The 106,694-nt window shown below is 40.4% G+C and overlaps 10 protein-coding genes across 10 annotated transcripts; 6 read left to right on the forward strand and 4 right to left on the reverse strand.

The window, feature by feature from the left end:
• The first annotated feature begins 6,029 nt into the window (after positions 1-6,029).
• On the forward strand, positions 6,030-16,977 carry LOC146629613 (olfactomedin-4-like). The gene is made up of 7 exons (XM_085358753.1): positions 6,030-6,083; positions 6,207-6,329; positions 6,398-6,616; positions 10,612-10,765; positions 15,646-15,873; positions 16,294-16,462; positions 16,542-16,977. The coding sequence occupies exons 1-7, from the start codon at positions 6,030-6,032 to the stop codon at positions 16,975-16,977; spliced, it is 1,383 nt and encodes a 460-aa protein (XP_085214879.1).
• Positions 16,978-20,093: 3,116 nt separating this feature from the next.
• LOC146629614 (olfactomedin-like) lies at positions 20,094-23,731 on the reverse strand. Its single transcript, XM_085358755.1, has 5 exons — positions 23,693-23,731; positions 23,420-23,578; positions 22,614-22,826; positions 22,345-22,477; positions 20,094-20,956 (listed from the first exon to the last, which is right to left on the reverse strand). Exons 1-5 carry the CDS (start codon positions 23,729-23,731, stop codon positions 20,094-20,096), a joined length of 1,407 nt encoding a protein of 468 aa, XP_085214881.1.
• Positions 23,732-31,419: 7,688 nt separating this feature from the next.
• Positions 31,420-33,832, forward strand: LOC146629615 (olfactomedin-4-like). The gene is made up of 7 exons (XM_085358756.1): positions 31,420-31,473; positions 31,597-31,719; positions 31,788-32,006; positions 32,103-32,256; positions 32,374-32,601; positions 33,149-33,317; positions 33,397-33,832. The coding sequence occupies exons 1-7, from the start codon at positions 31,420-31,422 to the stop codon at positions 33,830-33,832; spliced, it is 1,383 nt and encodes a 460-aa protein (XP_085214882.1).
• Positions 33,833-36,905: 3,073 nt separating this feature from the next.
• LOC146629616 (olfactomedin-like) lies at positions 36,906-40,567 on the reverse strand. Its single transcript, XM_085358757.1, has 5 exons — positions 40,529-40,567; positions 40,256-40,414; positions 39,450-39,662; positions 39,181-39,313; positions 36,906-37,768 (listed from the first exon to the last, which is right to left on the reverse strand). The coding sequence occupies exons 1-5, from the start codon at positions 40,565-40,567 to the stop codon at positions 36,906-36,908; spliced, it is 1,407 nt and encodes a 468-aa protein (XP_085214883.1).
• A 7,711-nt stretch (positions 40,568-48,278) lies between these two features.
• LOC146629617 (olfactomedin-4-like) lies at positions 48,279-50,692 on the forward strand. Its single transcript, XM_085358758.1, has 7 exons — positions 48,279-48,332; positions 48,456-48,578; positions 48,647-48,865; positions 48,962-49,115; positions 49,234-49,461; positions 50,009-50,177; positions 50,257-50,692. The coding sequence occupies exons 1-7, from the start codon at positions 48,279-48,281 to the stop codon at positions 50,690-50,692; spliced, it is 1,383 nt and encodes a 460-aa protein (XP_085214884.1).
• A 1,851-nt stretch (positions 50,693-52,543) lies between these two features.
• Positions 52,544-55,676, reverse strand: LOC146629618 (olfactomedin-like). The gene is made up of 5 exons (XM_085358759.1): positions 55,638-55,676; positions 55,369-55,527; positions 54,502-54,714; positions 54,233-54,365; positions 52,544-53,391 (listed from the first exon to the last, which is right to left on the reverse strand). Exons 1-5 carry the CDS (start codon positions 55,674-55,676, stop codon positions 52,544-52,546), a joined length of 1,392 nt encoding a protein of 463 aa, XP_085214885.1.
• Positions 55,677-59,576: 3,900 nt separating this feature from the next.
• On the forward strand, positions 59,577-62,178 carry LOC146629619 (olfactomedin-4-like). Its single transcript, XM_085358760.1, has 7 exons — positions 59,577-59,630; positions 59,716-59,832; positions 59,897-60,115; positions 60,359-60,512; positions 60,606-60,833; positions 61,449-61,617; positions 61,743-62,178. The coding sequence occupies exons 1-7, from the start codon at positions 59,577-59,579 to the stop codon at positions 62,176-62,178; spliced, it is 1,377 nt and encodes a 458-aa protein (XP_085214886.1).
• Positions 62,179-65,442: 3,264 nt separating this feature from the next.
• LOC146629620 (olfactomedin-4-like) lies at positions 65,443-68,662 on the forward strand. Its single transcript, XM_085358761.1, has 8 exons — positions 65,443-65,496; positions 65,616-65,738; positions 65,807-65,914; positions 66,042-66,179; positions 66,433-66,586; positions 67,192-67,419; positions 67,979-68,147; positions 68,227-68,662. Exons 1-8 carry the CDS (start codon positions 65,443-65,445, stop codon positions 68,660-68,662), a joined length of 1,410 nt encoding a protein of 469 aa, XP_085214887.1.
• A 4,055-nt stretch (positions 68,663-72,717) lies between these two features.
• Positions 72,718-77,114, reverse strand: LOC146629621 (olfactomedin). The gene is made up of 5 exons (XM_085358762.1): positions 77,061-77,114; positions 76,791-76,949; positions 74,762-74,974; positions 74,397-74,529; positions 72,718-73,623 (listed from the first exon to the last, which is right to left on the reverse strand). Exons 1-5 carry the CDS (start codon positions 77,094-77,096, stop codon positions 72,776-72,778), a joined length of 1,389 nt encoding a protein of 462 aa, XP_085214888.1. The 5' UTR covers positions 77,097-77,114; the 3' UTR covers positions 72,718-72,775.
• Positions 77,115-95,542: 18,428 nt separating this feature from the next.
• LOC146629622 (olfactomedin-4-like) lies at positions 95,543-102,296 on the forward strand. Its single transcript, XM_085358763.1, has 7 exons — positions 95,543-95,645; positions 95,738-95,860; positions 96,005-96,223; positions 96,860-97,013; positions 98,908-99,135; positions 100,911-101,079; positions 101,337-102,296. Exons 1-7 carry the CDS (start codon positions 95,592-95,594, stop codon positions 101,788-101,790), a joined length of 1,401 nt encoding a protein of 466 aa, XP_085214889.1. The 5' UTR covers positions 95,543-95,591; the 3' UTR covers positions 101,791-102,296.
• Positions 102,297-106,694: the final 4,398 nt, after the last annotated feature.

Genomic DNA, 106,694 nt, shown 5'->3' on the forward strand with positions numbered 1-106,694 from the left:
GGAAAGGCAGTACTGTTAAATGCCCGCCCTGGTTTACAGAAGCTATCCGCAGCTTTAGGCGAATATGCCGTAAAACCGAGCGCCTGTGGAAAATCACAAAACTCGAGGTTCACAAGCTCCACTTAAAAGAACTATTATCTACCTTTAATGACATGGTGTCAGACTCAAGAGCCACTTACTTCTCTCAACTACTTGCAGTAAGAAAAAGAAATCCGAAAGTTGTCTTTGATACAGTGAGTAGCATTGTCTCCCCCCCAACGCCATGTACACCCGTCTCTTCAGATAAGGACTGCAGTGAATTTTTAAAATTTTTTCAAGATAAGATTAGTTGCCTAAGACATAACATAACTCCCTCAGGAAACCCCACCAACCATGATCGTCCACACCCCATAATTATGGAATCTTTCCTCCCAGTTTCTTTAGAGGATTTATTGGAAACACTGACTCAATTGAATCCTTCAACGAGTTTAGCCGATGTCTTACCTACTCGTTTATTCTGTAAAGTTTTTGAGACCATCGGGCCCTCTGTGGTCACGCTGATAAACCATTCATTGCTATCTGGCTCTGTCCCCAGGTGCTTTAAACAGGGGGTTATTCAACCTCTGCTGAAAAAGCCTAACCTGGATCCAACACTTCAGTCAAGCTACAGGCCCATCTCAAAACTTCCTTTTATCTCTAAAATCCTAGAAAAAGTTGTTTGGCTACAAGTAAAGAAAGCGCTGGAGAAGCATAACATTCTTGATAAATTTCAATCGGGTTTCAGAAAGTTACACTCTACAGAAACAGCTCTGCTGAAAGTCACAAATGACCTCTTGATGGCTGCAGACAGGGGTGATTGCTCAGTCCTGGTTCTTCTGGACCTTAGCTCAGCCTTTGATACCGTTGACCATCAGATCTTAATCCATCGCTTAAACTGCACGGTAGGGATATCAGGATCTGTTCTAAAGTGGTTCACCTCATTTCTGGAAGATAGGACGCTTTTAGTTTCAGTGGGAAACTTCCAATCAGACGTGGCTAAGCTTCTATGTGGAGTTCCACAAGGTTCGGTTTTAAGCCCCCTGTTATTTTCACTATATATTCTTCCCTTAGGCCGGATCATTAGCGGTTTCAAAAATATTTCCTATCATTTATATGCGGACGACATCCAATTATACATTTCTTTTAAATCTTGGGAATTAGACAAGCTATCCACTCTTATGGACTGTCTTAAGGAAATTAATCTTTGGATGACAAACAATTTCCTGCAGCTGAACGCAGACAAGACCGAGTGCTTAATCCTAGCCCCAGAGAATATCAAGCCCCAGATTAGTCAACATCTGGGTGCTTTTTCATCGTCGATAAAAGCCACTGCTCGGAATCTTGGGATAATTTTCGACCAATCTTTGTCCTTTGACGTTCATATTAAATCCGTGACCCGCTCCTGCTTTTTTCACTTAAGAAATATTGCCAAACTCAGGACTATTGTCTCCACAACCGAACTGGAGATGCTTGTCCACGCCTTTATTTCCTCCCGGCTGGATTATTGTAATGCACTTTTCTCCTGCGTATCTAAGGCCTCACTAAATCGGCTCCAAGCGGTTCAAAATGCTGCAGCAAGGCTTTTAACCCACAGCAATAAATTTTCCCATATCACTCCTATACTAAAATCCCTGCATTGGCTTCCGGTTGAGTATAGATATAAGTTTAAAATCCTCACCTTTACGTTTATGTCTCTACAAGGTGAGGCCCCCATCTATATCTCGGAGCTTCTCCAGCCCTATTCTCCAAAGCGGACTCTTAGATCCACTGATAGCGGTCGTCTATCTATTCCATGGACTCGTCTGAAAACAAAGGGGGATCACGCTTTTCAAACCCTGGCTCCAATACTGTGGAACGGTTTACCCTCCTCACTACACACCATCGACACGGTGGCCTCTTTTAAAAAACAGCTTAAAACTCATCTGTTTAGACAGGCATTTGGGTAATGTTAATGCGTAATATGTTGTTTTATTTTATATTTATATTGTACTATTGCTTGTTTGATATGCTTTTATACTTCCTTTATGTTGCTATATTGTTTGTTTGACATGTCTTCTTGTGAAGCACTTTGTAACAGCGTTTTTGTCTTAAAAAGTGCTATATAAATAAATTTTACTTTTACTTACTTACTTATCTATGTTCTCATTAGAACAAGAACTGTGTGAGTGTGTGGGACTGTCTGAGACAAAGATAAAGTCTGCACTGGACTATACATCTACATGTGATATGGTCAAAGAGCATGGTGTGTACCAAAATGTGATAACAAAAGCCAGATTTAAATATAAAATTCAAATGGTGCAATTGGTCACACTGTGGCTGTTTTGTGGCAATTCGTTGCATTCAGTGTACAAGAGTCACTTTTTGTTCCTGAAGGAATTTCATGATTTTTTTTAAATGAAAAAAGTAGATGTATTAGTCACTGTTCCCAGCTTTTGGATTGGTTTTGCATCTTCCGGTCACCACACACAGACCGTGGGTTTCACAGCCTAAAAAGCAACATTATGACATTATATCACATAGCATAAACTTTACAACATGTAGGATGTAATATCTTATATAAAGTGTATTCTTTTGTTGTCATCCAAATAGGCGGCACCATATGCAGCGTGTGGACACAGCACCTGGTCCATGAGGCGCTGGAAAGTATCAGGGGCTCAGAACAAGCCAAACGAAAGTGTGACAATTATTTTATAGTCAATTATTTTGAACAATTTGCCTCTTATGCTCAGGTAACCCCTAGGGCCGTCAATGCGCCATCACGCCAGGCCGCATATCAAAATGGTGCTCACCAGAGAAGTGGTTTCTGTCATGATCCAAGTGAGTGGTGGGTGTATCTTTGGGGCTTCCAGTGTTTTTTCCTGGGTCACCCTGGGTCTCCCAGCGGACATGTCCCAGTCACTCGCACCTCCAACATGCCTGCACTGGCGCTCGTGCGGGTCTCGGCTAGTAAGGCACAATGTCTGCAGTCGCCGAGACCTGTGGAGAAATGCAAATGGAAATGGGTTAATGTCTGCTCATGCCCTGGAGTCTCCCTCTCGTAGCTGGAACGGGCCAGCCCCCGAGCCTTGGCAAGCTGGCTGGAAGGTGCACTGGACCCACACTTGGGTCTGTGGGAAGCCACGCGATGATCTGCTCCAACCAACAACAGAAGAGAATTGTCTTCTGCAAACATAATAGGGAGTACATTTTTACAGACATTTTTTAAAGTCATTAATTTAAATTAAAAATAAGAGAGGGTCCAAAATGGAACCTTGGGGAACCCCACATACAAGTTTAAGTCTATTGGAATTCTGGTTATTAATAGAGACATATTGTTCTTTTTTAAAAAGGTAACTATGAAACCATTCAAGAACAATATTCCAATGTTATTAAATTTTATTAAGAGAATTTAAAAATTAACTGTGTCAAACGCCTTTGGCACATCTAGGAATATACCCAGAAAATATTTTTCGTCATCTAAATCTGTTGTAATTTTAACTACTGTAGACCTGTAGAAGAGCCATAGGCATTTTTTTCTCTGAATCCATACTGGTGATTATACAATATATTACTATCAGACAGATGTTTTGAAATTCTTGTGTGAACTAATTTTTCAAGTACTTTGAAGAGAACAGGTAACACGGAAATAGGCCGATAGTTACTAAAGAAACTAGTATATTCCAAGTTTGAATAAAGGAATTACTTTAACTACTTTTAAATCCCTTGGTACAATACCTATTTTTAAGAACAAAGAAAGAACGTGTGTAAAGGGTTCAACAATAAGAGGATCTACTTTCTTAATAAGACTAGCTCTTATCTCGATGTGGCCTGGAGCAACGTCTTTCATTTTAGTATTATTTGCAAAATCTTTTTAGGAGTTGGACGGTCAAACACACCTAAACAAGAATAGGTGTCATTGTCATGTGTCTGCAACCCAGTGTTTTGTGTTTCTAGTTTAAGTTTCATTCTGGGAATTGTGGTTTTCTGTCTTGTATTTCCTGTTTTACTTTGGAGAGTCCCACGTTCAGCTGTGTCTCCCTCCTGTGTGCCATTTTCTTCTTACCTTGTGTGTCTATTTAGTGCGTTGTTTCCTCTGTTCTTCGTCGGAGTGTCTGTGTATCATGCCTGTCTGTCATCCCCAGTGTTTCATGTGCCACATTCCCGGTTGTAAGGTTCTGTTTTCTATGTTCCCCATGTTGTTATACTTAGCTTTACCCAGTTCAGGTTTAGTTTGCTTCCTTCAGTTTTCCTCTGCTTTTGTTTCTGTAGTGTTTCATCAGGCAAAGTAAAGGCTTGTTTTCCGTTTGAGACACTCTCTCCTGCATCATTGTCTGCGCTTGGGTCCACACCTCTCATCTCCAAACCTTTACAATAATTGTGCTAAACTTTTTTGTAAATGGCATTGCGTGATATTACAATGTTTTTAGCTAATGAAGGGTCAACATTACCAAAAAAGTATCAAGCAAAATACTGAAATTCTTAATGCCATTGGATAGTTGAGATGGAATACTTCCAGAGTGTTCTTTATTTAGCATTTCATTAATGACATTCCATGTGTTTTGAACATTTTTACATGATTCCCCTGACTTTTCAGAACAAAAATTTTCTTGGCTAGTTTTAATCTTTTAGTAAACTGATTTTTATATTTTTTATAATATGAAATACTAAAGGAAGACATTTTAGAGTAAGGTGAATAGTAACATCCTTATTATCAACAAAATCAACGTTGTTATGAATAGAAATAGAAACACCTTCCACATTTTGTTTTCTCTACATAGATGTACATTATATTGAAGTAATGAGAAAAACTGTGCAATGTCATCTTTAAGCCAAGTTTCATTCAGTTAAACTTTGCATAAAGTTATTCACTTTCTGTTCCTAAAATCTGCACCTTCCATTACTCCTAGAGTGATGCAAAACAAACAAAAAAACAAACAAACAAACAAAAATGTTTTTTTCTTCTTGCACATCAGCTGATTTCAGTTTGTATGCTGAGAGGAATAAAATAGCACTGCTTTATTGCACAAGAAAACAAGAGCATGATAGGAAAGTACAAACTGTGTCCAGGAAAGAAACAAAACTCTTCTATATTGCTAACACAACTTTGTTTCTTTTTCAGATCTGCACAAAGCTATTTGTGTTAGCTGACCCCAGCAAAGCTGCCAGAGCCTTACCTTCAACATGTAACCATAGACATTCAGCATTGTAGTCTTGTAGTCTGATCTTCCAGCCTAATTTCTAAATGGACCAGTTTTGACAGGAGAATGGCGCTGGCAGGTGGTTAAAAATGTCTTTGGGCTTGTTTCCAGCTCTTCTTAGAGCTCTTGTGTTATTGGCTTTATGTTCAAACACATGCACTAAAAGATATATCTTATCCGTGTCCTCATTAGGACAGTGACCGTGTCAGTGTCTGGGACTGTCTGAGACGAGAAGAAAGTCTGCACAAGACTGTACATTTATATGTGATACAGTTAAAAGAGCTTAGTGTGCACCAAAATGTGGTAGTGGCTAACACACTGTATGAATAACAAAACCCAGAATTAACTATAAAATTCAAATAGTTCATTTAGTGTATGACCATGACTTTCTTTTCCTGATAGAATTTCATGAAAAAATAACAAAAAAAAAAAAAATGAATAAAATACATCCATTAGTCACTGTTCACAGCTTTTGGATTGGTTTGCATCTTCCTCTCATCACACATAGACCATAGGTTTAACAGTGACTCAGAGTTTGAATCCTTTAGCTGTTATTTGGTACTTTATTAAATGTGAGATATTTATTTTGTATAGCTGAAGATGCTTTTACTGTCATTTCCCATGCTTAAGTGCAAATTCTCGGTGTTGCTGTAATCCAAATCAGAAAATAGAGAAAACAAAGCGATGGATAAAAATGCAAACACACCCACATCCACTTCCTCATATCCACAGGATAGTGGGAGTGTTTGCAAGTTAGAAGGTGCTGCTGCAGTCCCAGTGCCACAATCAAACACTTTAGAGAGGGTTTTGTTCAGCTCTGCTCTCTGATTCACCATGAAGCTGTACATGATCATTCCACTGTGGGCTCTGCTCACATTCACCCAACAGGTAAGAAATACTGAAGACTTCATTTCAATGAAAAAATATCTATTTTCTATTAAGTAAAAAATGTAAAATACCACTAAATGTGATGTTCTGCTTATTTCACTTGCCAGTTAATCTATCTTTCAGGTGTCTCCACTAGAAACATGTGCATGTGAGCTGAATAACTCAGAGAAGGCATTCCCTCATGAAAAACTCAGGATAGTTGAAACCAATGTATCAGACTGCAACAGCAACATCACCCCAGAGAAGGTAACTAGTCTTTTAAAGCTCTCATACTGTTTGTCTCCATTCCTGGTTAATCCCTGCTGCCTCTGCAGACTGTGGAGCTGGAGAGTCTGCTGCTGGGGTTGGAGCATCGCCTCTCCCAGCTGAACAAAGATGTGCTGATCCTGGAGAAGGAGGATGACGGAGAGCTGTATGGAGTTCTCAGCTTGTATGTTATAGAGAATGAAATGACTGAGATCAAGCAGCTGATTGACAAGCTCAACAGCACCACCCAGAAACACCAGATCCTCACTGCTAACGCCACTAAACAGGTAGATTCACAACCACATGCTGCAAAATGCTGACATCATTCTAAAGATTACTACATCACTGTATCTTTGTCCCAGCTGAGTGTTTTCATGAGAAAAGTGAAAAACACTCATATTATACGTTTTCACAATTTATTATTAGACGGTTGCAATTTCAAATTTGGCTTACATGGCACCATGGACCTGTGGCTCAAAGAGAAAAGCAGTAAACACTTTTATTGAATCTGGTAAAAAAAAAAATGCAGTAAAAACAATGTGGTAGTGCAGCTGCCTTCTCTTCTAAAACTCCACATCTGTCCACCATGAGTGAGGCTTGCATGGGTGGTTGCTCAAGAATTGTGCCTTGATATGGTGGAGGTGAGCTTGCCAGCAAAGGTGGACCAGAGTGGAGCCATCTAGAGCTGCTTTTCTGGCCTCAGTTACCTTGAGAATGAGGAATGTTCTTTGTTTGAGTGTTTGGGGAGGTATAAAATAGTTCAGGGCGGTGTCCTTCCTAAAAAACGTTTTCTGCAGTGTTTTTCTTTTTCTTTTGATAAATCTCACTTCAAAAGACGAGCTCAGCTGGTGGTTGCAATTTTATTTAAGATTTTACACAACACAATGTCTGTGAAGGTTCTCAGTCATCCAGGTCATCATAGTCTAAGGAGCTTAGCTTCCCTTTAATCATCGTTTGACACATTGTTGTTATTGTCACCAGAAGATTCCAAGATTCTGCAGACCCCCCCTCCTTCCACCAGATGGAGCCAGATAGCACTTGAGCTCAGTCCTGCCACTAGTTGGCACTAATTTTTTTTACCTGTAATATCCTCTTTGCACAAACGGTGTCGCACTCTAATGAATAGACCATTTCTTACTACTTTGTCTTCACTTTTCCTCTGCGCTGTTCACTTCCAGTTTACCGGAGGTGTGCAATTCTCAGACAAAGACTTAAGGAGGAAAATCAGAAAGAAAGTGCAAGAACAACAATGAACAAAGACATACATTTAACCCAGGTTATTGTTTTTATGGGTAGTACAATATCTCAAACAGCTTTAAACACATGGGCTATCAAAGAATTATTCAAGATTTAAGAAGTTTATTGTCATATACACTGCAAAACACAAATGCTTACGCTGAGCAATGAAATTGTTATTTTGCAAGTTCCCTACAAACAACTAAATAAAAAAATAACTGAAATAAGTTAGAATAAACCCCAACTGACTCTAAGCATGGCAAGGGTACTCCGCAGATGAATTGCGCCATTTTAGAGACACGCTGGAGAGCCTTCCTTTCCTGAATGGTGTTATTTCCATTCCCGGAGTTTGTCAGAATACTCTCCACTGTGCGTCTGTAAAAGTTGCTGAGCAGTTTGGAGGGTAATCCAAATTTTTTCAGCTTTCTTAGATAAAAGAGTTGTTGTTGAACCTTCTTGATGATCTGCTGTGTGTTATGGGTCCAGGTGAGATCCTCACTGATGTGGGTACAAAGAGATTTGAATGTCTTCACCGTCTCTGAAAGAAATCTCCGTCCCGGGTTTCTCCGTGGATCGGGTTTCCTCCAAGGCGTGAGCACCGATAAGCAGAGTTTTGTCCTTTCCTTATAAGATTCCTAATTATTCAAAGTAACACTCAGGTATGCCGTTCAGCAGGTTAGTTACGACGTCGGGAGCAGTTAGGAGAACAAAATGATACAGAGACTGTTCAGGTTGCTCTCCCACAATCAACTCAAAGGTTTATTCAGTATACAACAGTTTAAATAGAGGAAAAAAAGGTTCGTGTGTCAGCAGGTTCTCAGTTCAAACCGGTACAGACCAAATAAGGAAACGTCTTCCTGCCTTCTGAGCAAAGAAGTATCCTTTGTGTAGTTTATCAGTTCAGCTACAATTTATGATCATTCCAGCAAAATACACTCCTAGACATAGAATACAGAGTTCTTTCATTAGTGAATTCTGAAACAAACCACCTGGCCTTTAACAAGCTCTTTTCTAAAGGATAAGGAAGGGAGGATGGGAGTAAGGAAGTGGTCTCGTCTCTGTGGTATTTTCGACCTTGGGGTACCAGCCTGTGAGTCTTACACATTAATTCTTGGGTCACAGAGAAAGAGAAAAACAACTAGTAAATGGGCCTTATTGAGTAACAGTTTTCCTGTATAATATCACTATAAAACAATATCCTGTAAATGCTACCATGGTATCAAAATATCACAACAGTTCCCTCCTTTTATCATGAAATGATAACATAGTATAAAGACAGAATGTAATAACATAATATAAAGACAAATCATAAATGTGAAACAAATCATAAATGTAACTAGTCCTTCGAGTAAGCTTAATATCAAAATTTTTTTTAAAAGAAGAAAAGAGAAAGAAGAAAACTTCATTCTCTTCTTGGACAATCGAGTAATTCACAACCTAATGCTCAATACATACATCAGGATCATCATTGATGACATCTGGCACATAATCTGGGTCAATTTGTGCCAATTGCAAATACATTGAAGTAGCTGTACTACTAGCTATACGGGTTATCATTGAGCGTACACAGGGTATCACACAACAGTCTCCACCTGAGTCCCGTTGATGTATAGTGAGGCGTGCTGGTCTCTCCTCATCCTCGGGTCAACAATCATCTCCTTAGTCATCATGATGATCATCTCCCATCAACAAAATTAATGATGGAGGTGTTGTACTGGGAAGAGACACAGTTCTGGGTGAAAAGGGTGTCCAGGAGTGGATTGACCACATAGCCTTGGGGGATCCCTGTGCTCACTATCTTTACACCATTGAGTATCTTAGTGAGGAAGTCCAGGACCCAGCAACAGAGGGAGGGTGTCAGTCCAAGAGTGGAGAGCTTTCCCAACGGTCTGTTTGGAATGATGGTGTTGAATGCAAAACTCTAGTCTGTAAACAGCATTTGAATGTAGGTGTCCTTATTTTGGAGGTCTGAAAGGGCTGTTTGGATGGTTGCATTAACGGCGTCTTCGGTAGAAAGGTTCTTACCATATGCAGAGGATTGCAGAGGATCTAGTGTGTCCGGGATGGTATCTTTGATATGGGACTATCCTCTCAAAACACTTCATTACAGGTTCAGACAGGTTATGTTGTTTTTCTTGGGGAGGTGGTTGACTTGAAGCATGTGGGCACAGCTGACTGGATGAGGGATAAATTAAAAATGTCTGTAAACACCTCACCGAAGAGCAGACCCTCAAAGCATGGCTTAGGATGTTGTCACGACCGGCTGCTTTTCGGGGGTTAGTCCTCCTCAGAACCTTGCATACTTCAGTCAAAGTCACAGTGAGTGAAGAGCTGCCTCTACTGGTAGAATCCCTCTGTGTTGGTTGGTGTTTAGGGTATTGAAACAAGCGTAGAACTCATTCAGCTCATCTGGTAGTGCATTGTGTTGTGTGGGGAGAACACCCTGTATCACATCAAGAACTCCACCGATTACACCGACAAGGTCCAGAAATTTACCCTGGATCCAGATGAAACCATGGTGTTCTTTGATGTAGTCTCTCGCTTCACATGCATACCCACCACGGAGGCAGTGGAGACTGTAGCCTCAGTAACCGCAATTGTGCCTACCTTTCAATTAGGGCCACCAGTCCAGGTAGACCATCGCCCTCACACATTCCTCAGAAAAGAAGGCTTCACTCTGTTTATGTCTTAGTATCTGAGTGTAGCAGTCTAAATCCCAAATTACTCTGCAATGCATATCGGTTTGCGATGAAGGATACAACATAAATGCATGATACAAATTATGAGGTAATTGTGTAATATAAGATAATGGGTGTACATGAGCCTTAAAGATAAAACATTAATTCTACACCCCACAAATCTATATCTGATACATTTAAAAATTTTGGGATTAAATGCAAGCTAAACAGACATTCATTTGTTGTTGCATTTAGTAATTGTTTAAATAAATTGTACAAAAAAATTGTAAAATAGATATAGAAATAGATTTTTAACTGATGCCTGTTGCTCTTTTCATGATTTTGTAAACAATCCAAAATTGTCTCAGCTGGAGAACTTGAAAACAGAGATGCAAGAGCTGGAGAAGTTCGACACCATGCAGGTGATAAAGGGACAACAAGCCATTGCTGCTCTGAAGGTTGATCTACGCAAGTGCAGCGAAAAACTGAACACTACTGTCGCACCCACTGAGCCTCCACAGGGTGAGTCAATCAAGCAGTTTTTTAAAAAAAAAAAAAAAGATTGTTTATTTGTTTCTCTTTTCCTGGTGGGGGTGGGAACCAATTATTGGGGGTTGGAGCAATTAATAATCTTTTCTTGTAAATTCATATTGCCTAGTAGCATGAAATCATTTGTGTCCATACCAACTTGACTGATCTTTACATTAAGCCAAGGTAAGCTTAACTAAGCTAATGTAAGATAAGATAAATATGGAGAAGATCACTGAAGAAAATAACTTCTAAAGATGTCTGTGAAGGTTCTCAGTCATCCAGGTCATCGTAGTCTAAGGAGCTTGGAAAGAAAAGCGTCTGGACTTCTTTGAGTTGCTTGAACACCCACTCCCCAGTCTGAATCTACACAACTCAGAGAAGAACACACACCTGAGGACAGTCAGGAAAAATGGGAGAAGAACTTTTCAGACCGGAATCTCACTGAACCTGAAAACAAAGTATTAGCCAAAGGACTCAATTTTGCCATTGTTCCGCAACAGTTGCCCATAGTGGACCTCATCACAGCCACAGAAACTGCCATACGGATTAACAAATCATCACAGACAGAAGCAGAGCAAATCAGAATGAAAGTCTCCGCCACCCTCTCCAGTGCCAAAGTCCCTCCGTCTAACCTCACATTACAAGAAAAGAAGGCCGTCACTTTCCTGAGCAAAGACCACAACATCACTATATCAGTGACAACAATACCTACGAAGCCTTAAAGCGAGACCCCACAAGCAGCTACAAAAAGAAAGTTTTCAAGACCTTGAAAGGGACAAAATCACTGACCGCGTTACATATCACCGCCTTTACCCGCCTTTTCTGGTTTTCCTGACCCCATGGATCCATCATCTTCGTCGAATAGGCCGCTGTTTGTGCTGGCCTCATCCAGCTCTGAGTCTAGGTGATGTCTGATGAAGTGGAGACCCGTGGAAAGATGTAACGTTTGCAAAAGAATTAGGTCGGGGCTTATTGTGCTGCCAAGCTGCAGATGTTTGTTTGGAGCTAGCCTCCAAAAGCTGGCCATACACTGTGCAATTCTTGGCCCATTTTGAACCGATTTTTCAGTCGCGCAACCGTTTTGGGGATCGGCCCGTGTTTTGCCTTTATCGTGTGTGCATCGTGTAGTATACATGGGGTAACGATAAGCAGTTAACACCTCACAACCAGCTCCCAATCATCAATCGTACGGTCGCATGATAATCAAACCTGTTTGAAATCCTGTCGCCCCTCAACACAGTCTGTCACACTGCGCACGCACAAACACAGAAATGAAAGAGAAAAGGTGGAGCAGCACGGCAGTGCAGCATGTGATCTGGACACAAGAGATGGAGGCACAACTTGTAGGATGAGGCAAGCTCATCCGAGTACGTAAGCGTAGAGCTGCCACCCAGGCAAAAGAAAACTATAGCTATATCACGTTATAACGTGAAAAGTATATTGTTAGAACAATAAACTTTTCACGTTATAGCGTGATATAGCTCTATTGAACAATATAATATCACATTCATATTATATCTGAACAATATAATATCACATAATATCACATTGGTTGTGAGGTTGTTAGAACAATATACTTTTCACGTTATAACGTGATATAGCTCTATTTTTCTTTTGCCTGGGTGGCAGCTCTACGCTTACGTATCTGAGGCTTTTCAATGTAGCCTCACAAAATTATCACGACTACAACAACCATGAAAAGAGTTGGATGGACATTGCTGCTCAATCACAGCTGCCTTGTCAATGTTTTTCATTAGTAATTTAGCAAAGTTGATGGTGTGTGTGTGTGTGTCTGTGTGAGTAAAAGACAGAGAGAGGGCGAGCGAGGGGCAGGTTTTGTATGATAAGCTTCGTGTTATGGACGCACAGTTTGAGCACTCAGGTCGCATCAGAGTATCAGGCCCTGCATCGTGACCTATGAACTTCTAACCCCTGAGATTCAATTGTACAGTTTGAGCAGGAGCTGAATAACGTGACTGAAAAAAATCGCACAGTGTTTGCCCAGCTTAATGTAGACCGTTTAAACTAAACAAGCTGCTGTTTCACATATTAAACCCTGTCAGCCGCAGTATTGCCTTCTGTTTTAACAGTTAAAGCAGTAGAGACGAGCTGTTTGCATGCGCATTGAACTCTAGCATCATTAACCAGGCTAGCTGTTAGCTTATAGGTCATGTTAGCTAACCAGCGAGCAGTTAACAGGACAGCCGAAGCTGCACAAAACACCCACAAACTTATCTCACTACAACATAGCGCCGAAAATATGACAGCTGCTGTAACATAAGACTGACGTCCAGCTAACCAGAGCTAAAAAGATATTTAGAGAAAACTTACCGTTTCCTCAGGTTACACGAGTTGAGTTGTTTCACGCTGAAAAGTTGGTTTGTTTTGGCTCTCACTGAAGACACCGACACTGAAGACATAGCTGTTCCTTTGTTCTGCTTTTAAGCAAAACATTCTTTGTATATGAGGCCAAGGGTGTTCTCTTCAGCTCTAGCGTAGACTCTGCCATGTTTTCATGTTTCTTCTTTCCGTGTGTCCGCTACTTTGAAACGCTTGGGCCGCTCTGCCCGCCACAGTTTCAAACTGGTCATGTGACTGCATGGCCACATCTCATTGGTAAAAACTCCACTGGCAGCATGTTATCTAATGTGTTAAACAAATTTTTATTTTTGTTTTAAAGTAACGACTCGAATTGTGCAAATGTACCGTTAATGTACCGAGTAAAAGTACCGTTTCTTCTTCACAAATGTACTCAAGTAAAAGTAAAAAGTACCGTGCAAAAAAGGTACTTTAAAAGTACATTTCTTTCAAAAACGTACTCAAGTAAATGTAACGGAGTAAATGTAACTCGTTACTACCCACCTCTGGAGAGTACCCAGCCTCTGGTACAGATATGTAGACGACACCTGCGTCAAAATCAAAAGACAAGTGGAATCCTTCACTGCGCACATTAACGCCGTGGATAAAAACATCAAGTTCACCAGGGAAGACACAAAGGATAACTGTTTGCCTTTCCTGGACTGCGCTGTGCACATTGAAGAGAATGGCAACCTCAACATTGAAGTTTACCGGAAGCTCACACACACGGACCAGTACTTCCTCTTTGACTCCCATCACCCTCTGCAACACAAACTTGGGGTAATCAGGACCCTACACCATCGGGCAGAACATGTTCCCTCTAAGCCTGAAGAGAAAAAGAAGGAACACACACATGTAAAGGAAGCACTTAAAACATGCGGTTATCCTAATTGGGCGTTTATAAAGTCAGCAAAGAGGCACAGGAAAGAAGATCAGACACCAGGGAGGGAGGATAAGAAAGACAGACGCAACAACATTGTCATCCCCTATGTAGCCGGTGTATCAGAGAAACTCAGGAGAGTTTTCTCCAAGCATGACATCCCGGTGTACTTCAGACCCAGCAACACACACAGACAGAAACTGGTTCACCCGAAAGACAAAACTCCTAAACAAAAACTTAACAATGTGGTGTTTGCTGTACAGTGCAGCGAGGAATACCCAGAGCTCTACATCGGAGAGACCAAACAGCCACTTCACAAGCTCATGGCACAACATAGAAGAGCCACCTCCACGGGACAAGACGCAGCAGTTCATCTGCATCTTAAGTACAAAGGTCACTCTTTTGAGGATGCCAATGTTCACATTTTGGACAGAGAGGACAGATGGTCTGAAAGAGGAGTGAAAGAAGCCATTTACGTCCACTGTGAACGACCATCTTTGAACAGAGGCGGTGGTTTACGACACCAACTCTCTGCCATCTATAATCCAGTTTTGAGATCCCTTCCCAGACGCCTTAACGCCCACTCACATCCTGGGCCATCTGACCTCAGGAAATCACATGATCAGGTGGGGCCAGGTTTCACAATGAGCTCACCCGAAACCCTGGCTGATTGTGACCCACACCTGCTTTCACACCTTGGCTCATGTGATTAAGTAGAGGATCATCAGGGGGTCCTTTGCCCCTCTGTGGGGGGAAACTCCCACTGGGTTTAAATCTGGGACTCTCCACCATTTAACCCTTAGAACTGAAGAAGCTTCTCGGATGAGAGGTGAAACGTCTTCAAGCAACTCAAAGAAGTCCAGACGCTTTTCTTTCCAAGCTCCTTAAACTTCTAAAGATGACAAAAATTAAGGACTCAGTTGAATTGAAAATACAAAATAGGTGAAGTTCTTAATAAGACCAAATCTTGATCTGTCATTGAGTCAGAAAAGCTGAAACAAATGTGAGAAAAAGTGCTCAGCTGCATGTGGTGAGGATCCATTAATTATCCATTGCCTTTCACTAGAGTAATCAATCATCTCGATCGCCTGTGTCAGCTGATGAAAGAATCCAATCAGTGCATTGAAATTGGATTCAAATAGCAACAAGGAATCACTTGCACTGATAAACATGGCTATCAATAAGCTTTAAAATTAGGTAAATACAACCTCAAATAAAAATATGTGAAGTAAAAGGCTAGGTCCCAACCTCAACCGAACTTAGATGCTTGGCTGGGTCCTTCAGAGAGCTTTGCAACATTGCAAAGAAGAAGTCGACAAGATGAAAGAAACACATAATGTCATACAGAAAATCATTAATTCAAGTTATTTGTTCAAAAGGTAGTTACACAAGCTATCATGAATTGAACCGAATTCATTTAATAAATAATATAATAATAACAATTATTACTTTAAAGTAGTTGCAGTAAAAGAAAGCTCAATCGTTATATGATGAATAAACCCCAGCATGCATTGATAAAAGAATTTCTAGTTTGTCATACAAATAAATTTAAAAGGCCTGTTATAATATGCATTTCCTCCATAAAAGTAGCCTCACGGAGAACAGCTAACACACACTATACATTTCCCCTCAGGTACCTGTGCACGCAGCCGGCTTGTTAATGTTACTGAGCCAAAGGTCTACACAAAAGGAGAATATCCTGGCTCGTATGCTTACGGAGCCTGGGGTCGTGATCCCAGACCAGAGAAAGGCAAAGAGAGCTGGTATTGGCTGGTGATGTTGACATTGAGTAACGTACATGCCAACTATGTTCGTCTTTACAGCAGTCTAAGTTCTCTCATCATTGGAGTGAGCGTCCCAGGTAAGGAACTGCTCGCTTCTCTTTGTTTATTCCCCTACGAAATGTAAAAAACCCTTACTGTTTATACTGGGATCACACTGAAGTTGGTAAATTAGTAGTTTATTGAATCATTTGAATTTCCAAGAAAGAAAGAAATTAACCTGGAGGTTTGTTGTACGTTGGGTTACTGAATGTGTATGGAAAGGACCGTTTAAAGTTTGCTAGGTAACTACAATACCCAACTGTACCTAAAATTGAATTATGCAGACCACAATAAAAGTGACTTTACTCTTTAATATTATAAGAGAACACTGACATTTTCCTTACTTAAAGTGGAATAAAGTAAAGTGCACGATTGTTTTAATTACTGGCACATTTCTGTGAAGCAAATTATAGTTTTAAACTATTAACATACGTTTATTCCTCCTTTTTCTTCTTCAGGTAACGTCCAGATCCACTCCTCAAACCCAACTACCAACACTATCCAGGGTCCAAATAATGTTCTGTATGGAGGGGCTTTGTACTACAACTGTTACAACCAAGATTATGTTTGTCGATTTAATCTCACCACTAAAAGTGTCACAACCTTACAACTACCAAAAGGCACCAGGTTTGTTACTCAACTTTGAAAATGTTAGTTTAAAGAATAACTATGACAGAAACTTTCACTGCTATCCTCTGTTAACCAGGTACAACTCAAAAGGTAACTTCTGCCATCTTGAGGAATGCTACCCATACACTGACCTGGACCTGGCAACAGATGAGTCTGGTGTCTGGGTGGTCTACACCACCACTCAGGACTTTGGCAACTTGGTTCTCTCCAAGCTAGAGGAGGGTGAAACACCAACACTTAGGCGTACCTGGCGCACTTCAGTCTACAAGCGGGCAGTGACCAACACCTTCATGGCGTGTGGCGTTCTCTATGCGACACGTTACATTAACAGGGAGGTCGAGGAGATCTTTTACTCATTCAACACCGTGACGGGACAGGAGAAGTTCAACATTGGCATCTTCATGAACAAAATGTCTCCCAACATTCAAAGCCTAAATTACAGCCCTGTGGACCAGATGCTGCATGCTTACTGTGACTCCAACATGGTTTCCTACAAGGTGTTGTTTGGGTAAATTGATGTTGTTTCATTTCTGCAAAATTGATTGATCTCTATAAAAGTCTGAATTCAAAACAGTTTTTTCTCAAGATGTTTCATGTTTAATGCATCACATTTCATAAACAATGTATTTCTCCATTAATCTAATTCTACCAGTGTAAATAAATAGTTCATTGTTGCCTTGTACTCTCTTTATTCAATAAAATCAATATTTCCAGTGTAGTGGTTTTAATGTTCAGAGTCAGTCTAACTATGTTATTATATTTTTTTTTATGTAAACATACAAATGTCATATTCTCATAAAAGTTACACGATTGTTGTTCTGACATTTGTGGAGAAATCCTTGCAGTGACATTAGCGTAGCAGTTATCTAAATAAGTAAATTAAATTCAAACTGATTATCAACTCGTTAGTTGTTGTACCAGTGTATTACTCTAAGTACTGGCTCTTTCCATGCGTGACATAAAAATCCTCTTTTTTCTGAATGCAGAAAACTAATCTATGATTAATTTTACAGACAATTTTTTTTGAAATGGCCACATGAATAAAAACATTCCTACTTTCTAATGGTATCTACCATTTACATTGTTTATGGAGATATTTGTGAAATATTCTCCAGCATTTACACTGACTAACCTTAACATTGTGTAACATTTAAAAATTATCCTTCAAGTATCTGATATTACACATTTTATAGTTCATAATTCAAGCGCAGACCACCAAGGTGCAATGGCCTACACTCAACTGATACGCTGTTGTGTTTATATTGTAAAGTAAAAACCCTATAATAATATAAAAAAAACCCAGAGAAACCCCAACAATCATATCGCTCCCATGAGCAGGTGATTTGGCGACAGTGGAAAGGAAAAACTCCTTTTTAACAGGAAGGAACTTCCAGCAGAACCAGGACAGGAGAAGGATGTCCATGTGCAGCAATGGAAGCAGATATGGAAGGTAAAATCCAAAGTGGTCCCAATGGTATAGGGCAATGTATTTTGATTTCCACCAGTGATTCGATTCAATTTTGACACAGTCAATATTCACGGAAATATTATAATTCTGATCATTTATCTACAGGAAAGGGCAGAGCAGGCTGTACCTACTGGGGAGACTCAGGTCTTTTGGAGTGAAGGGCCCACTCCTGAAGACCTATGACTGTGGTGGCCTCAGCCATCTTTTACTGTGAGGTCTGCCGAGGCGGCAGCATCTCTGCTGGAAGAGAAGAGACTGAACAGGCTGATCCGGAGAGCCAGCTCTGTTCTAGGATGCCCTCTGGACCCAGTGGCGGTGGTGAGTGACAGGAGAATGGTGGTTAAGCTGTCGTCCCTGTCGGACAACATTTCCCACCCCATTCAAGAGACTCTGACAGCATTGAGCAGCTCCTTCAGTGGCAGGCTGCGGCACCCAGGCTGGGATGGAGAGATTTTGCAGGACTTTCCTCCCAACTTAATGTCAGACTCTACAACATGGTCTCTGAAGATGGCCACACACGTGCAGACAGACACACACACATCCCATACACAACTGTAACTGTCTCCCTGATGTGCAGTATTACCTGCTCTTAAATTTGTACTTTCTGCCGTGACCCAAATATTTCCCATTTGTGGGACTAATAAAGGTTTATCTTATCTTATCTTATCTTATCTTATCTTATCTTATCTTATCTTATCTTATCTTATCAGTACAAATCCATTATTTTATATCTATGTATATCTATATATATATATAAATAAATCTAACACTTGTGAGACCTTAGAGGTCACATCTTGTAACTGGAAGGTTGCCGGTCCGATCCCCAGCTCTATCTGTCCTGGTCGTTGTGTCCTTGGGCAAGACGCTTCACCTACCGCCTACTGGTGTTGGCCAGAGGGGCCTGAGTGTCTAGAAAAGTGCTATATAAATGCAATCCATTATTGTACCTAAGAATAAAACACAAACAAATATGAAGGAGATTTTTCTGGCTGGCTTTTTATAGCAGATAAACACCTTAAAAATATTTTGCAGTACATCAAAAACTGAAGAAAACCATGAATCAGCATATAAACATTACCTAATGCTGAAGTGAAGCAGAGCAAAGTTAAGGAGGTTTTATTAGCGACTACAGCTAAGCGTTTTATAATTTGGCATAATTATTAAAGTTTAATTTTTTTTGGTATTGAACAGCAGAAATTGGCCCTTCTTTTCGGAAGTCTGTTTTGGAGAAAAAAGTAGCGGGCAGCAGCACTTTACACAACGGTAGACTGGTGCGTAATAAGCAAGTGAATAATGCAAAAAACAGAAATTTTAGTACATTCAGAGAGAGAAAGCTGTGCATGAAGTGTGATTTTCTCATGGTGGAAGCAAAACAGCAAGAGGAAGATAGAATTCGTGACAATCCTTTTCAAACGTGAAGCGTAGTCTTGATCTTCTTTTGCTGCTGGTTCAGTGAATTTTGGTCGGAGAGTGATGAAACCTGCAGCTTCAGAATCTGTGAGATGTTGCCTTTCAGCACCCAGTGGCATGTCCCCGTTGGGTGAATGGGGGGGGGGGGGGGGGGGGGGGGGTGTGTGTGTGTGCATGCTTTGCATTTACATCTTTTTGCAAAATCCGTTTACATCATTAGCTGTTTGATGATTGAAACAGTTTTGTGAGCTTTAACCTCAGACTCTGCCGTTTCTAGCAAAATACATTTACATTTAAAAATCGATTTTGGGTATCAATATCACATTATTCAAACTAAAATCAATTTCTATGATAAAATCAATTTTTTAAACCTACCCCTACAGTGTTAGCAGTAATGTTAGAAGCTGTAAACCCAAAATAGTTAAAATCTTGATGTTTTTGGTACTGAAGACTTTATTATGGTTCTAACCGGTGTTTGCATTCAGTTTAACCAAATGACATTATTAGTATAAGAACAGTTTTTACAGCATACATGACATATCTGTGGTATTTGCAGCTAACATCACTGTTGCATAAAATAGTCCTTAAACTGCACTTTTTAAATCATTGCTTTTTTTTCTTGCAGCATGCATGCAGCATACATGATATATCTTCAGCATTTGCAACATCTGCTAAGATTGCTGTTGCACAGAAAAAGCCATTGCCTTTTTTTTTGGAGGGGGGGGGGCTTGGTCATGTGACAATAACTAGCTACAAAGCTTCAGATCTGAAGTGGGCCTGGTAGGCCAGCAAGTATCCATCGTTGTACATGTAGATCTGCTTGTTGGTGGGATTGTAGCTCAGACTAGCCACTGCTTTAGCTACCTTCTCCAGTGGTATTGCTAGTGAGTTGTCTTCTTTGCCTGTGGCTGTGTCGAAGGCGTAGAACACCTCCTCCCGGTACTCATTAACGTAACGAGTTGCGTACATCACACCGCACACCATGAAGGCGTTGCTCGTTGCCTTCTTGAACAACCTCGTTTCCCACGTCTGTGTCACGTTGAGACTCTTCACCTCGCTGTCCCAAACTAACCGGCTGATCACAAGGTTACCATGGTTACCTATAGTGGCATAGAGAGCCCACAGTCCTGTTTCATCTGCCTCTACATCAATATCACTATTGAGCCGGCAATCGTAATAACAATAGGGGAACTTGTTGTTGAAACCCACACCGGTGCCTGGAAGAGTCACCCGTTTGACCTCGTTGGCCTCAAGGTCGTACCGGCAAATGTCTGCAGAGCGGTAGCAGTGATAATACAGAGCCTCGCCATACAGGACGGCGTTCGGACCTTCATTTGTGCTGGGATGACTGTAAGATGAAGCAAAGGTAAATTCTCTGTGGTTTGTTGAGGCCATGAAGTCTTCGTAGGTTTGGTAAAGGCGCACAGTGTTGCCCCAGATGTGGCTGCTGAGCAGAGGTTGAACCCAGTAACTGTTCTTCTGCCCCTCGCTCTCGTTCTGGGCTTGTTTTCCCCACGAACCAGAGATATAGCTCTTACCATGAGGACTGACTTTGGTCGTGATAGGGTCACTGATGTTGGTGATCAGACCTCTGACGCAGTGCTTGTCCTGAACTGGAAAGATAGAAAGATCAGAAGGTTTTTGAAGCAGATGATGATATAGATACAGTCAATTGTTGTCATTTATCATCATTACTTATCATCCCCTTAAGGTGTATCCTTGCTTTGAAAAGGGGAAGCTTTTTATTTCTAGACTGGGATGGCTCTGCACTGGGTCTGACAGAGGGCTGGGTCGGTGACCCAGCATTTTGAGTTATTTTGTATTTTTTCTTATTTATGAAATAATATAAAGTTCTCGGGTTATTATTAGTTGGTATTAGTTGAAGTTGAGTCTAGTATATTAGACTCGTTATCGTCCATGTCTCCTTGCTTATAAGCCTTTTTCTGTTTAAAATGTGTAATCTCCTTGTCTGTGTAGGTTCCCCTTGTGTCTTTGTCCTCTTTCACTTTCTGGGAATTCTGTTACTATAGACAATGTAGAGACTGGATTTTCAGCTCTAATGCCAGCTAGAACTGTTTGTTGTGAGACAGGTTGCTGTGAGACCAAACTAGACTCCTGTGGGTCTAAAATATGGGCCGGGTCGGATCCAGAGGCAGAGTCGAAGGACTCAGTGTGCTCTGGGTCCCCAGAAGTACTTGTTTCTACTCCCACTTGGGGGCTCAGCAGAGGTTGCCCAGGTCCGCTGTGCCAGCTGGAGGGTCAGACAGGGCTAGTCAGCAACTTCATGTTTGAGCTGGGGGTACATGAGAGCCCAGCCTCCAACTTTATGCTCCAGCTGGGGGTTCAGGAGACCCTAGCCAGCAGCCTCTTGTGCCAGCTGTATGCTCAGCCGAGCATATATGGTCCAGCCACGATTCAGCCAGAGGTTGACGTCTCATCTAGTCTCATCTCAAAGTAGCCTGGTCTCGCCTGTCAATGCCCTGCGCGGCCTGCCAGTCCACAACCACCTTCCAAGCCCCAACCAGCGCATCAGGTGCCTGCCAAGCCAGCCCGTCCATGGAAATCAACCAAGCCACCAAAGGGCCCTCACTCACGTTCACCCTAAGCCATAGCCTAAACTGGGGGTATGGAACTCCAGGCCTCAAGTGCCGGTGTCCTGCAGGTTTTAGATGTGTCCTTGATCCAACACAGCTGAGTCAAATGGCTAAATTACCTCCTCAACATGTCTTGAAATCCTCCAGAGGCCTGGTAATTAACTAATCATTTGATTCAGGTGTGTGGACCCAGAGTGTGAACTGTAACCCTGATACTAAAATCACATTTTGCACCTCAAAAATGCCAAACAGGCATTCTGTTCCCATAAGTGACTGTTGGTCCTCACAAATATAGTAGCATGCCAATTTTCTGTCATCACAAAGATATCTAAACATGTGCACGCACACACACACACACACACACACACACACACACACACACACACACACACACACACCTCACATACCTCTGAAGTCTTTGGGGATTGACTTGCAGGTCTCCACATTATTCTTTAGGTAGCGCAGTTTCTCCTTCACAGTCTTCATGTTAAGCGTGTCTATTGTTTGCATCTTGTTTACATGTTTATGTAGTCTATCAGCCTATCAGAAATGGATATAATATTATTCTATTGATAATTCTGTTACATCACAACAGGTCACATGTGACCTGACATAGTATAACATTAAATCTTTTCTTTCTGTTGTTTTTTGCTGCCATTTGCTATTTTAGCTCTACCTCTTTGGAGAGTTTCTGTGTCTCGGAGTTGTTAAGCTGGCTGTGGACCACATCGATGTCCACCTGTAACTGGCTGAGCTCCTGGCCCAGCTGGCGCAGGGACAGTTCTGTATACAGGCCCTGGGAGTGCAGGTAGTTGTAGGGCTCCAGCCGAGCCGTAAAGTTGGTAAACTGATCCTGGATCAGAGGAAGACGTTGGCTAGAGAACGTCAGCTGCAAGAAATGCAGACAAAAAAAATCCTTTGTTCAAAGACATGGCTTTTTTTCCTATACGAGCTATGTAAAAAATACATCCAAATTTTAAAAAGTTAATATTTTGAGGGGAAAGAAAAAGTGGTTACCCTATATTATAAAATACTGTACATATTTTCTATTATAGATAGATATCCATCTGTTGAAAGATAAGAGATCATGGACCTCAGCTGTGTAGTCTCATATTATTAAGAATAACAACAATAATTTTAAACATTTGAATCCCCAACTGATAAGATATATGTAAGAAAGGCCAGTGAAGCCAAGCTTTTTATTTTATTTTCAAAGACAAGTCTTTTGCAAGCAGCATATAAAATAATATATGAATGTTATGAAAAAACTTTGATACAGTGTTTATCTTTAAATAATGAAATATCAATTGATTGATTATACCCATACTTAGTATTCATTATGATAATAATAATTAATGAATTATTAAATAATGTTTTCTTGATTATTGATTCATTTTTACTTGTATTTTAGTTGTTTAATAGTACAACGTTAGTTCCTGAGAGCTTACTTCAGTACAATAAAGCATATAGATGAGTTCTTACCTCTTCTTGTAGGTTATTCAGAGATTCTTCACAGGTGTGAACTTCCTCCAACACGTACTTAAACTTCTGAGCAGGAAACACCCACATGGTGGAGTTTAGCTGGCACACACATGCATTTGCCTTCTTGTAGCCCGACACTCGCTGACTCTGGCTGTCAGCCTGATTTTGCAAATAGGAGCACAAATTCTTAAAGTCTATTTACATGGTAAACAAACAACAAAAAATACTACGTATAATACTTTTTTTAATTTATCGACTAGAAGTGTGACTTACTGTGGATGACAGCAGCAGCAATAGAAGCAGCTGCAGCATTTTTAGAGAAACTGAGACTGGACCAACACTGACACACAGTCTTCTTCTGTTTTCTTTAGAAAAACTCACTCACAACAAACTCAGAATTTGCCGGTTTGCTTCCTGTCACTGATAAGTTGCTCCACAGCCTTAAAACCACTTGGACAAATGACACAACTAAGAACATCAAACTGGCGTTTTGTACGACCCCTCCCGCTTTCTTTATGCATTGTTAGTTTACTGGCTCTCATTTCCCCTTTTCAGTCTTCCTTAGACGATTATTTCGTTTTTTTCATTCAACTGTTGATTTTTCATTCATTTATTTATTTTTAACTATATAATAAAAGTGGAATGAACTGCCCACTGATTTTAAAGCTAAATTCATGTTTAAAACAACAAATCCAGTAGAAATTAAGTTTTCATCATATGTTAGTATGAAAATCTAATTTTGAAACGCTGCTTAAAAAAGACACTCAAAAATAATATATACCTTTGCAGGTTGTAGTCGTTAGCTTTTTTTTTATAGTGAACATTTTTATGATTAATGAAAAAAGTTAAACTTTAAAAAGTGGGCATTTACAGTGATGTATTACTATGATATAATGCCATGCTTGTTCAGAAATCCAGCTGTTAATTCCATTGCATTAACAGCTGATGTAGTCTACAGTATAGAGTAAAGCTCAGGGAAGCACAGGCTTCTCTGTGTAATGAGGCTACAACCTGTATTGAGTCAACATCTCTGTGCTGAAGAGGATACTAATGGGATTAAAGAATCCCATTAATAAATTAAACTGGAACTGAAGCCTGGAATTGCCAAAATTGCAAACAACCATGAGCTGCTAATCTTAATTCTCAATTATTTTTGCTTACTTTTTATTTATTTTACATTAAAAAAAAAACCCTGACAAACTATGATTTCTGCTACATCTGCTTTCACCTTGCTTACTACTGCAGTTTAACCTATCAAGGTCAGTGACAATCCGATCAGTATATTTTTATTTATTTATTTATTTATTATTATTATTATTATTATTATTATTATTATTATTATTATTAATATGTTTTATTCTTTAGTCTCATTATATATTCACAACCAGGGAGAGGGTATACAATACAATATTATAACACTTTCAGTTTCTTCAAAAAGAAAAAAAAGGTCACTATTCTCTGAAAATATAGTATATGACTTAGTAATCATATTGGTTTTTGGGCTCATCAACAATGATGGAAGACCTCATAGGGTTAATAACAATCTTTTTAAAATATTACAAAATATACTATCATTTAATTAATTTGATGAAAGACTGCGGTGTTAAGACATGCAATCAATTAAGAGCACCTGATATTTCTAAGGTAAGCTTTTTTCAGTCCTCACACTACAGTTAACTTTTTAACATCCACTGCCATTGGCCCACTTATTTTTACAGGTATAGTTTTGGAATTTTGCTGATTTCGAATGCCCAAATGGGAACACTTATGTCATAGTCGCTGCGTATATGACACCTCACATAAAAAATAGGAACTTCGACTTTCTAAAAATGTGCTTCATGTTGGTAAAACTATATATTTGCCAAAAATGTATATTTGGAAACTTGGCAGATTTAGGGAAGTTAAAAGAGCTTAGAATGCAAAATGAATCATCGGTGGTGAGACATGGTGTGCATAACAAAACCACAGAATAAAAAAAGAATTAAAAAAATAAAATATCAGTCTGACTCAAAGTGGACACTTTCTGTTCCTGAAATTTCACCATTCCAGGCTCTGCAACCACAACATCCTTGTAAAGCTTCAAAATAGTGCACGTATTAGTCATTTATATGGGTTACTATTGGAATATCCATCTCTGAAACATGACCAGCAGATTGTAGCAGACTATAGCTTGTTATCACAATAGGTTAAGACTGTTAGTGCTGGACAAAAATTAATAAAGACACATGTAAGACATGTATTTATCAACATAATTAAAAATAATAATAATTTTGGTATAGACCAGGGGTATCAAACTCATTTTAGTTCAGGGGCCTGTAAAAAAAAAAAAAATTCTTTGATCTTCAGGCTGAAGGAAGAACAACGGTGTTTAATGCTCAGTCAATAATCACTGTAATCAATACAATTCTCTTTGTTCCATACAAACACTTTGAGCAATACAAATGTCCAGGAGATATACACGGGAGGGGGTCCGACAGATCTCGAAGTGTCTGACCATTTCACACATTCTTATAGCTTCCCATCCACCCCCAAAGTCATAAAACCTAAACATTCATATTCTTTCTCTCCCTCTCAGTGAGCTTCAGTTACGACCTTGGTTTCCTGTGCAGTATAGTTTTGTTCTCCCTAATGACAGAAATAAGGCCACGATTCTACACAGACAGCATTTCTTATAAATCAGCAGTATAATGCATCATAAAACACTATAATGATTCCGCAATCTTTAATCAGAGGTATAATGTGACATAAAACAGCTTAATGATTTTACAACATAGACATCAACAACCTTTGTCTCTCAAAACTAGATGCCTGCTAACCCCCTCTCTATCTCCTGCCTCCCAATCTCGTGACCTTGCAGCCCACTTCTTTGCACAATATGTTCTCCTTGCTCTGGCTTACCAACTCCTTATCCTACTAACGGCAACTTAATGTCGCCTCTGCCCTTCAAATCCGGGTCACACTGCAAGTCTATTATTTCAAGGTGGATGCTGACAGGCAGATCAGAGGGATTCAAGGTGGACGGCGAGCAAAACACTTTGAAGTCTTACTCCAGTTCACCAAAAATCTGAAATCATAGCTCAAATTCTCGTAACAATTCTGCTATTTTATCTTTGAACCGCTTCATGTGTGCCTCACGTTGGATCGCGCACACATTTTGGCTGATTGATGGGATGTGGGGTGTTCCCCATAAGAGGTGCTAGGATGGTAGCCGATGTATCAAAAAAACTCAGGAGAGTCTTCTCCAAGCATGACATCCCAGTGTACTTCAGACACAGCAACACACACAGACAAAAACTGGTCCATCCCAAAGAAAAGACTCCTAAACACAAAATTAACAATGTGTATTCTGTACAGTGTAGTGAGGAATGCCCAGACCTCTACATTGGAGAGACCAAACAGCCACTTCATAAACGTATTGCACAACATAGAAGAGCCACCTCCATGGTACATGACTCGGCAGTCAATCTGCATCTAAAGGACAAAGGTCACTCTTTCGAGTATGCCAATGTTCACATTTTGGACAGAGAGGACAGATGGTTTTAAAGAGGAGTAAAAGAAGCCATTTATGTCCACTGTGAGCGACCATCTTTGAGCAGAGGCGGTGGTTTACGACACCAACTGTCTGCCATCTATAATCCAGTTTTGAGATCCCCTCCCAGATGCCTTAACACCCACTCACATCCTGGGCCATCTGACCTCAGGAAATCACATGATAGGGTGGGGCCAGGTTTCACAATGAGCTCACCTGAAACCTTGGCTGATTGTGACCTACACCCATTTTCACACCTTGGGTCATGTGATTACGTAGAGGATCATTAGGGGGTCCTTTGTCCCTCTCGGTGGGTTACTCCCACTAGGTTTAAATCTGGGACTCTCCACCATTTGACCCTTAGAATTGAAGAAGCTTCTTGGACGAGAGGTGAAACGTCTTCAAGCAACTTAAAGAAGTACAGACGCTTTTCTTTCCATTCTTCTTATTCTTACAATATTTAGTGTCTTGAGGCAGTTATTGTGATTTGATGCTGTATAAACTGAATTGAACTGAATGTAGCCTTGGTTAAAATCACACATTATTGGAGTGGTTTTGTTTAGGAAACTCGGTCTGGAACCAAGAACAAAAAGTCTTGTTTAAGTAAAAAAAAAAATTGCAAATTTTTAGTTTGTGTTTTTGCTTATTCTTGTTTTTTTCAATTGTCGTTTAGCAATCAGGTGACAAATAAATAATTACAGTGATTCCTTGTTTACTGTGGGAGTTACGTTCTAAAAATAACCCGCGATAGGTGAAATCCACAAAGTAGCCAACTTTATTTTTTACAATTATTATTCACTATCAGGGACCACTTCCTTGGTAACGATGGATGATGAGGGATGAGGAAGTATGAATAGTGCTGCAGTTTGGGGAAGGCCTTGAAGGGGACTGGCGACGGCTTTCGGGCCAGGCAGAACCCCATGTACCAACGAGAAATAAAGGGAGGAAAGGAAGAGAGGAGAGGACAAGAGTCCCTCTTCGCTGTTGCTGGCCCACCTGCAACTGATTACCTGACCAGCCGTTGGTAATCATTCCTCCCGGCTAGAAAGGTGTATTTAACCTGGACTCAAAGGAGCTTGCAAAGAAAAACGTCTGGACTTCTTTAAGTTGCTTGAAGACGTTTCACCTCTCATCCGAGAAGCTTCTTCAGTTCTAAGGTCAAATGGTGGAGAGTCCCAGATATAAACCCAGTGGGAGTATCCCCCCACAGAGGGACAAAAGGACCCCCTGATGATCCTCTAATCGCCTGAGCCAAGGTGTGAAACTGGGCGTGGGTCCCAATCAGCCAGAGTTTCGGGTGTGTTCATTGTGAAACCTGGCCCCACCTTATCATGCGAATTCCTGAGGTCAGATGGCCCAGGATGTGAGTGGGCATTAAGGCGTCTGGGAAGGGATCTCAAAACTGGATTATAGATGGCAGAGAGTTGGTGTCGTAAACCCCCGCCTCTGTTCAAAGATGGTCACTCACAGTGGACATAGATGGCTTCTTTCACTCCTCTTTCAAACCATCTGTCCTCTCTGTCCAAAATGTGAACATTGGCATCCTCGAAAGAGTGTCCTTTATCCTTAAGATGCAGATGGACTGCTGAGTCTTGTCCTGTGGAGGTGGCTCTTCTGTGTTGTGCCATGCGCTTGTGAAGTGGCTGTTTGGTCTCTCCAATGTAGAGGTCTGAGCATTCCTCGCTGCACTGTACAGCATACACCACATTGTTAAGTATGTGTTTTGGCGTTTTGTCTTTCGGGTGAACCAGTTTCTGTCTGAGTGTGTTGCTGGGTCTGAAATACACTGGGATGTCATGCTTGGAGAAAACTCTCCAGTACCCTCCATGGAGAAGGAGGCTAGGGGGCAAGATCAAAGTAGCACGGAGTGAGGTTAGCCAACTAACGGAGTTGCAGAAAGGTGCGACAAAGAAGGTGCATAAGAAATACAGCAAGCTGTCCATACCTGAGGCCTTGGAAACTGCCAAGCAAAGACTCATAGCCTTGGCCAGCCGCTTGAGGAGGTACACAGAGAGATAGAACGCAGGAAAATAAACCAGCTGTTCTCCACAGAACCAGCAAAGGTGTACTCTCAGTGGCAAGGGAACAATAATAATAAGAGAACAGCACCACCAAGGCTGGAGATGGAGCAATACTGGAAGAGCATATGGGAGAAGGACGCAACCCATAACGGCAATGCTCAGTGGCTAGTGGATCTGAGGGCAGACCACAGCGACCTCCCTGAACAGGGTCCAGTAACCATCACAGTGGCAGATATCCAAGAAAGGGTCTCCAGTATGAAGAGTTGGACAGCACCAGGGCCCGACATGGTCCACGCCTACTGGCTAAAGAAGCCGACTGCACTCCACGAGCGTCTGGCAGCACAAATGAACCAGCTGCTAGTTAACGAGAGACACCCGGAATGGCTAACCGAAGGTCGGACGGTCCTGATCCCCTATTCTATTCTATTCTATGCTATTCTATTCTAATTAAATAGCTTGAACTTTTTGGGAAAACATATCAGTTATTTTTTCCAACTATAGGACAAGTAGCTCTGAAGACTGTATTATTTTAACATAGTGAAGTTAAAAAAAGCTTACTGTGCACAAAAATGTGGTAGCAGCTAACACATTGCACAAGTACAAAACCTCAGAATTAAAAATCTGTTCCAAGTGGTTCAATTAGACATAATATGTTTTTTTCCCCTGTGGCTTATTTTACGCGCACAGTGCAGAATTTTTACTTTCTGTTCCCAAAACCTGCATCTTCCATTACTCCTATAGTGATAAAAAACAATTTAAAAAACATGCTTTTTTCTTCTTGCACACCTGCCCTGCTATCAGGTGATTTCAGTTTGTATGCAGAGAGGAATAACATAGCGGCGAAATCTGCAGCTTTAACCTCCCGAAATCTTTCATGGCATGCATTTTTAATTTCTCTTTGCTATTTGGGCTGATTTGGACCTGATCAATGAAAAAGCAAAGAATTACCAATTATTTATTTTTACCTGATTTTTCTTTGATCCACATGCGGACATTCGTTTTAAATTTTGATAGAACAGTGGCAGTACAAGTCCTCATAGGTGGATATCAGGCCATTGTAGAGCAAAATTTAGTATTTTGGTCTAGACAACCCAAAATGTGATGTCCACAAAGGAGTAAAGATGCGGACATTACTTTTTCTTTCTATTGCACAAGTGAACAAGAGCATGATAGTAAAGTGCAAACTGTGTGAAAAGAAACAACTTTATTGTATGGCTCTTGTCAAGCATCTGCACAGACAAAATGCTAATACAAAGCTGTTTGTGTTGGCTGACCCCAGCAAAGCTGCCAGAGCCTGATCTTCATCATGTAACATGGTAGACATATCAGTATTGTAGTCTTGTAGCCCAATTTCTACCTGGACCTGTTTCTAATAAAACTCTAAGAATTGCTGTGGCAGGTGGTTTGAAATGTCTTTGGACTGGTTTCCATCTCTTCTTCGTGTTAATGGCTTTATGTTCAAACACAAGCACTAAAAGAGAGATCTTATGTGTCCTAAATAGGACTGGGATTGTCCCAGTATGTGGGCCTGTCTGGGACGAGAAGAAAGTCTGCACTAGACTGTACATTTACATGTGATACGGTTAAAAGAGCTTACTGTGCACCAAAATGCGGTAGTGGCTAACACACTGCATGAATAACAGAGCCCAAAATTAAATATTAAATTTCAAATAGTGCAATTGGACACATTGTGGCTGCTTTGTGGCTATTTTTTGCATTTCATGCAAAAGGGTCACTTTCTGTTCCTGAATCAATTTCATGAAAAAAAAAAATTAAAATAGATGTATTAGTCACTGTTCTCAGCTTCACAACATAGACCATGGGTTTAACAGTGATTCAGAGGCAACATTATGACATTGTATTATTTAGCATAAACTTTACCACATGTAGGATATAATATCACATACACAGTGTATTTTTGTGTGGTAGTTTCCAAATTTTTACTTTCACAGCCTTTGATAATCCACATTATTGATTAAATTGATATATGATAAAATGTGCATGCCCTCCAACTGCTAGTGCTGATGAGTTGAAATAATTAAAAAAAAAAAGAGAGAAAACATTTCTTTTAAAAAGAGTTTGTAGTTTAAAAAATTGTAAAAACAGTGACAGCAGTCTGTGTTCCAGATTTTTTTTTAACAGAGTTTTAGGTTTCAGTACTTTAATTCTTATTTGGTACTTTATTAAATGTGAGATATTTATTTTGTACAGCCGAAGATGCTTTTACTGTCATTTCCCATGATTGGGTGCAAATTCTCTGTGTTGCTGTAATCCAAATCAGAAAATAGAGAAAACAAAGTGATACATAATCTACAAACACACCCACATCCAATTCCTCACATCCACAGGATAATGGGAGTGTTCGCAAATTAGAGGGTGCTGCTGCAGTCCCAGTGCCACAATCAAACACTTTAGAGAGAGTTTTCTTCAGCTCTGCTCTCTGATTCACCATGAAGCTGTACGTGATTATTCCACTGTGTGCTCTGCTCACATTCACCCAGCAGGTAAGAAATACTGAAGACTTCATTTCAATGGGTAAATATCCATTTTGAATAAAGCGACAAATACCAAATACCACTAAATGTGATGTTCTGCTTATTTCACTTGAAAATACATTTAAATTTCAGGCTCCTCCACGAGAAAAGTGTGCATGCGAGCTGAATAACTCAGAGAAGGCATTCCCTCATGAAAAACTCAGGATAGTTGAAACCAACGTATCAGACTGCAACAGCAACATCACCCCGCAGAAGGTAACTAGTCTTTTAAAGTTCTCATGCTGTGTGTCTCCATTCCTGGTTACTCACTGCTGCCTCTGCAGACTGTGGAGCTGGAGAGTCTGCTGCTGGGGTTGGAGCGTCGTCTTTCCCAGCTGAACAAAGATGTGCTGATCCTTGAGAAGGAGGATGACGGAGAGCTGTATGGAGTTCTCAGCTTGTATGTTATAGAGAATGAAATGACTGAGATCAAGCAGCTGATTGACAAGCTCAACAGCACCACCCAGCAACACCAGATCCTCACTGCTAACGCCACTGAACAGGTAGATTCACAACCACATGCTGCAAAACACTGACATCACTGTATCTTTGTCCCTCACTCTGTTTACGATCTTGTAAACAATCAAAATTTGTCTCAGCTGGGGAACTTTAAAGCAGAGATGCAAGAGCTGGAGAAGTTCGACACCATGCAGGTGATAAAGGGACAACAAGTCAACTCTGCTCTGAAGGCAGATCTATTCAAGTGCAACAAAAAAATGAACACTACCGTCACACCCACCGAGCCCCCACAGGGTGAGTTTGTTCTTTTTTTTTATGTGTTTGTTTGTTTATTTCTCTTCTGGTGGCAGTGGGAGTCTGTTCTTAGGGGATTGGAGCAGTTAATAATCCTTTTTATTTTTATCCCATCAGGTACCTGTCAACGCAGCCGGCTTCTGAATGTCACTGGACCAAGGGTCTACACAGCAGGAGAATATCCTGGCTCGTACGCTTACGGAGCCTGGGGTCGTGATCCCAGACCAGAGGAAGGCAAAGAGAGCTGGTACTGGCTGGTGATGATGACTTCGAGTAACAGATACTCCAACTATGTTCGTTTTTACAGCAGTCTGAGTTCTCTCATCATTGGAGTGAGCGTCCCAGGTAAGGAACTCCTCTCTTCTTGTTGTTTTTTTCCCTCCCACATAATGCAAAAAAACCCTTACTGTTTTTACTGGGATCACTCTGAAGTTGGTAATAAAGTAGCTTATTACATTGTTTGAATTTTCAAAGATGAAATAATTAACCCTAGAGGTTTGCTGTACTTTGGGTTACTGAAGGTGTTTGGAAAGGACCATGTACAGTGAGTTTGTTAGGTAACTACCTAACTGTACCTAAAATCGAGTTATGCAACCCTTTATAAAAGTGGCTTTAACATTTGGTAGCAAGTTATACTGATACCAAGTATCAGTATTACGTGTTTTCAACAAGCAGCCCTTCTTCCAGTGCTGGTCCTGTACAGGTGCATAGACAGTTCTGCATTGGTTCCCAGCCCATGTTATCCTGGAGTGTTTTTACTAAATAATACTCACCTGCCATCGTTCTTAAGAACAATGTTTTGCAGTTTGTCTTAATTACTGATACATTTTTGTGAAGCAAATTATAGTTTTAAACTATTAACATATGTTTATTCCTTCTTTTTCATCTTCAGGTAACGTCCAGATCCACTCCTCAAACCCAACTACCAACACTATCCAGGGTCCAAATAATGTTCTGTATGGAGGGGCTTTGTACTACAACTGTTACAACCAAGATTATGTTTGTCGATTTAATCTCACCACTAAAAGTGTCACAACCTTACAACTACCAAAAGGCACCAGGTTTGTTACTCAACTTTGAAAATGTTAGTTTAAAGAATAACTATGACAGAAACTTTCACTGCTATCCTCTGTTAACCAGGTACAACTCAAAAGGTAACTTCTGCCATCTTGAGGAATGCTACCCATACACTGACCTGGACCTGGCAACAGATGAGTCTGGTGTCTGGGTGGTCTACACCACCACTCAGGACTTTGGCAACTTGGTTCTCTCCAAGCTAGAGGAGGGTGAAACACCAACACTTAGGCGTACCTGGCGCACTTCAGTCTACAAGCGGGCAGTGACCAACACCTTCATGGCGTGTGGCGTTCTCTATGCGACACGTTACATTAACAGGGAGGTCGAGGAGATCTTTTACTCATTCAACACCGTGACGGGACAGGAGAAGTTCAACATTGGCATCTTCATGAACAAAATGTCTCCCAACATTCAAAGCCTAAATTACAGCCCTGTGGACCAGATGCTGCATGCTTACTGTGACTCCAACATGGTTTCCTACAAGGTGTTGTTTGGGTAAATTGATGTTGTTTCATTTCTGCAAAATTGATTGATCTCTATAAAAGTCTGAATTCAAAACAGTTTTTTCTCAAGATGTTTCATGTTTAATGCATCACATTTCATAAACAATGTATTTCTCCATTAATCTAATTCTACCAGTGTAAATAAATAGTTCATTGTTGCCTTGTACTCTCTTTATTCAATAAAATCAATATTTCCAGTGTAGTGGTTTTAATGTTCAGAGTCAGTCTAACTATGTTATTATATTTTTTTTTATGTAAACATACAAATGTCATATTCTCATAAAAGTTACACGATTGTTGTTCTGACATTTGTGGAGAAATCCTTGCAGTGACATTAGCGTAGCAGTTATCTAAATAAGTAAATTAAATTCAAACTGATTATCAACTCGTTAGTTGTTGTACCAGTGTATTACTCTAAGTACTGGCTCTTTCCATGCGTGACATAAAAATCATCTTTTTTCTGAATGCAGAAAACTAATCTATGATTAATTTTACAGACAATTTTTTTTGAAATGGCCACATGAATAAAAACATTCCTACTTTCTAATGGTATCTACCATTTACATTGTTTATGGAGATATTTGTGAAATATTCTCCAGCATTTACACTGACTAACCTTAACATTGTGTAACATTTAAAAATTATCCTTCAAGTATCTGATATTACACATTTTATAGTTCATAATTCAAGCGCAGACCACCAAGGTGCAATGGCCTACACTCAACTGATACGCTGTTGTGTTTATAGTGTAAAGTAAAAACCCTATAATAATATAAAAAAAACCCAGAGAAACCCCAACAATCATATCGCTCCCATGAGCAGGTGATTTGGCGACAGTGGAAAGGAAAAACTCCTTTTTAACAGGAAGGAACTTCCAGCAGAACCAGGACAGGAGAAGGATGTCCATGTGCAGCAATGGAAGCAGATATGGAAGGTAAAATCCAAAGTGGTCCCAATGGTATAGGGCAATGTATTTTGATTTCCACCAGTGATTCGATTCAATTTTGACACAGTCAATATTCACGGAAATATTATAATTCTGATCATTTATCTACAGGAAAGGGCAGAGCAGGCTGTACCTACTGGGGAGACTCAGGTCTTTTGGAGTGAAGGGCCCACTCCTGAAGACCTATGACTCTGTGGTGGCCTCAGCCATCTTTTACTGTGAGGTCTGCCGAGACGGAAGAGAAGAGACTGAACAGGCTGATCCGGAGAGCCAGCTCTGTTCTAGGATGCCCTCTGGACCCAGTGGCGGTGGTGAGTGACAGGAGAATGGTGGTTAAGCTGTCGTCCCTGTCGGACAACATTTCCCACCCCATTCAAGAGACTCTGACAGCATTGAGCAGCTCCTTCAGTGGCAGGCTGCGGCACCCAGGCTGGGATGGAGAGATTTTGCAGGACTTTCCTCCCAACTTAATGTCAGACTCTACAACATGGTCTCTGAAGATGGCCACACACGTGCAGACAGACACACACACATCCCATACACAACTGTAACTGTCTCCCTGATGTGCAGTATTACCTGCTCTTAAATTTGTACTTTCTGCCGTGACCCAAATATTTCCCATTTGTGGGACTAATAAAGGTTTATCTTATCTTATCTTATCTTATCTTATCTTATCTTATCTTATCTTATCAGTACAAATCCATTATTTTATATCTATGTATATCTATATATATATAAAAATAAATCTAACACTTGTGAGACCTTAGAGGTCACATCTTGTAACTGGAAGGTTGCCGGTCCGATCCCCAGCTCTATCTGTCCTGGTCGTTGTGTCCTTGGGCAAGACGCTTCACCTACCGCCTACTGGTGTTGGCCAGAGGGGCCTGAGTGTCTAGAAAAGTGCTATATAAATGCAATCCATTATTGTACCTAAGAATAAAACACAAACAAATATGAAGGAGATTTTTCTGGCTGGCTTTTTATAGCAGATAAACACCTTAAAAATATTTTGCAGTACATCAAAAACTGAAGAAAACCATGAATCAGCATATAAACATTACCTAATGCTGAAGTGAAGCAGAGCAAAGTTAAGGAGGTTTTATTAGCGACTACAGCTAAGCGTTTTATAATTTGGCATAATTATTAAAGTTTAATTTTTTTTGGTATTGAACAGCAGAAATTGGTCCTTCTTTTCGGAAGTCTGTTTTGGAGAAAAAAGTAGCGGGCAGCAGCACTTTACACAACGGTAGACTGGTGCGTAATAAGCAAGTGAATAATGCAAAAAACAGAAATTTTAGTACATTCAGAGAGAGAAAGCTGTGCATGAAGTGTGATTTTCTCATGGTGGAAGCAAAACAGCAAGAGGAAGATAGAATTCGTGACAATCCTTTTCAAACGTGAAGCGTAGTCTTGATCTTCTTTTGCTGCTGGTTCAGTGAATTTTGGTTGGAGAGTGATGAAACCTGCAGCTTCAGAATCTGTGAGATGTTGCCTTTCAGCACCCAGTGGCATGTCCCCGTTGGGTGAATGGGGGGGGGGGGGGGTGCATGCTTTGCATTTACATCTTTTTGCAAAATCCGTTTACATCATTAGCTGTTTGATGATTGAAACAGTTTTGTGAGCTTTAACCTCAGACTCTGCCGTTTCTAGCAAAATACATTTACATTTAAAAATCGATTCTGGGTATCAATATCACATTATTCAAACTAAAATCAATTTCTATGATAAAATCAATTTTTTAAACCTACCCCTACAGTGTTAGCAGTAATGTTAGAAGCTGTAAACCCAAAATAGTTAAAATCTTGATGTTTTTGGTACTGAAGACTTTATTATGGTTCTAACCGGTGTTTGCATTCAGTTTAACCAAATGACATTATTAGTATAAGAACAGTTTTTACAGCATACATGACATATCTGTGGTATTTGTAGCTAACATCACTGTTGCATAAAATAGTCCTTAAACTGCACTTTTTAAATCATTGCTTTTTTTTCTTGCAGCATGCATGCAGCATACATGATATATCTTCAGCATTTGCAACATCTGCTAAGATTGCTGTTGCACAGAAAAAGCCATTGCCTTTTTTTTTGGAGGGGGGGGGGCTTGGTCATGTGACAATAACTAGCTACAAAGCTTCAGATCTGAAGTGGGCCTGGTAGGCCAGCAAGTATCCATCGTTGTACATGTAGATCTGCTTGTTGGTGGGATTGTAGCTCAGACTAGCCACTGCTTTAGCTACCTTCTCCAGTGGTATTGCTAGTGAGTTGTCTTCTTTGCCTGTGGCTGTGTCGAAGGCGTAGAACACCTCCTCCCGGTACTCATTAACGTAACGAGTTGCGTACATCACACCGCACACCATGAAGGCGTTGCTCGTTGCCTTCTTGAACAACCTCGTTTCCCACGTCTGTGTCACGTTGAGACTCTTCACCTCGCTGTCCCAAACTAACCGGCTGATCACAAGGTTACCATGGTTACCTATAGTGGCATAGAGAGCCCACAGTCCTGTTTCATCTGCCTCTACATCAACATCACTATTGAGCCGGCAATCGTAATAACAATAGGGGAACTTGTTGTTGAAACCCACACCAGTGCCTGGAAGAGTCACCCGTTTGACCTCGTTGGCCCCAAGGTCGTACCGGCAAATGTCTGCAGAGCGGTAGCAGTGATAATACAGAGCCTCGCCATACAGGACGGCGTTCGGACCTTCATTTGTGCTGGGATGACTGTAAGATGAAGCAAAGGTAAATTCTCTGTGGTTTGTTGAGGCCATGAAGTCTTCGTAGGTTTGGTAAAGGCGCACAGTGTTGCCCCAGATGTGGCTGCTGAGCAGAGGTTGAACCCAGTAACTGTTCTTCTGCCCCTCGCTCTCGTTCTGGGCTTGTTTTCCCCACGAACCAGAGATATAGCTCTTACCATGAGGACTGACTTTGGTCGTGATAGGGTCACTGATGTTGGTGATCAGACCTCTGACGCAGTGCTTGTCCTGAACTGGAAAGATAGAAAGATCAGAAGGTTTTTGAAGCAGATGATGATATAGATACAGTCAATTGTTGTCATTTATCATCATTACTTATCATCCCCTTAAGGTGTATCCTTGCTTTGAAAAGGGGAAGCTTTTTATTTCTAGACTGGGATGGCTCTGCACTGGGTCTGACAGAGGGCTGGGTCGGTGACCCAGCATTTTGAGTTATTTTGTATTTTTTCTTATTTATGAAATAATATAAAGTTCTCGGGTTATTATTAGTTGGTATTAGTTGAAGTTGAGTCTAGTATATTAGACTCGTTATCGTCCATGTCTCCTTGCTTATAAGCCTTTTTCTGTTTAAAATGTGTAATCTCCTTGTCTGTGTAGGTTCCCCTTGTGTCTTTGTCCTCTCTCACTTTCTGGGAATTCTGTTACTATAGACAATGTAGAGACTGGATTTTCAGCTCTAATGCCAGCTAGAACTGTTTGTTGTGAGACAGGTTGCTGTGAGACCAAACTAGACTCCTGTGGGTCTAAAATATGGGCCGGGTCGGATCCAGAGGCAGAGTCGAAGGACTCAGTGTGCTCTGGGTCCCCAGAAGTACTTGTTTCTACTCCCACTTGGGGGCTCAGCAGAGGTTGCCCAGGTCCGCTGTGCCAGCTGGAGGGTCAGACAGGGCTAGTCAGCAACTTCATGTTTGAGCTGGGGGTACATGAGAGCCCAGCCTCCAACTTTATGCTCCAGCTGGGGGTTCAGGAGACCCTAGCCAGCAGCCTCTTGTGCCAGCTGTATGCTCAGCCGAGCATATATGGTCCAGCCACGATTCAGCCAGAGGTTGACGTCTCATCTAGTCTCATCTCAAAGTAGCCTGGTCTCGCCTGTCAATGCCCTGCGCGGCCTGCCAGTCCACAACCACCTTCCAAGCCCCAACCAGCGCATCAGGTGCCTGCCAAGCCAGCCCGTCCATGGAAATCAACCAAGCCACCAAAGGGCCCTCACTCACGTTCACCCTAAGCCATAGCCTAAACTGGGGGTATGGAACTCCAGGCCTCAAGTGCCGGTGTCCTGCAGGTTTTAGATGTGTCCTTGATCCAACACAGCTGAGTCAAATGGCTAAATTACCTCCTCAACATGTCTTGAAATCCTCCAGAGGCCTGGTAATTAACTAATCATTTGATTCAGGTGTGTGGACCCAGAGTGTGAACTGTAACCCTGATACTAAAATCACATTTTGCACCTCAAAAATGCCAAACAGGCATTCTGTTCCCATAAGTGACTGTTGGTCCTCACAAATATAGTAGCATGCCAATTTTCTGTCATCACAAAGATATCTAAACATGTGCACGCACACACACACACACACACACACACACACACACACACACACACACACACACACACACACACACACACACACACACACACCTCACATACCTCTGAAGTCTTTGGGGATTGACTTGCAGGTCTCCACATTATTCTTTAGGTAGCGCAGTTTCTCCTTCACAGTCTTCATGTTAAGCGTGTCTATTGTTTGCATCTTGTTTACATGTTTATGTAGTCTATCAGCCTATCAGAAATGGATATAATATTATTCTATTGATAATTCTGTTACATCACAACAGGTCACATGTGACCTGACATAGTATAACATTAAATCTTTTCTTTCTGTTGTATTTTGCTGCCATTTGCTATTTTAGCTCTACCTCTTTGGAGAGTTTCTGTGTCTCGGAGTTGTTAAGCTGGCTGTGGACCACATCGATGTCCACCTGTAACTGGCTGAGCTCCTGGCCCAGCTGGCGCAGGGACAGTTCTGTATACAGGCCCTGGGAGTGCAGGTAGTTGTAGGGCTCCAGCCGAGCCATAAAGTTGGTAAACTGATCCTGGATCAGAGGGAGACGTTGGCTAGAGAACGTCAGCTGCAAGAAATGCAGACAAAAAAAATCCTTTGTTCAAAGACATGGCTTTTTTTCCTATACGAGCTATGTAAAAAATACATCCAAATTTTAAAAAGTTAATATTTTGAGGGGAAAGAAAAAGTGGTTACCCTATATTATAAAATACTGTACATATTTTCTATTATAGATAGATATCCATCTGTTGAAAGATAAGAGATCATGGACCTCAGCTGTGTAGTCTCATATTATTAAGAATAACAACAATAATTTTAAACATTTGAATCCCCAACTGATAAGATATATGTAAGAAAGGCCAGTGAAGCCAAGCTTTTTATTTTATTTTCAAAGACAAGTCTTTTGCAAGCAGCATATAAAATAATATATGAATGTTATGAAAAAACTTTGATACAGTGTTTATCTTTAAATAATGAAATATCAATTGATTGATTATACCCATACTTAGTATTCATTATGATAATAATAATTAATGAATTATTAAATAATGTTTTCTTGATTATTGATTCATTTTTACTTGTATTTTAGTTGTTTAATAGTACAACGTTAGTTCCTGAGAGCTTACTTCAGTACAATAAAGCATATAGATGAGTTCTTACCTCTTCTTGTAGGTTATTCAGAGATTCTTCACAGGTGTGAACTTCCTCCAACACATACTTAAACTTCTGAGCAGGAAACACCCACATGGTGGAGTTTAGCTGGCACACACATGCATTTGCCTTCTTGTAGCCCGACACTCGCTGACTCTGGCTGTCAGCCTGATTTTGCAAATAGGAGCACAAATTCTTAAAGTCTATTTACATGGTAAACAAACAACAAAAAATACTACGTATAATACTTTTTTTAATTTATCGACTAGAAGTGTGACTTACTGTGGATGACAGCAGCAGCAATAGAAGCAGCTGCAGCATTTTTAGAGAAACTGAGACTGGACCAACACTGACACACGGTCTTCTTCTGTTTTCTTTAGAAAAACTCACTCACAACAAACTCAGAATTTGCCGGTTTGCTTCCTGTCACTGATAAGTTGCTCCACAGCCTTAAAACCACTTGGACAAATGACACAACTAAGAACATCAAACTGGCGTTTTGTACGACCCCTCCCGCTTTCTTTATGCATTGTTAGTTTACTGGCTCTCATTTCCCCTTTTCAGTCTTCCTTAGACGATTATTTCGTTTTTTTCATTCAACTGTTGATTTTTCATTCATTTATTTATTTTTAACTATATAATAAAAGTGGAATGAACTGCCCACTGATTTTAAAGCTAAATTCATGTTTAAAACAACAAATCCAGTAGAAATTAAGTTTTCATCATATGTTAGTATGAAAATCTAATTTTGAAACGCTGCTTAAAAAAGACACTCAAAAATAATATATACCTTTGCAGGTTGTAGTCGTTAGCTTTTTTTTTATAGTGAACATTTTTATGATTAATGAAAAAAGTTAAACTTTAAAAAGTGGGCATTTACAGTGATGTATTACTATGATATAATGCCATGCTTGTTCAGAAATCCAGCTGTTAATTCCATTGCATTAACAGCTGATGTAGTCTACAGTATAGAGTAAAGCTCAGGGAAGCACAGGCTTCTCTGTGTAATGAGGCTACAACCTGTATTGAGTCAACATCTCTGTGCTGAAGAGGATACTAATGGGATTAAAGAATCCCATTAATAAATTAAACTGGAACTGAAGCCTGGAATTGCCAAAATTGCAAACAACCATGAGCTGCTAATCTTAATTCTCAATTATTTTTGCTTACTTTTTATTTATTTTACATTAAAAAAAAAAACCCTGACAAACTATGATTTCTGCTACATCTGCTTTCACCTTGCTTACTACTGCAGTTTAACCTATCAAGGTCAGTGACAATCCGATCAGTATATTTTTATTTATTTATTTATTTATTATTATTATTATTATTATTATTATTATTATTATTATTATTATTATTATTAATATGTTTTATTCTTTAATCTCATTATATATTCACAACCAGGGAGAGGGTATACAATACAATATTATAACACTTTCAGTTTCTTCAAAAAGAAAAAAAAGGTCACTATTCTCTGAAAATATAGTATATGACTTAGTAATCATATTGGTTTTTGGGCTCATCAACAATGATGGAAGACCTCATAGGGTTAATAACAATCTTTTTAAAATATTACAAAATATACTATCATTTAATTAATTTGATGAAAGACTGCGGTGTTAAGACATGCAATCAATTAAGAGCACCTGATATTTCTAAGGTAAGCTTTTTTCAGTCCTCACACTACAGTTAACTTTTTAACATCCACTGCCATTGGCCCACTTATTTTTACAGGTATAGTTTTGGAATTTTGCTGATTTCGAATGCCCAAATGGGAACACTTATGTCATAGTCGCTGCGTATATGACACCTCACATAAAAAATAGGAACTTCGACTTTCTAAAAATGTGCTTCATGTTGGTAAAACTATATATTTGCCAAAAATGTATATTTGGAAACTTGGCAGATTTAGGGAAGTTAAAAGAGCTTAGAATGCAAAATGAATCATCGGTGGTGAGACATGGTGTGCATAACAAAACCACAGAATAAAAAAAGAATTAAAAAAATAAAATATCAGTCTGACTCAAAGTGGACACTTTCTGTTCCTGAAATTTCACCATTCCAGGCTCTGCAACCACAACATCCTTGTAAAGCTTCAAAATAGTGCACGTATTAGTCATTTATATGGGTTACTATTGGAATATCCATCTCTGAAACATGACCAGCAGATTGTAGCAGACTATAGCTTGTTATCACAATAGGTTAAGACTGTTAGTGCTGGACAAAAATTAATAAAGACACATGTAAGACATGTATTTATCAACATAATTAAAAATAATAATAATTTTGGTATAGACCAGGGGTATCAAACTCATTTTAGTTCAGGGGCCTGTAAAAAAAAAAAAAATTCTTTGATCTTCAGGCTGAAGGAAGAACAACGGTGTTTAATGCTCAGTCAATAATCACTGTAATCAATACAATTCTCTTTGTTCCATACAAACACTTTGAGCAATACAAATGTCCAGGAGATATACACGGGAGGGGGTCCGACAGATCTCGAAGTGTCTGACCATTTCACACATTCTTATAGCTTCCCATCCACCCCCAAAGTCATAAAACCTAAACATTCATATTCTTTCTCTCCCTCTCAGTGAGCTTCAGTTACGACCTTGGTTTCCTGTGCAGTATAGTTTTGTTCTCCCTAATGACAGAAATAAGGCCACGATTCTACACAGACAGCATTTCTTATAAATCAGCAGTATAATGCATCATAAAACACTATAATGATTCCGCAATCTTTAATCAGAGGTATAATGTGACATAAAACAGCTTAATGATTTTACAACATAGACATCAACAACCTTTGTCTCTCAAAACTAGATGCCTGCTAACCCCCTCTCTATCTCCTGCCTCCCAATCTCGTGACCTTGCAGCCCACTTCTTTGCACAATATGTTCTCCTTGCTCTGGCTTACCAACTCCTTATCCTACTAACGGCAACTTAATGTCGCCTCTGCCCTTCAAATCCGGGTCACACTGCAAGTCTATTATTTCAAGGTGGATGCTGACAGGCAGATCAGAGGGATTCAAGGTGGACGGCGAGCAAAACACTTTGAAGTCTTACTCCAGTTCACCAAAAATCTGAAATCATAGCTCAAATTCTCGTAACAATTCTGCTATTTTATCTTTGAACCGCTTCATGTGTGCCTCACGTTGGATCGCGCACACATTTTGGCTGATTGATGGGATGTGGGGTGTTCCCCATAAGAGGTGCTAGGATGGTAGCCGATGTATCAAAAAAACTCAGGAGAGTCTTCTCCAAGCATGACATCCCAGTGTACTTCAGACACAGCAACACACACAGACAAAAACTGGTCCATCCCAAAGAAAAGACTCCTAAACACAAAATTAACAATGTGTATTCTGTACAGTGTAGTGAGGAATGCCCAGACCTCTACATTGGAGAGACCAAACAGCCACTTCATAAACGTATTGCACAACATAGAAGAGCCACCTCCATGGTACATGACTCGGCAGTCAATCTGCATCTAAAGGACAAAGGTCACTCTTTCGAGTATGCCAATGTTCACATTTTGGACAGAGAGGACAGATGGTTTTAAAGAGGAGTAAAAGAAGCCATTTATGTCCACTGTGAGCGACCATCTTTGAGCAGAGGCGGTGGTTTACGACACCAACTGTCTGCCATCTATAATCCAGTTTTGAGATCCCCTCCCAGATGCCTTAACACCCACTCACATCCTGGGCCATCTGACCTCAGGAAATCACATGATAGGGTGGGGCCAGGTTTCACAATGAGCTCACCTGAAACCTTGGCTGATTGTGACCTACACCCATTTTCACACCTTGGGTCATGTGATTACGTAGAGGATCATTAGGGGGTCCTTTGTCCCTCTCGGTGGGTTACTCCCACTAGGTTTAAATCTGGGACTCTCCACCATTTGACCCTTAGAATTGAAGAAGCTTCTTGGACGAGAGGTGAAACGTCTTCAAGCAACTTAAAGAAGTACAGACGCTTTTCTTTCCATTCTTCTTATTCTTACAATATTTAGTGTCTTGAGGCAGTTATTGTGATTTGATGCTGTATAAACTGAATTGAACTGAATGTAGCCTTGGTTAAAATCACACATTATTGGAGTGGTTTTGTTTAGGAAACTCGGTCTGGAACCAAGAACAAAAAGTCTTGTTTAAGTAAAAAAAAAAATTGCAAATTTTTAGTTTGTGTTTTTGCTTATTCTTGTTTTTTTCAATTGTCGTTTAGCAATCAGGTGACAAATAAATAATTACAGTGATTCCTTGTTTACTGTGGGAGTTACGTTCTAAAAATAACCCGCGATAGGTGAAATCCACAAAGTAGCCAACTTTATTTTTTACAATTATTATTCACTATCAGGGACCACTTCCTTGGTAACGATGGGTGATGAGGGATGAGGAAGTATGAATAGTGCTGCAGTTTGGGGAAGGCCTTGAAGGGGACTGGCGACGGCTTTCGGGCCAGGCAGAACCCCATGTACCAACGAGAAATAAAGGGAGGAAAGGAAGAGAGGAGAGGACAAGAGTCCCTCTTCGCTGTTGCTGGCCCACCTGCAACTGATTACCTGACCAGCCGTTGGTAATCATTCCTCCCGGCTAGAAAGGTGTATTTAACCTGGACTCAAAGGAGCTTGCAAAGAAAAACGTCTGGACTTCTTTAAGTTGCTTGAAGACGTTTCACCTCTCATCCGAGAAGCTTCTTCAGTTCTAAGGTCAAATGGTGGAGAGTCCCAGATATAAACCCAGTGGGAGTATCCCCCCACAGAGGGACAAAAGGACCCCCTGATGATCCTCTAATCGCCTGAGCCAAGGTGTGAAACTGGGCGTGGGTCCCAATCAGCCAGAGTTTCGGGTGTGTTCATTGTGAAACCTGGCCCCACCTTATCATGCGAATTCCTGAGGTCAGATGGCCCAGGATGTGAGTGGGCATTAAGGCGTCTGGGAAGGGATCTCAAAACTGGATTATAGATGGCAGAGAGTTGGTGTCGTAAACCCCCGCCTCTGTTCAAAGATGGTCACTCACAGTGGACATAGATGGCTTCTTTCACTCCTCTTTCAAACCATCTGTCCTCTCTGTCCAAAATGTGAACATTGGCATCCTCGAAAGAGTGTCCTTTATCCTTAAGATGCAGATGGACTGCTGAGTCTTGTCCTGTGGAGGTGGCTCTTCTGTGTTGTGCCATGCGCTTGTGAAGTGGCTGTTTGGTCTCTCCAATGTAGAGGTCTGAGCATTCCTCGCTGCACTGTACAGCATACACCACATTGTTAAGTATGTGTTTTGGCGTTTTGTCTTTCGGGTGAACCAGTTTCTGTCTGAGTGTGTTGCTGGGTCTGAAATACACTGGGATGTCATGCTTGGAGAAAACTCTCCAGTACCCTCCATGGAGAAGGAGGCTAGGGGGCAAGATCAAAGTAGCACGGAGTGAGGTTAGCCAACTAACGGAGTTGCAGAAAGGTGCGACAAAGAAGGTGCATAAGAAATACAGCAAGCTGTCCATACCTGAGGCCTTGGAAACTGCCAAGCAAAGACTCATAGCCTTGGCCAGCCGCTTGAGGAGGTACACAGAGAGATAGAACGCAGGAAAATAAACCAGCTGTTCTCCACAGAACCAGCAAAGGTGTACTCTCAGTGGCAAGGGAACAATAATAATAAGAGAACAGCACCACCAAGGCTGGAGATGGAGCAATACTGGAAGAGCATATGGGAGAAGGACGCAACCCATAACGGCAATGCTCAGTGGCTAGTGGATCTGAGGGCAGACCACAGCGACCTCCCTGAACAGGGTCCAGTAACCATCACAGTGGCAGATATCCAAGAAAGGGTCTCCAGTATGAAGAGTTGGACAGCACCAGGGCCCGACATGGTCCACGCCTACTGGCTAAAGAAGCCGACTGCACTCCACGAGCGTCTGGCAGCACAAATGAACCAGCTGCTAGTTAACGAGAGACACCCGGAATGGCTAACCGAAGGTCGGACGGTCCTGATCCCCTATTCTATTCTATTCTATGCTATTCTATTCTAATTAAATAGCTTGAACTTTTTGGGAAAACATATCAGTTATTTTTTCCAACTATAGGACAAGTAGCTCTGAAGACTGTATTATTTTAACATAGTGAAGTTAAAAAAAGCTTACTGTGCACAAAAATGTGGTAGCAGCTAACACATTGCACAAGTACAAAACCTCAGAATTAAAAATCTGTTCCAAGTGGTTCAATTAGACATAATATGTTTTTTTCCCCTGTGGCTTATTTTACGCGCACAGTGCAGAATTTTTACTTTCTGTTCCCAAAACCTGCATCTTCCATTACTCCTATAGTGATAAAAAACAATTTAAAAAACATGCTTTTTTCTTCTTGCACACCTGCCCTGCTATCAGGTGATTTCAGTTTGTATGCAGAGAGGAATAACATAGCGGCGAAATCTGCAGCTTTAACCTCCCGAAATCTTTCATGGCATGCATTTTTAATTTCTCTTTGCTATTTGGGCTGATTTGGACCTGATCAATGAAAAAGCAAAGAATTACCAATTATTTATTTTTACCTGATTTTTCTTTCTACGAAAAATTTGATCCACATGCGGACATTCGTTTTAAATTTTGATAGAACAGTGGCAGTACAAGTCCTCATAGGTGGATATCAGGCCATTGTAGAGCAAAATTTAGTATTTTGGTCTAGACAACCCAAAATGTGATGTCCACAAAGGAGTAAAGATGCGGACATTACTTTTTCTTTCTATTGCACAAGTGAACAAGAGCATGATAGTAAAGTGCAAACTGTGTGAAAAGAAACAACTTTATTGTATGGCTCTTGTCAAGCATCTGCACAGACAAAATGCTAATACAAAGCTGTTTGTGTTGGCTGACCCCAGCAAAGCTGCCAGAGCCTGATCTTCATCATGTAACATGGTAGACATATCAGTATTGTAGTCTTGTAGCCCAATTTCTACCTGGACCTGTTTCTAATAAAACTCTAAGAATTGCTGTGGCAGGTGGTTTGAAATGTCTTTGGACTGGTTTCCATCTCTTCTTCGTGTTAATGGCTTTATGTTCAAACACAAGCACTAAAAGAGAGATCTTATGTGTCCTAAATAGGACTGGGATTGTCCCAGTATGTGGGCCTGTCTGGGACGAGAAGAAAGTCTGCACTAGACTGTACATTTACATGTGATACGGTTAAAAGAGCTTACTGTGCACCAAAATGCGGTAGTGGCTAACACACTGCATGAATAACAGAGCCCAAAATTAAATATTAAATTTCAAATAGTGCAATTGGACACATTGTGGCTGCTTTGTGGCTATTTTTTGCATTTCATGCAAAAGGGTCACTTTCTGTTCCTGAATCAATTTCATGAAAAAAAAAAATTAAAATAGATGTATTAGTCACTGTTCTCAGCTTCACAACATAGACCATGGGTTTAACAGTGATTCAGAGGCAACATTATGACATTGTATTATTTAGCATAAACTTTACCACATGTAGGATATAATATCACATACACAGTGTATTTTTGTGTGGTAGTTTCCAAATTTTTACTTTCACAGCCTTTGATAATCCACATTATTGATTAAATTGATATATGATAAAATGTGCATGCCCTCCAACTGCTAGTGCTGATGAGTTGAAATAATTAAAAAAAAAAAGAGAGAAAACATTTCTTTTAAAAAGAGTTTGTAGTTTAAAAAATTGTAAAAACAGTGACAGCAGTCTGTGTTCCAGATTTTTTTTTAACAGAGTTTTAGGTTTCAGTACTTTAATTCTTATTTGGTACTTTATTAAATGTGAGATATTTATTTTGTACAGCCAAAGATGCTTTTACTGTCATTTCCCATGATTGGGTGCAAATTCTCTGTGTTGTTGTAATCCAAATCAGAAAATAGAGAAAACAAAGTGATACATACTCTACAAACACACCCACATCCAATTCCTCACATCCACAGGATAATGGGAGTGTTCGCAAATTAGAGGGTGCTGCTGCAGTCCCAGTGCCACAATCAAACACTTTAGAGAGAGTTTTCTTCAGCTCTGCTCTCTGATTCACCATGAAGCTGTACGTGATTATTCCACTGTGTGCTCTGCTCACATTCACCCAGCAGGTAAGAAATACTGAAGACTTCATTTCAATGGGTAAATATCCATTTTGATCAAAGCGACAAATACCAAATACCACTAAATGTGATGTTCTGCTTATTTCACTTGAAAATACATTTAAATTTCAGGCTCCTCCACGAGAAAAGTGTGCATGCGAGCTGAATAACTCAGAGAAGGCATTCCCTCATGAAAAACTCAGGATAGTTGAAACCAACGTATCAGACTGCAACAGCAACATCACCCCGCAGAAGGTAACTAGTCTTTTAAAGCTCTCATGCTGTGTGTCTCCATTCCTGGTTACTCACTGCTGCCTCTGCAGACTGTGGAGCTGGAGAGTCTGCTGCTGGGGTTGGAGCGTCGTCTTTCCCAGCTGAACAAAGATGTGCTGATCCTTGAGAAGGAGGATGACGGAGAGCTGTATGGAGTTCTCAGCTTGTATGTTATAGAGAATGAAATGACTGAGATCAAGCAGCTGATTGACAAGCTCAACAGCACCACCCAGCAACACCAGATCCTCACTGCTAACGCCACTGAACAGGTAGATTCACAACCACATGCTGCAAAACACTGACATCACTGTATCTTTGTCCCTCACTCTGTTTATGATCTTGTAAACAATCAAAATTTGTCTCAGCTGGGGAACTTTAAAGCAGAGATGCAAGAGCTGGAGAAGTTCGACACCATGCAGGTGATAAAGGGACAACAAGTCAACTCTGCTCTGAAGGCAGATCTATTCAAGTGCAACAAAAAAATGAACACTACCGTCACACCCACCGAGCCCCCACAGGGTGAGTTTGTTCTTTTTTTTTTATGTGTTTGTTTGTTTATTTCTCTTCTGGTGGCAGTGGGAGTCTGTTCTTAGGGGATTGGAGCAATTAATAATCCTTTTTATTTTTATCCCCTCAGGTACCTGTCAACGCAGCCGGCTTCTGAATGTCACTGGACCAAGGGTCTACACAGCAGGAGAATATCCTGGCTCGTACGCTTACGGAGCCTGGGGTCGTGATCCCAGACCAGAGGAAGGCAAAGAGAGCTGGTACTGGCTGGTGATGATGACTTCGAGTAACAGATACTCCAACTATGTTCGTCTTTACAGCAGTCTGAGTTCTCTCATCATTGGAGTGAGCGTCCCAGGTAAGGAACTCCTCTCTTCTTGTTGTTTTTTTCCCTCCCACATAATGCAAAAAAACCCTTACTGTTTTTACTGGGATCACTCTGAAGTTGGTAATAAAGTAGCTTATTAAATTGTTTGAATTTTCAAAGATGAAATAATTAACCCTAGAGGTTTGCTGTACTTTGGGTTACTGAAGGTGTTTGGAAAGGACCATGTACAGTGAGTTTGTTAGGTAACTACCTAACTGTACCTAAAATCGAGTTATGCAACCCTTTATAAAAGTGGCTTTAACATTTGGTAGCAAGTTATACTGATACCAAGTATCAGTATTACGTGTTTTCAACAAGCAGCCGTTGTTCCAGTGCTGGTCCTGTACAGGTGCATAGACAGTTCTGCATTGGTTCCCAGCCCATGTTATCCTGGAGTGTTTTTACTAAATAATACTCACCTGCCATCGTTCTTAAGAACAATGTTTTGCAGTTTGTCTTAATTACTGATACATTTTTGTGAAGCAAATTATAGTTTTAAACTATTAACATATGTTTATTCCTTCTTTTTCATCTTCAGGTAACGTCCAGATCCACTCTTCAAACCCAACTACCAACACCATCCAGGGTCCAAATAATGTTCTGTATGGAGGTGCTTTGTACTACAACTGTTACAACCAAGATTATGTTTGTCGATTTAATCTCACCACTAAAAGTGTCACAACCTTACAACTACCAAAAGGCACCAGGTTTGTTACTCAACTTTGAAACTGTTAGTTTGAAGAATAACTATGACAGAAACTTTCACTGCTATCCTCTGTTAACCAGGTACAACTCAAAAGGTAACTTCTGCCATCTTGAGGAATGCTACCCATACACTGACCTGGACCTGGCAACAGATGAGTCTGGTGTCTGGGTGGTCTACACCACCACTCAGGACTTTGGCAACTTGGTTCTCTCCAAGCTAGAGGAGGGTGAAACACCAGTGCTTGGAAAGACCTGGCACACTTCAGTCTACAAACAGTCAGTGACCAACACCTTCATAGCGTGTGGCGTTCTCTATGCAACACGTTACATTAACAGGGAGGTCGAGGAGATCTTTTACTCATTCAACACCGTGACGGGACAGGAGAGGTTTAACATTGGCATCTTCATGAACAAAATGTCTACCAACATTCAAAGCCTAAATTACAGCCCTGTGGACCAGATGCTGCATGCTTACTGTGACTCCAACATGGTTTCCTACAAGGTGTTGTTTGGGTAAATTGATGTTGTTGTTTCATTTCTGCAAAATTGATTGATTTCTATAAAAGTCTGAAATTCAAATAGGTGCTCGAGTAAAACATGATATAGCCAACACCGTTTTTCCTCAAGATGTTTCATGTTTAATGCATCACATTTCATAAACAATGTATTTCTCCATTAAGCTAATTCAACCAGTGCAAATAAAAGGTTCATCTTTGCCTTGTACTCTCTTTATTTAATAAAATCAATAATTTCCAGTGTAGTGGTTTTAATGTTCAGAGTCAGTCTAACTATGTTATTATATCTTTTTTTATGTAAACATACAAATGTCATATTCTCATAAAAGTCACAAGATTGTTGTTTTGAGATTTGTGGAGAAATCCTTGCAGTGACATTAGAGTAGCAGTTATCTAAATAAGTAAATTAAATTCAAACAGATTGTCAACTTGTTAGTACAATGTATTTACTAGCTTTTTTTTAATATGCAGTGTTGGGCAAGTTACTTTAAGTAATTAATTATAGTTACTTCTTCAAAAAGTAACTGAGTTAGTAACTGAGTTACAAGATTCTAAAAGTAATTAATTACTTGAAAAGTAACTATTGCCTTACTGGGCCTGGACCCCAGAGGGTTAAACATTTTTTTAACCCTCTGGGGTCCAGGGTATAATTGGCCATTTTTAACTACTTTTGATGTTTCCTCTACATTTCACCTTTAAAAACTATTTTTGTTTAGTATCATTGTTTTCAGCACGATCTCACGTGTCTGAATTTACAGTTATGTTTTCATTTTGACATACTGTATTAACAAAAAACATAAAATCTGAGTAGAAAAAGTTTTTTTAATTTAATTTAATTTTTTACAGTGCATTTACAATGACTGAAATTTACAATGGTTAACATTTTAGTTTCTCCTTCAAGTATCAGATAAAATGTTACACATTTATGGTTCATAATACATGTGCACAAATCAATGCCTGAGAACCTTAATCGAATGAACAATTTTTGTAAAGAAAAGAGAGTCAAAATGTGTCAATAATAATCTGACTGACTGATAAAGTTTCTCAAAAAGATTATACACGTGTCTCTACAATTTACTGAATCATAGCGTACACTGCACTTAATTTTTCACATTGATTATATATTTTGTTAAATAAGTGACATGATGAAATATGTCATGTTTTCATGTGAGTTTGTATTTAAATAATTTTCTTTTAAGGTTCCAATGATTTTTGTTAATATTTGCTAATATGCAAAACCCTAAATTTGAAATAGTGTTTACTTTCTCATTTACATTACATAGTTTCTGCAACACCAAAACCCTAAATTTGAATTCAGTTCAGTTTTATTTATATAGCACTAAGTCACAACAACACTTCCCTCAAGGCATTTTATATTGTAAAAACCCTATAATAATATAAAAAAACAGAGAAAACCCAACAATCATATCACTCCAATGAGCAAGTGATTTGACGACAGTGGAAAGGAAAAACTCCTTTTTAACAGGAAGGAACCTCCAGCAGAACCAGGACAGGAGAGGGACGTCCATGTGCAGCAATGGAAGCAGATATGGAAGATAAAGTCCAAAGCAGCCCCCATGGTAGTGGAAGCATAAAGAGTTGTAGCCCCATAACAGCTAAAATATTAACGTGTACCCTCAAGCTAGGCCTAGATAGATAGATAGATAGATAGATAGATAGATAGATAGATAGATAGATAGATAGATAGATAGATAGATAGATAGATAGATAGATTTTTTAAATTTTTTACAGCATACATGACATATTTGTGATATTTGTATTGCTTGCATAAAATAGTCCTCAAACTGAACTTTAAATCATTGCTTTTTTCTTACTGTTTAACAAGCTTTAGATCAGAAGTAAACCTGGTAGGCCAGCAAGTATCCATCGTTGTACATGTAGATCTGCTTGTTGGTGGGATTGTAGCTCAGACTAGCCACTGCTTTAGCTACCTTCTCCAGTGGTATTGCTAGTGAGTTGTCTTCTTTGCCTGTGGCTGTGTCGAAGGCGTAAAACACCTCCTCCCGGTACTCATTAACGTAACGAGTTGCGTACATCACACCGCACACCATGAAGGCGTTACTTACTGCCTTCTTGAACAACCTCGTTTCCCACGTCTGTGTCACGTTGAGACTCTTCACCTCGCTGTCCCAAACTAAGCGGCTGATCACGAGGTTACCATGGTTACCTATAGTGGCATAGAGAGCCCACAGTCCTGTTTCATCTGCCTCTACATCAACATCACTATTGAGCCGGCAATCGTAGTAACAATAGGGGAACTTGTTGTTGAAACCCACGCCGGTGCCTGGAAGAGTCACCCGTTTGACCTCGTTGGTCTCCAGGTCATACCGGCAAATGTCTGCAGAGCGGTAGCAGTGATAATACAGAGCCTCGCCATACAGGACGGCGTTCGGACCTTCATTTGTGCTGGGATGACTGTAAGATGAAGCAAAGGTCAATTCTCTGTGGTTTGTTGAGGCCATGAGGTCTTCATAGGTTTGGTAAAGGCGCACAGTGTTGCCCCAGATGTGGCTGCTGAGCAGAGGTTGAACCCAGTAACTGTTCTTCTGCCCCTCGCTCTCTTTCTGGGCTTGTTTTCCCCACGAACCAGAGATATAGCTCTTACCATGAGGACTGACTTTAGCTGTGATAGGGTCACTGATGTTGGTGATCAGACCTCTGAGGCAGTGCCTGTCATGACCTGGAAAGGCAGAAAGATCAGGAGGTTTCTGAAGGAGATAATAAGATACAGTCAATCATTGTCACCTATCGGGATCATTTATTTATGATCCCGTGAGAGTGTCTGTTTGGCTCAAATATTATTTTCAGACAGGATCAGGGAAAATAAGCTAGTTCTTGTAGTTCTTGAGTGACACAGCTTTGTACTGGGTCTTCTCCACCATTCCTTGTGCATAGGTAGAATCAAAATACAAAGAAAGTCCAATACCCCAATCACTGAGAAATACTGTGTTCAGGAATAATTGATTATTACAAATTAATTGATAATTGTCTCTCACTGACAATCCCACACACCCACAATTTTTTCATATCATAGTGAGGACATCTAATTGACATAACGCTTTCCCCAGCCACCTAGTCTAAACCTAACCATCAAAAATAATGCCTAACCCTAACCCTGTTGTAACCATCCATCCATTCGCTTCCGCTTGTCCTTTTCAGGGTCGCGGGGGGCGCTGGAGCCTATCCCAGCTGTCATAGGGCGAGAGGCGGGGTACACCCTGGACAGGTCGCCAGTCTGTCGCAGGGCCAACACACAGGGACAGACAACCATTCGCACTCACATTCATTCACACATTCACACCTAGTGAGAATTTGGATTATCCAATTAACCTATCCCCACAAGCTCCCCTCCCCTGTTGTAACCCTGACACTAAAATCACATTTTGAGCCTCAAACTCGTGTGAACGGGCATTTCGTCCGCATAAGTATAGCAGCATGTTAATTTTCTGTCCTCACAAAGATATCTAAACATGTACACCACACACACACACACACACACACACACATACACACACACATACCTCTGAAGTCTTTGGGGATTGACTTGCAGGTCTCCACATTATTCTTTAGGTAGCGCAGTTTCTCCTTCACAGTCTTCATGTTAAGCGTGTCTATTGTTTGCATCTTGTTTACATGTTTATGTAGTCTATCAGCCTATCAGAAATGGATATAATATTATTCCATTGATAATTCTGTTACATCACAACAGGTCACATGTGACCTGACATAATATAACATTAAATCTTTTCTTTCTGTTGTATTTTGCTGCCATTTGCTATTTTAGCTCTACCTCTTTGGAGAGTTTCTGTGTCTCGGAGTTGTTAAGCTGGCTGTGGACCACATCGATGTCCACCTGTAACTGGCTGAGCTCCTGGCCCAGCTGGCGCAGGGACAGTTCTGTATACAGGCCCCTGAAATGCAGGTAGTTGTAGGGTTCCAGCCGAGCCGTAAAGTTGGAAAACTGATCCTGGATCAGTGGAAGACGTTGGCTGGAGAACGTCAGCTGCAAGAAATGCAGACAAAAAAATCCTGTGATATTCTGATCCCAGACTGAAGTTGAAATATTATCTGGCAGACAATAACATAAAATTAATGGTAACAGGAAATCAATTCTGTGGGTATTTCAGTGTTTTTGCTTTTTAAACTTTTTTAAAGTATTTAATATCAAACATTGAAATGGTTATGAAAAGTGATTATTTTACATTATATTATTTTACAAATTTTACTGTGCATACTTTCTCATATCATATCAAATTTCAGTATAAGAGTATAATAAACGAGGAGGTACTTATAGAATAGAGATTCCAAAAGGCCAATGTGGAATATAACTGAAAAATAAAACACCGTGGACGCCGGCTGTGTATTTAAATCCCAACTGACAATGTAAGTTTAACAAGAACAAAAACAAGCCATAGGTTTTCTAGTTTTCAATATGAATCCTACAAATCTTTTTGTTGTTCAAAAATAAATCTGTTGAAGGTGGCAGAGGAATGATATGAAAATATAAACTTCAGTAACACATACATTTAAAAATTACATACCAATATATAGTATATGTGATAATAAAAAAATTATAAATAATGAAGCAATAATATTGCAATTGGTACTTATGCTTAAGTAGCAGAGGTGAGTAAAATAATGCTACATGAGTTCTTACCTCTTCTTGTAGGTTATTCAGAGATCCTTCACAGGTGTGAACTTCCTCCAACACGTACTTAAACTTCTGAGCAGGGAACAGCCACATGGTGGAGTTTAGCTGGCACACACATGCATTTGCCTTCTTGTAGCCCGACACTCGCTGACTCCGGCTGTCAGCCTGATTGTGGGTACAGCAGGTTAAATCCTGAGGAACTGTTCACGGGCTACTCAAATAACTTTTTCTCCTAAAATACTATATTAAATCATTAGCTTTGAAGTGTAACTTACCGTGGATGACAGCAGTAGCAATAGAAGTATCTGCAGCATGTTTAGCTGGAAAAACTGAGACTGGACCAACAAAGATGCACACACACAAACACACACAGTGCTCCTCTGTTTTCTCTAATAAACTCACTGACAACAAACACACAGCCTGCTGGCCTGTTTCCTGTCACTGATGGGTTGCGTCACAGACTTAAAAGCAATTGGATGACACAACTAAAAGCATCAAGCTGGACTTCTGTAGGACCCCTCCCACTTCCTTCATGTATTGTTAATTTATCAGCTCTCATTTCCAAATGTTTTCATTCCTTCCTAACAGGATTATTTCCTACTTTATTAATTTTTTAATTTTTTTTAATTATTATAGATTACTACTGGCAGATGTTATACATTTACTTTAACGTTAAAATGTTAAAACCTGTAACCAATGGAAACGGCCCTTTTAGCATATTGTAACAAATTAATCTGATTTTTACAAGGGTGAACTTAGATAAAAGTGATACACTCTTAGAAACTAAATAACAAGAGACACTTTTTAAATTCTATCACCTTTTTTATGTTAAACTATTTTTATCAGTTCTGAATAAAAAAGTAAAAAATTAAGCCCTTCTAATCTCTGTTACGTACCCTAAAAGGTAGGCATTTACATTGACATATTAATATGTAATGAAAAGTAGCAACTTCTAAACATGTACTTGCTTAGCAACGAAACCTTATACGTTATCATAAATTATCATTGGAAACTTGGAGACTGTTAAAAGAGCACAATAAATGATTTACTGTAAGATGTTGCATGCATAACACAAACCACAGAATTAAAAAAAAATCTAATTATTATTGCGGTCTGACTCAAAGTGGACACTTTCAGTTCCTGAAACTTTACCATTACAGGATCTACAACTAAGATTCAGCATGTATGTCTCAAAATAGATGCACGTATTAGTCACTGTCTGCCTTTATGTGCACTGTTAAAAAAAACATCTTAAAAAATTGGTAATATTCCAGCAGCTGGGGCGCCAAAATACTACCGTAAAATAACAGAAAATAACTTTCTCATAAAAATACAGTTATTTTCAGTAATGAAAATAGAGTTTGTTGCGCCAATTTTACTTGGGATTCTGCCTTTTCCAAGTGCTTTTAGACATTAAATTAGGAACATTTTGACGTGATCAAACAATGAAATCACCTATAAACAAGGTCAATGAATGTGGCAATAAGAATCATAATACGTAAATATACAGAAATATACAGTTAGCAGTTTGCTTAAATAATAATGATTGCATGCCCTGGGACAGACTGACAGAGGCGAGGCTGCCATATCAGCCCTTCTGGCCATTACCAGTAGGTGAAGAGTCTTGACCACGGACACAATACCGAGAGTGTCCGAGCCGGTGCTCGAATCGGCAACCTTTTGATCACAAGGCGAACTGCCAACTCTTGAGCCACGATTGCCCTAAATAGCAATGATAATAATACTTATGTGATGTAACACAAGGTTATAGGAATCATGTTATATACTTTTCCATAGCATTACATTTGAATTCAACAATTCAATCTTTCAAATAACGGACAGATATTTGTGAAATCATTAACTCAAAAGTGGATTATAGATGGCAGACAGTTGGTGTCGTAAACCCCCGCCTCTGTTCAAAGATGGTCGCTCACAGTGGACATAGATGGCTTCTTTCACTCCTCTTTCAAAACATCTGTCCTCTCTGTCCAAAATGTGAACATTGGCATCACATTACAGTGATTTAACGTTAATTTACATTTGAAATGTGAAATCACAGTCTATTTACGTAACTTTAATGATATTCTACAAGAACAGAACAAAACTGTAAAATGCACAGTAAAATACTTTTATATTAGGATTTTCCTACAGTACACCCATACCCGCGACCTTGTGGTTGTTAGTTCACATTCATTGGCCGATACCTAGCGTCATGTTATTATGTGTCCCAACATCCAATGGCATGTCACATTGTTTTCATGGCCACACCCTCACCCCAGGTGCAGAGGCCTATTTCTGTTCAGAAATGTTGTGAATACTTTGAGATTTATATTAATTGCAATTCCTACCTCTACATTTATTTTTTAAAATATATAATTAGCACAGCGTGGTCGTGCAATGTTTTATATGTTTTTTTTTGTTTTTATTCCTATTAATTATATTTTCACTTGTTACCTCTGAATTATTGAAATTACTCCTTTAATTATTGATTATTCTCATTCCTTTTTGATCATTTTATATATTTTTCCATAGTATTACATTTGAATTTAACAGATCATTCTCTCACATAACAGACAAATATTTGGGAAATTATGATACATTTCTGAATGTATTTTTACAATTGAAATATGCATATTTACAAAAATATATATTTAAAAAACAAGTAAATTGTGTTTTACTATATTTTCAGTACACTGTTACATTCTTGTCTGAAAAGATCTTAAAGGTTTATTTTGTCACACAGAAAGTAGTAATAAGAGTAATATTAAAAGTAAGTAGCTGCCACGATTGTTGGAAACTGGAATTGGCTGGGCCGCGCTATGAGTTCTGGGATAGGTTGGGCCACGAAGGATCAAAGTCAAAAAAAGTCAAAGTCAAAGTCAACTTTATTTGTCGATTCTTCCACATGTACAGGACATACGGAGAATAGAAATTGCGTTACTCTTCAATCCCTAGATAAATAGCAAATGAACATTTAAATATATTTAAATATAAAAGTGATTTAAAAAAATGCAAGTAAAATAATTAAAAAGTAAAAATTTAAATAAATACAATTTTACATATAACAAGGAAGCTATACAATATACAATATAATGGGTAAGTGACATTGAGTGTAAACCAGGCAGATACACCCGAAATGAGGGACACATCTGTCGGCTGCATATGTAGTATCCTTCGAATTGGGACAGCCTTCGTCCCCTGGCTGTGCCTTAATCGGTCTACAAATGCAGCAGGATGCAGCCTAGGAATTGAGACACGGCGATAGCGTCGGTATGTTACGTTTTGGGAAGAGAATGTGTTGCTTTAAAATCTTTCAGTCTTTCTCCAGTTGACTCATTTCTGTTTGCTGGTTTTTGTCAATAATTATAAAAGACAACATATGAGAATGGAGACCTCAAACGTTTACCAGATATGTTTATCGATATTTCATATATAAAAAAGGAAAAACATGATAAATTTTTTCAAAACTATACAAATTGTTTTCCTCACATCCTAAATGTTATTGGGTGGTGAGTTAATCAACCCATAAAAATACATTACAATTCAAATCAGTTAAATTAAACTGAACTGAGCAAGCGTACAGGATATCACCAATTCCAGTTGTGTAGCACGAGTAACGATAACAACTGCACAATTTGAACACTTAACAGGCACAAAAACATAGCATGGATAGCAACCTCTAGAGTTAAAAATTAATTGTGAATGGTATAATTGGACATGACATGATTTTTCTTTCCGTGGTATTTTTTGCACTCATGTAGAATTTTCACTTCCTGTTCCTGAAACCTGTTACTACATCTTCCATTGAGAGAAGCTGCATATGAAATGTCCTTAAAATCCTCAAAAAAAGGTGCATGAATCAGTTGTTTGGATTATCTTTGTATATTCCACGTATTCCAAGTTTTATTATCAGATGCACAGGAATGTGCTTATTCAGTTAAGGTGTAATAGTTTTCTGCATTTTTTTATTGTTGCTTTTATTCCACTGTGTTGCAGTATCTGTAGTAACAGTGTGTTTTTCTTTTTTCCTCTTTGTGGCTATTGTTTCTTGTTTAAGTTGTTCTCTTTCTCTCTTTGTGTCGTGCTTTCTCTCGCTTTCGTTCTGTGTCTGTGATTGTCAACATTTTTTATTTCTTCTCTAGACGTTCGCACGATTCCTCACAAGTTTGATGTTGCTGCTTCAGTCAGACACAAAATTTTCTCTCTGGTCCAACATGAGGCTGTATGTGATCATTCCACTGTGTGCTCTGCTCACCGTCACCAAGCAGGTAAGAAACACTGAAGCCTCAGGTCACATAGAAATCTTTTTAAAACTTTAGTACAATTCATAATACACCACCCTTACATTTTCAGGAGCATACAGAGTGTACATGCGAGCTGAATAACTCAGAGAGAATATTCCCCCATGAAAAACTCAGAAAAGTTGAAAGCAGTACATCAGACTGCAAAAGCAACATCATCCCACAGAAGGTAAGTTACCCTGCGACTCATAGTGTCATACTGTTTGTTTGTTTAACCACTGCTGTCTCTGCAGTCTGTGGAGCTGAAGAGTCTACTGCAGGGGTTGGAGCAACGTCTTACCCAGCTGAGCAAAGATGTGCTGATCCTGGAAAAGGAGGATGACAGAGGGCTGTATGGAGTTCTCAGCCTGTATCTTATAGAGAATGAAATGAATGAGATCAAGCAGCTGATTGACAAGCTCAACAGCACCACCCAGGAAAACCAGATCCTCACTGCTAGCGCCACTCGCCAGGTACATTCACAACCACATGCTGCAAAACGCTGACATCACCCTGAAGTGTACATCTACTATTGTGTTTTCACTATTCGATATTATAGATGGTGTTAACAGAACAGTGACATTTAATTCTGTTAAACATATTCTGTATATTCATTGTTTTGAGTGCCCTTTTGTTGATTTGTGGAGTATCAAGCCATGTTAAGAAATACATTTTTCTCTGTTTGGCTCCACATTTGAATGTCTTCTTTCTCTCAGCTGGAGATCATGAAAACAGAAATGAAAGCGCTGGAGAAGTTCGACACCATGCAGGTGATAAAGGGACGACAAACCATCGAGGTTCTGAGGACAGACCTGGACAGTTGCAAAAAGGAAGTGAAGGCACTCACCCAGCTTCCACAGCTTCCACAGGGTGAGTTATGCCTCACTTGCGATTGTTAAGAGGTTGAAACCTCTATAGGACTAGTATGGCTCACAGTTAATACACACTTTAATTTTCCTTCAGGTACTTGTCCTCGCAGCCGGCTTGTTAGTGTTACCGGGCCAGTGTTCTACACAGAAGGAGAGTATCCTGGCTTGTATTCTTATGGAGCCTGGGGCTGTGATCCCAAACCAGAGAAAGGGAAAGAGAACTGGTATTGGTTGGTGATGATGACTTCCAACAACAGATACTCCAACTACATTCGTTTTTACTCCAGCCTGAACTCTCTCATTAGGGGGGTGAGTGCCCCAGGTAAGGAACTGCTGTGTAGTGTCAAACGTGCCAGTCGTCCCTTTGAAGTGGCCGATGACAGGATCGAATTCCTTTGAGATTTTTTAAAGACAATGAAGACCTGTTTTCCTTTAACTTGTGTTACTGAAAATAAATGAGAATGACAGTGACTGCAGAGCTTCACAAATGTTGAAGTCCGGTTATACAGATCATTAGAAAGTTAACATGCACTGTAATTTAACAACAACAACAACAACAACAACAACAACAACAAAACTGACTAAAGTAGCATCGGGTGCAGTTTCTAGCAAATATTACGTTTAAATAAACTGTGAATATTCTTTGAAATAAATTGTAAAATGTTTGCAAGAAAGTAACAACTTCACCTGCACTGGAAGACTTCCTAGGAGATACTCTAGTAAATAGTTCTCATAAGAGAATAATTTAAGTCATTACCTGATAAAGTTCTATTAAACAATGTTATGTATTGATGCTTTACTAACTGTGCATATTTTAATGTGTCATACTGTGTAGATCTAAATTGCTTATTCGTTCTCTAAAAACACAACCAATGATACTTAAATTTGAGTTTCCCCATCACACTGCTTCTTCTCCTTTCACTTCTTTTCCTGCCAGGAAATGTCTACATCCACACCTCTAACCCAACTACCAACACCATCCAGGGTCCAAATAATGTTCTGTATGGAGGGGCTTTGTATTACAACTGTTACAACCGAGATGCTGTTTGTCATTTCAACCTCACCACCAAACACGTTACTACCTTAGAACTACACCAAGGCACTAGGTTTTTTTCCACAACTTTTTATTTGAGCTCATGAATATGAGACATAACTATGATGGAAACATTCATTTATGAATAAGAGTTGCTTTTTAAGTGTAAAACATTCACTGTTGTCCTCTGTTAACCAGATATAACTCAAAGGCTAACTTCTGCCACCTTGAGGAGTGTTACCCATACACTGATCTGGATCTTGCAACAGATGAATCTGGTGTCTGGGTGGTCTTCACCACCTCCCTGGACTTTGGCAACATGATCCTGTCCAAGGTGGAGGGGGGTGAACCACCTGCACTTGGAAAGACCTGGCAAACGTCAGTGTACAAGCAGGCGGTGACCAACACCTTCATGGCCTGCGGTGTTCTCTACGCCACACGTTACGTCAACCAAGAGCTCGAGGAGATCTTTTACTCATTCAATACCGTGACGGGGAAGGAGCGGTTCAACCTAGGCATCTTCATCAGCAAGATTTCTCCCAACATTCAAGCCCTGAACTACAGCCCTGTGGACCAGACACTACATGTCTACTCTGACTCCAACATGGTTTACTATAAAGTGATTTTTGAGTAAATTCATAAAAGATTCGATTCAAATAACTGCTCCAGTAAAATAAATATTTATGAAGGTCAGAAAAAAGGGCTGAAAAACCTTCATATATGGGGTAACTTTTAAGGTTAATTTTCATAGTAATGGTCAGTGTTTAATAATTTGCTAATTTTATTAGTTAGTTTGCTAATTTTTTTGTTTTTGTCTTTTACTGACTTAAGAGATTTTTTATTGACATCTTTAACTGACTTTATATAAAAGTAAAAAAAAAATTCTAATGAGAGTCAATATTTTTGTGTTTGAGGTGACAAATACTTTTGTGTTTTTGCCCCCTAACATTCTAATGAATTACATTAAACCATTTGCTGAAATGCAATATTGCCAAATTTATCTAAGCTGTATTTGATTTAAACCAGGGGTCTCGTAACCCCAGGCCTTGAGGGCCGGTGTCCTGCAGGTTGTAGATCTCACCGTGGATCAACACACCTTAAATAGTTCATTACCAGGCCTCTGGAGAACTTCAAGACATGCTGAGGAGGTAATTTAGCCATTTAAATCAGCTTTGTTGGATCAAGGACACATCTAAAATCTGAGTTGTGAAGTCCGAGACCCCTGCTTTAAACTACTTATTTTGTTACAGCTGTTACAAAATGAATAACTGATCCTTTACCCTCTAAAGTCTAAATCATCTTTGGCGCTGACCACAACAATGGCCCCAAGGCCTAAGAAAAGAGCACTTCTTTGGAAAACATGTTATGAGCTGTGCAGTAGATGTTAGTTTAAATGACCATTTGTGTTGTCCTCTAATTGCCAAGACCTAAGTGAACTACTTTTGAACCAGAACACAAATTAAATCTTCTAATGCACATCTGCACAGCAAATTAATCAAATTTAACATTTCCAATTCAAAATGAAAATATGAACAAAGCATATTGATTATTAAGTCTAAGCATAACTAAGTTTAAGCCCATTCTTTTCTTTTAGTGCTTATATTCCACTAAAATATATCAGTGACCAACTCAGACTTCATTTGAAAATCTAAAAGAAACCTTTTAATTTCTAAAAATGTGTTTGCAATACTTTAAAACATAATCAAACTCTGTGCTAAAGGTATTACCGGAGACTTGGTGTATGTAAAGCAGTTAAAGGGCTTAGAACACAATAAATTCAACCATTGCTAAGACATTGCATGCATAACACAAACCACAATATAAAAATAAAAAATTATTATTGCAGTCTGAGTGCAAAGTGGGCACTTTCTGTTCCTAAAACTTCACTGTTACAGGATCTACAACAAAAATTCTGCATGTAAATGCAGAATTTACATGCAGAAGGGTACATATTAGTCACCGTCTGCGTTTATGCAGGGTCTTATTGCATCATCCAGCCACAGCACTGAGTTATGAATGCTTATTGACTAGCAGACTGTAATAGTGTTAACAGAGTGTTATTACAACAGGTTTAGACTGCTGCCTGTACACAAAACTTTATCTCTGGTGATTATTCAATAAATAAAGGTTTAAGAGATGTCTGTATCAAAACAGACAATTATCTTTGTGTTGTCAGATAGACTGTACTTGGTTCTTGACATCCACTGCCTAACATTACTGTTGCTATGTTTGCTTAACCTTGTGTTTATCTGATGTCTTTAATATGGTGGCAAAAAATAGATGGACTGCTTCCAGTTGGAGACCTCAGTCTTGTATAAGTGACAATTTCAAATGGCCGTGAAATACCCATCTTGGAATCTGGATTCATGTTCTTTGTCCACTCTTGTTTGATTCATTTCATTGTGGTTTTCCACCTGTTGTCTTTGTGGTCTCTAGTTTTTGTCAGAGAAGTCGGGAGCTGTGTCTAGCACCTGAGAGCTGTCTTTATCATACTCCACAGAACAAAACTGTGGTATGAACACATTTTTAATTTCTTTAGTAAATTCATGACAGCTTCCTTTGATACATTTTTTAGGGAAGGTCCAAATCACATATGTTACATCATAAATTGTCTACAGCATATTGTGAAAAAGTCCTGGTGTTAAACTGACCTGCCTGCAGTTCGTAATATTATTCAACACGTTCTCATCTCAACACGTAACATACCACAATTTGTCATAGTCGTCAGCATGAGAGCAGGTTGAATCTATAAATGTGTTTTATGTGTGACATGAAGATCAAATCTGTTCACTTTCAGATCCTGAATCACTTTGGAAAACACTATGTGTATGGTTAAGGTTAGGGTTAGGGCTGGAATGGATGGCTGGAGCCTGTGCTTCAAGTGTGTCTTACCACTGTGTCTTAAGTGGCTTTCTGTTCAGAGCGTTTCATAAGGACAGAGGGGTACCTTTTACGTTACTATGAGACGCTTAGGGGAGTGACAAATGTTATGTGTTGGGAAAATTAAATAGATAAAAATAATAAAATAATTTACATTTCTTGAATTTCTTGGACAAATATGTATTGCTGATCCCAGTCTGGTATAGTCTGAGGCATAAATAAATTATGCATTATTTTAGCACAGACTGCTCACATGATACGGTTAAAAGAGCTTAGCGTGCACCAAAACGAGGTAGTGGCTAACACACTGCACGAATAATAAAGACCAGAACGAAATATAAAATTCAAATGGTGCAATTGGACACATTGTGATTTTAGTCTCTGGCTATTTTACGACTTGTCTCATTTTCAAGTCACCGCAGGTTTAGCTGTGACTCATACACATTATAAAACAAAAAATGTTCCCAGCATAAACTTTACTGTATGTAGCAAATACAGTAAAATTATAGTAAGTAAATATATTGTATAAAGTTTATTTTGTATTATGTTTTTTGTTGTGTGTTCTAATAGTGTTTAAGAGTGCATTTGAGCAAACTGTTGCAAAGACTCAGATTGCACTGACAGTTTTAAATCTGCAAAGAAACTTGCTGATGCAGTGGGTTTGCTAAAATATGTGCATGTCAGTAAACACAGAAAAATCATATCTTGAAGAATGCAGTGTTGTGTTTCGTAAGTCATTACTGCCATTGGCTCTGAGAATCCATATTGATTAAATTCGTAGATGATTAAATGTCCTGTGCTGAACAGCAGTGAAAAGGGGAAAACAACTTCAAAAAGTTTTTGTAATTAACAAAAAATGTCATGAAAAACAGTGACAAATGTCACTGAGATGCATGATGCATGAAATACAAACACACCCACATCCACTTCCTCACATACGGAGGTTAGCGGGAATGTTCACAAGCTGCTGCAGCAGTTTACAGATGGTTTTGTTCAGCTCTGCTCTCTGTGATTCACCATGAAGCTGTACGTGATTATTCCACTGTGTGCTCTGCTCACATTCACACATCAGGTAAGAAATACTGAAGACTTCCTTTAAATGATAAAATATCCATTTTGAATGAAGTGACAAATACCAAATACCACTAAATGCTGCTGCTTATTTCACTTAAAAATACATTTAAATTTCAGGCTCCTCCACGAGAAAAGTGTGCATGCGAGCTGAATAACTCAGAGAAGGCATTCCCTCATGAAAAACTCAGGATAGTTGAAACCAACGTATCAGACTGCAACAGCAACATCACCCCACGGAAGGTAACTAGTCTTTTAAAGCTCTCATGCTGTGTGTCTCCATTCCTGGTTAATCACTGCTGCCTCTGCAGACTGTGGAGCTGGAGAGTCTGCTGCTGGGGTTGGAGCGTCGTCTTTCCCAGCTGAACAAAGATGTGCTGATCCTGGAGGAGGAGGAGGATGACGGAGAGTTCAGTTCAGTTCAGTTCATTTTTATTTCAAACATTTCAAACATGTGCCTTCACAATCATTACAAAATATCATTCCATTATTTGTTTGAAAAGGAGTAGGCTGAAGTATTTACTTATTTGTCCCTACCCCCTCAAGTTGGATGACGGAGAGCTGTATGGAGTTCTCAGCTTGTATGTTATAGAGAATGAAATGACTGAGATCAAGCAGCTGATTGACAAGCTCAACAGCACCACCCAGCAACACCAGATCCTCACTGCTAACGCCACTGAACAGGTAGATTCACAACCACATGCTGCAAAACACTGACATCACTCTAAAGAGCATATTTACTATTGTTTTTACACTGTCTTGTAAAATCATCATCACTGTTATGTTATGTTATGTTATGTTATGTTATGTTATGTTATGGAAACAAAAAGTCTTGAAATTAGGTCAAAAGAGCATTTTGAAAAGTATTTGATATTGATAAGTGTGTTGTATTCATTTTTCTATTTCGCTTGATCTTTTAACATCTGCTGTCTCCAAGCTGGATAACCTGAAAGCAGAGATGCAAGAGCTGGAGAGGTTTGACACCATGCAGGTGATAAAGGGACAGCAAGTCAACTCTGCTCTGAAGGCAGATCTATTCAAGTGCAACAAAAAAATGAACACTACCGTCACACCAACCGAGCCCCCACAGGGTGAGTCTAACAACCAGGTGGGGTTGGGGGTTGGATGGCTGCTACTGAGGCCCTGAAGGGGTTAATAAACCATTTTACAGAAGACCAAACATGAACTAAACTGAGCTCAATACAATGAAACTAAAAACCATCAAACAAAGACGAGTTATGAAGGCATTACCAAACTATTTGAAGGCCATTATTGTATAATGTGAAGTATTATTGGCATTTGGTCAACATTTGCCTTATTTACCAAAAACGTATTAAGTACTTTCCAGGATCCTTACTTGTCAGAATCTATTATAAATGTAAATGTGTTAATAATGTCTGTTAAAACCTTTTCCAGTGATTATCTTGATGTTGGCTTGAAAATAAATATCTCCCTCTACTGTTACTGCAGCTTACTGCAACTTCTGCGTGCGTGTACATTTCACATTTTGGAGAGGCAAAGCATGAAATGAACCGGCGTGTCTACTCCACACTTTGTTGTGATATCAGGTTGCCTCGGTATACAAAGTATTCTAGAGACAAGTAGGAGGCCATTTGTCTGACAGCTGGTTGTACTATGCACTGCATCCATAAAAGTAGCAGCAGAAAGAACAACTGTTACACACTTCTCCCCTCAGGTACCTGTCCACGCAGCCGGCTTCTTAATGTCACTGGACCAAGGGTCTACACAGCAGGAGAATATCCTGGCTCGTACGCTTACGGAGCCTGGGGTCGTGATCCCAGACCAGAGGAAGGCAAAGAAAGCTGGTACTGGCTGGTCATGTTGACTTCCAGTAATATATATGCCCACTATGTTCGTCTTTACAGCAGTCTGAGTTCTCTCATCATTGGAGTGAGCGTCCCAGGTAAGGAACTGCTCTCTTCTTGTGGTTAATTGTCAGAGGTACAATTTATGTAACAAAGCATTTTGGGTTTTATTGCAATCACTTTGAAGTGGTTTGTTGATTTTATGTAAAAAAATCATTCACCCTGCAGGTTTACCAGATTTTGTGGTAAAACTTGAAGGAAAGCATAGAGAATATAAAGTAATTTTATTCGGCATATCCACAATACCTAACTATTTGAGGCATTCAGCTCAACAGTTGTGCAGATCTTTACAAAGATTAATGTGCACTTTAATTTGAAAATGAAGACTGAGAGAGACTGATAAGCATTTGGTGGACTAGCAACTACTGTACTTGTTGGCGCAGGATAGTATCTTTCTTTTTCACCAATGAGTGCTGGTCCTGCACACGTGCATAGTCAGCTCTGCCTTGGTTCCTTCTGAGACCTACATTTAGAAAGTCCTTATGAACAATTTTTTGCAGTTCTTTTTTATTAATGACACGTTTTTTACATACTAGAAATTGTTAAACTATTTTCTCACATTTATTCTTCCATATCGTTTGTCTTCTTCTTTTTCAGGTAACGTCCAGATCCACTCCTCAAACCCAACTACCAACACTATCCAGGGTCCAAATAATGTTCTGTATGGAGGGGCTTTGTACTACAACTGTTACAACCAAGATTATGTTTGTCGATTCAATCTCACCACTAAAAGTGTCACAACCTTACAACTACCAAAAGGCACCAGGTTTGTCTTGGACCTCATTACTGGATGAAATGCTGAATAACTATGACAGAAACTTTCACTGCTATCCTCTGTTAACCAGGTACAACTCAAAAGGTAACTTCTGCCATCTTGAGGAATGCTACCCATACACTGACCTGGACCTGGCAACAGATGAGTCTGGTGTCTGGGTGGTCTACACCACCACCCAGGACTTTGGCAATTTGGTTCTCTCCAAGCTAGAGGAGGGTGAAACACCGGTGCTTGGAAAAACCTGGCGCACTTCAATCTACAAGCGGGCAGTGACCAACACCTTCATGGCGTGTGGCGTTCTCTATGCAACACGTTACATTAACAAGGAGGTCGAGGAGATCTTTTACTCATTCAACACCGTGACGGGACAGGAGAAGTTCAACATTGGCATCTTCATGAACAAGATGTCTACCAACATTCAAAGCCTAAATTACAGCCCTGTGGACCAGATGCTGCATGCTTACTGTGACTCCAACATGGTTTCCTACAAGGTGTTGTTTGGGTAAATTGTTATGTTGATGCTTAAAGCCAATTTTCACATAAATGAAATAAACATTAAAACCTCCCTACTTCCTCCTTGTGATATTTGCCATTTAGGTAAATGGCCTGTATTTGTATAGCGCTTTACTTAGTCCCTAAGGACCCCAAAGCGCTTTACACTACACACAGTCATCCACCCATTCACACACACATTCACACACAGGTGATGGCAAGCTACTTGGTAGCCACAGCTGCCCTGGGACGCACTGACAGAGGCGAGGCTGCAGGACACTGGCGCCACCGGGCCCTCTGACCACCACCAGTAGGCAACAGGTGAAATGTCTTGCCCTAGGACACAATGACCGAGACTGTGAGAGCCGGGGCTCGAACCGGCAACCTTCCAATTACAAGACAAACTGCCAACTCTTGAGCCATGATCACATTTAGGTGGCTGATTCTACAGGAGATATCTGCGAAGCTTTCTCCGATGCATTTACAGTTAAATTTAATTTGTGCAACATTTTAAATTCTCCTTCAAGCATCATAGAAAATCTTCCACATTTTAAAGCTCACAATTTAAGTGCAGACCACTGAAAGTGGAAGAGCTCTTGCAAAGAAGTTGCAGTCTTTGCATCAACCGTAAACTCCTCTGTACACCAAAGTATTCTGGAGTTAATAGTGAATCCAATTGCCTGACAGCTGGTGCCCAAATGGGGTCATTCAATGGGAAAATGATGCCACACAGCAGCAAATCTACAACTGAATTATTAAAAAAGCAAAGAAAAAATCAGGGTGTTGCAATGGCACAGTCAGTCCAGCTCTCAACCCAGCTGAGATCCCGTGAGAGCTGTGCATCATAAAAACCTCCATAGCTTAATGAACCAAAGCAATGTTGTAAAGGAGACAAAATTCCTCCATAATGATTTCAGAGACCAGTAAAGTCATACAGAAAGATTACTGCAAGTTATTGCAAGATGGTTCTACAGATTATAAAATTATGGGCTTTATATCTTTTTACACACTGCTTCTACATCTGGCTTAGTTTTTCTTAAATAAATTATATGTCATGTGTTGTTGTTCATCTGATGTTGTATTTAAATTATTTCCCGGTAAGGAGCAGATGGTTTTGTTATTATTATTTTCTGACATACGAAACCCTGGAATTGCAATAGGGTTTATGTAGCTACCACAAGGATTGACGTAAGCACCATGTAGAGTTATTAAACAGGGTTTATTCTGGTCTTGACAACCCGTGAGAACTGCTCACGTTCGAAACAATTAAAAAAAACATCACATCAGAATGCATTCTTGTGCTTTGTTTCAATCAATCAAAAGTCATTAATCACAGAAACAAACATTTCAAATACACAAACCTCGTGAGTTGGCATCCAGGAGGGGGTAACTAGCCTTTTATGGCCTTAATATATTCTTTTCTATCTTTTTTCTCACTTATTTCTTGTCTTTATCTAACTCTGAACATTACTTTATTCATATGTGGAGCTAACCGAGAGCTGCAGCGTCCAGACACTAGCTGTGTCCCAAAAGGTCGGCTGCATCCTTCGGAGGACCCGGCCTTCGCAGTCTACGTGGGCCAGGTCCTTCGAAGACCGAGAAGGCCGGAAGTGCGAGACTGTGAAATGAAACAGACGTCTCCGAAAACGTCGGCACACTTTTGCAAATATGCGATGTCTTGATAAACTAAGCAGATATTTGTAATTTACACAGCTACTTTCTCACCTGAACATATGCTAAAAGTTTATTTTGTGACCCAGAAAGATTAATAAGACTACTTTTAAAACTCAGTAGCGGCCGCCATTGTTGGCAACAGAAATTTGGCTGGGCCGCGCTATGAATTCTGGGATATGGTGGGCCACGAAGGACACACCCAACCCATCCTTCAAATTTGGGGAAATGAAGGACGCATTTGTCGGCCGCATTTGAAGGAGTCGACGAATTGGGACAGCCTTCGACGCCTGGCTGTGACGTAATCGGCCTTCAAATGCGGCCTCCGAAGGATGCAGCCAACGTTTTGGGACACAGCTACTATGTGCGCTAGCAAAAAGGTCACTGGGTGGAGACCCAAACTGCAAAGAACTGTACCCTCCATAGTTCACCACCAGATGGTACAAAAGAGCAAAATCTGGACATAAAGCTCAACAAACCATCATATGCAAAAGACCGTTACAATTTACTCTCTCTTTCCCATGACTACATTCGGAGTTGCTGCAGCACCATAACCCTTTCCTATGTCTAATATAAAAAGGAGAAACAATAAGTGAGGCACAAAAGTAGCAACTATGACCTGTGAATACTAGATGACTACTATATGAATGTTCTGTTGAAGTGTGGCTTGAACTTATGAAATGGACACATGAAGTTTTTTGGTAAGTACATTTTCTTATCCTCTAAGGTCTGTGTCATCACTAGTGACACTAGCACTCACCCACCCTCACAAAACAAAACAAAAAAACGATTAAGTATTATAAAACTGGGATGACGAGGTCAATAAGACGATGTTAAGAAACAAAAGGATGATGCTAAGGGTGCCAGGGGGTCAAGGAGTCACATGGGAGGGTGTGAGTTTGTTATGTGAGTGTGTTCATGGAATCCCAGCATAATGTCACCATCTACAGGTGGCTTCTTAGGAACAATGACACTTCTGCAAATGTCACCTGACAATCGTGTTTCCACAGCAGAAATAGTATAGCAGTAAGAGCACAGAGGCCTTATGTGCATTTCTTAAAAATGAAAGGAAGACGCTATAAGGGGAAAGGAAAACAGCATCCAGTGCACCAGCGAAGGGTCTGAGAGTCGGTCCTAATGGTATGGCATGAAAATAGTGCCTAGCCTATAGTGGTCTTGAAAACTCTCTATAAATATGCCTACCGGACCATAGTTGACCCACCACCAAACCGGTCATGCTGAACAATGTTACAGGCAGCATAACATTCTCCACGGCTTCTCCAGACCTTTTCACATTTGTTATATGTGCTCAGGGTGAACATGCAGGGCCCCTATGGTGGACCATGGTGCAGGGCAGTGATCACAGGGCCTACCAGAGGATGTCAGCCTGTTCTAAATGTTCTAAAAATTGTGCTTATTTCAGAGGAATGACCAAATTTCTTATTCAAATATTATGATCTTATAAATGAAGGAGCCCTATCATCTTTACCTAAAGCTCCATATTATCATTATCATTATCAAGTCTATCTTTTCACGAGTCTCAGGTCTAAATAAGGTTGCTTTTTTTTGTTTGTTTTATACTGCACATTGATTCAGATCATTTATGCCAATTTTCTACTGACTGTCTACACAACTTAAGGTTTTGAAGAGCACATACATGAGACATCTGCCCGTTTGCCATCTCCAATCATACATAGTGGTAGTTGAAAAGAAGCAGAAAACAACAGTTGAGGTGTATATAGCAATCCCACAGGACAACAACATGAGAGAAAAAAAGGAGCATGGGAAAAATGAGAATTACGAGAGGCTGAAGGAACAACAGGAACAGATGTGAAAGGTAAAGTCCAAAATGGTCCCATTGGTAGTAGGAACATTATGAGCTGTAACTCTTAAACTAGAAGAATGGCTCTACAGCACTGTAGGTCTCTGTCCAGAGTGCACTCCTAGGAACAACTAAGATAATGTGCAGAACCCTCAAAATCCCAGGAATCTGTTCGAGGACCGAAGCTTGAGGAACACAGACACAGAGAATAATAACAGAGAGTGAACAAAGCATTATGCAGACGAACAAGACTTTGATCTGTTTATCACCCTTTAAGTTGTTGCTGGAACCAAGCTTTTTTTGAAGTTTGTTGTTAATGATCAAAGAAGAAAGCAAAACTCACTATTCAAACGATGCAAGCTGTCAAGTAAAATCAATATATATGTGATTGTGTCACAAATAACAACAAAAACATTTTTTTGTGTGAAATAAGGCCAGCAAAAGATCAATCTAAGTTTATTGTTACCAAAGACTTTATTATGATCTCAGCTGATGTTTCCATTCAGTGTTACTAAAGTACATTATGTTAGAAGAACAATCTTAATAGTCTATATGATATAACTTTAGCATTTGCATCATAAATCATTGCTTTTTTGTTGCTGTATCATATTTCATTAACTGTTTGATCAGAAGATCAGAAGTGGGCCTGGTAGGCCAGCAAGTATCCATCGTTGTACATGTAGATCTGCTTGTTGGTGGGATTGTAGCTCAGACTAGCCACTCCTTTAGCTACCTTCTCCAGTGGTATTGCTAGTGAGTTGTCTTCTTTGCCTGTGGCTGTGTCAAAGGCGTAGAACACCTCCTCCCGGTACTCATTAACATAACGAGTCGCGTACATAACACCGCACACCATGAAGGCGTTGCTCACTGCCTTCTTGAACAGCCTTGTTTCCCACGTCTGTGTCACGTTGAGAGTCTTGGTCTCACCATCCCAAACTAACCGGCTGATCACAAGGTTTCCATGGTTACCCAGAGTGGCATAGAGAGCCCACAGTCCTGTTTCATCTGCCTCTACATCAATATCACTATTGAGGCGGCAATCGTAGTAACAATAGGGGAACTTGTTGTTGAAACCCACACCGGTGCCTGGAAGAGTCACCCGTTTGACCTCGTTGGTCTCCAGGTCGTACCGGCAAACGTCTGCAGAGCGGTAGCAGTTATAGTACAGAGCCTTACCGTACAGCACAGCACTGGGACCCTCAATGGCGTTGGGGTGGCTGTACGATGAGGCAAATGTAAAGTCTTTGTGGTTTGTTGAGGCCATGAAATCTTCATAATTTTGGTAAACACGTAGAGTGGTGCCCCAGATGTGGCTAGTTGCCAGAGGCTGAACCCAGTAGCTGTATTTCTGGTCCTCGTTCTCCATCTGGGCCTGTTTGCCCCATGAACCAGAGATGTAGCTCTTACCAAAAGGACTGAGCTTGGTTGTTACAGGGTCACTGATGCTGGTGATCAAGCCCTTAAGGCAGTTTCTGTCCTGGCCTGGAAACAGAGAAATCAGAAGGAATGCCAAGTGATGACATCAGAAATTTAAAAAAAGAAACATCCTCTATATAGACTGAATTATTTACTGGAAAACCAAATGCTTGGATGTCAATACATTTTTAGTATGTGTAAAACAGATAAAGAGGTGAATCACTCTATTAGGATTTTTTTATTTCCACACAGTGTCAGATTGTTATCAAAAGGCTGGGTACATGCTTTGGAAACTTTTTTCTTCTCCCTCTACACAAGCATTGCAATATATTTGCAAAAAACACTGGAAAAACTGTCAGACTGAAAAACATATTTTTAATATCATCAGTTTTAAACCTGCATTCTCTTTAATGACCAGCAGGGGGTGTCTTCTGGTTGCAAAATGACTTGTAGGAACTCTGTGGTTGACAAGCTGGTGATGAGTGTGTGGTTTCATTCAACATTTAAACACAATATACAAAACAGTTAAGTTTGTATTCAATATGATTCAAAATTGGTGACTGAGCCCATAAACAGTAAAGTGTTAATAGAGGTTAAATAAGTTAAATAAAGTAGAACACCTTTTGGAGCCACAGCCTCACGATCTGGTGGCCTTCAGATAGAATCCAGGTTTTTCTGATATTTATATATACTGCTGTATTTGAGCAGTCACAGTGCTTTCTTATTACAAACCTCATTCAGCCATTCACACACATTCAACAAGTGATTTTTTTTCTGTCCTTTATTAGAGACGATAGCTAACCACAGTATGCTTACAGTTGGTGTACGCACACACATACCTCTGAAGTCTTTGGGGATTGATTTGCAGGACTCCACATTATTCTTTAGGTAGCGCAGTTTCTCCTTTACAGCCTTCATGTTAACTAAGTCAGCTGTTTCTAACCTGTCCACATGTGTCCGCAGTTTAACCACCTGCCACACGGTCAGAAGGTTAATTCATGGGAACACCCATTACATTTCATTTTTAAACAGACTTACTTATTTTCATTTTATCATGACTAATCGAATGTAATACATTTTTTCTCATTCTTCATATTTTTTCTTGTTCTAGCTTGTGACTGATATATTGTAGCATATTTCTTGTATTACAGATTTGTTTTTGTTTTTTTAATGCATTGTGTTGCCACTTGCAGTTTCACAATACCTCTTTGGAGAGCTTCTTTGTCTGTGCATTGTTCAGCTGGCTGTGGACAACACCAACATCTGTCTCTAGCTGGCTGAGCTGCTGGCCCAGAAGGCGCAGAGACAGAGCAGAGTACAGGCCCTGGTTGTGCAGGTACTTGTAAGGCCCCAGCCTGGCTGTCAAGGAGGTAACCTGAGCCTGGATCTGAGGGAGACGCTGGCTGGATATCTTCAGCTGCAAGGAACAAAGAAGCATAAAAAAAACTTCTGTGTCACATCTTGATAACTGAATGACCAGAAAGACCGTGTGAGAGGCTTAACTCAAGCAATTTTGTGCGATCTCATAACTAGTGAAATAAAAATACAATTTGTTTTCACAACCTGCCTGGAAGCTTTGGTTGACTTGTTTATTGAGATTACAGATGTGTACCTTGAAAAGTGTTTAAGAAGTGCTGTTTGTGTTTTATCTGTTCTGAACATGTGAAAAATATCTTCCTGAATAAATTATATTTAATTAGCTAAATTAGCTAGGGTAAAAAAAAAATAGCATATTGTACAACTAAAAAAAAAAAAAACTGTGAAGCACAACAATGATAAAACCATTTTCACAGTAATAGTTACTTCATGCAGCAAATTTCAGGGTTAAAACTGAGGCCAGTGCTTAAGTGCCTAACTGCAGTTCCTCTAATGACCACTTGAGGCTGACCATTAGAAAAAGATTGAACTAGCACGACTTGTTTGAAAGGGATGCCAGGAGAAAGCCTCTTCTCTCTAAAAATAACATGGCAGTGTGGCTTAGATTTACAAAGTTAAATCCAAATAATCTACAAGATTTCTGGAACATTTTCCATTTGACAGACCACAGTCCACAGCACCACAGTTAGAGAAAAACAAACACAGCATTGCGGTGTCAACCATGAACTTCTCTGTATAGCAGAGTAGTCTAAAGTCAGATGTGAGGACATTTGTCCAGCAGCTAAAGCTTGGCCCAAACTGGGGCATACAATGATCCTAAGCACAGCAGGAAACTATGCCTGGTTTGCTGCTTCGAGTTGCTGAAAGAGAAAAGAATCAATGTCTTGTAATCCACCAAAGTCCTGTCTTCAGCCTGATTGAAATGTTGTGGTGGGACCTCAAGAGATCTGTGCAGAAATAAATGTCTGAACTGAAGTAACGTTGTAGACAGAGTGGGACAAAATTCCTCCGCAATGAAGCTGATAAAGTCAAGGCATGTGCTTAGTTTTTGCGTTTTGACTTTGTTTTTGTTAAATAAATAATAAAATGATGTAATGTGACATGTTGCAGTTCATTTGATTTTTGTCTTAAAATAATTGGTTGAGGACCAGATTTCTTTTTTATTATGACAGAGGTTGTACTTTTTTTTTTGAGACATGAGTCTCAGCAGTACACTCATACATTTTCTTGCTAATACAGCTTACTAGCATAAGCTATTAACATTCACAACTGTCATCCAAACAGAGTCACTTGTGGTTCCAAAAAGTTAACATACCTGTGGCCAAAACGCTAACACTCAGGCTTCTTCCAAAGCCTGTCGAAGGCATCACGCTACTCACTTCCAACTTTTATGTACATTATTCCCTTAACTCCCCGCAATTCCTTGTCAATCAATCCTCCATGCACCACAGATACCGCAAAATGACACCTCTACACACACATACATGTATATATATACTTAGACATTCTATGCTATCCAGAAATACTCCCCTGCTCCTTCACACTCTCTTTCCACACTTTGATGCATTTACCTCCTCCTCTGTCCTGCCTTCCAGTGTCATATGTTTTTTATTACACTTTATTATTTTAATAAATAATAGAGGAAAGAATAAAGACAAAATATATATTATAAAGAATGCATCACTGATGTATATGGAAACTCTTGACATTGAACAGAATGGGGTCATTTTATTTATATTTTTGTTAGTCAGGGTGGAATAGATTGACATTTTCAGTCTGACATTCAAGAAATGTACCGACAACAATAATCTGAAATGGAAGTAGAAATGATGACACTAAAATAAACGAATTCCTACCTGTTCCGCCAGGCTGTTCATAGATCCTTCACAGGTATGAACCTGCTGTAACACAGTCTCATACTTCACAACAGGGAAAGACCACACGGTGGAGTTTACCTCACACACACATGAGTCGTCCTTCTTCAGGCCGAGCACCCACTGAGCCTGGCCATCACTCTGCAGTCACACACAGTAACACTTATGTAATATACAATAGATATTCATAAAATAGTATACATTCCAACTTTATGTTCTGTTTTCAAGTGTAGGATGTCAGGTACAACTCACTGTGACCGTGAACAGCAGCAGAATCAGCAGCACCATGTTTACAGTTGGAGGAATGAAGCCAGAACTGATACCAGCAACTTTCTGCTTCTCTTTTCGCTAAAACACCAGATCTGAATGGACACACCTACCAAGTTTGGTTTTCGTCACTACTTCAGAGCCTTCAAAACATCTGCACAGATGTGAAACTCTAAAGAGGCCAAACTCTAGAATTTCACAACAGCTATCGTCAACTCAGGAGTTTTACACTTCCTCACTTCTTTTATGCAATATCTTTTTTTTTTATTTTGCAATATCCTCTGCTTATACCTCTGTTTACAAACTCATTTATGAAACTTCTCACGCAGTTCTCAATAACGCCAGAAAAAACTCAACACCTGGGCAAACAAACCCAAACATGTTTTATACTTTAGATTAGGTTGTTATTTGAACCTTCTGAGGTCTACTTGATGATTGGTGGTGACCCCTAACCCTAAGCATATGTTTTCCAGCAGCGACAGAGTGAAAATGCAAATATTTTTTGTTGCATGTAGGAAAAAATAAAAAAAAAATTGTCAAGATTTGGGAGAACAATTTTGATAAAGAACAAAATTCATGTCTTCTGACTACATAGATTTTGGTCATCAGTAATGATGACGTCAGGGGTGACAGCGTGGCAGGTGAGCTTGTCAAAGCTAGGAGGTAGAATTTCTTGTTTTCTTAGTGTATCGTGTTAAATTAGTGTTGATATGTAGCAAACTGTGATCTATATTACAGCAAGAGCTCTTCGACCAAACTAAAAGAAAATCCAGCATTACTTTAAGACATGAACATCATAAATTAGGCTCATCTCATCTGGGACCCAACTGTTGACTCTATCCATCATTAAATTTCCAGTTAAAGATGTGCAAAATACTCCAAATACTGTAAGCATGGGAAACTAACTGTAACACTAAGTGTAGGGGTACCACAGTTAGAGAAGTTAAGCATCTATTTGTATTTAACAATGAACACTTTTGAGTGAAACTGGATGGCTGGACAAAGCAGTTAAGGTCAGTTCAAAGCAAAGACCAGAGCAGAGCAGATGGTGACGGTCCTGGAGCAAATGGTACATTCTCTAACGTCCAGGATGACGTGAAGATGGAAACCAGGTAGCAACAATGACCACCTGAAAGCCAGAATAACAGAGGAGCAGTAGATTTTAAAAAATGGGGAACAGACACTGATTGGAGTGGGGAAGTTGTGGTAATGAACAAAGTAGTAGGAAAAGTCCATACATCCATGAATGCAGATGTGAGAGCAAAGATTTCCAAGGCATCATGCCATCAAATGTCAAATGTTGCCAGCACAATAAAAAGGCAAGTCTAGTTTTGGGTCTGTGACCCAGTGTTTTGTGTTGTTTATTATTAATAGTCTTTGCTTTTGTTATATTTAGAATTGCTAGTCTTTGGTTTCAGTGTTATTTAGAGGTCTTAGTCTTTTGGTTACTGTCTCTGTCTCAATGTCTAGTCTACGTCTTTGTGATTGTCTCGTGCTTCCTGTTTTACTTTGATAGTCCCTGTCTTATAGCTGTATATTCAGCTTTGTCTCTTCCCTGTCTTGTAATGTCTGAATAGCCCCAGTTGTTTTTCCTTCATGTTTCCCATTCCCTCGTCATCCCTCTGTAGATAGCCCTGTGTCTTTTTCTGCTTGTTGCTGGTTCGTCTACGTGTTCTCATGCATTTCTCCCGTGTATCACCTGCTGAGTTCTTCATGTTCCCCGGTCCCGTGTCTCTCATCGTTGGTCTGCACGTTTCCCCATTTTAAGGTTTTTATGTTTCATTTCTAGGTTTCTAGTTCGAGGCTTTTTGTAGGTGCTTTCAGTTTAGGTTTTTGTGTTAGTCTAGTCGCTGCCAGCTGCCGTTTGTATTTCGCTTGGCCACTGTAAATAAAGCTCACTCTCAGTAAAGTCAGTGCCTGCACTTTGGGCCTTCTCGCATCTCTCCACACGTCTAACACCGTGGCCGTGACAAGTTTCCTTTGCAAGAGTTACCTGTCTGAGAAATTATAATTTAAAGCACCCATATCATGTCACTGGAGCCCATATGACTGTTTCTCTGACTGTGCAATCAGCAGTCATAGCTGTCTGAAGAAGACTGTGAATGTGGTCTTCATGGTGAAAAATCCATGACTCTGCAATGTTGTGTTTGCCCAAACAGCAGAGCAGTGGAGTACTGCAACAGATCATCAACCATTACAATCAGTGACCTAAACACAGCTGAGATGGTTTGGGATGAGCTAGAGCAGCGGTTCCCAAACTGTTTTTGCTAGGCCCCCCTTTTGTTTTACAAGACAAATCGTCACGGTGTGATTATTTTACATTTAGTTGTTTTTTTCCTGTGTAATAATATTCAGCATTGCTATCAATACATTTTTCAAAAATACCTCTCTGGGCAAAATGGGTTCAAAATATAAACGACTGTGGGATACTGTTTGTCCGTGATTTAAACCGAGGGAACAAATCGTGACAGGACTCGTGACTCTCGTCAGTAATTAAGATTTAAGCCCAGGGAAAGGTGAGCTCTGGGCCAGAGTGCCATTAGTGTGCTTACAGCTAGTGAGCTGAGTGTTTGCGGTGTTTGCAGCTAGAGAGCTACACTCTTTTTGACTTACTTTGTACTTTATTGACTAACACTTGAGTTTTGTTTGTTTCTTTAAACGGTGATAGCGGCTTGTCCGTCTCTTTTAGTTAGTATTAATAGAAACTTCAATAAAACTCTTTGATTTAACCATTTTGCCTCTGTCTCCTTTTCCTGACCCGGACACCTTTTGTTACTCCCCCCCCCCCCCCCCATCGCCTGGACCCCTTTAGGGGAACGTAACAAGTGGGGGCTCATCCGGGATTGTTGAAAGGGGAGTTTCGAGTTTGAATTGGTTTTTGATCATCTTGCTTTTTTTCACCTTTAGAGATTCAACTTCCCCAACTACCAAGTTAAGTTAGGTGAGTGTCCAGCTGAGCTTATTAAGTTCTTCCTTCTGGCACTCTTTTGTTGTTTTGCCTTTCTTATTTTCAGAGTAATCCTGGGTGGGGATAAGTTCCCTGTTGGGGGTAGGCAATTCAGGGCTCCGGTCGCTGAAGCTTTGCCTTTCAAGTTGCCTCGAGCCCAGCACGCTCCAGAAGATAGGTAGGTATAGTTTGGTGTGCTTAGGAACTGGGTAAGTTGTATTTGTTAACGTGTGTGCAGAAAGAGGTAAATTGGTCAGTTAAAGTACGTTATGTAGTTCTCCATTAATTGGTTAATTGTTCGGTAGTTTCTGAGTGAGTTGGCAGAGAGGTGTGGTGGTGTCCTAATTAGGGTGTGTTTGCTAAGCCTTCTCCGCCCCCTAAATGGATGATACAGCTATTAGTGCACAGGTGTTTAGAAGCTCGTTTGTAAGTAATAACATCCACCTGGTTCCCGTTTTCTGTGAATCCAGTGTTGAGAGCTTCTTCAGGGAAGCTCACGAGACCTCTCGTTGAGAATCAGGGAGGAGAGCGGGATGGATGGCAGCGGCGTCTGCTGGCAAAACTGGTTGGCGCGATGCCGAAAATTCAAACCTGGTTGGCAGTCCACCCGTGGCGGCGGTTGAGCACGACTGTTCCGTGAGCGCCAGGTGAGCAGAGGAGGGAAAAGCGTAAAAGAGGTGGGAGCGGTAGTGGTAGGGATGATTCTTTAGAAGCTAGAGAGAGAACAAGAATGTTTGTTGTTCTGAGATTCAATGAAAGAACACAAGTACATGTTAAAAAACTGAGTCCGTTCGTGTTGACAGCTGAACTTAACAGTAAAGTGGGAGATATAGTTTCTGTTAAGGTACTCTCAGATGGAAATCTTCTTGTGCAATGTGTGAATGAAGAGCAGCTCAACAAGGCTTTGACCTTAAAACAATTGGGGAAGTTTAAAGTAGAAAATGCCGGGCAAGTGGGTGCACAGACGGGAGGTGGGTGCAAGGGGGTAATTTCTGGGGTGCCCATTAGTGTGAAAATGGATGATCTGAAAAGCAAAATCAAAGGAGGGAATGTGATTTCTGTGGTCAGATTGAAAGCAACAAAAGATGGACTTAAGGTGGATATGTTAGTATGCCTGGGTCGTTGACCCAGGGTTTTTGAGTTTATTATATTATTTATAATTTCTAGTCTTTGGGTTTTTGTTAGAGTCAGGTCTTATGGTTTGTCTCTGTGTAATCCTTAGTTGCTGTCTCCCCTGTCCGGTATATCCCCGTGTCCAGTCAGTGTCTGTGTCTGCCCTGGTCCCACGTCTCTGTTCCCTCTGTTGTAGTGCCTGCATGTGAGTCTGTGTCTTTGTTCAGTCTGTGCTATGTGTTTTCTGTTTTACTTTGAAGGTCTCTGTCTTATCTCAGTGTGTGCAGTTTACGCTTCCTTGTCTCGTCAGTTCTGATTTGCCCCAGCTGTGTTTCCCTCCTGTTGTCCATTCCCTGATTGCTCCCTCTATGTATTTAAGCCCTGTGTTTCAGTTTGTCATTGTCGCGATCCACCTTTATCTTGCTGTGTGTTTTGTCTGCGTAGGTGTATTTTGTATTCTTAGTTTTTGTTACCTTTTTGAGTTCAGCATTAAAGCCGTTTTGAGTTACTTTCTGTGTCCGGAGTCTGCACTTTGGGTTCTTCTCCTGCCTGCACACAGCCGTCACATAACAGGATAGTGAAAGTATCCTGGTACACTTTGAAGAAGGAAACCTGCCAAGGAAAGTGTTTTTGGGTTTCATTAGTTATCCAGTTCGAGCCTATGTTCCCAGAACTCTGAGGTGCTTTAACTGTCAAAGGTTTGGACACCTAGCGAAAAACTGTAAGGAAAAGAGGAGATGTGCTCGGTGTGGTGGAGATCACAAATATGGGAAATGTGGAGATGGAGTTCAACCCAAGTGTTGTAGTTTTGGTGGGAGTCACAGTGTTGCGTATGCTGGATGTGAGAGAATGAAACAAGAAACTCGTATTCAAAAAGTGAGGGTGGAGAAGAAGATCTCCTATGCTGAAGCAGTGAGGGTGATGAGAGTGAGTGAAAAGGTCAACGTCAACCCAGGACGGGGTGCATCTCGGGATCAAGAAGTTACTCGGATCAACACGAATGGTGTGGTTATTGATAAGATGGCGTTGGTTACATTCATTGCAGGAGTGATAAACACCACAGCTGATGTGAGATCTAAGCAGGAGAAAATTCAGCTCATTGTTAAGGCGGCGATTAACCATTTGGGGTTAGTAGGACTGACATGGGAAGAAGTGAGGGACAACCTCAATTTTCAGTCAAGTCAGGAAACATGATGTTCCTTTCTGTACGCATGGTACTTATTCTTCAATGGAATGCAAGGAGTCTGTTGGTCAATGGCCAAGAGTTGAAGCATTTCATCAAACTACTTGGTGTCAAACCGGATGTCATTTGTGTACAGGAATCTTGGCTTAAGTCTAATTTGGATTTTGTGTTGTATGGGTACAAAATAATAAGAAATGACAGGGACCGTGGTGGAGGGGGAGGGTGTGCAACGTTTGTCAAACAAGACATTCCATATAGACTCCTGGGTAAAGGCGATGATTTGGAGTATATTGCTATTGAGGTTTCGGACAGGAATGAACCAAATGTTATTGTGAATTTCTACAGTCCTTGCGCCAGACGGGAGCTGCCGCGTCTCCGTTCAATTGAAGGCAGTGACTGTCGTAGAGTTATTTGGTGTGGGGATTTTAATGCCCATGGCAGAGTGTGGGGAGGCACGCACACAGATAAAAATGGTAAGGTAATTGAGGAATTGATGGATACATGCAATTTGGTGTGCCTGAATGATGGTAGGGGGACCAGATGTAATGTTGTTAATGGAACAGAGTCCGTTTTGGATTAAACTCTAGTCTCAACTGTCCTTGCAGGCATAAGTCAGTGGACCATCAGAACAGACACTACTATAGGTAGTGACCATTATCCTGTTTTCTGTGATGTTGGAGGGAAGATACGAGTATCTCTAGGAGAGGTGCATAGGAAGTGGAGTTTTCATAGGGCGGACTGGACAAAATTCCAAAAATTATGTGAGGAAACGATTGACAAGGTTGATGAGTCTGGTAGCGTTGATCAAATGAATAATCAGTTTGCTGAAGTACTTGTGGTAGCCGACCAAAGCCTCAATCCCGACCAGTAAAGGCAATGTCAGTAGGACTTTGGTGCCGTGGTGGACAGAGGGATGTCGAATTGCTGTAAAGGAAAGAAACAAGGCGTTTAAATTTCTCCAAAGAACCCTTACTGTACAAGCTCTGATTGCATACAGAAAAGCAGTGGCAGTGGTCAGGAGGACAGTGAGACAAGCAAAGCGGAGCAGTTCAAATCAAATCAAATCAAATCAAATCACTTTTTTATTGTCACATCACATGTGCAGGCACACTGGCACAGCACATGCGAGTGAAATTCTTGTGTGCGAGCCCCACAAGCAACAGAGATGTGCAAACACAACAACACAAACGAGCAAAATACAAGAATGGCCAACCTGAAACTAATAAATATATGTACAATATATAATAGTGTATGCATTTCTGGATGTGTATACAAAATATTTTCCTACGTGTGTGTGTGTGTGTGTGTGTGTGTGTGTGTGTATACACATTTTTACAAATTAAATAGTAAAAAAATAAAATAAAATAATAATAATAATAATAATAATAATAAAATATATAAAATATACAGAGTTGAATATGTGCAAAACAAGTGGCATTTATATACAGTGTGGAGTGCATAATGTTGAAGTTCCAGTAGTGAAGCTGAGGTGTCTATGACGTGTTCAGCAGTCTGATGGCCTGATGGAAAAAGCTGTCTCTCAGTCTGCTGGTACGGGACCGGATGCTGCAGAACCTCCTTCCTGATGGAAGCAGTCTGAACAGTTTATGGCTGGGGTGACTGGAGTCCTTGATGATCCTCCCCGCTTTCCTCAGGCACCGCTTCCTGTAGATGTCTTGGAGGGAGGGAAGCTCACCTCCAATTATCCGTTCAGAGCACCGCACTACTCGCTGGAGAGCTTTGCAGTTGTAGGCGGTGCTGTTGCCATACCAGGTGGTTAGAGGTTAGAGGTTAGAGGTTGTTCTGTTCTAAAATAGGAAGAACCACTCCAGTGGGGGAGGTCTGGGGCATGGTCAGAAGAATGGGAGGTGACCGGCGGGAATGGGATTACCCAGTTCTATCTTCAGGCCAACTGAACTTTGTAACAGCTCAGGAAAAAGTGGAGGTTATGGTGAAAACTTTTGCTAAGATTCATAGTTCTGATAACATATCAGTGTTGGGAAAACACAGAATGTGCCGCACTAAAACACAGTATTCGGAGGCTCTAGTACGAAAGGCGCATATAGGTAGTAGTTTGGATGTGGTGTTTTCTTGGGAAGAAATGGTGAGAGCACTTCAAAAAACAAAGCCCACAGCCCCGGGAAAGGATCAAATTTGTTATTTAATGTTGAAGAACCTTGGTACGAAAGCGCTTAATAAACTGCTGTGTTTGGTTAACACAGTTTAGATTAAGGGTGAGCTCCCAAGTACTTGGAAGGAGGCTGTTATTGTGCCAATACAAAAACCCGGGAAGGATCCATCTAAACCAGTTAGCTACAGACCAATTGCTCTTACATCAAATGTGTGCAAGTTAATGGAACGTATGATAATGGCAAGACTGTCTTTTGAGCTGGAAAGAAAAGGGGCTTTAGCCGATTACCAAAGTGGTTTCAGGACAGCTCGGAACACAACTGATGCTATTATTAGACTTGAGAATGTTGTTAGGAAAGCGCAGGCCACTAAAGAGTCTGTTTTGGCAGTGTTTTTTGACATAGAAAAGGCATATGATATGTTGTGGAGGGATGGGCTTTTAATCAAGTTGCATAAGTTGGGTATTGGTGGCAGGACATTCAATTGGGTCCAAGACTTTTTATCTGGTAGGAAGATCCAAGTGCGAATTGGGTCTACAATTTCTAGTCAGTGCATAGTTGAGAATGGAACGCCACAGGGCAGTGCGATTAGTACCCTGCTTTTTGTTATAATGATCAATGATGTTTTTTCTGATGTTCCTGAGGGAATTGGGAGGTCTTTGTTCGCTGATGATGGTGTGTTATGGAAAAAAGGAAGAAATATTGAGCACCTAGTGGGCAAGGTTCAGGAGGCTGTAAATATGGTGGTTGAGTGGGGATTTGACTGGGGATTCAGGTTTTCGGTGGAAAAAACAAAAATGATGTTCTTTACCAAAAGAAAAGTGAGTAAGACTTTGACATTGAAACTGTATGAAAAGGTAATTGGGAAAGTGAGCTCTTTTAAGTACTTAGGTGTTGTGTTTGATTCGAGACTGACATGGAGGGAGCATATTGACCGGATTGAAACCAAATGCAAAAAAGTTATTAATGTTATGAGGTGTGTAGCTGGGAGGGGTTGGGGAGCGAGCTCTTCTGCTTTGAAAAGACTTTACCAGGCATTAATTAGGTCGGTCTTTGATTATGGGTGTGTGGCATATGGTTCAGCAGCTCCTTCTGTGTTGAGACGTTTGGATGTTCTGCAATCGGAAGCCCTTAGAGTGTGCTGTGGAGTTTTTAAAACGTTTCCAGTCAGTCCCCCACAGGTGGAGATGGGAGAAATGCCCCTAGATCTTAGGAGGAAGCAAGTGTCGGTGAATTACTGGGTTCATCTTGGTGGTCATAGTGACGCACATCCCACAAAGGAGGTACTTCTGGAATGCTGGGAGTATGGAAGAAGTCAGAAGGATCATTTTGGAAAGGTGGGGAATCAGTGGGCTAAGGAATGTCAGGTGTATGAACTTAAAATATGTCCTGCAGTGGTGTTCTCTGTGGTTCCCCCATGGTTATTGGAGACCCCTCCTGTGGACTGGTACTTGCTGGATCTGAAGAGAAAATTGAAAGGCAGAGTCAATCTTGTTTCAGCATTTCATTTTCACAGCTTGACTGAATACCCTGAATGTGTTCATGTGTTCACGAATGGTGCTAAAAGTCCAGTTACTGGAAGTACAGGGTTTGGAATAGCAGTCCCGTCAAAAAATATTGGAATAAACGGACGCACTTCGGATGGACTGGCAGTGTAAACGGTTGAAATGGTAGCAATTTTGGTAGCATTGAAATGGGTAGAGTGTTCAAAAATCAGGCAGGTGGTAGTGTGTTCTGACTCGGCAGCTGTTCTTTCAAGTCTACAATCATTTTGTTCGAAGACAAGGCAGGGCATGCTGTATGCTATTCTGGAGACTATAAGCAGGATAAGGTGTTGTGGTGGCAATATTCACTTTCTTTGGGTGCCAGCTCATGTAGGGATCAGTGGAAATGAAAAGGTGGATAGGTTGGCAAAAAGAGCGTTGACTAAAAATAGGACTGAGATGGCAATTACAAGCAGTGGATCTGAAGCAAAAGGTATTGTTTGGAGGCAGGTTGTTCAGGAGTGGCAGAAGCGGTGGGATTCAGGGAGTAAGGGCAGACAATTGTATCATCTTAAGAAGGAGGTGGCAGAGAGTAGGTTGTATAGGGGTAATAGGAGAGATGAGGTGGTCATTACCAGGCTTAGACTCGGACATTGTGCATTAAATAAAACACTAGAGATGATAGGAGAACATGAGACGGGGCTTTGTGGAGTGTGCCAGGAGGAGGTGGAGACAGTAGAGCATGTAATACTGCGGTGCAAGGGTTATGATGTGGAGAGGACAGTTCTGCAGAATAGGTTGACGGAGCGGGGAATTGGGGAATTTAATCTGAAGAGTGTGTTGGAGGGTAGTAGGGCACAGGTGAGGGAACTGGTGGGGTTTCTGAAGGATATAGGTGTTTATGAAAGAGTGTAGGTTTTTTTTTTGTTTTTTTTTGTTTTTTTTTTTGATCCAAATTGTAAACTCACTGTCTGACCCATACTCCGGAACAGTAGGAGGCGGTAATGCTCCTTTATGTTGGTTGCCAACCGCCGTTAAACACAAAGAAGAAGAAGAAGAAGAGCTTCTTCAGTGTGTTTGAAAGCATAGCAACTGCATCACAGTGGCCTGAAGACGTGTGGGGGGTGGTGTTGCTGTGTAAATTCACAGGTAGGGCTCAGGAAGCTTGTTCTGGTCTGTCTAGGGAGACTGCCTAGTTTATGAAAAGATTAAAAGTGCCGTCCTCCTAGCCTATGAACTTGTACCTGAGGCCTATAGGCAGCATTTTCGAGGTTTGGAGTTGGCACAGGGTCAGTCCTACCTTGACTTCGCTTGGGAGAAGGCAAAGCTTTTTGATAGGTGGTGCTCTGCAAGCCAGGTTAACAATTTGGGGTCGTTACGTGAGCGCATGCTTGTGGAGGATTTTAAAAACTCTGTTCCTGAGTGTATTGCTCTTTATTTAAGTGAACAAAGGGTTTCCACATTACAGCAGGCTGCCACACTGGCAGATGAGTTCACCCTAAGTCATAAAATAAATGCTATTGAATGTGATACCCCTCTATGCCATAGTACATCTTGGAGAGGTAAGAGTGGGCCAGCTAACAAGGGTGAAAAAGTTGGTGGTTTCAAGACCCAAAAGGAAGCTTTGTTTCTTCTGCCACAAACCTGGACACCTTGTTGCTAACTGTTTGAAGCTGAAACTCAAACAGAAAGCACACTCAAAGCAAAAAGTGACTGCTTTGATAAAAGTCAGTCGTGGTTCTCAAACTGACAAGGTTGCCAGGCCTACTAAAAGGCTAAACCTGGAGCACAATTGCTCAGTAGCACCCTGTAATCAGTGTAAGAGGTCAACTAGCCCTGAGGTGCTGCTGGTTGACAGTGTCCCAGTTCCTCAAGATTACCTGAAGGTGGACAGATCATGTATAACACCACCACTCAGACCTGCACCCCTTGCTAACAAACATGTCTGTGTTTCAGTAAAACCTGCTAGCTGCCTGCTGGGTTCTCCACATGTGATGGTTCGAAGCCCTGGCTATCACATGGGACACTGTTTCGAGGGTCTGGGGCCACTCTCAGTCAATGTTGTGAACCCACTGAGATGGGGTTGGCAGCTTCCGCAGGAAATGCCTAACCGTTGCTATGGGGTTTGGTAGGTGGAAAGCCTACTGTTTTGGTGTTGAAACAGTTATGGATTTGATTAATTGTTTTGTTTATCATAATCATTTGACAAACCACAGGTTTGTATTTATGGGAAGGGGTGTTACGGCCTTGTTACTTGCAAAGCAATTCATAGAAATATGTAAATGTGACAAATATACAAAAACTATAAACTCATCACTGCAAAATCTCCAGTGTTAAATTAACAATTTCGACACTGTTTTATTAACACTTTTGACAGCGTTATATTTCTACCAGTAACCTAGTCAGTGTTAAAGATTAACAATGACTAACATTAGCAGAGTTGTTTGTCTAACACTGAAATATTACTAGCATCTTTAGTTATTTTCCAGTGATAGAAAATCAGCACTGCTCAGTGACTAGCTTACTGTTGGAAATATAACACTGGCAAAAGTGTTAATTTAACACTCAAAAAAGCGGACACATATAGACACTTTCTAGTGTCAATTTAACACTGGAGATTTTGCAGTGCATGAAGGGGGAAAATACTCAGAATAGTTCTTCCACTGCATTGCCTAAATCAGGTTTGCCTGTTCATTAATAACGTTTATATAATTGACAATAAAATGACACTAGAGTTCTGTATAATTGACATGTATTCTCACGTTATCTGGATTATTTGGAAATTTAAGCTACCGAAATTAAATGTTGTCAGCACTCTTAATGGGTGTGATATTTCCTGAGTTCAGTGCCAAGTGGTCACTTTCTGTTCCTAACTTTTGTAACATGTTAAATACAGAAGCTGTTTGCACATCTCAGGAAATCTGAAAGGTTCAAATACATGTTAATCACACTTCCCTCACAGGATTTCCCAACAACATGCCACAGAACTGCATTTTGAACGACCTCTGTCCTTTTGAGTGTATAAGTTGTGTTGCTATTAACCCTCTGAGGTCTGACCTTAACCAACAACAAGTGTTTGTGAACTAAAAATAAGGAATGTGGGATACTGTTTGTCCGTGATTTGAACAGCCCAGCGTGTGCTCCCGACGAAGGGAAAACCAATCCTGCAGGGAGACCTACCTCGGCACTTGTGCAGGTGAAACCAAAGGGCAGATATGTTTCACCATATTTTCTAGTGTTTGGCTTAGAATGAAGTTGGCTTGGAAACATATTCAGCGATGCTTCATCTCCTGCTTTGCGTTTGTGGAGGCGCCCCATGCTACCAGTGTCCAAGCGTTGGTTTTTTTGTTTTTTTCCCTTTACATACCGCGCCCTCCCTGCAATGGCTCTGCGCCCCCCCTAGGGGGTGGGCCCCACACTTTGGGAAGGTCTGAGCTAGAGTACAAAGTCAAGGGAAAACAGCTGTCAAGCAAGCTCCAGGTGAAACCATGAAGATATTTAAAGTATGCAATGCTGTTAACATCGGTCCAGTCAACAGTGACCCGTTTAGGCTTAGGTTCACATTTACCTCTTTACAGGGAATTGTTAACCATCTCGCACCACTGAAAGGGAAATCTTTTAACAGGACTGCAACCTATTTTAACCACATTTTTGTTTGGCATCCGAATCAGAATACTTTATTAATCCCGAAGGAAATTAGGGTTACAGCTGGCAGCACGCTAATGGCGCATGCGCACTTACAAAGGAACCTTCTGACCAAACTTTACACAAACAACACATTGGGGAGACATGTCAGAAAAGTAGGCTGATAGGAAAAAAACAATGAAAATACATAACATGAGGTAAGAGGAGGAGAAAAAAACTCCACTCAGACTAAGCTCCTAGTGGGAGAACAGTTTGATAACAGAAAAAACACCTCAGCACAAAAAGCACATCACTATCAATACACCATAGAAACACAAGACAAGCAACAGGGGCGGGTAAAGGGTAAGAGAGAGCCGGTGTAGACAGCGCATCCGGTCCTGCAGCGTGTCTGCGCTGGTCCAGTCGACCCGCCATCTTCCCCGGTAGGGCACAAGCATCGAAGGCGTTTGGAAAGGGAGGGTGGATCAGTGTGTGCATATCAGTGTATGTGTGTGTCCAGAGTTCAGCTGAGACAGTGTCCTTTGCCCTGCCAGGCTAAGTAAACAGTCTTCCAGCCAACCCAGGTGGCCTTGCATGGAATGGGGGGAACAGTCTAAACACAGTCGTTATCAGGGTGTTTTGTTCAGCTCCAGCCTTGAGGCCGCAGCTGGCGCCGAAGGGGTCTGCGCATGAAGTGATGATGGTTTTTACTTCAGAGCGAACAACTCATATGAATTTCAAAGCTGTTCTAACAGTCCAACACTGGTCTCTCAATCTCCTGTTGGAGAGCCGTGAGCTTTCTATGATGTTATCCAAACTTGCGTTCCGTGATGTTGTCATTCTTTTTGCTCAAAGAGCAGGTTCTGAGAACTCACGACCGCAGTGCACTTCCCCAAGATGTGATTGAATTAGCGCTCAAAGGTGTTATTGGAGCTAGCCCCTCCAGATATAATCCAGTTTTTCACTCAGAGGTCTTGTTCTTAGTATTCACGGCAGCCGTGTGTTCTCCAAGATCTTCTCCGTGCTGCACTCAATGAGCCCATTTTGAGAAACTCACGCCTCGTCCCATCATTTCAATCCCAGCGGGCAGCCTTGTGGGGGTTTGAACAGTCGGTTCCGTTTCCTTAATTCTTCGATAAGTCAGGGCCAAGCCAGCTCCGGTCAGCAAGAACCCTGTTATCATGGTTCCAAATAGGTAGATATCTTCAGCAGTCAGGCTCACCCGAGCCCAGACTTCTCGTTGAGAAGGGGTGTCAATTGCATTCAGAGACCAGTTGATCAAATCCATAATTCCTCTTTTAGGTTTTAGAGAACAGACTGTGAGAGTGTTCCAGGGAAAAGTAAGTAAAAACACAAGACAAGACAAGGACATAAGCAGCTAAGCAGGAAAGATAAGGGCAGGAGAGGAGAAAAGTGCGACCGCCTTCGCTGAGAGCCAAAAGAGAAAAAGAGAAAAAAATGGCATGTGGCTAAAATGCAACCTAACCCTAACCAGTGTTGGGTAAGTTACTTTAAATTAGCAACTTAGTTACATTACTAGTTACTTCTATCAAAAGTAACTCCGTCACTTCAAGTTACTCGTTACTTTCAAAGTAACTAGTAACTAGGGAAAGTAACTTTGGTTTTACTCAGAATTCTCTTGTTAATGTGTTGCTTCCATAACTTTGCCAGTCTTCTAGCTTGCTTACTTGCCACAAGTGCACTGTGCCACCTACCAATAGAAAGAAAAAGATAATGTGCATATTTCCACGAGAGAAACCCCACGCCTGGACCGTTGTTGACCGCCGCCATGATTCTAGCCTACGTCACAGCGTCATGTGCGCTTTTTACATCTAACACAAAAACTGCAGTCGTGGTGCTTTCGATTGTACTCAGAACTCGGAAATTCTGCCTTCTGAATAGGAAGATGTAGGTAACACCAGACTGCAGATGAGCTGCATACAGGGCTGGACTGGGACAAAAAATCGGCCCGGGCATTTTGACTAGAGACCGGCCGCCATTATAGTAAAAATCATAAAGCCTTTGAATGAAAACAAACGCTGTTCTGACAGTGATGTTCATTGTTCTGATGGTATATATGCATCAATCTATCAATTGTTTGTAAGATTCAGATAATTATTTTTTAAAAGCTAGATATTTTAAATGAGAATAAGAAAGAAAAGTATTTCTTTGTGCCCCCCTTTTCCTGTTAATGCCCTACCTGGCCCCCTGGCAACACTTTGCTAGACCCGCCCCTGCACAGTTACCAGCTGTCAGCTACACAGAAAAGGATCCTGGTGTTATTTGTCTCTCAGAAACAGTTCATAACTTCCCTTCAACTCATTCATGTCACCTAAAAGGTAAACCTGTTTCTCCATCACCTGTTCAGCTCTGATGATTCAGTAAGGACATCTCCTGGTTTCATCTTCATGTTTCACTCTCACCAGATATACAAACCGATATCATGACCAGCAGCTTTTACAGCTGTGGCTCCAGCAAACATCAGCTGATACTAGAGAATAATATTAAATAAATTCTAACAACAGCTGATCAAGCTTAAACGTGCCGCTGTTGTTTAGCGCGACATCCGCTGGTTTCTTCTTTCTGGGGCAAAGTGGGTGATAAACAAACAAGAGAGAAAAGCTGATCAGCTGATCAGTTTCATGATTGAAGTAGAAACAGGAGAGGGAGGGGGAGAATGAGAGAAGAGGAGGCAGCTGTGCAGCAAAGACACAGAATAACTCCAGCTTTGTGTCTTTTTTATTGTAGCTGAAGTTCGGGACAAACTGTTCCTTTTCAGCTCAATAAGAAACGTATAATATTTTCTCTGAATACCAGACGATTCCGTTTTTTTACAGGATGGTTGGCAACTCTACTAACCAACCTTATGAACAAAATAAATTTCAACATCAGTAACATCATAGCACCCACCCAGATGTATAGAAACTCCGTCATGCTAGCTAGTACACAGTACGAAAAAGTCAGCATAACGAAAATAAACTCCACCTAAACTTGGTTTATATCTGACCCAGATAGACTGCAGGGCCCTATTTCAGGAAGCCGGTTTAGTGCAAACTCTGAGTAAGTATACCCTGAGTTAAAGAAAACTCTGGGTTTTCGGTTTCACAAAGCGAGTTTAGATTAATTCTGAGTGAGTTACTATGACGACACACTCCGTGAAGCTAAAATGCCCCCTAGCAGGTTTACTTCAACTAACCCTGACCTTCTCCGCCTCTTTGTCAGAAACCTGACTGTAGGAAGTGTCAGACATGGCGTGCTCCTTCCTTGAAGAGCCAGTAGATGTTGAAGCCCAAATTCGCATGTTATCGGCATATGCTGCCATCAGAATTTCGGCCTCAAGCGCTGTAAAATACATTGACCGCGCCTTCTTTCCCTCCGTCTCCATGGTGACTCGCTTAATCTGTGCTCCACTAATCAGGGCTTTATGTATCCTCGTGTGCGCGCTTAACTTGGGGTTAAAGCAACTCCGCGTTGACTGAACTAATTGTTATCAGCCTTTGTGAAACCGAATATTCCGAGTTGGACAGTTCGGGGTTACTCAACCCTGTGTATCATTTTTCACTCTGAGTTTTCTAAACCGGCTTCCTGAAATAGGGCCCAGGTCATAACTTCTTACCTGAAGTTCAGCTCACCTGACACTCGGACCGGCGGCTGCCTCGGGTCTCTACTCCTCCTCCGTCCCCTTTCCCTCCTCCACCTGCTGGCCTCCACCACTTGCTAATGCTACTAAATCTGTGGAAGCTCCGTGATAGGCACCTCAAAAAGTAACGAATAATGACCCTAAATCCCAGTAACGATTAACGCGTTCCTGATTTTGGCATAACTAGTTACCGTGCTCGTTACCACAATAATAACGTAGTTACTGTAACGCGTTACTTAATAACGCGTTAGTCCCAACACTGACCCTAACCCTAAGTGGTTTGCTTGTGACCAAGTGGCTGTTAGTATGTAACAAGATGGCTATCACAGATTTGCTATAAAAAACATCTTGATGATCCTCGAAGCATTTGGGAAAATATTTTGTGGACTCATGAAACATAAGCTTCACTTTTTGGAAGGCTTTGGAGTCACATCAGAGCTGGTATCAAACTTGCAAAGCAATTCATAGAAATATGTAAATGTGACAAATATCCAAAAACTATGAACTCATCACTGCAAAATCTCCAGTGTTAAATTAACAATTTCGACACTGTTTTATTAACACTTTTGACAGCGTTATATTTCTGCAGTAACCTAGTCAGTGTTAAAGATTAACAATGACTAACATTAGCAGTGTTGTTTGTCTAACACTGAAATATTACTAGCATCTTTAGTTATTTCCCAGTGATAGAAAGTCAGCACTGCTCAGTGACTAGCTTACTGTTGGAAATATAACACTGTCAAAAGTGTTAATTTAACACTCAAAAGAGCGGACACATATAGACACTTTCTAGTGTCAATTTAACACTGGAGATTTTGCAGTGCACGAAGGGGGAAAATACTCAGAATAGTTCTTCCACTGCATTGCCTAAATCAGGTTTGCCTGTTAATTAATAACGTTTATATGATTGACAATAAAATGACACTAGAGTTCTGTGTAATTGACATGTATTCTCAGGTCATCTGGATTATTTGGAAATTTAAACTACCGAAATTAAATGTTGTCAGCACTCTTAATGGGTGTGATATTTCCTAAGTTCAGTGGTTCAATACAGAAGCTGTTTGCACATCTCAGGAAATCTGAAAGGTTCAAATACATGTTAATCACACTTCCCTCACAGGATTTCCCAACAACATGCCACAGAACTGCATTTTGAAGGACCTCTGTCCTTTTGAGTGTATAAGTTGTGTTGCTATTAACCCCCTGAGGTCTGACCTTAACCCACCCTAACCCTGTATTTTGGAGAAGAGCAAAGCAGACGGTTTTTTTTTCCTTTTTGGGGGGGTAAAATTTGTTTTCCATGTGTTGCAGTTAGAATGGTTATTTTCTGTGTTGCCCAATTGCAAGTCTTGGAGAAAAATTTAATAAAAACAAAAATGATATATTCTGATTGCAGAGGTTCAGAGTTCAGAGGGTTATGGTTGGGGTCATCACCGACAATGGCTTAGACCTCAGATGGTTTAGTCTGCCTAAAGCTAATGTGTTTAAAAGGCAAAGTACTACATAACTCCAATCCCGTGCTACGTGATATTTTTGGCTTTTGAGAATTTTTCAGGTGTTAAAAAAAAATCGACATTGTAATTTTTACACATTTTTACACATAAACCATAAACCAGAACAAATATTTTTTTGTTTTTTTCTGTAGTGTGTTTAGCTTGCAATAAAAAGTGCCTTGATGCAACTGTTGTTGTGATCTGGTGCTGTATAAATTAAACTGTATTGAAGTGAAGAGCCCCAGGAGGAAAACGTGTCACAGAGCATGATAATATTTTAGGGATGTCATAAAAGTGTTACTCTGACAAAGTAGCTCTACCAGGATCTCCAACTCAGTATCTGGAGGATGTGCAGGAGGTCCAACCTCTCTATGTGAAATGCATAACTGGAAATGTGTGCAAGGTCCGTAAGACCAAGTACAAAAGATAAGAGTTCATTTTGAAATCAACATCTTCTAGTTTCTGAAAATATGCTTGTTCAGCATGTAGCTCAAATGCAACCCAACCCTAGCAGTACTCCTAAGCCACTGGCTGATTCCTGGTGGATGCTGAAGTTAAAGGATCTGATGCTAACATTTTGGTGTTTTGGGAATATGAGTAATAACTGTTTGGTGGATGACAGACCTTTTCCAAAAAGTCTTTTTTGTGCTTCTCCAAACAAAGTGTTTGTTCTCCTCATCAGTAATGGAGCAGCAGGACCCCCATCTGTCACTCGTTCAATTTTTCCTCATCAGGTAGAAAATTTCATGTGTTGCTGCAATCCCAACCACAAGAGGGGAAGTGAAACTCAACACACGCTCACAGTAGAGCTTAATGGGAGTGTACACAAGTTAGCTGCTGCAGTCACACACATGCCAAAATCACACTAAGACACTTTCATGCAGTTCTGCCGAGCGATCCAACATGAAGCTGTATGTGATTGTTCCACTGTGTGTGCTGTTTACCATCACCCAGCAGGTAAGAAAACACAGAAGACATTGTGATATTTTAATTAAATTAACTGCTTTTTATTAACTGATTTTTGCTTTGTTTAACATTTTAAATTTCAGATATCTTTGTCTGAGAATTGTGTCTGTGAATTTGCACAATCTGAGAAAAGTTTCCCTCATGACAAACTGGAAAGAGTTCAAGGTGCTGCCTTAGACTGCAACAGCAACCTTATGCCACAGAAGGTATGTGTGTGTGTGTGTGTGTGTGTGTGTGTGTGTGTGTGTGTGTGTGTGTGTGTGTGTGTGTGTGTGTGTGTGTGTGTGTGTGTGTGTGTGTGTGTGTGTGCATTCATGCTAAGTACTTTATAGCCACTGCTCTGCCTGCAGATTATAAAGCTGGAGAGTTTGCTCCTTGGTTTGGATCGCCGTCTGCCTGTACTGGAGAAGGATGTATCGATGCTGGAGAAAGAAGATGATGGAGAGCTCTACGGTGTTCTCAGCCTCTACGTCATAGAGAACGAAATGACTGAGATCAATGAGCTGATTGATAAGCTCAACAGCACCAGTCTGGAACAGGAGCGTGTTACTGCTGCGACAACTCAACAGGTAAATTCACAAACAGATGAGGCATTATATTAAGAACTTGCTTTTCAAGTCTCGATCGCGTTTTAACGTAAAATGCTTTTTTCACTTGATCTCTGAAGTCTTGGTACTTGGCAGACAAAGCAAATGGTCACTCTGACTTACACACATCTAAAATAATTTACATTCCCATTAGAACATTTTCAAAATGAGTTACTGAAATTGATGTTTTTGAAGCTACTGAATTCTATAAATTCTGCAATGACAGAAATACATCATAACAACACTATAGTCTGCTTAGTCACAGTACTGCTATGACTTGGCCTTCTCACTGTATGTGCCGAGCCTGGCAGCCTTCTCAAAAAGTAGTCTGCTTCTCTAATTCACAGACTGCTCAGTGGTTGCTCTTGTTTTCCTCAAAGACTGCTCCTAATTAAAGGCTCAACACAAAACATTGTTTCTACCTGTAGAATAAATACTTTGTCTAATTTTTATCCATGGCAAGGTCTTCAGTCAGGCATAAACCCAGCCTTACTTAATGCACCATTTTCATGTGTCAGCTTGTATTTTGAGTAAATGCTCATTCAAAACTCTTACCATATTTTACGTGCAATTAAAATGAGTTTTTGATCAGAGATCTGTGATGTCTGCTGATGTCAGCTTCAGGACCTGAGAGAAGAGATGCAGGAGCTAGAGACATTTGACACAATGCAAGTGGTGAAAAGACAACAAGCCAACCAACGCCTGAAGAGGGACCTGGAACAATGCAAGAACGGGCTTCATCCCACCCACCAACCCACTGAGCGTCCACATGGTAATCCCCAAAAGCTTCCTTTATGCAGCTCAAAGCGATCTGACTATAGCATAGCATTTGCATATCTCCACACCTGCACAGATACCCAACATTAATTTGGCAGATATCAAAAAACATGCTATTTAAGCTGCTTTAGCATGTCCACATTTCTGCAAGCCACTTTAAATTGAATTCAATTTTCACCTTTCAGTTTTAGTTATATAGCGCCAAATCACAACAACAGTTGCCTCAAGGTGCTTTATATTGTAAGGTAGACCCTACAATAATACATACAAAGAAAAACCCAACAATCAAATGACCCCCTATGAGCAAGCACTTTGGTGACAGTGGGAAGGAAAAACTCCCTTTTAACAGGAAGAAACCTCCAGCAGAACCAGGCTCAGGGAGGGGCGGCCATCTGCTGTGACCAGTTGGGGTGAGAGAAGGAAGACAGGATAAAAGACATGCTGTGGAAGAGAGACAGAAATTAATAATAAGTACGATTTAATGCAGAGAGGTCTATTAACACATAACGACTGAGCAAGGTGACTGAAGAAGCAATACTCAATGCATCATGGGAATCCCCCAGCAGTCCACACCTATTGCAGAATAACTAAGGGAGGATTCAGGGTCACCTGGTCCAGCCCTAACTATATGCTTTAGCAAAAAGGAAAGTTTTAAGCCTAATCTTGAAAGTAGAGATAGTGTCTGTCTCCTGAATCCAAACTGGAAGCTGGTTCCACAGAAGAGGGGCCTGAAAACTGAAGGCTCTGCCTCCCATTCTACTTCTAAATACTCAAGGAACAACAAGTAGGCCTGCAGTGTGAGAGTGAAGTGCTCTAATAGGGTGATATGGTACTACAAGGTCATTAAGATATGATGGGGCCTGATTATTTAAGACCTTGTATGTGAGGAGCAGGATTTTGAAATCTGGATTTAACAAGGAGCCAATGAAGGGGAAATCTGCTCTCTCTTTCTAGTCCCTGTCAGGACTCTTGCTGCAGCATTTTGGATTAACTGAAGGTTTTTCAGGGAGGTTTTTGGACATCCTGATAATAATGAATTACAGTAGTCCAGCCTGGAAGTAATAAATGCATGAACTAGTTTTTCAGCATCACTCTGAGACAGGATATTTCTAATTTTAGAGATGCTGTGCAAATGGAAGAAAGCAGTCTTACATATTTGTTTAATATGTGCATTGAAGGACATGTCCTGGTCAAAAATGACTCCAAGGTTCCTCACAGCGTTACTGGAGGCCAAGGTAATGCCATCCAGAGTAAGAATCTGGTTAGATACCATATTTCTAAGATTTTCAGGGCCGAGTACAATAACCTCAGTTTTATCTGAATTAAGAAGCAGAAAGTTAGCGGCCATCCAGGTCTTTATGTCTTTAAGACATTCCTGCAGTTTAACTAATTGGTGTGTGTTATCTGGCTTTATGGGTAGATAGAGTTGGGTGTCATCAGCTTAGCAGTGTAAATGTATGCGGTGTCTTCTAATGATACTGCCTAAAGGCAGCGTGTATAATGTAAACAGAATTGGTCCAAGCACTGAACCCTGTGAAACTCCAAAATTAACCTTAGTGTGAGAAGAGGACTCTCCATTTGTAAGCAACAACTTTGCAACCAACTTCCAGCACAGAGCTTTCTTGCATTCTGTATGTTGATTAATCATTGCAATATCGGTTGACAATGATGCCTGCTGTGTTCTGTACTGGAGTTTTGCTGCTGCTCTCCACTTTCCATGAAAGGCCCGGAGCAGAGCAATGCAACCAAACATTAACTCTTGCAGATATAAATAGTAGTCTTACCTTGACTATAATCCTGCTGAATGAACTACTATAGCCATATATGGGAAGAAATCGGCCATGCAAATTAACACTCTCGCTTTGTTTCCTTTAACATTTTATCCTCAGGTAATTGTCCCTATGGTCAGTTTCTGAATATAAGTGAACCGAGGGTCTACACAGCAGGAGAGTATCCTGGTTCATACAAGTATGGTGCCTGGGGTCGGGATCCCAAACCAGAAGCCGGGAAGGAGAGTTGGTATTGGCGGGTAATATTGACTTCCAGCAACAGATATGCCCACTACGTCCGTTTCTATTCCACCTTGAGCTCCCTCATCATTGGGGTGAGCGTCCCTGGTAAGAACCTGTCCTTTTGTAATATTTTTTGTGGCATACTGGGGAACATTTAAGTGTAAACTATTTACAGTACGGAAGGCAAGGTGTAGACTGACTTTCCGCCAATAAAAAAACGTAAGCTAGAACTAAACACTTCTGCTAGTCACACTACAGAGTCAGTTCCCAAAATTGTGGAAATGTAAGTTGTTTCACAAAAGGCACAAAAGCAGAACTGGCTCTATAACAGCATCACGTTTAGGGATGAGTATCAAAAACCAGTTCTTGTTGAGAACAGCTGAGGTTGTTGAGGTTCCCACTGTTTCAAAATTCCTTGGAATTGTCGATATCGATTCCAGTCGCCCCGAATGACGTCACCACATTGCGGAGCGTCATTTACCTGGCAGGAAACATGGTGGCTCAAACACTCAAAAGTGTGGTTATACTTTACAAGAACTGATGACAACACGGCAACTTGCAAAGTAGATATTTCATTTAAGGAAGGACACACTACAAATATGCAAAAACATTTGCTCACAAAACACGCGATGACCGTAAATGAATGTCGTGTTTTTAATTCCGCTCCGGACTCGTGAATCTCAACCCAGCAGCAGCGGTAACGTTTGCACGTCCTCTCCCGTTAATGCGGCAGGTAAATAATCAACTACCAGTGCATATTATGTTAGCGCGATCTGCCTTATTACAAAACCTGCCATTACTGTGCATTTAGGTGACCGTGATGAGAGAGACAGAGTCTGGCTCAGATGCTGGCAGTTCTCACTGCAGTCTACCGGTAGCGTCTCCTTTCAGGCCAGGATAGACGAATGTCACCGAGCAGTGACTGAGTTTGTGGTAAAAGGCTTGCACCCATTTGCCACAGCAGATGCCCCCGATTTTCGCTAAGTGAATGTGTTTAATTGTAGGCAGGGACATTACTGGATATTCTTGTGTAATTGCTACAGAATAATTTATGTTATACTTTGTTATTGCTACAGAAGAATATTTATTTTATTATTTTACATTTACAATTTTTTTTTCCTGGGGCCCCTGTGACACCCCATTGAAGAGCCGTAGGTTGGATCTCTTAAGATCTCACTGTTGGGTTTGTAAGGCCATGTTACTCCTAAATTTCTATCTTGTTCAAAGAGAAGATATAAAGCAAAGTTCTAAGCTAATCGACCTTAGTGTTCTCCTTTTAAAAAAAGAATCAATAAAGAATCGAATCGTTAAACAGAATCGAAAATGGAATCGGAATCATGAAAATCTTATCAATACCCATCCCTAATCACCTTGCTCTGTCTATACTGCCAGTCTAAAAGTAACTTGTAGATAGTGACTCCAGTAAACTCCTCCAGTCTCTCAGTAGTTTTTTTTTTTTTTTTTTTTAAAAACACAGCATGAATCATGCGAAATCTTCTGATACTTTCAAAATCCGGCTCTCTTCCTGACAATCTCAGCACCAAAGGTTCACCCTGAAGGTGTAACTAATTTTAAAGAAAATTCAGTCAATCCTTAAACTTTTTAAAAAGCTAGGCACTGCTGGTTTTAGCAACATTGGGTCAGACGGGAATACACTTCAAATTTGTTGAAGGCTAATTTCAGCAGAGGATTGACACACAAGAGAATGTTTGTGATCCTGAAAATAATTTAAACAATAATCAAAGACCAATGAAAAGATGTACCCACCAAAAAAGCACAATTATTTTTTTGTGGATAATATAAAAACAGTATTATAAAATGTAATAGGTTTTGTTTTTTAATCAGGCTTGTCAGTTATTATCTTTTTCTTCCTTTTTCAGGCAACGTCCAGATCAGTCCCTCAAATCCAACTACCAACACCATCCAAGGTCCAAATAATGTTCTGTATGGAGGCGCTTTGTACTACAACTGTTACAACAAGGATGCCGTTTGTTGTTTCAACCTCACTTCCAAAATTGTTACCACCTTACATCTACCCAAAGGAACCAGGTTGATTCACTTAACTCTGTTTTTAAAAATGGTTATTTTGTAATAAAGATAATAAATACAGTTTTTATTTTTATAACAAGAATAGCAAATACTCTTTTTACTCATATTTTACTCAGTATAAATATTAGTTTTGCAAACACTCTCATGGGAAATATATTCTTTTAAAAAGGAGAAACCATAAAGTACAGGTCTTTAAGAGATAAGCAAACATGACATTTTTTGGTGTAAAACATTCATTTCTGTCCTCTGTTAATCAGGTACAATGCAAAGGGTAACTTCTGCAACCTTGAAGAATGCTACCAATGCACTGACCTGGACCTGGCAACAGATGAGTCTGGCATCTGGGTGGTCTACACCACCACCCAGGACTTTGGCAACTTGGTTCTGTCCAAGGTGGAAGAGGGTGAACCACCAAAGCTCGGACAAACCTGGCACACTTCAGTCTACAAGCAGGCAGTGACCAACACCTTCATGGCCTGCGGCGTCCTCTACGCCACACGTTACGTCAACGAAGAGGTCGAGGAGATCTTTTACTCCTTCAACCCCGTGACGGGACAGGAGAGGTTCAACGTTGGCATCTTCATGAAGAAGTTGGCTCCTAACATTCAAGCCCTGAACTACAGCCCTGTGGACCAGATGCTTCATGCCTACTGTGACTCCTACATGGTCTCTTACAAGGTGCAGTTTGAGTTACTGGATAATCAGTCCTGAAGCTAAATACTGACTCCAGTAATAGTTACTAAAGAATAAAAACAAGCATTGAATTTCTGAAAAATGACACATACTATACACAATATGCATTATCAATTTACATACTAAACCAATTTACTGTTGTCTCTTTCTTTTTACTGTTTTCCTTCAATCAATTAAAAGCATACACTTCTGGTGTGGTTTTATTCAGTGTTATATTCAGGCTATGTTTCAAAAGTCAACATGGAGCTACTGGTATAAATTTAGATCAAGTAATTGTATAGGAAGTGTAGACTCCATCAGGAAGTCAGTTCAACTGGCAAACACATCTCACTTCTGAAAATTAGAAATATTTAAAGACCACAAGGTATGGTATTTCCACAATATTATAAAAAGATGCAATATCCTTCAGCAGACAAGGCCTCAGTGCTGGGTATTGCCTTCTGTACCAGAAATGACTTCTGATATTTTGCCTAATAGTTCCCTCATCTCCAACATCAGTTGGCTGAAACATGTTGACCCTTCTTCTCTCCACCTTCAAAATGTTTGATTTACAAGTTTACAAACTACAAGTTTCTGTTAGATTTGTATTCTTGATTGTCATTTATGCTTAGAAATATCTACTCATATATGCTTAGAGTGTTATAATCAATGTCATGTTGGTAGAGGTTTGATCCTTAATAGTCTGCAAAGGCTTTGTGTACATTCCAGAGTGTTCTGGCATTCACACCTACATCCTGGGAGAGGTCAAACCTTCTCTTATTGTTTTATGGTAGGATAAACGTAGCTATATCAGTTTTAGGCTAAGTGCCTTTTGTTTAGATGGACCGCTAGACTCCTGGCACCAGCTTTGGGGAGTCTTCACAGGGTCACATCTTGACCCCCCCCCCCCCCCCCCCCCCCCCCACACACACACACACACACACACACATGCTTACACAACGCACAGGCAAGGTACTCTTTGTGTGTATGTAGACGTCATATGTTAATGAACCTATGTATATTCATGTGAGCTCAATAAAAGGAGTGCTATGGGGAACCTGGCTGAGAGTCTGACGGAGGTCAAGTGGGTGGAACGACACTTGGCTCCAGGCAGGTCTCCCTCATGCATGAGTAACACAAAGAACTTTGCCTACTTGGTGTTCAATGCCTTTGCTGTGTAGTTAAATTGTCTCATTCCAGCGGTGGGCCTGTGCTAGACAGAGCCAACAGTTTCCAAATGTATGTTCACATTATTTTCAAGCGTTTTAATGAGATGATCTACTTTGAATATTTTATTACTTGCCTACATTGTATGTATCTGGTATATGTTCCCATTACTCAGGTGTACAGTACATAGACTGCTAGCCAAAGCTAGCTTGCGTACAGAGAGCAAGCTTGTATAAGAACAGGCCTCAAACCACACTTTACCCTGTGGCCTCTGGCATCATAAACGCAATATTGCGCACTGGTTATGAAGAGAACCTTGAACCTTGAGCTGCTCTATATTAACCACATTTTTGGTGTCTAAGGGCGTCTCTCTATTAGGCTTCCCATGCACCCAAAACGTGACAGAAAACACCTGAGTCGTCAAATTCTGACGTAAAGTCTTTATTTCTCACTTGTTACTTGATCAGTACATTGACAGAGACAGTTTACTTTGTATATGTATTTATATAATATATTTAAACTTTACAGTACACATCTGGATGACAACGAAGTCGGTAAGAGTCCTACTGTTGTGAATAGAAACAAGCTCAGAGGGAAGATTCCCACAATATGAAACGATCCAAATGAGAAAAAAGAACTTATTGCTTAATACAAATTGGTCATAATGGCAGTAAGAAGAGAAATAGTGTTAGCACATGGACCAATAAAATACCATGAAGAGGTTACACCCTATTATTGTCTTTAAAAAAAAATCTCCAAGAGAAGAGGAAAAGAAATACATTTTCTCACAATACGGTAATGTTAGAGTGCTCGGTTGGGGTAACCCGCTCTATAAATGAGAAGTATCTACAAGTGCAAGGAGGACCAAGGTCTATACAAACTGATCCAGCGCTAGCTTACAGGACCTGTGGACTTTCACAATTCAACTTCACTATTTAAAGACCTCGAAGAGGAAGGAGCAGATAGGAGATGGGTTTTCATGTACATGGTTAAATGTCAAAGATAAAAGAAATGGAAAACATAGTGAGGATGAGGTGTGGGTTGACAATACTGTACAGCACTTCAAAAAGGGACAAGATACATTCAGGAGCCCCCCCAGGCAGTTTGAGTCATGTAGGAGGATGGCAGAAAATAGCTTAGTGAACAGAAGAAACAGTGAAAATGATCACAAAATCTGCTACATGCAACCTTGAGTTTTTGTGAAGTTGGCCGATGAGGTTCTATAAGAACGTCTTTGATCTGATCCCTGTTTTCTGCGTTTTGAGACCATTACTGAATATTTCAAGCAATTCAACAATCTCTCCAGCTTAAACGAATTCACATTCTTTTCCTTTAACATTCATTCAGCCATGTTTCAGGTCAGAATCTCTCTCTGTGTTTTGGTAATGATCTTTTCCCTTCCTCTTTACACAAATATAGCATTTTCTCATTTTCATTCCCAGCCTGTTGCTTTTTAGGGCCCCCTGGTGCTCACAACTATGACTAAAACACTACCGACATCTTAAAAAGTGACTTCAGCTGATAGCCCTTTAGGGTGCAGCTGGGTTTGCCTGTGAGAGCCGGGGCACCTTGTGATTTTTTTTTTGTTTTATTTTTTGTTTTATTTTTTTAGAGGGAGGGGTTTTGTTTTTTGTTTTTTTAAGTGGCTGGGGGTTACCCTACATTCCAAGCTTGGAGCCCAAATGGCACCAAAAAAGCCCCGCCCCTTACAGGCTGCCTCAGGGAAGTGCACACCTCAGCAATTGGTAGCTACGCCCCTTCTGACAGGGGACCAAAGGGTTTTCCTGTAAAACTGAAAGCAGACGAAGGTGACTATGGTACATGAATACTGTACATTAATGAGCTAAAATCCAAGGGAGCCCATCCCTGATCACTATTAAGGTGATCCAGGATTACAGCAGATTGCAGCACACAGTTGCACTAGTCTAAAACTACACATATATACTCACTATGTTGCACTACACCAGTGAGATCGTGGCTTCACGGCACATCAAAACACCCACTAACCACATAGCAATGGATTCCATCTTGCATGTGAATTTTGTGTATTCCTTTTTTTCCATTACAAAATCCAGCCCACGCAGCTTTCACTTCAGTAGATGTGCGAAAATGTGTGTGTGTGTGTTTGTGTGGGTGGGTAGCTTTGGTATATCCACAAAGAGGGGCTGGATGCTGTAACGGAAGGCAAGTTTCTGTGACGTCGACCCAGAAGCGAGAGGTTGTCGGGCTGGCCTGGTCCTGCCTCAGCTCCCCTCCCTGGTCAAGTTTGGTTTGAGTCAGGCTGTGATTGTCATCTTAAGAGACCACAAAGAGCTGCCTATGGCGAGAACCACATCCATGCACTACAGCTGCAGGCTAATGAAGGTGTTTGCATCCATGGCTCTATTTAACTAGCCACAAGTAAGGTGCTAATGAAGAATGCCCTAATACTAGAAACTAATTACATACTAGAATGCCCTAAGATTACTTTCACATTGACATGCATATACATGTTAATAAATACTTCTTCTATTCTAGTATTATGCAGTGGATTGTCTGAGAAATGTGAGATGACACGCGGCTTAAAGCTGCACTCTGGTGTATTACGCTAATTTAGCTCCAAGCGAAATTTTGGAGCTGATGCATTGTAACATCATGTTCCTGTGCCGGCCCTGCTCATGATGGGAATGTAAAGGGGCTTTCTGTGAATAAACGATTTTTTAAATGCAATTGAAATTGAAATTCTAGCTTTCTGACAAGTTCCTCGTTAACACAAACAGGTTAATCTGCACTTCAAGCTCATATAGCTACATTAATATTCCTCACTTTGCAAACTATATATAAGTATTTTGCTCGTATGGGTGCATTTTCCACCGTCTTTATTAAGCATTTACATGCTTTGCAGTGTAAGATATTAATAGTTTCAGGCTCACTTGATTTCACAGAAGGTGTTTTTCAAGTGCTTCATAACAACTTTGCTGCTACATTGGCTACGTTGGATTTGATGTTTTTAAATAATTTTTGGCTCATTTGATACCAAACAGCTCCAGATTGTCTTCTCACGCAAAATCAAGATGACTCAAAGACGTTAATGTAAATATTATTGTGGCAAAAAGAAGAAGGTAAAGCAGATAAACTGATAAAGCTCCCTGGTGGTGTAGTGGCTTGGTTTTGGTGCGCTTGTGACTGGCGGCCCGCGTGTAATTTCCTGTTTTGAGGTAATGAGCCTCAGAATATGTCTCAGATACTACACATGCAGAAGCACAGACAGCCTGAAAAATAGCTTATTATTTCAAAGTTTGAGCTGTTATAAACCTGGACTATTAATATTTTAATGTAAATGCATCAGTGGAGATAAGTTGAAGCATATACTGACAATATCACACTGTTTCAATCTAGTTATAGTTCACCCATTTGAAATAAGGTCTTACCAAGTGCAGCTTTATAGCAACGTTGTGAGCTCTAACTATGCTTACAAATCCTCTCTAGCGCTACAGGTGCACTCGGCTACGACATGCTGTGTTCTGCCGTCTGCCTAATTCTGGACACCCCCCCCACCCGCATGATTCTCAAACTTCACAGAGAGAGATGCTCACAATCTGTCACATAAAAACAGAAAACACCCCATAAAAGTACTGCTCTCACAACACGTTCTCATCCCAAACAGTAACATTTTACGCTAGGTGACAAATCGTCAACATATTACGTTTTCGGGCACCCAACACGTTCCTACATGACGACATCGGAAAACTGAGGACCTATGACAACCGTTTGGACTCAATCTACACATGTTTACT

The sequence above is a fragment of the Diplotaxodon limnothrissa genome, linkage group LG7 (genome assembly GCF_057381915.1).
Source record: "Diplotaxodon limnothrissa isolate DT_005_m linkage group LG7, D_limnothrissa_male_GT1.1, whole genome shotgun sequence".
Lineage (NCBI taxonomy): Eukaryota > Metazoa > Chordata > Actinopteri > Cichliformes > Cichlidae > Diplotaxodon > Diplotaxodon limnothrissa.

Excerpts from the sequence above, each read along its gene's own strand:
- LOC146629620 (XM_085358761.1), top strand. The coding sequence starts at position 65,443 with ATGAAGCTGTACGTGATTATTCCACTGTGTGCTCTGCTCACATTCACA. Across the intron at positions 65,739-65,806 it reads GCAACATCACCCCACGGAAG|ACTGTGGAGCTGGAGAGTCT; the intron begins GTAACTAGTCTT and ends CTGCCTCTGCAG. Across the intron at positions 67,420-67,978 it reads CATTGGAGTGAGCGTCCCAG|GTAACGTCCAGATCCACTCC; the intron begins GTAAGGAACTGC and ends CTTCTTTTTCAG.
- LOC146629616 (XM_085358757.1), bottom strand. The coding sequence starts at position 40,567 with ATGCTGCAGCTGCTTCTATTGCTGCTGCTGTCATCCACA. Across the intron at positions 40,415-40,528 it reads TGCTGCTGCTGTCATCCACA|GCTGACAGCCAGAGTCAGCG; the intron begins GTAAGTCACACT and ends TTGCAAAATCAG. Across the intron at positions 39,663-40,255 it reads TGAATAACCTACAAGAAGAG|CTGACGTTCTCTAGCCAACG; the intron begins GTAAGAACTCAT and ends CATTTCTTGCAG.
- LOC146629613 (XM_085358753.1), top strand. The coding sequence starts at position 6,030 with ATGAAGCTGTACATGATCATTCCACTGTGGGCTCTGCTCACATTCACC. Across the intron at positions 6,084-6,206 it reads TGCTCACATTCACCCAACAG|GTGTCTCCACTAGAAACATG; the intron begins GTAAGAAATACT and ends TCTATCTTTCAG. Across the intron at positions 10,766-15,645 it reads ACCCACTGAGCCTCCACAGG|GTACCTGTGCACGCAGCCGG; the intron begins GTGAGTCAATCA and ends ATTTCCCCTCAG.
- LOC146629614 (XM_085358755.1), bottom strand. The coding sequence starts at position 23,731 with ATGCTGCAGCTGCTTCTATTGCTGCTGCTGTCATCCACA. Across the intron at positions 23,579-23,692 it reads TGCTGCTGCTGTCATCCACA|GCTGACAGCCAGAGTCAGCG; the intron begins GTAAGTCACACT and ends TTGCAAAATCAG. Across the intron at positions 20,957-22,344 it reads AATCCCCAAAGACTTCAGAG|TTCAGGACAAGCACTGCGTC; the intron begins GTATGTGAGGTG and ends CTATCTTTCCAG.
- LOC146629619 (XM_085358760.1), top strand. The coding sequence starts at position 59,577 with ATGAGGCTGTATGTGATCATTCCACTGTGTGCTCTGCTCACCGTCACC. Across the intron at positions 59,833-59,896 it reads GCAACATCATCCCACAGAAG|TCTGTGGAGCTGAAGAGTCT; the intron begins GTAAGTTACCCT and ends CTGTCTCTGCAG. Across the intron at positions 60,513-60,605 it reads GCTTCCACAGCTTCCACAGG|GTACTTGTCCTCGCAGCCGG; the intron begins GTGAGTTATGCC and ends ATTTTCCTTCAG.
- LOC146629615 (XM_085358756.1), top strand. The coding sequence starts at position 31,420 with ATGAAGCTGTACGTGATTATTCCACTGTGTGCTCTGCTCACATTCACC. Across the intron at positions 31,474-31,596 it reads TGCTCACATTCACCCAGCAG|GCTCCTCCACGAGAAAAGTG; the intron begins GTAAGAAATACT and ends TTTAAATTTCAG. Across the intron at positions 32,257-32,373 it reads ACCCACCGAGCCCCCACAGG|GTACCTGTCAACGCAGCCGG; the intron begins GTGAGTTTGTTC and ends TTATCCCATCAG.
- LOC146629622 (XM_085358763.1), top strand. The coding sequence starts at position 95,592 with ATGAAGCTGTATGTGATTGTTCCACTGTGTGTGCTGTTTACCATCACC. Across the intron at positions 95,646-95,737 it reads TGTTTACCATCACCCAGCAG|ATATCTTTGTCTGAGAATTG; the intron begins GTAAGAAAACAC and ends TTTAAATTTCAG. Across the intron at positions 97,014-98,907 it reads ACCCACTGAGCGTCCACATG|GTAATTGTCCCTATGGTCAG; the intron begins GTAATCCCCAAA and ends TTTTATCCTCAG.
- LOC146629618 (XM_085358759.1), bottom strand. The coding sequence starts at position 55,676 with ATGCTGCAGATACTTCTATTGCTACTGCTGTCATCCACG. Across the intron at positions 54,366-54,501 it reads CACAGAAACTCTCCAAAGAG|GCTGATAGACTACATAAACA; the intron begins GTAGAGCTAAAA and ends CATTTCTGATAG. Across the intron at positions 53,392-54,232 it reads AATCCCCAAAGACTTCAGAG|GTCATGACAGGCACTGCCTC; the intron begins GTATGTGTGTGT and ends CTGCCTTTCCAG.
- LOC146629621 (XM_085358762.1), bottom strand. The coding sequence starts at position 77,096 with ATGGTGCTGCTGATTCTGCTGCTGTTCACGGTCACA. Across the intron at positions 76,950-77,060 it reads TGCTGCTGTTCACGGTCACA|AGTGATGGCCAGGCTCAGTG; the intron begins GTGAGTTGTACC and ends GTGTGACTGCAG. Across the intron at positions 74,530-74,761 it reads CAAAGAAGCTCTCCAAAGAG|GTGGTTAAACTGCGGACACA; the intron begins GTATTGTGAAAC and ends ACCGTGTGGCAG.
- LOC146629617 (XM_085358758.1), top strand. The coding sequence starts at position 48,279 with ATGAAGCTGTACGTGATTATTCCACTGTGTGCTCTGCTCACATTCACC. Across the intron at positions 49,116-49,233 it reads ACCCACCGAGCCCCCACAGG|GTACCTGTCAACGCAGCCGG; the intron begins GTGAGTTTGTTC and ends TTATCCCCTCAG. Across the intron at positions 50,178-50,256 it reads CAACTACCAAAAGGCACCAG|GTACAACTCAAAAGGTAACT; the intron begins GTTTGTTACTCA and ends TCTGTTAACCAG.